General features: G+C 50.5%; 1 protein-coding gene and 1 non-coding gene across 3 annotated transcripts; one reads left to right on the forward strand and one right to left on the reverse strand.

Annotated features, from left to right (window-relative positions):
* Window positions 1–12,046: 12,046 nt before the first annotated feature.
* On the reverse strand, window positions 12,047–12,153 carry LOC118904615. The gene has a single exon (XR_005022063.1). It is a non-coding gene; the product is annotated as a U6 spliceosomal RNA (small nuclear RNA).
* A 47,254-nt stretch (window positions 12,154–59,407) lies between these two features.
* GRIP2 (glutamate receptor interacting protein 2) lies at window positions 59,408–117,104 on the forward strand. Of its 2 annotated transcripts, XM_036870650.1 has the most exons (24): window positions 59,408–59,471; window positions 67,396–67,476; window positions 67,751–67,886; window positions 68,736–68,881; window positions 69,572–69,658; window positions 70,143–70,218; window positions 71,375–71,520; window positions 72,379–72,526; window positions 72,634–72,803; window positions 74,919–75,044; window positions 75,372–75,521; window positions 78,306–78,492; window positions 78,996–79,141; window positions 79,877–79,957; window positions 81,827–81,893; window positions 81,992–82,137; window positions 101,511–101,655; window positions 103,795–103,934; window positions 104,565–104,744; window positions 105,767–105,941; window positions 107,699–107,804; window positions 109,956–110,099; window positions 110,902–111,048; window positions 114,929–117,104. In XM_036870650.1, the coding sequence occupies exons 1-24, from the start codon at window positions 59,432–59,434 to the stop codon at window positions 115,085–115,087; spliced, it is 3,129 nt and encodes a 1,042-aa protein (XP_036726545.1). In that variant the 5' UTR covers window positions 59,408–59,431; the 3' UTR covers window positions 115,088–117,104. The 2 variants fall into 2 exon arrangements, with proteins under 2 accessions (XP_036726545.1, XP_036726546.1); XM_036870651.1 differs by lacking the exons at window positions 107,699–107,804; window positions 109,956–110,099; window positions 110,902–111,048; window positions 114,929–117,104 and adding an exon at window positions 107,426–107,583.
* Window positions 117,105–143,034: the final 25,930 nt, after the last annotated feature.

Here is a 143,034-nt window from a genome sequence, read left to right on the forward strand (position 1 = left end):
GACAGGCACTCGGAGCCCTGCTGGGGCCCTGCAGTAATTGCAGAGCAATTGTTAGGGCGTGACTCCACGCAAACTCCCCGGAGGGCTGGCTGGCTTGGGTATGATTACCTTCACGCGTGGTTCTCTGAATTTTGTGGTCTCACCCCCCTTTGGCAAAACAATTTGGGAGCATGTACCCCCTAAGTATGTGCATACCTATAAATTAAATGTATGTACCATGCTCAATCCATGTATTAAATACCAGTAAAGCTTACTTTCTTTATATTTTCGACGATAAAGAGAAAGATAAGTAGTAATAGTTCCTTCCTGCAGCCGGGTGGTTTGCTCAGCCCCCCTGCTTCACCGGATCAGATTGTTCCTGCCCCCCACCAAAGATTGGCTCGTTCCCAGGAAGTGCAGGCAGAGTCTGGGGTCAAGAATGTTCTAGGGTACCAGCCCTGAGCACCTGGAGCCAAACCTTCTCTCCTTCTCCCCAGAGAGCCCTGGCCCGCGGCCTGGAGGCCTGGGTGCGGCCTGGGTGCCATCCCTTGGTGAGTGACCTTGGCTGAGTCCTGCCCCTGCCTTGTTCTTCGTGGCAGGGCTTACCGTCCTCACTCTGCTGGTCCTGCTTCCCTGACAGGCCCCCCTGCAGCGACTGTCGTTGGCTCGGGATACCTCTCCCATTTCCGTGGTCTTAACAGAACTAGTAACAATAGCTAACACTTACACAGGCCCCGTAGGAGCCAGGCACTAAATGCTTTGCACAAATTAACTCATCAACCCTCACAACAGCCTCAAAAGGGAGGTGTGATTAGTATCGCCGTGCCCATTTTACTGATAAGAAAACTGAGGTAAGGTTCAGAAACTCACCAGAGGCCACGCAGTTTGGAGGCGGATCTGAAACCAGGCACCTGTTTCCAGAACCTTCTGGGTCCTAAACCACTGTGCCACACCACCTCCCGTTACCGCTGCTCCCGCCCTCATCATGCATTCATTTCTCCCACACTATTGCTCCTCTTCCCTTTTCTACTCCTCTGCTTACAACGTCCCATTACTACTACCTTCCTCCTCTCGTCCTATTACATTGCAAGGTTATTCATTTGCTGCCATTCTTATTACTATTTCCTTGCATTACTCCCCAAATATTGCCCTGCTGTTTGCACAACTTCGCTTTCTCCTCGCCCCCCCCACCCGCCCCCCCAGGTATAATGGCCTCTCCTATTTTAACCCTCCCATTCCTACTACAGTTCCTCCTGTTCAGGCTGCTACTGTTTTTCTTGTCACTATCCTTAATGTTACCTCTCCAAGCATCACTCCTCTTCCTATTACTACTACTTCTCTGATCACTCCTCCTGGCAAATGATTTCCTCCGCGACTCTTCCTCATGCCTATTACTATTTCTTCTCCTTCAGTTAATAGGATTTCTTCTATTACTCTTCCTCCTCTTCTTTCCTCTGACATTTTTTCCCTTCTGTGGGTTTCAGAAATACTTGCAAATGTTTTGACATTCCTCCCACAAGAGGGGAGTCTGTGCCTGAATTCGGGAGGCTTGTGACTGCTTCGAGGATTAGCAGGAAGTGATGCTCGTGACTTCTGACGCAGGGTCATGAAAGTGGAGCGGCTTCCACCTGTGCTGCTGGCACACTTGCTCTGGGACCTCTGAGCCCCACGTGAGAAGTTCAGCTGCCCCGAGGCCGCCATGCTGTGAGGAATCCCAGGCCACAGGGAGTCATTCCAGCTCGGGCACCAGCAAGGCAGGAACCCTCCAGATGATTCCAGCCCCCAGCCTTCCCAGCTGAGGCCCAGATATCATGGAGCTGAGACATTCCATCCGCCCTGCCCAAGTTCCTGACCCACAGAACTCACAGCCGTAATAGCATGGTTGCTTTACGCCACTTAAGTTTAGAGCGGCCTTCTATGCAGCAGTAGGTAACTGGAACACTCTCCCCTCACTCACACGGCCCATCGTCCTCGTATCACTCCTCTTCCTCTCCCGCCACTGGAGGGGTACCAGGCTTCTGCCCTGCCCTCCTAACTGACCTTTTCTGTCAGAGCCTCCTGACCTGGGCGCTGGCACCTTTGCCTCTGCCATCAGTGATCCCAGCCCCGTCATCCTCTGAGCAGCGGGCATCCTGATTATGAGGCCATCAATCTGGATGCAGACGGCAGTGATTCACAGTTCTGCTGCCGGGGGAGACTCACTTCCTCGTCAAAAGCTCACGACCATTAAGACAAGTTGTAGAGTCAGCACTCTGCAAACACGGGCCTGCGTACTGATATGCCCGTCCCTCGCCCCAATCCCCTGGGCCTGCACCCTATTTACTGAACTGATTAATAATTCAGGATTAATACGGGGCTGGGATGTGACCCGTCTGAGGGTCTTAGGAGCACAAATAGGCAATAGGTATATCAGATAGACTGTGTGGGCAGCGCTGTCTGGGGGTGCTTGGAGCTGGGCAGATATGGGTTTGAACGCCAGTTCTGCCAACTCCTGGCTGTGTGACCTTGGGAAAGACACTTAAGCTCTCTGGGCCACATTGCCCTCCTTTGTAAAATGGGCTAATTATACCAAACTTGCAGACATATCGGGGATCTAAGATCACATAAGAGCCCACCCTTACCTTACAGAAGGGGTACTTCTGAAGGCCAAGGTTTAGGTGGCTTCATTGACAGGATCAAGATGTCTGGGGTTCCACCATTGGACTCCCTTTTGGAATACAAGCACCTGGCTGCAGCTTTCCTGGATCCTGTTAGGACATTATGATGGTCCCTAGTTTGCAGGTGGGGAATCTAAGGCTCAAAGAGATAAAGTCGTTTGCCCAAGGAAACCTGGCTAAAAACAGACTAACCCAAGATCCAAGCAGAGGCCAGTTGTTTTCCTCCCAGCACTCATGGATGGCAGCGTGCTCTACACTGACCCCCACGTTCATATTTCACTTTGCTGTTGACTAGCAAGACCCTCTCCCTCCCAGAGCAGGAGGTGGGAGGGAGGGCATCCAGGCAAATAGGCTTACTTGATTGGGCAGCAGGGAGGTAGCATTTCCTGAGGTACAAATGCTTTTTCATATTGTCATAAAATTTAATTTATGTAAAAACTTTATATTTTAAATAGGTAATGCATCTCCAGGGTTCAAAATTTCAAGAGGCACAAAAGAGGATTCAATGAAAATCGAGTCTCTCCCACCTGCCCCCAGCCACCTGACTCCCCTTGCCAAGGGCATCGGTGTGTCCACTGGAGATACTTTTCCACACACTAGAGGAAATATGAAGGTAGAGCCTACCCCCCTTTGTTCTGCGCATATTATAAACACGTACTTCACTTTGCCCTCTTCCAAAGAGTACCTTCCTCCTTTTTTATAGCTGTGTAGTACTCCTTTGTCTGGATGGCTCACACACCTCCCCCCTACCCCATTCTAATGGAAGAAGCAAATCTGACTTCCAAGGATAGGACCCCCTGTGCCCCTTCCCTGCCTGTTCTTCCTCAGAGCCTCTGAGACCTGGTGAGCTCAGTGGCTGCCGTGCTGATGGTGGGGAACTGTGATGGGGTTCAGTGGACAAAGCCTGCAGACAGACAGACCTCCTCACCACCAGCCTCCAGCCTTTGCTGGGTCCACGGACAGGCCCTGCCCTCTCTGAGCCCCCTGTGCCTCCTCTGCAAGATGCAACTGGAACACCCCACTCTCAGGGCAGGGGTGAGGGCTACCGTGGAAGGTCCTTTGCCTCGTACAGGCCTGAGGCCTGGGAGCACTCCCTCACTCATTGATTCACCCATTCGTTCATTTACTCAGTCATTTATTTACATATTCCTTCACCCATTTATTCACTCGTTAATTTACATAAATCATACATCAATTCACTAACTCATTCATTCACTCAGTTATTCATTCATTCATTCCGTCACCATTTTCTCACTCATCCATACACCTGTTTATTCAACTCATTCATTCACTCATTCATTCCCTCACATATTCACCCATTTATTTAACCATTTATTGTTTCGCTCGTTCATTAACTAATTCGTGGTAATTAGCGTTATTGGGACGTGCTGTGTGCTGGGCAGTGGGAAGCTCGCCGGGCGAGCGGGCTCAAGCAGCTGCAGGTACCCCACGGTCTCGCTCCGCCCCGCCCCCGCCCGCGCCCGCCGCCCCGCCCCCGCGCCCGGGAAAGCGCGCGCTCTCTGGCAGCGTCTGCTCAGCCGCGGGCTCCGGAGCTTAGCCGAGCGCCTGGCGGCCGCCCAGGCCCCACGACCCTCGGCAGCCGCCCATGCCCGCCGCGCCCTGGGCCCGCGGCCCTCCCCAGCGCTGCGCTGCGCCGCCGGGCCCGGCGGGGGCGGGGCCGGGGCCGGGGCCGGGGCTGGGCTGGCGAGGCCGGGCCGGGCCGCAGGGCGGCCGCGGGGATGCGGGGCTGGCGGAGGAACCTCGCGCTCTGCCTGCAGCGGCTGCCGGACGAAGGTAGGACGCGGCCGCCGCCCAGGCCGGTGAGCACCGGCGCGGCGAGGCGCGAGGCGCGGGGCGCGGAGGGCGGGCCCAGCGCGGGGCTGACCGCGGGCGTCCGCTGGGGGTCCCGCGGGAGGCGAGGGGGCGGGCGTACGCCTGCCTCCGAGGCAGGGGAGGGGAGCGCCTTAAGCGGGGAGCTCGAAGGGTCACCGCAGGAAATGCGGTGCGGAGCGCAGCCGGGCCGGGGGAAGCCGGCAAGGGGGCTGCACGAGGCGCGCGGAGGTGGGACCCGGCCAGTGCGACCGCGCGGGGCTGCGGCGAAGGCTCCGGACGCTCCGGGACCGGCGCGCGGGTCCGGTTCCTGGAGCGGCCGGGGCCGGCTCGGCGACCGCGTGCCTCCTCGCCCCCCGAGAGTTCGCCGGCGCTTCGAGTGTGCGGGCGCTCACGGCGGTGGCCTTGGGATCCCGAGGCTGCAGTCGCTGGGACCCAACTTTCCTTCGCACTCCCTGCAGCAACCCCGCCCCGACCCCGGAGTGTGCAGTTCCTCAAAGTTGCAAAGAGGCCAGAGGCGGCAGCGGGTGCGGGGCGGGCGTGGACCCGGCCGCACTGCCCCCTGCGCGGCCTGGCCCTGCAGCAGCGCTGCGGCGCAGCCCCCTCCGCCCGGCCGCCTCCGGGGCTGCTCCACTGCTTACCTGTTGTCTGAGCCGCTGGCCGCGGAGGGAGGAAGAAGAAGGGCCCGCGCCCAGGTCCTGCCACCGCTGAGAGAAGTTCGGCTTCGGTGCTGATTGAGAATTGCCAGCACCGCGTCGGGGGCAGAGTGAGGTGGGGATGGCAGCTGCCCACCCTCTGCTCACTTAGTGGGCACGATGGCGGACTTACAGGCAGCGGGCACTGTGTACCCAGGCCCTCACTTCCGCCTCTGTCTTTAACCTTCACTGCTACGTCTCAGGACGGTGCTCTTCTTTCCACCTTACAGGTGAGGGCACTGAGCTTCAGAGAGAATGCCTCTTGCCCAAGGTCACACAGGCAGTAGGCGGTAAAGCTGGGAGGTGAACCTAAGTCTATGTTACCGGCCAGATTTTGGTAGTGCCAGTACCCCCGCTTCCCATCTGCCCCCCGAGCTGGGCCCGGCTCAGTTCATGGGAAAGGATCCATTTCCCAACGAGGCCAGAAGCTCCTGTTCGGGGCACGGGGGGAAGGGAGGAGGAGGACAGCGAGAGCGGGTCCCTGCCCCTCCTCTCCTGTTCCCAAGGCTAAGTCACGTGTGTAACTCCTGCACAGGGGGTGCCCAGGTTTCCTTTCCGGTGAGTGAGGAGGCAGACGGACAGGGCTGCCACTCAAGGAGTGGAGTCAATTAAGAAGGGCTGCACAAGGAGGATCTCTACTCAATGGAGCTGCCCCCAAGCAGTGGAGTCAATTAAGAAGGAAATCTTGCAGAGCCAGGTGCCCATCACCACCCTTCAGAAAATGCGGCAATCAGCCACAGGCGTGCTCTGTGGTCTTGGACAAGTAATTGCCTCTCTCCGAGGCTCACTTTCTGTCTCTGTAAGGGGAGGGCCTAGGGAGGATGAAATGACGCCTTGGCCGGGCACAGCGCACAGCCCAGAGCAGGCTCAGAAGTGGGGGCTGTGATGTCCTGAGAGGGAGGTTGTTGCTCTCTTGCTTCTGATCCCCACTCCCCACGTCTGTGTGGCATGGATGGGGCATGTGGGGTGTGTGTGTGTGTGTGTGTGTGTGTGTGTGTGTGTGTGTGTGTGGTGTGCATGCAGGCACATGGGTGGCATGTTTGAGATGCATGTGGGTGTGCACGAGGCTCAGGGTGACACGTATGAGGTGTGTGGGTCTTGTGATGCCTGCAGTCCTTTTGCCTGCCACTGGCCACATTCTTGAGAGGAAGCCACTTCTCCCTCCCTCAGTGCCGTGAGGTACCCAGAATTTGAGTTTTCCTTGGAAAATCTTACTTGAGGTTGATCTTTGACTGCAGCACTAAATCAGAGGGTGACTGGTGCATCCACCCGCGCCAGCAGGGAATTACTATTTTAAAAAGACAAAATCCCCAGCTTTCTCTGGGCCATGGGAAAATTGTATCCCGTGGGCTGGGTCTCACATGAGAAACTCTGAGATGTAGATGTGGGTCCAGCTGGATGAGAGGCTTGTGGTGGGAGGTCATCCAAGCTTGAGTGTGACAGAGAGAGATGCAGAGATAGGCGCACAGGCCTGACAACCTCAGAGGAGAGCTTCAGCCAGCAGGACATTTTGAACAAGACCAGCTTATCTGCTTATCGTGTGGTGTAATTTAAGGCCCTGGGGAAAGAAGAGTGGACTTGGAGACCAGATTTATGTTCCCAGCTGAGCCCCTCTGCTTGCCAGCTGTGTGACCTTGGGCACACTACTTAATTCTTCTGAGCTTCAGGTTTTTTCATCCATAAAGTGGGAAAGGTAACCTTGCAGGTGGTCTTGAAGAGTCAATGTTAACAGGGCCTAGCACGTAGTAGGTGCTCAAGAAATACTAATCCTGCTCTTCCTTTCTGGATCTTTACATCCACTTCAGAAGTGATCTAGTGTACTGGTCATTGGAGAACTCAGGACTCAGAGTGTGTTTCTGGATTCTGAATGATCAACTTGAGGCTCCCCACTCCTGGGGTTTGGGCGATCCAGTCTGGGTTGTGTCTACCATGTGGCTACTTGAGTCCATCTCCCAGCCTTGCCCAGTGAGGTTGGCCAAAAGTGTGGTTGTGCTCAGCACACACTTGCACAGCATATGTGTTTGGATCACTGCACAGTTTTTAGGACCTTATGTAGTAGTCACGTCCCTTGAAGAGAAATACATGCAGCCACAGGGATTGGGGAACTCTGTGATTCAAGCTTCATGATGCTTTTGAGTGTGTGTATGTGTGTGTGTGTGTGTGTGTGTGTGTATGTGTGTGAGAGAGAGAGAGAGAGACTTGTGTTGTAATGAACCTCCACCTTGAGGCTTGTGGCCCTGTAGACAGCGACACATTCTCTTCTATTTACTACAGTAAATGCTTCTAGAGGGCTCCCTCCCCCCTCCCCCAGGCTCTTCCTGGTCTCTGTGTGGGATCAGAAATAAAACTCAGTCCTCAGCTTCAAGTTGCTCCCAGTCCCTCAGAAAACAAAAGTTCAAGGTGCCCAGTGCCTGGGGAACGTGAAGTTGAAAGCAGCAGCCAGTTCCTATCAGGGAGGCCACTCAGGAGGAGAGCGCTGTGACCCAGTGGAGAAGGTCAGATCTCCACCGGCAGGTTCTTCCCATGGTGTGGCCTGATTAATTTTCCTCCTTATGCCAGTCCTTTCTGCTCTCTAATGGACTCTTGGAATGTTAGCCAGGAGGCTTAATAGAAGTCATCACGCCCAACTCTCTTATTAGAGAGAGGGGGAAATACAGAAGCAGTCAGGAGGAAATGACTTTTTATTCATTCAACAAATATTTATTGGGCCCTGTTCTGGGGGCTGGGGATACAGCCATGAACAAAACAAAGACCCTGCTGTAACAGACTGTACATTTTAATGGGGAAGACACAACAAGTAAACAAGTAAATAGGAATGGGATCGTTTCAGAGTCAGCTGTGTAATGAAGACAACACAGGGACATAAGGTGATGTGGTGGAGAGTCCCAGGGGAGGAGACTTCTTCAGGTAGGGTGGCCAAGGGGAGTCAGGGGAGGCCTCTCTGAGAATGTAACTTTTGAGCCAAGACTAAAGAACAAGAAAGCTCAGCCATGCCAAGAGCAGAAGGAAGAGCTGTGTAGGCAGAGGGAACAGCAAGTACCACGAAGAGCCCTGGTCTGCAGGGGATAATGTGGGCAGGGCCGGTTTGACCTGTTGGAGGAAGAGAAAGAAGGAGTGAGGGAGGAGAGTGATGAGCCAGGAGGTTGGTCCAGATCATGAAAGGCCAGATCACCATAGGGGAGGAGTGTGGATTTTTTTTTTTAATAATTTTTATTTATTTATTTATTTATTTATTTATGTATTTATTTATCTATCTATCTATCTATTTATTTATTTATTTATGGCTGTGTTGGGTCTTTGTTTCTGTGCGAGGGCTTTCTCTAGTTGTGGCAAGCAGGGGCCACTCTTCATCGCGGTGCGCGGGCCTCTCACTATCGTGGCCTCTCTTGTTGCGGAGCACAGGCTCCAGACGCGCTGGCTCAGTAATTGCGGCTCACGGACCCAGTTGCTCCGCGGCATGTGGAATCTTCCCAGACCAGGGCACGAACCCGTGTCTCCTGCATTGGCAGGCAGATTCTCAACCACTGCGCCACCAGGGAAGCCCAGGAGCGTGGATTTTATTCTGTGATGGGAGCCATCGGAAGTCTTGACCAAGGACTTGGGCTCGATCCGAAGATGAGCAAGGTTTTGAGTGATGGAGATGGCAGTGGGGAGAGGCATGCCCGGCAGAGGAATGGCATGCGTAAAGGGGCGGAGGTGGGAAAGCTGTAGGAGCTGCGGCTGCCCGGTGCGCAGGAACCAAAGGCATTGAATACCTTTGGGGAACTGTCCAGGGTTCTGACAGGCACATTTAGCGGCTCTGCAATTATGGACTTTTAGGGGATCTTGTGTGTGTGTGTGTGTGTGTCCCAGTCCCTGTGGTATCCAGCTAGCTTATGTGTCCCTTTGCCTGTTACCTAGGAGACAACGGGAAGACGATGGGGTGGGATCTGATTGGCTACTTACTCCCGCTGCTCATCTCTCTGTCAGAACTGCAGGCAGAGGTTACAAATGGTCCATGCTGGCATGCCAAGTGCTGGCAGGGGAGCTGCGAACGTTTGCTGCCCCAAGTCCTCCGTGTGTGTGTCTGTGTGTCTGTGTGTGTGTGTGTGTCTGCGTGTATATATATGTGCACGTCTTGAACAAAGCGGCGGCATCTGGAGCTAGTGCGCTTCCTGCTGTGAAACATCTGCTCATTGCCTTAAATCAGGTAGTGAGGGCCCAGATAAATTTAAGAAGAACCATCCAGACTTGGGAAAGGATCTTTTGTTTGGTTTTAATAACTGCAGTGTCAACACTGAAGCCGATTTTAAACATTTCCCTGTACCTCCAAAAATGCACATAAAGCTTTGAGTGGCGGAAGTTATGTCCCGTGACACAGACTGTGATGTCAGTGTGCAGAATCGCCTCCTTCCCCTGGCGCAGCCAAGGAGAATGGTATAAGATTGTAGGGTTTTTCTCTCCTCTCCTCTTTTAAAACAATAGTATCTCTTTTTCTTTTACTTTGTGGGCAAAAGGACAAGGAATCTACACTTTAATTTTTCTCAGAAAGGGGATGGGGAGACAAAAAAACAAAACCCCATCAAAGTGTTTGCTTTGCAGTTGACTTTCTAGAGCAGCAGCCCAGTTAGGCTTGGGGGAAAAAAACCACAACAACAACAGCAAACATCTCCAGGGCTGCAGGAGATTTATCATTATCCGTCTCTCTCCTCCCACCCCTGCTTCCCACTTTGCAGGGCTTGGCAGGTGATGCAGCTCGTGAGGAAGGAAATGGGGATTTCCCTGCTCTCACTCTTGGCTTCTCTGTCCTGGGCTCAAGTTTGAATGTGCCATGTACGATGAACCTTCTCTGCCTTTTCCTTGTCATCCTATTACTTTTTTCCAACGGGAAAAAAACCATACAATGCCTTCCACCCATATCCCTATTTCCCATGCCTCCCTCACCACGGGTCAGAAGTGTTTTATCTGATACACGCATCTGGGGGTGGTTTACACCTGCTTACCCGTTACCCATTATGCTCCATTACCTAGAGTAGGGGTCTCACACTTAAATGCTTAAAGGGGCAAGGCAAGTGACCCAAAAGATGAAGGAGGCCGCGGGGCCTTTGTAACCGCTGTTCCTTTTTCTGGGTTGATCTTTCACCTTATATGGGCATGGTTCACTCACTACACTTAGATCTGCACAACTGTCTCCTCCTCACAGAGGCCTTCCCGGCCATCCCACCTAAAATTGCACCCTTTAGTCCTGTAACTTTCTTTTCCTTCCCAACTCTTTGTACTGCCTGACCTTATGTTATGTTCTTGTTTATTGCCTTTCTCTCCCACCAATATGTAAGTACCATGAGGGCTATGACTATGCCTGTCTTATTCTTCATTGTATCCTCAGGAACTAGCACATTGCCTGACACGTAGTAGTTGCTGAGTAAATATTTGTGGGCAAAGGGAGTGAAATGGGCCTGGGGGACAAAGTTGAACCAGAGAGTTAGACTTTATAGGAGCCCTGGCTCAGCCCACCAGATCTTCTGATTTTTTTCTAGAAAAACTAAAAAACTAGAGTTTGACGAACTACCTCCCAACTTTAAAATTCTGAACACCAATTCAAACGCACTCTGATGGGTCAAACAACACTCCCTTTTTTTTTTTTTTTTTTTAAAACACTTTTATTATTTATTTATTTATTTATTTATGGCTGTGTTGGGTCTTCGTTTCTGTGCGAGGGCCCTCTCCAGCTGCGGCAAGCGGGGGCCACTCTTCATCGCGGTGCGCGGGTCTCTCACTATCGCGGCCTCTCTCGCTGCGGAGCACAGGCTCCAGTCGCACAGGCTCAGCAGTTGTGGCTCACGGGCCCAGCCGCTCCGCGGCACGTGGGATCCTCCCAGACCAGGGCTCGAACCCGCGTGCCCCACATTGGCAGGCAGATTCTCAACCACTGCGCCACCAGGGAAGCCCACAACACTCCCTTTGAAGCTGGAGACCTCTGATATTCAAAGCCCTTTGGGATCTGGCTGCAGTAACCTTTCTTTCCTCCTTAATTGTGCACAGACCTTGCTCTGCCCCACCCCTGAGCCTTTGCTCACGCTGCTGTGTCTGCCTGGAGTGCCTCTCCCCTGCCCTCTTCTTCACCCAGCAAATATCGTTTCCTCTAGTTCCGATCTGAGACCAGGCCAAGGTGAAGCTTCCTGTTGCCCCCTCCCTCTGTCTCCCACCATGTTTTTGTCCTGGCCCCTCTCCTGTTGGAAGATAACTGTGTGTTTGTTCATCTGTCTCCTCCGCTAGATTCAGAGCTCCACGGGGCAGAAACCCCATCCCATCCATCTGTGGGTCTGCAGTAACCAGCCCAGGGACGCTAACCTGGGAGCAGGCCAGCACAGGCCTGAGTGTGGAGGCGGCAGGGACCCCGCTCACGGGGAACTGCATTTGTACGGCAGTTTATGCTTTGCAAAGCATCCTTATTTGTATTATTTAATTAATAATCCATTCAATTAGCAGACATTTTTTGAGCACCTATTGTATGCCAGACGTGAGCACACAGTACTGAAGACCAAGAAGGCCTCTGATCTCACGGAGCATACAGATGTGGGGCTGAGCCCTGTGGGCTGCTGCCTCTTGCTGTGCTTCCCAAACACCAGGGGCTTGGATGTGCCCACCCTTCTTCCTTTGGCTGCTCTGCCTCAGTTTACACTCCAGGGACACACTCCTCTGCAGTCCTTGGCCTTGAATGGCTCCTCACAGTGCATGCCACTGAGGGGTAGGTGGTCCACGGCCTTCTCTGAAATCAGGAGATGGCAATAAAGGGCAGGCACAGGAGTTTAGATAACCCCCAGGCTCCGTTCCAGAAAATTAGCCAACTTTTCCATGTGCTGAGTTCAGAGCATTCTGAGGAAATATTTGTTCGTTTTTTTTTTTTTAAATATGGAACGCTTCACGAATTTGTGTGTCATCCTTGTGCAGGGGCCATGCTAATCTTCTCTGTATCGTTCCAATTTTAGTATATGTGCTGCCGAAGCGAGCACTGTTTGTTCGTTTTTAAAGTTTATTCTTTCACTCCGCAAACTATTATTAAGTCCCTACTATGTGCCGTGTCATTCTCTTCTACCATTTCATTTTCTCTTCCCAGAAACGCAACCACGTATAGGGCTCATTATCTCTGTCTCACAGTTGGGCACCTGAAGCACAGGGAGGTTAAGTCACTTGCCCGAGAATGCACTGCTGGGATGTGGCAGAGCAGGAATTTCATCCCAGGAATGTCTTTCTCCCGAGCCAGGGCTCTGTCTGTGACCCCAGGTTGCTTCCTTTGGAATTCCGGTCCTAAGAGTCATGAGTGATGGGGTGCTCAAGGAAGGAGCATGGAATTCTGTCTGGGTTGGGGAATTGAAGTTGACATCTGACTTGAGTTTCAAAGAGCAATGGTGAGTTGTCCAGGAAGGAAAGGAGCAGGGAAGGGCATTTCAGGCCAAGAGATCAGCATGTGCAAAACAGAGTTCAAAAAAACATGCTGTGTCCACAGCTGTGCAGTGTGGCTTGCATGTCAGCTGCATGAGGTATATGTATGTGCGGGGAGTGGGGCACAATTCGGGAACGGTGGGTTGGGGCTAGATTGTGAGGGTAGAGATGGCCACATACAACTCATAAATAGACCTCGCTTGACGCTGGCAGTGGCTTAAAAAAATTAGTTGCCATTAAATTTTAAGTGTGTGTGGGAGAAGGCAGGGGAGATTTCACATAGGAAAAACAGATGTGCAGCTTTCTTCAGAGGATCTGGCAACCCTGGGCTTGCGTTTCTGCTGTTCCTTGTGGAGCGTGGTCACCACAGCCCCCATCCAACCGATGACACATTCACGCACCTGCCCAGTGCGTGAGACCTTGAACTCACCCACTAAAGGAGTTTAAGCATCATTTCTTTAGGTAGCTGAAAGGTTTCAAGCAGGAGAGTGATTATCTTCGAAAAGCTCCTGCTGGCTGCGAGGGGGCTGGGAGGCAGGGTGAGGCAGGGAGATCCCCCCCAAATGACTATCCTTGTCATTTTTAGGAGCATTTGATCAGCATTGCTGGATGCCTTATTCACTCCTTGCATCAACCCTGCAAGGCCAGGTTAGCAGATGAGGAAATAGAAGCTCCAAAAGCAGATGCCATGAAAGAAAGAATGGAGAGATTGGACCACATAAAAATGTAAAACTTTTGTATGACCAAGGAAACCATTCACAAGGTTCACAGACAAGCCACAGACCAGGAGGAAAAGTCTTTAAAACATATACCCCTGATAAAGAATAGTATCCAGAGTTTAAGGAGGTCTGCAAATCAGTAAGAAAAGATAAGCAGTCTAGGAGGATGTAACGGATGCAAGCACGAAGTTACTAGATGAAGAAACACAAATGGCCAGAAAGTGAATGAAAAGATGGTCAACCTCACCATCTCAGGGGATGATTCTGTTAGCATTAGGAAAATGCTCATGGAAACAACAGCACCATATCAATTTTGAGGGGAAATGGAAAAATGAGTAGCGTCTACTGCTGGTGAGACCGTGGGGGAGCGGAGACTGATGTATGCAACAAGCGGGTAGGGTCATTTTGGGGGCCAGTTTGACAGTTACTTGTCAATATGGAAAGTGCTCACATCCTTTGAGCCAGCCATCCCTTTTCTAAGTATTCTCGAGACAAATCTAACATAGATGCATAAAACAAAGTGCATAAGGACGTTCACTGCAGTGTTAATGAAGAAAACCAAAGGGTGTAAACCAGCTGTCCATCAATAGGGGACTGGCGTGAGAACTCAAGGGTCACATGGTTCAGATAAAAAAAAAACAAAACACCTCAAAACACATGAGCGAAAAGGCATTCTCCAGCGTCTGTCTTCTGTTTGCCAAGTCCCCGCCTCTCCCACAGGAGGTAAACACCATCATCTGTTTCTAGTGTATCCCTCTAGAAGTTTCTTCTATGCATAATAAGCAACTATACATTCCTATTCTTTCCCCTTGTTTTACACAAGTGGTGGCCTGCTACCATGCATTTCTGCACTTTGCTCTTTTATTAGGAGATATATTGGACACAAAGAAGAGTGACTCAAACATTGGTACTTTTAAAAGATCAACATAAAGCGATCAGTGATACATCGGACTGGGGCTGAGAAATAGATCTCTTCCAGCCCCGAGGCCACGCGGCTTTCCAAAATGGCTGTTCTGACTTATACTCCCTTAGGGAATTTGTGTGATCTTACAAAAAAGATCAAGATTTGAGGTGGTTTTACTTGCTCAATGTCCCCAAGCTAGATAGGTAGTGGCTGTGGTTTGGCCTCAGGCCTGTCTGTCCAGCAGGTGGAGGCTGAAGCCCCAAGCAGAGGGAAGCAGGCAGCGGAATAGGCCAGACGTGGCAGAGGACCATTTGGGGGACCTGGCCCACCTGGTGACACTCCTCAGGGCCTGGGGGGTTATGCTGGTATCTTTCACTGAGCTGGGGGATGTGCAGGAATGCGTTTTAGGGCGCTGAGTGGGAGGGGCCTGCTGAGAGACCCCAGTCCTGGAGGTATCTGGCTGCGTAGCCCTGGGAGCTGGCAGCCCCGTTGGGGAGCCCCATGGGGGTGCCCTTCAAACAACCATTTTTTCAACCGAATAAACAAATTCTTCACCTCTTCCCCTCCAGCAAGGGTAATTTATCCTAGGGTGAAAAATGAATTCTCCCAGGAGGGTCTGCTGCCAGAGGCCCTGGGGCTATGAATTTACTGTCTGCCTTCTGTCCTGACAGAACTGGGTCTCGAGATTTACGTCTGGGGTTTATGGGCAGCTGGCTCTGGGTTGGCAGGAGTCCTGGAGGGCAGCTGTATTTTATAGCGAGGCTAGGCCCTAGGAGGGTGTAAATCACTGTGGCCTCCTGGCCTCCGAAGAGAGGCCATCTCCCTCAAGTGGGTGGGGAGGGGCTGGGGGGGTGATGCCTGGGGACAGCAGGAAGGGCCCCCCTCAGAGATTACCTGGTCTAGCTCTCTCGGGTTCTTGGTGGAGGGGTCAGATTCTGGTTTGAGTGATTTACTTTTTGCGGTTGTTTTGTTTCTTTCAAATGTAAACCAGCCTGAACCTCCCTCCAAACTGCTCTTGAGTGAGCATCAGCAATTTGCTGGGACAATTTGCTGCCTGAGCTCTCTGCCCTGCAGGAGCTCACAGGTTCAGCTAGTGGTCCCATAGTGGGGTGTGGCTGCCACACCCAGGACATTTCTTGAGGAGGAAGATGGAAAAAATATTGAGAGTTTTGCTTTACATTTATGTTTTATCACAATTTAATTTTTTCTATGTCTGTGTGTATTGTATGATGTGATACACAGATATAGTGAAACATGGGTATTACATAAATAATATGCATATGTTACTGCAGAGGAATGTACAAACATTTTCTATAGGTGGGAGTGCAAGATCAAAAGGGTTTGGGGACCACTCCCTGCCCACCTGATGGGAGTGTAGCAGTAGGGAGGACCCTGGCTGGAGTCTCCCTTGCTTGGAGGGCAGAGGGCACCAGCATTTACTGAGCATCTGCTAAGTGCTGGGCGCGGGCACACTTCTCTAGAGGCCTGGATCCTATAGCAACAATGGGAGGCAAAGATGGTTAACCCCATTCTACAGACCAGGAGACTGAGGCCCAGAGGGGAGAAGGCCCCACTTGGTCACTGAGCTGGGACTGGCCTCCTGACCCTCCTGTTGACCAGTTTCCTGGTTCTTCCTTTGTCTATATTTCCAAAAAAGAAATCCTGTAAAATGTTTGTTGGGCACTCAAACTATTTAAAATAATTAAACACAGCAATATCAATTAAAAAAAAGACATTGCAGAGCCCCCCACCCCGTGCAGCACTGATAAGTACACACTCCTCTGGCCTCTTGCTATCATTAAAAAATAATAATAAGAGTATCCTTTTAAACTGAGTTGCTTTCTCCCTGATTAAGCATGCAATTATTGTTAAATGTAGACCATTTTGAAAAGAAGGATAGAGACCAAGAAGAAAACTAAAATCATCCTCTATCAACTCACTATCCAGGGACGCTTTGGTGCATTTCCTTCCAGTCTTTTTTTCCACTGTCTATTTTTGTTTAGATCCTATGACATATACCATTTTATGTTTTGCTTTTTCTTCACTTAGCTTTATAGGGTCAGCATCTCCCTGGATTATTCTAGCTGCAGAATGCCCCGTCGAGGGGCTGTATGGGGCATAGTTTATTTACCTGCTCCTCTCCCCTGCAAGTTGGATAACAAAGTTGTTTCCAGCATTTTGCTGAGGCGCAGTGAGACTCAGCTTACTTGTGGTTGTCATCAGCCTGTAAGGCAGTTCTGCTTGGGCTTTTTCCTCTGCAGATGTTATTTCTCACACTTGTCATTTTTAATGGCTACATAATCTCCTGGAGTGTTGCGATTCCTCATGTTCTAGACCATTTCTCCCTCTCTATATCCCATGAGGTCTCCCTGCTCCCTCTGGGAAGCCAACCCCCTCCCCTGAGCACCTTGGATTCAGGGAACTAACCTTGGGGGGTGGGGGCAGGGAAGGGGCTGTCGTCATCTTTCAGGACCCCAGGCATTTGCTGCCTCCCTCCTGCCTGTGTCCTGGCCCCGGCACCAGACCCCACATGGGCTGATTCCTTCCTTCCATGCTTTCATTCATTCTTCAGTTGTTTAACCACGACCCGTTAGGTGCTGGTCACTGCTCTTAAGTGCTGGGGCTACAGCAGAGAACGAGACAGTCTTTGTCCTTACGGAACCGGGGCAGTGGGCCATGAATAGGTGAACAAATAAATAAGAGTTCACAGAAGCAAAGGAAGACAAGGAAATGGGATGAGATGATAAAGGGTGACGAGGTGGTCAAGGAAGGCCTTCTGAAGGAGATGACATTTGTGCTGGGACCAGCCAAGGGAAGACGTGGGAGAGAAGCTCTGCAGGCAGAGGGAAGAGCAGGGAGAGGCCCTGGGGCAGGAATGTGCCTGGTGTGTTTGAGGAATGGAGGCCAGCGTGCAGGAGAGTGGAGTGGGGTGAGGCTGGAGGGCTCAGAAGGGCCCCGCAGGCTGAGGGGAGGAGTCTGGATTTCTTCGGAGAGTCCTGGGAAGCCTTTGCAGGGCCTGGCCCACATTATGTGCCCAGTTGAACAACTGCTGTTACTGTTGTTCCTTCCTCGTGAAGGAGTCGGGGGGCTGAGACTTACTCGATGCAGAATGCACCAGGGTTGCCATCTGGCCTCCTTCGAGTCTGACCTGTTTCCTTCCTGCTGCATCTCACACCTGTTCTCTCTGACAGTGGCCCTAGGACGAGCTGGCTTTGCACGTCTGCAGCTCCCTACCCCATAACTCCCTTGGTCCAGGAACTGGGGACCCTGTGGGCCTGTGTTTGCTCTGAACTGTCCCTCTGTGTGAATTGGACCGATTCTGCCTCCTGGGGCTTTCAGGGGGCTGTGCTGGCACCTAGTGGGGGCTCACTAATGTCAGCTGTGAAGATACTAAATCAAACATCTTAAAAAATTATTTTTTATCTAGAAATCGCTATACTGTCTGTGAGGGTATGTGTGAGCGCCCTGCAGCAGCCCTGGCCCTGCGGGCACCCTGGAGGGAGGTGCCAGGTGGCCGCTCTGGGAAAATCAAAAGCAATTGCATTGGATTCTGCACTTAATTTAATGAAAAGGGCCTGCAGGCAGGCAGAAGCAGAGGCAGTGAGGCAGGGCTTGCGGGCTGCGGGCAGGAGTGATTCTGGAGAGATTTATGGCGCTTCATAAAACATTCAGATCCAGGCTGAGCTTGGATGGTGCTGGGCTCAGTGCCCAGGGCTGTCTCCGCAGCCTGGGAGGCAGATGGTCTGAGACTCCCCGTGGCTGTGATTGCTGTGTGGCCCTGGGCAAGTCACAGCCCGTCTCTGGGCTCTGGAGCACCATCAGGCATTCTGGGTTCCCTCCTGCCCCTCTGTCCTTGGCCCCAGCCTGCTGCCTGCCTCCACCAGACCTACGAGGCTTTCCGTATCCATGAGATCCTCTTCCCCACAGCCTGTGCCCTCCCCAACCCAGTTGTTTTTCCATTTTACAGAGGAGAACACTGAGGCTCTGAGAGGTTCACTGATGTGCCCAGAGCTGTACAGCAAGTCTGGGGCAGGTGTGGGGGGCTGTCTGGCCCCTTTAAGGGGGGGGCGGAGTCAGGAGCCTCTGTGGTGTGCTTGAAGGCCACTCAGGTTTTCAACGGGGGGGCGATTTGCCTTTCCCCCATGTGAAGTCTGTCCTATTGTGTTTCATTTTCCCGTTCAACAGAGGAGGGCCAGGAGAGTTAAGGGACCAGGCTGGACCCCACAGCAACTAGCAACAGAACCAGAATATAATTGCCTCCTGGTCCAGCCTTTCTCCCCAGTACGTTGCAGAAGTCTTTCAGCCTCCCCTGACTTGAGCTCAGCTCCTCCACTCGTTTGCTGTGTCACCCTGTACAAGTGACCTGACCTCTCTGAGCCTCCATGTCTTCATCTTTAAAATGAGGATTACAGTATGCCCACCTCCCAGCCTTGATGGGAGGATCAGCTATTGGCAAATGGCCTAGAGTAGTACCCAATATCAATTTCTTTTCAGAAAAATTGTAATTCTAGGGCTGCTCAAACTCTGGAGAAAAATCTTAGTAGAAAGGAGCCCCTTCTTTACAGGACCTGGACTTTGCTGGTGTGGCCCCTCCCGAGGCGGAGGAGGAGGGAGGGAACTTAATGTGGGCTGGTGGTTGCAGATGGCAAGCAGCTAATTTATTTACTTCTTCCTAATAAATATGCACGACACATAAATAAAATATCTCACTTGTACTGTTCCACCCAGATCCAGGCAGACAGCGACAGTAGGCAGCGTCGCCCTGAGGCAGGCTCTGTGTGTGTGTGGAGTCTAGCAAGGGGGTTAATGAGCTGATTATTCCTGCTTTAACCTAATTTCTTGCCATGTGTCCAGCAGCGCTCAGATTTCCCAGTTCAGGAAGTGCTGGGCATCCCCTCCAGGCTTCCCAGCTAAGCTCAGGTTAAGGAAGGCCCCAACACCTCTTGCTCCCCTCTGAACTGGGCCAGACTGGACCAGACTGCCCTGGGAGGGGGTGAGCTCCCCGTCAAGGCTGGTGGGGTTTGGGCTGGGGGACTCCCGGGGCATCTCTGGAGATGCTTTGGCCACTCTGATGGGCCGAGTTTTTGCAAACTTGACTTGTTTCTGGTTCGTGCACTGGCATCTTGGCAGGGGCCCCAGCCTCACACTCTCCCCACTGCATTCAGTTCTTCTGTTCCCCTCACCCAGCTCATCTGGGAGCCAGGAAATCCAGTTATAAGACAGGATAGCAGTTCAGGGAACTGCCACCCCCAGAGCTGAAAGAAACGTGGAGAGGGACGGGGCAGGGGCAGCCTGCAGACTCAGAAGGACTGGGATTCCCCTCACTCCTTCTGAGACCTTGGACAAGTTACCCACCTCCTCTGAGTCTCAGTGTCTTCATCTGTGAAATGGGCACAGTGTTGGTATTTACCTGACAGGTTCGTCATGAGACTTGTTCGTTTGTTTGTTTGACAGATGTTTGCTGAGCAGCTGATATGTGAAGACACTGCCTTAGGCCCTGCGGGTACAGTGTGAATAAGACAGACAGGACCTTGCCCAATGGACCTTATGTCCTAGTGTGCGAGCCAGCCAAGCACCTTGTCAACAAATGGATGTCCACTCTAGTGACAGGCCATGAAATGAGAATGTAGCCAAGGCAGGGTGTTCAGGGGGTGGAGACCCCCTTCAGCTGTGGTCCTCAGGAAGGCTGCTCTGAGGAGGTGACGGTCAAGCACACACTTGGACGATGAGAAGGAGCCCGCTCTGCAGGGAATTGCACGGGCAGAGGGAATAGCCAGTGCAGTGGCCCTGAGGTGCGGACAGGTCTTCATGTTCTGGGAAGGCCGGGGCTGCACAGGCACATGAGGTGAAGCAAGTGACACCTCTGGCATAGGGCCTGGCACAGGACAAATACTTGTTGGTCCTCTTCCTCTTTCCCCTGCCCTCCTGCTTTCTTGCTCTCCCTGGCCTGTGCTTGAGTCCTTCATGTAATCAAGGTGTGAGTGTCAGAGAGTCCTAAAATATCTAAGCTTCGCAACTTGACCTCTTTTAGACTCATCCTGAATAAGCCTGAGTCTCGTGAATGGCCTGTGGTCTCTCTCTGTGCCCACCTTGCAGTCATATGTAGCATATATTGCCAGCAGACAAAGGACTCATCCAGAATATATGAAGAGTTCTTATAAATCAACAAGAAAAGGACAGACAACCTAATAGCAAATTGACCAAGAGACCTGAACGGGCACTTCATAAAGGAGATGCAAATGATCAGTAAATGTGTGAAAAGGTGCTCGGCAGCATCTCACAGAGGGAAATGGAAATTAAACCACAGAGAGGTACCCATCAGAGGGCCCATGTTGAAAAGGCTGAAACTGCTGAGTGTCTGTGTGGAGGTGGAGCAGTGGGACCATCATGCACTGAGGGTGGGAGTGGAAACGTCACTTTACTGCAGGTTCCCTGGAGAGAGGAAGTGCAGGTATATCACACCCACAGCAACACGGGATAAATTCACCAACTGCTGTCTCCTCTCTCCCAGCCTGTCCTCCCCTGGCAGCCCGGTGCTGGGTCTCTTTCCCACTCCTCCCTCCTCAGCCTTCCCTTGGCCGCTCTGCTCATCAGCTCTGCTTCAGGCTTGCACACACCAGGGTCCAAAACAAACCAGGCCGTCTCAGCTGAGCCATGGCCACCCGCTCACTCTCAAGCCTGCAGAGGATGCAGTATCAGGCAGGAAGCTTTGGGTTATAAATGACAGAAACCCAACCCCAACTGGCACAAGCAAGAAAGAGAACTTACATGCTCATAACAGCTTCAGGAAGGGCTGAATCCAGGGGCTCAAAGGATGACATCAGAGCTCTGTCTCTCTATTCCCTGTCTTTCTTTCTCTGTGCTGATGGCTTTGCTCCAGACTCATACCATTCTACAGTCCGGTGGAAAAAGAATGCACAGATGGCTCCAGCAAAAGTCCTGGGGCTGTCCCCCACTGGACAGTGTTGGGTCACATGTTTGTTCCTCAGCCAGTCACTGTGGCCTGGAGAATGAACAGCTCTGACTGGCTACACATGGCTATGCCCGCCTTGGAGGCAAGGTCAGCCCCATGAACTGCATGGACAGAGGGTGGGAGAGGGTGTCTCCCCAGAGCAAAATTAGAGTGTTGTTACCAGAAGACCAGAGTCTAGATGTTGGATGAGCAAAAACAACTGACGTCCACGGTGGAGGCCTCAGTTCATTTGGATGAGGAGAGTGGGCTCGGAGTGTATTAGCTCCAGAGAAACAGAATGGATAAGAGGTCTATCTATTTATATATTTATCAAAAAAGAGAGATTTATTGTAAAGAATTGGCTGACATGATGGTGGGGTTGGCATACAGAAATCCATAGGGCAGCTCAGGCAGGCTGGAGACTCAGGCAGGGTTTCTACGCTGTACTCTTTAGGCAGAATTCTTCTGGGGGGAACCTCGGTCTTTGCTCTTAAGATGTTCAACTGATGGGGTGAGACCCACCCACATAATGGAGGGTCATCTGCTTCACTCAGAGTCAGGTGATTGTTAATGTCAATCACATCTACAAAATATCTAGACAGTAATGTCTAGACTGGTGTTTGACCAAACAGCTGGGCACCATAGCCCAGCCAAGTTGACACATAAAGTGAACCATCACCGAACAACAAAGGTGCTTATTTAAATAAGCACCATGTGACAATGTAAAGATGTATTTGTCCGCTTCTCACCTGAGGCTGGGAGAAACCACTGAGGGAAGGACAGGAGAGGCCACACGACCTCAGCAGAGGGAGAGGGGAGGAGAACCTTCTGGGGCCACCGGGAACTGGGTGTGGTTTTCATTCCTTACTCATTAACAGGTGTTGGTTCACATCTGCTCTGGGTTCTGGGGTGCAGGGGTGGCCAGACCAGCTCTGTCCTGCAGGGTCCTCCAGCTGGCAGGGGACGCAGTTTACCCTGTGAAGTCTCCCAGGCTGCTGGGGAAGCAGCTCCTGCATCCGGCATGAAGTCCCATGGTGGGGTCAGCAGCTCTCTGAGTGCCCTGACGTGAGGTGGTTTAGCCATCAGCCGCTATGCTGGAGGAAAGGGGAATGATGTGACACTGACAGGAGAATTATGGTAATTAGTGGCAGAGGAGACCATTATGCATGCAATGGACAGGCCTGCCTCACTGCCCAGAGGAATGGCGTGGAAGAGCTTCTGGCCACCTCTGCCACTGCGGAGCTCGGAGCCTCTGGGGAGGTGCTCCCTCTCTGTGCTGGTCTCCCGGTTTTTTGTTTTTTTTTTTAAATTAATTAATTAATTAATTTATTTTTGGCTGTGTTGGGTCTTCTTTTCTGTGCGAGGGCTTTCTCTAGTTGCGGCAAGTGGGGGCCACTCTTCATCGCGGTGCGCGGGCCTCTCACTATCGCGGCCTCTCTTGTTGCGGAGCACAGGCTCCAGATGCGCAGGCTCAGTAATTGTGGCTCACGGGCCTAGTTGCTCCGCGGCATGTGGGATCTTCCCGGACCAGGGCTTGAACCCGTGTCCCCTGCATTGGCAGGCAGATTCTCAACCACTGTGCCACCAGGGAAGCCCGGTCTCCCGGTTTTGATGAGGGCTGACTGCATGCCTGGTGTTCAGCCCAGAGCCAGGAGCTCTGTTCACCTTGACCCAGAGGAATGTTCCAGAAACTGAGACTCAGGAAGAGAAACTACTTTGCCCCAGGTGGCATTGCAGGTTGGTGAAGGCGGGAGGCTGGATTCCAGGCCATGTCAGCCTGATCCCAGAGCTGTGGCACTGTCACCTTCATGGAGGAATCCCAATGCAGCCGCCGCCCTGGGCTCCTTTTCTGGTACCACCCAAAGAAATGTCCCCAGTCCCTCCCACCTGTAGAGTTCGTTGCAGGGTGACAAAGTGCGGCCTGTCCACTGGCACGTGATATCCGATCACAGACCAGCCCAGGAAAGTTTGCAAGAAGGTTGTCCCGGGAACCTTCTTAAAATTAACTGTATTGAGGTATAACTTACATACAGTAAAATGTACTCATTTTCAGTGTACAGTTTGAAAGTTTTGACAGATGTATATACCTGCATAACCACTGCCCCAATCCATGCATAATTAGAGTGTTCCCGTCACCCACCAAAGCTATCTTGTGCCCCTCCTCTTCCTGCCAGACCCTGGCAAGCACCCATTTGCTGTTCATCAATATAAATTTGATTTGTCTTTTTAAAAAAAATTTATTTATTTATTTATTTAGGCTACACCGGGTCTTAGTTGCAGCATGCAAACTCTTAGTTGCACATGCGGACTCTTAGTTGTGGCATGCATGCGGGCTCTAGTTCCCCAATCAGGGATCGAACCCCGGCCCCCTGCATTGGGACTACAGAGTCTTACCCACTGGACCAACAGGGAAGTCCCGATTTGTCTTTTTTAGAGTTTCATAGAAATGGGATCATACGTGTATAGTTTTTGCACATTCAGCATGTCTTGAGATCCCTGCATGCTGCTTTGTCTCAGTACCTCGTTCTTTTTCTTGCCGAGTGTATCCAGGGAGTGTCTTTATTCAATCTGTTGTTCATGGGCATTTGGGTGTTTCCTAGTCTTGGGTTGCTGTGACTTAAGCTGCCAGGTGCCCTTATAGAAAAGGGTTTGTGCGAACACACGTTTCCATCTCTGTTGGCTAAATACCCAGGAGTGGGATTACGGGGTTGCAGCCCAAGTGTATGTTTAACTTATAAGAAGCAGACCCATTTTATGGATGAAGAAATCGAGGGTCAGAGAGAGAAAGCAGCTGATGTGGCTCACCCAATGCAAGACAATCCAGCCCAGGGCTCTCTTACCTCATCATTGACTCACCCAATAAATAAGAAAGAAAAAAAACCTTTCATTCATAATGTTTATTAGCACCTAGGTATACACCATTTATTTCACTTAATCCTCACAACAGTTCCTATGAGACCAATCATAGTATTATGCCCATTTCCCAGATGAAGAATGGAGGCCCAGAGAGGTGATGGTGTGGCTGAGACTCAAACTCAGATCTCTAGGCCCTCGGTCTTTCATTGCACCAACTAGAGATGCAGAGAACACAAGACCCCACTCCCCAGCCCATTGCCAATTGATCACTGCAGTCTTTCCTGCTGACTCAGCCTCGGCGGCATTTTTAACACAGCTCCACGCAGCCACTCGTGATGGATCGGGAAGGCAGGCAAGAGAAGAGCTACCACAACCAGCCCTGGCCCTGGCCCATCTCAGAGTCCAGGTCTGCCCGGCAGAAGGGCCCTCCCCAGCCATAGGCTGAGCCAGAAAGGACTCCAAGCTCAGAACCTCTTTGCCCCACAGCCTGGGGCGAGGAGGGGGCCGTTGCTCTGAAGCCGGAACTGTGCGGGTCTGCACCTTCCCAGCCAGGCCAACTGGGTGGGGGCTGGAGAGGGCATCCAGGCAGAGGGGCCTGTTACGTGCTTCACATGAGGCCCAGATCTGACATGTGCCTTGCAAGCTGTGTGTTTATCTCCCATTCTCAGATGACGCAGCTGAGATCTGAGGCCTAGAAACCGAGAAGAGACAGTCAGACTCAAACCCAGGCCTGCCTGGCCCAGCGCCCAAGCTCCCTCTGCCACATCTGCAGTCCTCCTTTTGGTGGGACTTCCCTGGCTCCAGGCCAAGGGCTGGACCTGGTTTTATTTATTTATTTTTAATTTATTTTTTTATTATTAATTAATTTTATTTTTGGCTGCGTCGGGTCTTCGCTGCTGCACGTGGGCTCTCTCCAGTTGCGGTGAGTGGGGGCTACTCTTCGTTGCAGTGCACGGGTTTCTCATTGCGGTGGCTTCTCCCGTTGCGGAGCATGGGCTCCAGGAGCGCACGCTTCAGCAGTTATGGCTGGCGGGCTCCAGAGCACAGGCTCAGTAGTTGTGGCTCCCGGGCTTAGTTGCTCCGTGGCATGTCGGATATTCCCAGACCAGGGCTCGAACCCGTGTCCCCTGCATGGCAGGCAGATTCTTAACCACTGCGCCACCAGGGAAGCCCTGGACCTGGTTTTACTTGGACCTGGGCTGTTGTTAGCTGGTCAGTATCTGCCCAGAGATCCTGACTGCTGGGATACAATCCGAGTGACCTTTATTCTTATTTTGATAAAGCTTTACTGAGAAGTGGGATGAGAAAACCCTGAGCTGAGTGTCAAGAAGGGAAGGGCCTTCCAGGCAGGACCACAGCCTGGAGGTGGGGCAGTTCATACTGGGGCTAGAGAGGAAGCAGGGCAGTGTGGCCCACTAGTTTGGGCTCTGCTGAGCTGTCAGGAGCTAAACTGTCATTTCACGGGTCTCCCTCCCCCTCTTTGTCTCTGTCTCTGTGTCTTTCTCTCTCTTCCTGGCAGCCTCTATCTGTGGTCTCTGTCTTCAGAGTCCTTTTCTTTTTCTGGTTTGCAAGCATGTTGCCACTTGTCACAGATTCCCTAAGAAGGAATAACGGACCATTTGTCTCCAATCCAATCTGTCATGAACATCACCAGTAGAAATAACCAACACAAAATAAAAGTGACATTGGCTAAAACTGTGCACAGTAAAAATAGTTATTGATCCAGAAATTGACAGAAGATTCAAATCTCCATGCCAACATTAAGATCTGCAAAAATCTGATCTGAGAGAATTGAAATTGACAGAAATCACGGCTGGAACAGGGAATCCATGGTGGCAGAAGTTGCTGCAGTTGGTGGTGTGTGTGCTGTGGGCAAAGGAACTGACTGATGAGTCAAATCTTCATTGCAAATTTTAATTAGGAACGACTCCATTTCAGTGAAATCGACCTCAATAAAACAAAGAGGGCAACGGAAACCGTGAAGTGGCTTAACTGCGCTTTGTAGAGGATTGAACAAAGGTTTAAATGGGGTCTTTGGGGCTCGTGCCAGAAAGTGCTTCCTCGCATTCATCAAGTTGTAAAATTTGTGCATTTGTATTCAAGATGTCCTTGCCATCTAACAGGGGTCAATATAGACCATGACATCTGTAGGAAAGACCATGGTGCCTTCAAGTGCTCAGTTAATGCAGAACAAGAGAGGAGGTGTTTGTGGATGGTCCAACGTTGCTCGACTTTGGCTGTACCCTGGCCAGACAGCACCTTTAAAACCTGTGTCTGATACCCTCACTTCCTCCTATCTTCAGTGGCTTCTCACTGCTGCCAGGATCAAGGTCAGCATCCTCCCATGCGGCCCACCGCTACCACCCTCTCCACCCTCACTCTCACTGCTTCCCTCCGCCATCTCTGGGCTCCAGCCACACCGGCCTCCTGTCCATTCTTGCAGGAAAACAGCCAAATGAGAGGCAGCGTAGCACGGGGGGTTCAAATTCATTCTCTGCTCCTTATGAGCTGTGTGACCTTGTGCAGGTTACCTAACCTCTCTGTGTTTCTTCATCTGTAAAATGGGAATAGTAGTGCCTGCCTGAGAGTGTCGTCATGTGATAAGCTGCGTTAATGCAGGAAAGCCACAGAGCCAAGCCTGCCTCAGGGGAGCACTCAGGGGTGTTCATTCTTACTGCCATCCCAGGACCTTGCCCACGCTGTTCTCTCTGCATCGGGGGCTGGCGGGGGCTTCTCTGGTTACTCCCCACTAATCCTGTGGACCTCGGCCCAGCATCCTCTCTGCAGGAAAGCCTCCCATTGCTCCCTGTTACCCCCTCTCACGCCCTGAGCCCTATAGCTGCTGGCTGGTTCTGCCATCCTTCTATCCCCAGCATTGCCCCAGAGCCTGGCACTTAGCAGGCGATCAGCAATTCAGGGGCTGCTGGGCGGTAGCCCACTCCCTCTGGTGGTGATGGCGGTGGGTTTGAGACTCGCCAGCGCCACCCGTGGCTGATAGGATTCATAACATCCATGCAGCTCTGTCTTCCGTGGCCTCTCACACAGAGGGTGGGCCTGAAGCTTCCCCGGTATCGTCCCCCCCCCCAACGCCCCCCTGCCACCTGGGCTCTGAAGAGACAGAATGAGTCTCAGCAGATGCCCGAGCAGATGCCAGCTGCCTCCCTGATGACAGCCTCTTAATTGCTTCCACCCCATCCTTTTTGTTTTCCTTAAAGGGCTGTCGCCCAGCCTGACCCCCAGAGTGCACACAGTAGGCTGCTAGCCCCTCTGCCACCCCCTCAGTGACTAATCAGCTGTGTCCCGCCCTCCCTTCCAGTATCACCCGCATCCAGAGTGGCACCCACCGGTAAGAATTCCTCCGTTAAGCCCACAGGGCCATTCTTTAGGGCACCGGCATGAAATGGACCTGCTGTAGGCCGGCCATGGTGCTGGCGGTCCTCTGGGTTCTTACTAGCAATGGTCCAGCTTGCCAACTGGAAGCTGGCTTTCTGGACTCCTCATCCCGACACATGCTCAATGGATGTTTTAGACCCTGGTATAGCCTCAGGACCTTGGGAATCAGAATCTCCAGGGGGTGGGGGCGTGTTTAAAATTCTCATCCCCAGGCCCCAACCCAAGCCTGAGGAATCAGCATTGCTGGGAGTGGGATGGCAACACTTTAGTTTCCCTTCAACTTAAAATCATAAAATAGGTACTTCCCTGGTGGCGCAGTGGTTAAGAGTCCGCCTGCCAATGCAGGGGATACGGGTTTGAGCCCTGGTCCGGGAAGATCCCACATGCCGCGGAGCAACTAAGCCCGTGCTTCACAACTACTGAGCCTGCGCTCTAGAGCCCGTGCGCCACAACTACTGAGCCCATGTGCCACAACTACTGAAGCCCATGCGCCTAGAGCCCATGCTCCACAAGAGAAGCCACCGCAATGAGAAGCCCGCGCACCGCAATGAAGAGTAGCCCCCGCTTGCCGCAACTAGAGAAAGCCTGCATGCAGCAACTTAGACCCAACGCAGCCAAAAATAAATAAATAAATGAATAAATAAATAAATAAATAAATTAATTAATTAATTAAAAAAATTGTAAAATATACATCTGGTTATAACACAGAGGAGGAGTGTAAAGATAAAGAAAAGTGAACACCCTTGTAACTACCCTGGTTAAGAAATAGAACACTGCCAGCGCCTTAGAAGTTCCCTGGGGTTCATCTCAAACGGCATCCCCCTTACTCCTCCACCCAGAGGTACCCACAGTCCTGACTTTTTGGATGATCATTCTCTTTGTTTTCTTTATGGTGTTACCCCCTTGTATCAACATATATCACTACACGATAAAGTCTGTTTTTACCTGTTCTTGAACTTCACATTGATGGAATCTCATAGTGTGTAGTCTTCTCTGTCCAGCTCTTTCCCCTCACCACCATGTTTTTGAGCTCCATCCATTGTGCTGTGTGTAGCAGCACCATGTTCTTTTTCACTGCTCTGTAGTATTCCATTGCATGAATGCACCATCATTTCTTTTTTTAAAAATAGATTTATTTATTTATTTTATTTTTGGCTGTGTTGGGTCTTTGTTGCTGTGCTCGGGCTTTCTCTAGTTGCGGTGAGCGGGGGCTACTCTTCGTTGCAGTGCATGGGCTTCTCATTGCTGTGGAGCACGGGCTCTAGGCACACGGGCTTCAGTAGTTGTGGCACGTGGGCTCAGCAGTTGTGACTCGCGGGCTCTAAAGCGCAGGCTCAGTAGTTGTGACGCACGGGCTTAGTTGCTCTGCGGCATGTGGGATCTTCCCAGATCAGGGCTTGAACCCATATCCCCTGCATTGGCAGGCGGATTCTTAACCACTGCACCACCAGAGAAGTCCCTGCACCACCATTTTTATTCGTCTATTCTACTATTGGTGGACTTCTAGATTGTTACCAATTTTTGACTTTTATGAAAAATGCTGCTCTGAATATTTTTGAACCTGCCTTCTGGGAGCCAGATGCACACATTTCTGTTGCGTGTATACCTTCAAGTGCAGTTGCCAGCCCATAGGGTAAGCATTTTTTTAAAATAAATTTATTTATTTTATTTTATTTATTTTTGGCTGTGTTGGGTCTTTGTTGCTGCACGCGGGCTTTCTCTAGTTGCGGCGAGCAGGGGCTACTCTTCGTTGTGGTGCGAGGGCTTCTCATTGCGGTGGCTTCTCTTGTTGCTGAGCACGGGCTCTAGGCGCGTGGGCTTCAGTTGTTGTGGCTCGCGGGCTCTAGAGCTCAGGCTCAGTAGTTGTGGTGCATGGGCTTAGTTGCTCCGCGGCATGTGGGATCTTCCCGGACCAGGGCTCGAACCCGTATCCCCTGCATTGGCAGGTGGATTCTTTTTTTTAAATTTTTTATTTTTTTTGAATTTTTGAATTTTATTTTATTTATTTTTTATACAGCAGGTTCTTATTAGTTATCTATTTTATACATATTAGTGTGTATATGTCAATCCCAATCTCCCAATTCATCCCACCACCACCACCACCCCCTCCAGTTTCCCCCCTTGGTGTCCATACGTTTGTTCCCTACATCTGTGTCTCTATTTCTGCCCTGCAGACCGGTTCATCTGTAGCATTCTTCTAGGTTCCACATATATGAGTTAATACACGATATTTGTTTTTCTCTTTCTGACTCTGTATGACAGTCTCTAGATCCATCCATGTCTCTACAAATGACCCAATTTCGTTCCGTTTTATGGCTGAGTAATATTCCATTGTATATATGTACCACATCTTCTTTATCCATTCGTCTAAATATCCTAAATGTCGATGAGCATTTAGGTTACTTCCATGACCTGGCTATTGTAAATAGTGCTGCAGTGAACATTGGGATGCATGTGTCTTTTTGAATTATGGTTTTCTCTGGGTATATGCCCAGTAGTGGGATTGCTGGGTCATATGGTAATTCTATTTTTAGTTTTTTAAGGAACCTCCATACTGTTCTCCATAGTGGCTGTATCAATTTACATTCCCACCAACTGTGCAAGAGGGTTCCTTTTCTCCACACCCTCTCCAGCATTTGTTGTTTGTAGATCTTCTGGTGATGCCCATTCTAACTGGTGTGAGGTGATACCTCATTGCAGTTTTGATTAGCATTTCTGTAATAATTAGTGAGGTTGAGCAGCTTTTCATGTGCTTCTTGGCCATCTGTATGTCTTCTTTGGAGAAATGTCCATTTAGATCTGCTGCGCAATTTTGGATTGGGTTGTTTGTTTTTCTAATATTGAGCTGCATGAGTTGTTTATATATTTTGGAGATTAATCCTTTGTCCATTGATTCGTTTGCAAATATTCTCCCATTCTGAGGGTTGTCTTTTCGTCTTGTTTGTAGTTTCCTTTGCTTTGCAAAAGCTTTGAAGTTTCATTAGTCCCATTTGTTTATTTTGTTTTTATTTCCATTACTCTAGGAGGTGGATCAAAAAAGATCTTGCTGTGATTAATGTCAAAGAGTGTTCTTCCTATGTTTTCCTCTAAGAGTTTTATAGTGTCCGGTTTTACATTTAGGTCTCTAATCCATTTTGAGTTTTATTTTTGTGTATGGTGTTAGGGAGTGTCCTAATTTCATTCTTTTACATGGAGCTGTCCAGTTTTCCCAGCACTACTTATTGAAGCGACTGTCTTTTCTCCATCATATATTTTTGCCTCCTTTGTTGTAGATTAGGTGACCATAGGTGTGTGGGTTTATCTCTGGGCTTTCTATCCTGTTCCATTGATCTGTATTTCTGTTTTTGTGCCAGTACCATACTGTCTTGATTATTGTAGCTTTGTAGTATAGTCTGAAGTCAGGGAGCCTGATTCCTCCAGCTCCATTTTTCTTTCTCAAGATTGCTTTGGGTATTCGGGTCTTTTGGGTTTCCATACAAGTTGTAAAATTTTTTGTTCTAATTCTGTGAAAAATGTGATTGGTAATTTGATAGGGGTTGCATTGAATCTGTAGATTGCTTTGGGTAGTATAGTCATTTTCACAATATTGATTTTTCCGATCCAAGAACATGGTATATCTCTCCATCTGTTTGTGTCATCTTTGATTTCTTTCATCAGGGTCTTATAGTTTTCTGAGTACAGGTCTTTTGTCTCCTTAGGTAGGTTTATTCCTAGGTATTTTATTCTTTTTGTTGCAATGGTGAATGGGATTGTTTCCTTAGTTTCTCTTTCTGATCTTTCGTTGTTAGTGTATAGGAATGCAAGAGATTTCTGTGCATTAACTTTGTATCCTGCAACTTTACCAAATTCATTGATTAGCTCTAGTAGTTTTCTGGTGGCATCTTTAGGATTCTCTATGTATAGTGTCATGTCATGGCAGGTGGATTCTTAATCACTGTGCCACCAGGGAAGTCCAGGGTAAGCATATTCTTAACAGCTTTATTGATTTATGTTTTAGGATATGCATATTTGGAGAGATACTGCCAAACTTCTTTCTAAAGTTGTTGTACCATTTTATGTTGCCCCAAGCCATGTGTGAGTTCCAGTTGCTCCACATCCTTACCAATACTTGTTGTTGTCAGACTTTTTCTTTCTTCCCCCTCCCTCCCTCCCTGCCTGCTTTTTCTTTCCCTCCTTCCCTCCTTCCTTCCCTCCTTCCTTCTTTCCTTCCTTCCTTCCTCCCTCCCTTCCTTCCTTCCTTTCTTTCTTCCTTCCTCCCTCCCTCCCTTCCTCCCTCCCTTCCTCCCTTCCCTCCCTCCCTCCCTCTCTTCCCTCCATCCCTCCTTCCCTCCCTTCCCTTCTTCCTTTCTTTCATTTTTATCAACCTTCCCAGGGGATTCTGATGCCCTCAGAGGGAGGTCTCAACTCTTGCTGTGCATCTAAATCACCTCATGGCCTTTAAAAATGCAGACCCTGAGTCCCTGCCACGTCACTGTGAATCAGAGACCCCCAGGTTAGAGCACACACAGGTCACTCTCAATCAGAGACCCCAGGCTGGAACACAGACACCTGTGGTTTGAAAGCTGTGTTCCCCGATGTGTCCTTAGGAGTTTGTACTCCACCAGCCCCTTGCCAGGCTGCCATCCAGCTTCTTGTTGACCAGTGGTTCCCAAAGAACACTTCTCTCAGTCTCAACCTCTGGCTGAAGGCGATGGTTTCTGTGCAGCTGCTGATCTATTGCCCCTGGGCTCTGGGAGCTGAGGTGGTATAGGAAGCATTAAAGGCAGCTTTACTCCTGTGTGGACTGCATCTCTGAGGTTCCCATGGCAACCTTCTCAGACTGGTCCTCAGTGATAGCCATGCCTCATCCATGGGCCAACTTTAGGGAGGGGAGATCCGACAGGCAGCCCTTAGAGTAATGGGTGAAACTAGGGGTTGCAGATTCAGATGCCCTGGCTATAGGGGCCAGGCAGGCTGGCCCTGTGAGTGAGGAAGGGGGGCCAGGGGTAAACACACACACACACACACACACACACACACACACACACATGCATACATGTGTACACAGAAACACACCTACACATACAAACATTCACCTAGATGCATGTGTGCGCACACACACACACAGAATCAGAACATCTAAGCCAGCATTTCTCAACTGGGGACGATTTTGCCTCCTTGTGGACATTTGGCGATGGCTGGAGACATTTTTGGTTGTCATAACTGGGGAGAGGTGTGTTGACGTCTAGTGGGTAGAGGCCATGGATGCTGCTAAACATCCTAGGATGCATAGGACAGCCCCACCACAAAGAATTATCCAGTCCAAAACGTCAGTAGTGCCAGAGGTTGAGAAACGCTGATCTGACAAAGCTGCTTCCGTTTCAGCACATGTAAAAGTTTTGTGTCATTTCAAAAGCTAAACTTTTTTCTTTTTTTTTTTTTTTAGCTACTTTTTTTTTAATTTTTATTTATTTATTTATTTTTGGTTGTGCTGGGTCTTCGGTTCGTGCGAGGGCTTTCTCTAGTTGCGGCAAGTGGGGGCCACTCTTCATCGCGGTGCGGGGACCGCTCTTCATCGCGGTGCGCGGGCCTTTCACTATCGCGGCCCCTCCCGTTGCGGGGCACAGGCTCCAGATGCGCAGGCTCAGTAGTTGTGGCTCACGGGCCCAGCCGCTCCGTGGCATGTGGGATCTTTCCAGACCAGGGCTCGAACCCGTGTCCCCTGCATTAGCAGGCAGATTCTCAACCACTGCGCCACCAGGGAAGCCCTCAAAAGCTAAACTTTTATTTTGCAGCTTGATTTTATGTTGAATTACACATCAGGCCAGGTGCCGGCTTCTTGTCACTGGTTAATTCCTCCAAGGCACTGCTTCTCGGACTGTCTGGTGAAGGGCCAGTATGTTATTTTTCTTTTTTATCTACTGGAGACTGATATACTTGAAAAGTACACTAGCAATGAATTCTTGAAAAATGAAGTAAAACAAGAAAGACATGAAGAACACAAGCCACTGATCATGAGCTTGAGTATTGTGGCAATGTCGAATTGCTAACCGTTTATTGTTTCTGAACTTTTCTGTTGCTGTCCAGCAAGAAATAGTGCAAGGGCAGGCTTGTGTCCTCAGGCTGCACTTTGCATAGCTCCACTCTCGATCTGGCTGGGCTGGAATTGCCTCAACATCTCCAATCCCAGCCCCACGTGGTCCAAATACCCTCCAAGATTTCTGTGCACCCAGGGCAGCCTCCCTCCGCGGCCGCTGGCTCTGTCCTCGTGCTATTGCTGCTTCAGTGTAAGAGTCACATCCCTGCCCACCTGGTTGGTCTCTGCCCCCACAATGCCCATCTGGGTTCAGGCTGAGACACAGTAAGCCTTAGAGAGTGACATGGAACAGCAGACTTGACTAAGATGCTGGCCAGGAGGAAGCAATGGAGGGGGTTTCACTGCACAAACTCACACATCTTCTAATTGAATGTCAGACACCTTTGTCCTTAAAGTCTTCTCCCCACCTTCACCCCATTGCCACAGCCCCTGTTCCTCTGCTCAGCGCCCTCCCGTGGCCCACACCTCCCTCAGCGGGAAAGCCACAGTCCTCCCTGCAGCCACCCCAGCCTTCTGCGGTCTGCCGTACAACCTCTGACATCCTGAGACATCTACCCCCTTACTCACTCATCTTCCAGCCACCTTGGCTTCCTTCCTGGTCCTCAAACACACCAGGTGCAGCCCTGCCTCAGGGCCTTTGCACTGGCTGCAGCCTCTGCCTCACTCAGAGATCTGCATGGCTGGATCCCCCACTTCCTTCATTTGTGTGAAGATTTGCTCAGAGAAGCCTCCTCCCCCACACAATCCTCTCATGCCACTCTTTTTTTCTTCAGTGTGCTTATTTCCACCTACATTATATTGCTTCTTTGTTCTGCTTTTTTTTAAATAAATTTATTTATTTTATTTATTTATTTTTTGGCTGTGTTGGGTCTTCGTTGCTGCGCGCGGGTTTCTCTAGTTGCAAAGAGTGGGGGCTGCTCTTCATTGCGGTGTGCAGGCTTCTCATTGCGGTGGCTTCTCTTGTGGTGGAGCATGGGCTCTAGGTACGTGGGCTTCAGTAGTTGTGGCACTCAGGCTCAGTAGTTGTGTCTTGAGGGCTGTAGAGCGCAGGCTCAGTAGTTGTGGCACATGGGCTTAGTTGCTCCGCGGCATGTGGGAATCTTCCCGGACCAGGGATCGAACCCGTGTCCTTGGCATTGGCGGGCGGATTCTTAACCACTGCACCACCAGGGAAGCCCTGTTCTGCTTATTGTCTTTGTCTCCTAGTGGAGTAGAAGGCCTACAAGTTTTATTCTTTGCTGGCGCATAAGAGCTGCTCAGCATCTCTTCAGTGAGTGAATGACTGCTAGGGTACAACCGAACGCATGGGGTCTGGGCATAAATGGTACTGGGTTATCACTGTTGTTGTCCTCATTATTTTTTCTCTCGTTGCCTCTGCTGCCCAAGCCTCAGGCAGAGAAGAGTTCCCCGGCAGCTCCAGGAGTATGGTGACTTCACTCTGACTCCAGGTGTTCCTTATCTCTGGAGTAGCGTCATCCCTAACCTCTTGCTGTCTCTCCTGGTTCCCAGGACACCATGTGACACCTCAGCCCAGAGGCTCGCCTGTCCCCAGGGAAGGGCCTGGCGCTTAATAGCCTCACTGTGGCTGACTGCCTCCCAGATGGAACCTAGCTGAATCACTGAATCACGGGGAGGTGATTTTTGAATGAGGACCTAAAGGGGAGAGGGAGGGAGGGAGCTGTGCAGACAGCAGGAGTGGAGGGTAGGGGTGGGGTGTGTTCCAGGCAGAGGGCACAGCAGGTGCAAAGGCCCTGTGGTTGAGAAACAGGGTGGGGAGGGGGGACGCCAGTGTGAAGGGAGTGGCAAGGGATGAGGCCAGAGGTCATGGGGGACCAATCACATGGGACCTTGCAGGCCTTTTGAGGAATTTGGGTTTCATCTAGTGTCCTGGGAGCCATGGGAGGGTATAAGCAGGGGAAAGATGAGATCTGATTTCTGACTGCCATGAGGAGTGTGGGTTAGGGAAGGTGGGGGTGGAGCCAGGGAGATCATTGAGGAGGCTGCTGTTGCTGTCCAGGAGAGCGAAGCTGACGGCTGGACACGGGTTGGGGAGGGAGCTGTGGGGTCCCGAGGAGTGTTCGGTTGTTCCAGCAGTGCAGGTAGAGAAGTTAGCCAGGGCCAGAGGAGTCAGGGAGGGCTTCCTGGGGGAGGTGACCCATGAATAGGCCAGCAGAGTCTAGGGGATTTAGGAAGGTGGAGAGGAGGCCTTCCAAGGAGGCGACTATGCAGTAAACGAAGGAGAAAAGCAGAAGGAGGTGGTTTATCTAGGGGACAGACAGTAGAGGCTGAGATCCAGGGGCATGGGAGGTGAGCCCAGATAAGCGCAGTGGTCAGACTTCAGGAGGGTGCCTTGTCCATTCATTCATTCACTCATTCATTCATTCAAATGAGGTCCTTTGGGAACCACAGAAGCTTATCCAAAGGGAGAGAAGAGTGATGATCATTTCATAGATTATTGGTGGTGAACTGACCCTCAGAGAGGGCCAACTCCCTAATCTTACAGTGGGGGAAATGGCCCAGAGCAGACAGGAACTTGTCCCAGGTCACACAGTGGCCATGTGACTGCGTGTCTCACCCAAAGCCCTGGGAAGAGGAGTTTGGTGGGACTGAGGGCAAGGTTGGAGGGGTCAGGGGCTGTGGAAAGGAACTTTTGGGAGATTATAGTCTGCTTGGCAAGAAACCAATAACTCATGCTGTCCCTTTGGACATGGCCTGGGGTCCCACGATGCCATCCTCTACCCTGTCCCCACCCTAAATCTGATGACTTGTGGCTGGGTTCACTCAACCACCGTGGCTTCTGTGTCTGTAACTCTGACACTGTCTGCTGCTGTTCCAGGGGCCTGTGGTCAGGTCCCAGTGTGGTGTGGTCCCATGATAAGTGCTCTGTGGTTCTGGACCCACCATCCTGGAGCTCCGTGAGACTAACATTCTGGGGACCCAGGGTTTCAATCTAGTGTGCTTCATGGACGATTATCCAGTCCCCTGTGGTTGTGTGGCTTTGTGTCCCCATCCTTGGGAGCTCTTTGCCCTCGTGGGGTATCACCTAGTTTCCTACTGGCCTGGGCTCTGATTCCCACACTGCGGTGGCTTGTTTGAATGGCCAGAGTCTCAAGACTTAGTCCAGATCGCTGACACTGCTGCCCTGAGGACAAGTGGACAGATAGAGGCCATCCTGCACATTGGGACACATTCTCCCTTTCTTTATCTGGGGCCCCCGGCAGGGCCACCTCTGGGTGCTGGAGTGTGTGGGTGCTGCCTGCAGGGGTTGGGGGCGGGGTAACAGGCATTGGTATTTCTGGCCCCACTTGTGCCACTGTCTTAGTTCATTCCGGCTGCTGTAACAAAATACCCGGACTGGGTAGCTTATGAACACCAGAAATGTATTTCTCACAGTTCTAGAGGCTGGAAGTCCAAGATCAAGGCACCACTGTGGTCAGGTTCTGGTGAGGGCCCACTTCCATAGCTGGTGCCTTCTTGCTGTGTCCTCACGCAGGGGGAGCGATAAGGGACCTCTCTGGTGTCTCTTTTATAAGAGCACTAATCCCATTCATGACAATCATCTCCTGAAGGCCCCACCTCCTAATAAGAATTTTGGGGGGACACAAGCATTCAGTCTGTAGCTGCCACTAACGAGCTATGCAACCTTGGGCCCCCTCCTTTTTCTGTGCTTGACGTTGGGGATTTGGGGTGAAGTGCACAGCAGGATGGGGACCGTGCCGGTGATGAGGTGGATGGGTACAAGCCCCTGTGCTTGTACCCAGGAAAGTGTTGTGAGGGCTCCTGGTCTTCTGTGTGCCCGGCTGGGGGATACAGACCTGCAGGCCACCCCAGGAAGGGCGATGCTCGGACATGGCTCCCTCCGGGGTCCTCCCACGGGCTCCCCCAGGCTGTGGTGTTGTCTACCCTGCTGCCTTGTGTCCACTTAAAGCAGACGGGCAGACCCAGGCGAGCCTTCCGAACCTCCCAAAATGCCGGGTGATAGCCCCACGGTGGCCCAGGGTAGGTGGAGCCCAGGGTCACACGGCTGGTCAGAGCCCTGGACGGCCTGGCCCTGGTCTGCCTCTAAGCGCAGGCCCCGGAGCTGCCCGCCTGCAGGGATGGCCACACGGTAGAAAACAAGGTGGGAAGGGCACAGAGGCTGGAAGCTCGCCCAGGCCCTGGTGTGGGCTGTGCCCCTGGTCCTCATTTTGCCACATTTGCTGTATTTAATCACACGCACCCACACACTCTCGCAGGGACCACAACAGAGGCATCTGTGTTTGGAAGGAACAGCGGAGTGGGTGTGAGGGTGGGCCTGGAGCCTAGCTGTGGGCTTCAGGCTCAGAGCCACGCACCCCTGGCCCTCTGCCCTGCTCCACGTGCCTAGGTCTCTACTAGGTACATGGGACTAATCGTAGCCCCACGTCATGGGGTCATGGGGAGGGTTGCTGTATGCAAAAGCTGGGGAGTGTCTACCATAGAGGAAAACTCAAACTTTAGTTATTTTTATCCCAATTTTTCAGACAAGGAAACTGTAGTATGAGAGCAAACACCTGGCATGTAATAATAAGGCAGGTCCCTTTCACAGAGCCCTGGCCAGCCCCAGACCTGCGTTATTTCGTGAAGCTGTTACAACCATGGGATGCTTGGGCGATGTCATACCCACTTCACGGATGAGGGAAGTGCAGAATTTGAACCCAGTGCTGTTGGACTCTAAACCTCCCCGCTCCAGGCCGTCCCCTCCTGCGGACTCAGTGGGCAAGAGGCCTGGGGGTCAGAGTGGGGAAGGCCTGGGTGCAGGCGTGCCTAGTGGGGAGCCCCTGTGGCACATGGGACCTACTATAATTGCAGCATTTCCGTCACCTCCACCCAAGGGCCCCACGACTTAATCTGCATACTCAGTGTGCCTGCCCAGGCGTTTGCTCCTAATTGTTGCGCTGTGAAGGCAGTGCCAGGACTATTAACAGGCATATGCCACCTGTTTCCTGGCAGGTGGCCCTGTCGGTGCACCTGTCAGACAGCCGTCCTGGCCCACTCGGAAAATGCTTGATGGCATTTTGTTTCTGGCTCAGGAAAGTTTCAGAACCATCAGATGGATAAGCTGCTCGCCTGGTGGCATTTGAGCCTCCCATGGGGCTGCTTCTGCTCAGAGCGGCTCTGATGAGGGTGGACGGCAGGGGATGGGCAGAGAGGGTAGTAGGCTGGGTTGTGTTGGAAATCCCTCCTCTGCCACTTGGAAGCTGTGTGATGCTGGAGCAGTCACTTTCCCTGTCTGAAAGCCCGTGCCCTGACTTTGTTACAGGGTGGCAATGAGACAGCGATTCTCCATCCTGGCACCCGAAATGTTTCTGATTCAGCCATAGTTGTTTTAAGCTCCCCAGGTGATATCACCTGTGATAAGGTGAGGCTTGATGCCTTCGGAGCCCTGAACTCTGTGCCTGGCACCTTGTAGGTGCCCAATAAAGGCTGTTTCCCTCTCGGCAATGCATGCCCAGCCCTTACCAGCTTGCAGGACATTTTTACCTCCTTTGTCTCCACAGAGCAGCTTAATGATTGTCTGAGTTCTTAATCATCCTCCTCATTATACTGATGGGGAAACTGAGGCCCAGAGTGGGGAAGCAACCACACAGAGAGTGGGGGGAAAGCTGGCCTCTGAGCCAGGCCTTTTGGACCCCAGAGCTCACACTCCGAAGACTGTTTCCCATTCTGCAAATGTTTAACCCTGGCAGACAAAGGCTTTGTGACTTTCAAAAGAAACCAGTTTCCACCCATCTCTTCACTTCCTCTGTCCCCACCTGGGGCCAGAGACCCTTGGCCCTCCCCCAAGTTGTGCAGGGACCCCCTCCCTGGTCTCCCTACCGACACCCTCGCTACCTGGTGTCCCTTCTCCCTCCAGCAGCTAGAGGATGGTGTTAAATCACAGGTCAGGCCACATCCCTCCTCTGCTCCGTACACTGCAGTGGCTCCTACCTTCCCCAGAGGAAAAGCCAGAGTCCTTAGGAGGCCCAGCTTTACACCCCCTCTACTCCCCAGTGCACCCCCTCCTCCTTGGATACTCCAGGCTGTCTCTGGCCCTTCCCTGCTGGAGAACCCCCCATGATCCCCTCCTTCTTTTCAGCCTTTCTTCAAATGCCCCCCACTAAGTGAGGCCTTTTAGGACCCCCCTATTTCTTTTTATTTTATATTTCAATGTTTCATTTACTTCTAAATGGCACATATAACCCAGGAATACCCCTGAGGCATTTTAAGGGCAAATCATGAACTTTTTTTCTTTCATCTATATCTCCAACAGATAAAGACTTTTTTTATATACATAATTAAAATAACAGCATCAACCCAACAGAATTCACCATATTTCTTTTTTTTTTTAAATTTTATTTATTTATTTATTTATTTATTTATTTTTGGCTGTGTTGGGTCTTCGTTTTTGTGCGAGGGCTTTCTCTAGTTGCGGCAAGCGGGGGCCACTCTTCATCGCGGTGCGCGGGCCTCTCACTATCGCGGCCTCTCTTGTTAAGGAGCACAGGCTCCAGACGCGCAGGCTCAGTGGTTGTGGCTCACGGGCCCAGTTACTCCGCGGCATGTGGGACCTTCCCAGACCAGGGCTCAAACCCGTGTCTCCTGCATTGGCAGGCAGACTCTCAACCACCGCGCCACCAGGGAAGCCCCACCATATTTCTTAATCTTGCCTCCTATTCAGTCCTTGTGCAGTTTCCCCCATTGTCTCCCAAAATATCTTTTCACACTTGGTTTATTCAAATCAGGATCCAGCCAAGGTCCTAGAATTGCATTTGGTTGATCAGTCTCTCAAATCTCTCTTAATCTGTAACAGTGCCTTCTCCCTCTTTTCTTTTTTTTTTCCACTCTAATTATTTGTTGGCAAAACCCGTCATTTGTCCTGTGGAATGGTCTCACGGTGTCATTAATATATTCTTCTGTCTCCTGTACTTTCTGTCCACTAGGATTTGGATCTAGAGCTGGATTTAATTCAGGTCCGATTTTGCAGGCAAGGCTATGTCACAGGTGGTGCTCTGGGCTTCCTTCCACATCCTATCAAGACGCACATGTGCCAGAATGTTCCACTTTTGGTGATGCTAAGATCAGTCCAGGGGTTCAAGTGCGGTCTGCCTGGTCCCTCTGTCATATAGTTCTGTTCATTCCATTGATGTCCAATGCTGGATCCTTTATTTCATTAGGATTTCCAATTCTGTTATTTCTTCTGCACCTATTTGCAGTGGTTCTTCTGTAAAGAATGACTTTCCCATATTAGGTTCCTCTAAAATACTGTTCATACAGGAAGACAGGATAAATGCTTCATTCTTTACCTGCATTTTCTGTTTATAGAATACTCAGTTGGTGCCTGGACTACCTCCAAAGGAACCAAGGAGGTTTTTCTTTCTTTTGAGAATTTTGAACACACGGATTTTTACAGTTTTGCAGTTATTATTTTTTCTGATGCTCAACTTGGCCCACATGTGGCCGGTGGGAGCCCTTCAAGCTGGCTTCTGTGTTCTTTCAACCCTCCCCATCAGCCTTCAAGCGTGTCCTTACTTTATGGCAACACAAGATGTGCCAGGCTCGTCTTGTACATTCCCTGCACCAGTCCTGGAATCAGCCTCTTCTCGGAGGAGCCCTGGGGACCCTTTTAGTGGGAAAAGGTATTTAGAGACCACCGTCTGGGTTCTGAGGAGACCTCCCCCTTTAGAATTGGCAACATCTCCCTCTGTGCTCAGATACCCCTCACTCCGCTCCATTTATTTCTAGCATATTTCACCTTCTAACATCCTGTGACGTTTACTTGATTCTTACATTGGTCATCTACTCTCTGTCTTCCCACTAGAATATCAGCACTGTGAAGGCTTGGTTCTGTTTGTGGCTGTACCTCCCAGCCTGACATACAGAAGGCACTTAATGAAACATTTGTTGAGGGGCTTCCCTGGTGATGCAGTGGTTAGGAATCCGCCTACCAATGCTAGGGGACATGGGTTCGAGCCCTGGTCCAGGAGGATCCCACATGCCGCAGAGCAGCTAAGCCCATGCGCCACAACTACTGAAGCCCGTGCGCCTAGAGCCCGTGCAACAAGAGAAGCCCCCGCAGTGAGGAGCCTGCACACCACAACGAAGAGTAGCCCCCGCTCGACACAACTAGAGAAACCTGCGCGCAGCAACGAAGACCCAACGCAGCCAAAAATAAATAAATAAAATAATTTTTTAAAAAACCAAACAAACAAAAACAAACAACATTTGTTGAAAGAGTGAATGGATGGATGGATGGATGGCCATTGTCTTCTCCCTCCCCAAGCCTGGAGAAGTGGTTAAGAGAGGTCTGCCCCCCACCCCCTCTCCTCCACCTGCAGAGCCTGGGGGCCTCTGTCTTACTCAGATCAGCAGAGCTGGGCAGCAGAAATGTCACACTTGGCCCATGGGGAAGAAAGGGCCAGGGGGAAGAAAGGGCCAGGCTGAGAAGATGAAAGGTATGTCTGATGAGATGCTGATTTGTTTCGGGAAGCAGGTAGGGGTGGCAACAACCCGTGGCCTCTGGGGCTTTGTGAGGCTGAGGCAGGGATGGAAAAGCAGAAACCAGGGTGGAGCCCGGCCTGGATCCCTCTGTGATTGGTTTCCTTCTCTTAGCCCATCTCCTGGGCTCTGTCACCTCATTTTGGAGGGAAGTCAGATGGCCCTGTGTTTGAATCCTGGCCTGGCTGCCTCAGTGGCTGTGTGACCTTAGGTGATGGGAGGAACATCTCCGGGCCTCGGGGCAGAGGAAGTGAGACTCACAGGGAGGGTGAACCCAGGGAAGACCATGGACTATAGCCCATGAGGCCAGAGAACAGCAGGGACTTGCTTGGGGCTACCCTGTAGCCCAGGGCTGGCTGGGACCTGGACTCAGCCCTCCTGGCTCCCTGCCTGGGCTGATGTGCTCATTCATCCCTGGTCTCATCTCCTTGAGGGGGTCTTGTACTCTCCCACACTCTCCCTGAAGCTACCATTTCTGCAGAAGGAGCCCTGTGAAAATCTGGGGACCATGGAGTGGAGCACCTGGCAAATGCAGCTCAGATAACAGGCAAGCTCTCGATGGCTGGAAACCAGAACCCCAAATCTCCCTTCTCAAGCCCTGCCAGTCAGGACTCCTGCGCCAGCAAGGAACCCATCATCCAGCTGTGGCCTCCTTCAACTCAAGTCCAGGGTTTGGGACCACCACTGAAGGCAGAGTTTGAGGAGCATATCCACCTATGTTCTGTTTACTTGTTCGTTCATTCATTCATTCATTCTGCATTTGCCGAGCCCCTGTTCTGCACTGGAACCTGAGATGAGGAAGACTCTTTGGGGGTCCACGTTACCAAAAACCCAACCCAACTGGCTTAAGCAAAGAAGGGAATTTATTGGCTACAGTAACAGAAAAGGGATATTACTGACATCAGGCACGGTGGGCTCCAGGTGCTGAGGTGACCTCATCGTCAGGATGTGATCATTCTCACCACCCCCCTTCTGTTTTGGTGTCACAGTGGCCACTAGCAGCTCCAGCATGACGCCACTTCCCTGCACCCTGCAGTGGACAGAATTCCCCTTCCCAGGCATTTGTTTGAGTCCCGGGATCGTCTCTCACTGGGTTGACTTGGGTTGTGTGCTTGTCCCTGAGCCCATCACCGTGGCTGGGCTGACAGTGTGCTGGTTTGCGGGCTCTGGGTCAAGGGCCCTCCCGGAGCTGGGGGGCTGAGCTCCACCCAGCCTGAGTGCAGGGGAGGAGCAGCTCCCCCAGGAAAGTGGGACGATGCTGCCAGAAGAAGAGGGAACAGGAGGCAGAAAGAGCAGGGGTCCGTGCAGATGCCAGTTCTCAGAGAGCTCATGGTCTAGAGGAGAAGCTGGACTACGCATGGGGAGAGGAGGTGAGCGTTGAGCACCTACTGTATACAGATGCTCCAATATGTAAAATCATCGTGCAGTGCAGATTCCTGTCCCCAGGGTTCAGATGGGGAAACTTCCTCAGCTGGGAGCTCTTGGAGGACAGGGACCACGTCCTCCTCGCTCTGCTCCTTGGGTAGCACCTGACACAGTGCCAGGGAGCTTCTTGGTAGGACCTGGGTCTTCTGGCACCCAGGGAGCCACCTTCCAAATCAGCTCCGAGTGGCTGGACTTGAGTGACTTCTGAGAGGATCCTGTGCCCCTGTAGATGGAGACAACCCATGGCACTTTGAACTTGGGAAGAGTTGGGAAACAAGTCAACTGAAGCTCAGTGGGGCACACTGAGTCAGGATTCAAACTCAGGCCTGCCCATCCTTGAAGGCTTGTGTTCTCTGATTTCTCCCCTCACTCTGCACAGCTCTCTTGGAGATTTGCTGTTCAGCAAGACGCTGGGCCTCCCTTCTCTTGGGAGAGCTTGCGGTGGAGTGGGTGGGTTTGGGATGGGGGTGGCCCACACCCTGTCTCGTGTCTCGGGAAGGAGCTGTGTGATCTCTCAGGTGCCTGCTTCCATCTTTCTGGGCTGCCCCCTAGTGGCCCCTGCCACCCTCGCCGTTAAGGATGAAGGGACAGAATTCCCCACTGGAGTCAGTAGAAAGGACCCAGGAATGCTGGCCTCACTGAGTCGCCCCAACAGGGCTTTCCCAAGCCCGATCTCTGCCAGCAAGAGTCTCCCGATGCATTTGGCTGGAATCCACGCTGGGGAGGCACTCTGAGCCTAGGGCCTGCTCTCTTTGTTAAAACAGGTTGATCTGCAAACTTCAGGGAGGCATTATGGCGTGACAGAACCAAATGGAGACTCCTGGGTGGACTGAGAAGGACTGGGAGATCAGTGAGGAGAGAATCAGTGTCTCCCTGTGTAATTCATTTCTAGTAACTGCTGGATCTGTTTACTTGAAATTGCCCTGCACTCCATCCATAGTAGGGATCCTGCACCTTGGAGAACATGGGGCCAAGGCCTGGAGGTGGGCTTATTGCAGAGTGACAGGGATTGGCAGGAAGTCTGCGTGTGGGAGAAACCTCCGAGTTTCTGAATGGAGGCCCAGCTGCTGGTTCAAGCACGAACTCTGATTTGTGTGGCGCTGTGATTCCCGAGAGGGCATCTGGCCCTCCCCGTGAAGGTGTTCTGTGGCCTGATCCATTGTTGGGGCCTCAGTGGTTTGGAGAAAGGACGAGGAAGCATGAGCTGCCCTGGTGGGGAGGGACCAGAGCCTGGCATCCGGTCCACCTCTGCCACGCATCTGCTCCGTGACCCTGAGCCCCCTGCCGCCCCTGCCTGTCTCTGAGTGTAATGCTGATTGTCCTGCCCACCTCAGGGGCTAGGCGGGGGGATGGGGGGTGGGGTGGGGGTGGGGTCAGAAAGGAGGCTAGCTGTGTGTGAGACAGGAAGGGATGCCAGATGCATTTATTGAGCACTTGCTGGATGCCTGGAGCACTCATAGGTATCCATTGACTCCACCCACCCAGCCACTTGGGTGGGGATTCTCTCATTATCCTGTGTTACAAACCGGGGTAAGCGTGGCAATTGGGGGTGAAGCAGGAGGGCCTCGGACTCAGCATTCTACACTGATGGCCCCTGAGATGCCTGTGCTGACCTCAGGGGACCCTGTCCTTGTCTGCAGGGGCTTCCAGGCTTGGAGGGGGTCAGACAATCTCAACCTAGTTTGAAAAGCATTACTGAGACCCAGCAGGCGAGGACTCTAGCAGGCAGGGATCTCTGAAGGCTGAGCAAGCCTCCTTGTGCAGAGAAATTCAAGGCGTCAAGCCGGAGAGGGGGAGCATTCCAGGGGGAGGGCCTGCAGCGCAAAGGCCTGGGGGCATCAAACAGCCCAGCCTAGGGAGGAAGGAGGGGGATTGGCAGATTTTTGGCAGAAGAAGGGGTGGGCGAGGCGAGCACTTTGGAAGGAAGAGGACCAGGTCGGGGCAGTGGAGGTTTACCACAGGGTCTGGTACAGCCGGGAGCCGGGAACCGCACTCCCCAGGCCCGGGCTGTGGGGGAGGAAGGGCCCTACTGATGCCACTGCTGCTGGCTCCGGGGAGGATTATCTATTTTAGCAACTGGGGAGGGCGGAGCAGGGAGCGCCCAGCCTCTGCCAGTAGCGCAGGCAGCTCCGAGGAACACGGAGCAGCACCGGGCGTCTCGGGCAGCCCGGTCCTGGCCCCAAGGGCAGGCAGCGTGATGCTGGCCGTGTCGCTCAAGTGGCGGCTGGGCGTGGTGAGGCGGCGGCCCAAAGGTACGGGGCCCCGGGGCTGGGGCTGGACTGGGGTCCGGATGGAGGGCGGTGGCCGAAAGGCCCTGGGGAGTCCCGGCTTCCCCTCCCCGCCCTGTTACCCCTTGCTCCGCCTCGACCCTCTCTGCCTGTGTGCCGCTCGTTCTGGGTCTCTGTCCCTGAATCTGTGCGTGTGACTCCTTTCTCTGCCCTGGCCGTTTCCCCATCTCTCCATCTCTTTGTCTATCTGGGTCTCTCTAACTCCATCTCTTCACCTTTCTCTCCACTTCTCTCTCTGTCTCTCTGTCTGGTTCTCGCTCTCCTCCCTCCACCTCTCTGTCTCTGAGCTGACCTTTGCTGCTCCTTGTCTCCTCTCCCGCTCTGTCCTGCTCTCTTTGTCCCTGTCTCTGTCTGTCCTCTCCTGCTCTCTCTGCAACTGTCTCCCTTGCTCTCTACTTTTCTTTGCCACCGTCTCCTTCATCGCCCCCTCACATGGCATGTCCCTGGTGGCCTTTCCTTTTCTCCTGATTCAGGGCATGGGGCTGTCTGGGTGGAGCTGGAGCAGCGTGGGCGTGTGTGTGTGTGTGTGTGTGTGTGTGTGTGTGTGTGTGTGTGTAGGGTGAGGTGGGGAGCTGGGGCAGGGGGTCGTGGGCAAATGCAGGACTTGGACCTGGGTGCCTGAGCCCCAGAAGGGGGCTCCTGAAGGAGGCGAGGCTGTGGTGGGAGGGGGGATAGGGAGGAGTGTCTAGAGCAGGGAGTCCAGCCCTCCAGGCCCTGTGACCCCAGGTCTCAGCTGTGGCCTGCCTGTGCTGCGGTCTCATCTGCAGCATGGGGTGGTGGGAGGTGGTGGATTCGCAGCCTCTATGCTTCAGGCCTCAGAACTAAGAATAATTGTACTGTTCATAAGAACAAGAGTAACTGACATTAATTCAGTGCCACTGTGTGCCAGGCATTGTGCTAACTCATTAATTCCTCACAACAGCCCTGCAAGGTTGGCCCTGTCCTTATCCTGAATGCACATGGGGGGAACTGAGGCACAGAGAGGTTAAGTAACTTGCCCATGGCCACACAGCTGACATCCAGAGGTTTTCTCAAGCCAATTCTTATAATTGCCATGAGCATTTTCTAGACACTGAGGGACCTACATGGGGGGAAGGGCTGCTTCAGGAGTGGTCAAGAGGTAGCAGGGTCTGTGGGATGACAGAGGGCTCTAGACCCTGCACTGGCCACGGACAGCTGGTGGTCTGACATCCCAGAGGTCCCCGGAAGCCCCTTCCCTGGGGACAGAGTAGCTGATGCCTGGAGAGCATTAGGAACAGGATTTCCCTTGGGGCTTCCCAGGGACCCCTGTGCTGGGACTGTCCCCAAGGGAGAAGTCCCCTCCCCCATCAAGACTGTTATCCTCCTGTTCAGGTCCACAGCCCGAGAACCCAGTGGAATCCTCCCATGCTGGAGGGATAGACAGACACATGCAGGGATAGTCTGACCTGCTTCTGATTTGAGTGTTCCCCAGGATATGGAGAACAGCCAGCTACATGCCGTGAATCAGGTTCTGGGTCTTGGAGATTCAGGAAGTGCTTGTATTTTCCCCGACAGACCTGGATTCAGTCGTGCCCCTGGCTCTTTCTTCCTGTGTGGGTCACTCAGAACCTCAGTTTCCTCATTGGTAAAATGTACCCAAGAGAAGCCACCCTCCCAAGATTGCAGTGACGATTAGGAAAGATTGGTAGTGACACATGCTGTGAAGAAAGATGAGGCAGGGAGAGGGCATGGGGTGTGTGAGTAGTGGGGTACAGTTTCAAATGGGGTGTTGAGGGAAGGCCACACTGAGAAGGTGACATTAGCGTGAAGCCCTGACGGAGGTGGCAGAGGGAGCCAGGTGGCTATCCAGGGGAAGAATGCGGCTGGCAGAGGCCACAGCCAGCGCAAAGGCCCTGGGGCGGTGGACGTGTTGGGTGTCCCCAGACCAGCAAGGCTGGAGCAGGGTGGGTGAGGGACCTCTGGTCTGGCCCCTGTGCTTCTGGAGGAGCAACGGGCAGTTTAGGGATGACGACCTTTTTTTTTTTTCTTTTTAAATTAACTTATTTATTTTTGGCTGCGTTGGGTCCTCATTGCTGCGCGCGGGCTTTCTGTAGTTGTGGCGAGTGGGGGCTACTCTTCGTTGTGGTGTGCGGGCTTCTCATTGTGGTGGCTTCTTTTGCTGCGGAGCACAGGCTCTAGGCGTTCAGGCTTCAGTAGTTGTGGCACACGGGCTCAGTAGTTGTGGCACACGGGGTTAGTTGCTCCGCGGCATGTGGGATCTTCCCGGACCAGGGATCAAACCCGTGTCCCCTGCATTGGCAGGCAGATTCTTAACCACTGCACCACCAGGGAAGCCCAGTGACGAGGTTATTCAGGATAGTAATCCCCCCACCGGCTGAGTGGGGTCTTCTGCGCGGGCCCTCCCAAGTTTTCTCCTTCTGCCCCCACTCCGTGGCGCACATCTGTGTTGAATTATTCACTCCTTCCTTCCCCTCCGTAATGAGACTCTCCTCTGTCTGCCTCTCTCCTCCACATCCGGCTCCCAGCATTTCTCACACTGCGGCAGCTGTGTTGGGGTCTCAGATCTGACTGTCAATGTGGAAATGAGCCCCCTCCCACCAGTGCCTAGACAGCAACCACTTCCCCGGCCTCTGCCCTCCTCGATGCTGGGAGCACCAGAATTTCAGATCAGCTATGGTGTCTAGAGACCCCGGGGCTTCTCCTTTTATCAAGGAGCCAAGGGTAAACTCTCATCCCTGGAATAATTCCTGGAATCCCAGCAGCCTGGAGTGAACCTCTGGACCTGTTCTTTGTTTCCCAAGCGTTTATTAAGCACTTGTTGTTTGCCAGGTGCTGTGCTAAGTACTTCATGTGTACTTTCTCAACCTCACAACAGTCCTATGAGCTATGAACTAAATCGCCCCATTTTACCGGTGAGGAAACTGAGGCTTAAAGAGGAAGTGACTTTCCAACTTCCCAAGGTCACACATCCAGGAAGGATTTGGTGGAGTCTGTGCACCGGCCCCGCCCCACCCACCCACCCACCCACCCAGGCCGTCTGACTTCCAAGTCCAAACATCTCACCACGGACGTGTTTCTCAGTGGTCAGTTATCTGGCCTCCCCACCAGGAGCAGGGGACCCCTCTGTTGCGTTCCCAGCGTGTAGCTACTGGTCTGTCTTCCCCAGGCTCCCCCAAGGTTATCCGCTCTCCCTCTGCTCCCCCTGCCCCAGGACAGCCCTACAGAAACAGCGATGGGGTCCCCCAGGGTTCCCCCTCCAGGCTGAGCAGCCGTGTCATCCACCAGCACCAGTGCTGATCTTGTCAGCCAACGTTCCAGCATTGTCTCCGTTCGTCAGCCTGAATGTTCAGTCCAGCAGGACCATCTGCCTGTCTTAATTGCCCAGATAATTGTGAAGGCTGCCGGTCCTGTCTCCTCCCTGGGGAGATGGGCTGATGGAGCAGAAAGAACATCTATCAGACAGGGCTGGATGAATAACCCCCCTCTCCGTGGTCCTGGAGCAATTCCCTGCTCCTCCTGAGAACTGCTCCTCAGTTTCCCTTCTGTGCCCCCACTGCTCTCCCGTGTCTGGAAGCCTCCTCACCCTCCTCCCCGTCCGCCCATCGCTCTCCTTCGGCTGACCTTGTCTCTCTAGCCCCTGCATTTCGCTGACTTGGCCAAGGTGACGGTGACTCATAAGCAGATGTGTGGGCAGGTGAGCGGGCAAGGGGAGTGGGCACCTACCCAGCAACCTCGTACAGCCACACAACTGGGGCAGCTGGGGTCCCTGCAGGTAACCTTGAGGACAGTCCCTGCCCCTCACTGAGTCTTGGTACCCCGTTTGCAAAATAGCCTGTTGAGGAAGGTTTGTTTGAGGTTTGGGTCATTTGGAGCCCAAGCTGGGGACGGAGGTGAGGGTGTCCCAGGCTGGCAAGGTTGGAGCTGAAGCAGCCCCCAGAGACTACAGGTCCTGCTCCTGCCCCAGCCCACGCATGTACCCCCATTTTATACATGAGAAGGTTGAGGCCAGTTTTGCTCAAGGTCACCCCGCCAGTCAGGGGCGGAGATAGGACCTGAACCCAGGGTCCCCTCTCAGGCCCCCATGCTGCCACTGCTGGAGGGGGCGGTGCTGGCAACGTGGAATGTTCATCACCACTTAGGAGTCAGGCTTATCCGGGGATGGAAGGGCCAGGCAGAGGGGGATGTCCGGGGAGTTGACAGTGGGACTGAGGGATGCCTGAGGGCTTTGGAAACGCAGATGGGACACCAACCAGCTGGAGTATCCCCCAGGAGGTGACAGTGGGCAACCCTGGGGGACTTGCAGGATTTGGCTGGGCAGAGGAGGGATTAGGGCCAGCGCATTCTTGGGTTACTGAGAGTGTGAAGGCTTGGAGGTGGGAATGGGCTCAGGGTGCTGGTAATGGAGGGAGCGGAGGCTGCAGAGGAGGGTGGCCAGTTTTGGACACCAGTTGGCGACCTCCCAAGGATTCTTCCTAAATGATGCTGAGGGGGCCGTGGAATGTGGAGTGCCTCAGGTAGCAGGCGCTGGCCCAGAAATCTCAGGGTCAAGCCTTGTCCTCAAATAAGTGGCCTCTGCCAGGGCCCACCCCAACCCTGCAGCCCCTGCCCCCCACCTCCACCAGTGGGGTCCTCCTGCCTGGATCTTATTGGCATAGTCTCAGCTGGGCTGTATGGGCTCCTTGGATGGGCCTTCCCAAATTCTCTCTCTGCTTGAGCTTCTACCACTAATGAGTCCACAACTGCAGCGTTCTCTTTCAAATAGTCCACCAGGAGGACAAAAAATAAGACTATCACACAAAGCCCTTTTGAGAATGTGTGTCTGTTGGGCTGGGATTAAGGCTTTGGAGCCAGACACCTGGGTTCTTGTCTCCTGCCCCTCTGGACTCCAGTTTCCTCGTCTGTAAAAAGAGGTGATTGTGCCAGCCTCATGGGCCTGAAGCAAATGCCACTGGAAGTTAAAAACACACTGACGTCCAGAGGGGATTAGAGAGCCTGGCCCCAGACTTGGGGGGGGGCGGGGGGGCGGTTTGAATGGCCACCTGCTCTTTCCAGCCACACACCTAGGAGAGGGCCTCAAGGTGGGAGGGGAGCTGGTGGGACCCCACTGGAGCCACATCCAGACTCTGAACTGTGGCCTCTCCCTCCAGGGCTCAGAGGCCATGACCTGGGTCCAGGCACGGCCACTGAGTCTCTGCAGGCTGGTCCTGGGGCAGGGGCCTGGAGGAACCACAGGGAGACAGGCTCCAGCTCAGGATAATGGAGTGACTCCCATCCTCATGACTGTTCAGGAATAGGGTGGGCTGCTCAGTAGGTGGTGAGCTCCCTGTTTGTGGAGGTATGCAAGCTCTACCAGACAGCAGAAAGGATTCCTGCATCAGATTGAAGAGGGATGAATTATTGGTTTCTTTCCAGTATAGCAATCCAGAGGTGATGTATAGTCATCATTTATTTCTCATTCATTCATTCGGCAAACACTTACTTAGCGCTTACTGTGTGTGAGGCCCAGCCCTGGGCATAGGGTCAAAATCAATGAGCAAGACAGTTGAGGGTCCCCTCTTTGGTGGAAAAGAACAGGTGAGCAAATGCATTGGAGGAAAGGCTGGGAGAGGGTAAAGGGGACCCACCTGGTGTGGTCAGGGTAGGCTTCTTGGTGGAGGTGGCATTTCGGTCGGGCTCTAAGGATGTAGGGGGAAGGGGGTTCCAGGAAGAAGGAAGAGCCCATGTAAATGACCCAAGGAGGGAGCACCTGATTCTGACGATCTGACCCTCAGCCCATCTTAGCTGGGGGCCTTGGCCAAGTCCCTTCCCCTCTCTGGGCCTCAGTTTTCCCTCTGTAAGACAGGAGCAGCAATGCCTACCTCAAAGATTCCATGAGACACTGACTCAATAAAGTGGTAAAACCTTGTGTAAATACCCTTTTTCTGGGGCATTTACACAGAGGGTAATACTTTTTAAAAAAAATTTATTTATTATTATTATTGTTTTGGCTGCATTGGGTCTTCGTTGCTGCGTGCGGGCTTCTCATTGTGGTGGCTTCTCTTGTTGCGGAGCACAGGCTCTAGGCGTGTGGGCTCAGTGGTTGTGGCCTGCGGGCTCTAGAGCACAGGCTCAGTAGCTGTGGAGCAGGGGCTTAGTTGCTGCGCAGCATGTGGGATCTTCCCAGACCAGAGATCGAACCCTTGTCCCCTGCATTGGCAGGCGGATTCTTAACCACTGCACCACCAGGGAAGCCCCAAAGAGTAATGCTTGATCAAGAGGGTGGGTGGTGGGAGTCCAGGGACAGTGTTGGCCACAGGCTGAACCTGAGTCCAACCTCCTGCTCCACTTGGATGCCGAGGGCACAGGATGAGGGCTGCGCCTGCCGCTCCCAAAGCCTCATCGGTCACCAGCCGTGAGGGGGCGTTGCTGTCCTCAGGCTCCTGTGTGCTCCACTCCTGCCCTGCTCCCGACAGCTCAGTCGTGTGGCTGCCCAGGCCCTCCATGTGTCACCCTGCCAGCATCTCATCGAGGGGGCTCAGGAGAGCCCGCCCCTCCTTAAATGTCATCCATGAGGCGGCCACAGTGCCGGGACGCCCCACTCAGTGCATTCTCTCCCCCGAAGCAGGTCTCCATCTGTCAGGACCCAGCCCCTTGCCTGCCCAGCCCACCTGCTCCTGCGGGACCTCCGACCCCAGCCATGCGGGCTGGTGCCTCTCCCTACCATACTGCGCACCTTCCCCCTCTCACCCTTTGCCCAGGCTGCCCCTCTGCCTGGAATTCCCTCCCTGCATCATCTTGGAGGGTTTGGCTCCTATGTCCATCAAGACTTAGCTTAGATACCACCTCCTCCGGGCAGCTTTCCCTGATGCCTCCCTGAGTGGCCTGACTCTTTGGCCCCCTTTGTTTTGTTTGGATTCGTAGTGAATCCTTGTTGAGTGTAGTCCTTTCCACAAGAGACACTGATGTTCTGCATCATATGTGATGTTCTTGGCACAGAGTTGGTCCTGTGTGGGCAGTAGCTGGGCCTTGAACCTGGGTCTCTTGACCCCCAGCCCAGGGTTCTCTCTAGGGCTGGACATGTGGGGGGGTTGGGGAGGGCACTGCCATGGTGTCCTTGGCACCCTGAGATGAGGACGCGTGACGGGGCTGAGCCCTGACAGCCTGCCCATTTATTTTCCCGTTTTGCTCAGGCACCAAGAGGGCAGGTGGGCAGAGTCTGAGTGGTGCCCGTGGGAAGGAGGGTGGCTGAGGTTGACTGAGGTCAGCCAAGGCCCCCACCCCCACCCAGGGGCTCTCTCAGCCCCCAGTTAAGTTATTTTTCTAAGGAACTTGGCTGTCCTCATTCCTCCCTCCCTCTAAACCCTTCCATGGCTCCCCAGTATCCTCAGGAGAGAGCTTTGACTTCTGAACATGCCATTCAAGGCAATTATTTATTTTTTATTTTTAATCCCAGGCTCTGGGGGGTGAGCTGAATTCCTCAGTGTGTGTCACACATGGTCCTGAGCCAGCTGGCACCTGCTCTGGCTGTTTTATCTTATTTTGTCTTCTTCATGCCCTACCTCCACTCCCAGTTACCTCCCTCGAAACCATCACTCTGTGAAACAGGTCTTTACACATGTATGTGCCCTTACAGCACATGTAGTGCTTTATGTATGTTTTTAGTTTACATAAGTGATATTACAGGGAAGTATCATTCTCTTTCCTGCCCTCTCCCTGCCTCCTCTCTTCCCTGCTCTGTCCTCCCTCCCTTCTCCCCGCCCCTTCCCCTTCCTCCTCCCCCCCTTCCTTTCTCCCTTTAACTCACACCGTGTCTCTAAACCTATCCACATGGCTGTGCTTCTCAGCCCGGTTGTCCTCCATGGGGTGTGGCCATCGCATTACCTGTCCCCTCCCCCAGGATGGAGATGCAGGTCATCTTCACCAGTGACATTCCTATTCCTGCCCCTTAGGGATCCGTGGGGGAGTCACCCAAGGATAACTACCAGGAGGGAGGGCGCTGGCTCGCTCATGGCTGCCTCAGTTTACCAACCCCCCCAGCAGTGCCCCTGCCTCTCCATCTCCGCGATGCTCACCAGCACCTGGTCTTGCCTGCATTTCTCATATTTGCCGCCCTGAAGAGTCAAGTGGGAGAAGTATCATTTCCCCTTCACTTCTCTGCTTACCAGTGAGTGGAGCCAGCTCTGGATGAATTTGGGGCCGTTTCCTTCACGCCAGGTGCCCTGCCTGTTCATCGTCATGCCCCTTTTCCTTTTTCTTCTTGTTTTGCATCACGATGCATCCTGACTCCATGCTTCTGACCTCTACCCCTGGCAGGTCCCCAAATTCGCACTGCTGGCCATCGTCATCAGAAAGGAAACAGGCTCAGAGCAGGAAGGGACAGGCCCAGGGCACAGAGAAAATTGGCTTCCAGGTCTCCTGCCCCTGAGGTGCCTGCCCCCCCCCCCGCCTCTGGTCCCCCCATGCCGTCCGGACCCTTGCAGCCCATCCCCTCCTGCTGCCATTTGGAAACAAGTCAGATCACACAGGACCCAGTTTAAAACCCTCCAGTGTCTCCCCTGGTGCTGCATCTGGAGCAGAATCCCGACTTCTCTCCTCCTCCTGCCTGCTCCCCAGACAGCCCACGCTCGCCTGGAGACTTCTTCCTGCAGCCGCCCTTGGCTCCTTCCCATCCTGTCTCAGCCTAGAGGCACCTCCTCTTAGAGGCTCCCCGACCCCCCACCTCGTGTTGTCCTGGCCCCCGTCGCCCTCCGCACCTTCTCGATGACTTATCTGTATTTGCAGGTTTTTCTCCTTTGATCTCTGTCCCTCTCCTAGACCAGCAGCCCGAGAGGCAGGCTCTACATCTGCTTTGCCCGCTTGGAAACCTCGTGCCCAGCTTAGTTTCTGGCAGGTAGTGGGTGCTTTTGGGTGACTGAGTGACCAGAGAGGTAGGGCAAGGCCGTGTTCACACTGACCACCTCCACGGGCCTTGCACTCTACAGTTTTTCAGGCGTTTTGTTTATTCACCGAGTTTCTCAACAAAACCCTGTGAGGACAGACATCTTCATCATTAAGAGGAGGGACCTGGGGCTCAGAGAGGCCCCCTGCACGGTTATGGCCCCACGTTTCCCCTCCAGGAGGGAAGCCATTGCAAGTGTCAAGCGTGGAGGCCAAGAGGGAGCCCCAAGGAGCTGCCCCATCTGTGGCCAGGCCTGGGCCTGTGGCCCCTAGGCCCTCCCTAGTCAGAGGATTCAGAGAGACTCCCCAGGAGCAGCAGCTTGGGGACCCCGCCCCCCAACAGTCCCTCTCTTTCTTCCCGTATCCGTGAGTGTGCATTTCTCAGGGGGCTGTGGATAGGGTGCTTGTGTAGACGGCGTCAGCAGGGCCTGGGCTTAAATCCCTGCTCATGCCTCACACTCTGTGTGACTAAGAGCAAGTGGCTTCACCTCTCTGGGCCCCTGTTTCCTCGTCTCTGAGGTGGGGATGCGATGAGAAGATACTTGGAAAATGCTGAGAACACAGCCTGGTACAGAGGTTCTGTGTAAGGAACCAGCTGTGGTTCCTCTCACCTCCCCCCCCGAGCCTTGCCCTTCCCTGGTCTCTGCACACAGCCTGTTGTTCTTTGCTCTTGCAGCCCCCTGCGACCCCGTGGCCCTACCTGCCCCTGTGCCCTCCAGGGCCGGAGGAAAGCCGTGGTGAAGGGCGCTAGGAACTGGCAGGTGTGGGCCTGGGGGCCTAGCCCGGGTGCAGCCCACTGGTGTGGCATTACCCCTGCAGTCAGGTGATGGGCCATGGGGCTGGGGCTATGGGGCAGCTTGGCGGAGTGGGGGGGCCACAGCCAAACAGCACCCCCTAAGGCGGGGTCACCTCGTGGCCCTCACCTGTGGCTGGTGGCATCACAGACTGGGTTTCAGTGTCCCCGTCTGTAAAATGGGGGCAACAGTGCCCACCTTATGGGACTGTCTTACAACCAGGAGAGGGGAGGGATTGTCCTGGCCTGGCCCTCGGTGTGGTGTGAGGAGGGAGGGAGGGAGGGAGGAAGGGACGATGGGAGAAGCAGCAGAACAGCAACAAAGGGTTTATCTCTTGTTATCGAATCGCCATTTCTGCGTCCTTCCCACCCAGACTTCATTTCCGGTTGTCACTCAGGGTCCCTGGCAGCTCGGGACACGGTCTGCTGTGCTTATGACTAACCAGCCCTGGGGCCTGAGAGGAAGGACAGAGGCCAGGGTCCAGGCCCCTCTCTGCTCTGGGGGGCCTCAGACACCGTCCTCTCTGGGTCTCGGTTTTCCCATCTATGCAGCATGGGGTCGGTTCCCACTTGTGGGGGTCACTACCCCTGGGGGGGCGGGGGCCAGGGATGCCGGTGTCCTGCAGTGTGAGGACAGCCCGCTCCGCAGTGGTGCCAGTGGCTCCCCATTAAGAGACTCTTGAGAAGGCCCTGCAGGCCTGGCCACATGTGGGGAAGAGGGCAAGAGTGTGTGCTGGGCAGACCTTCCGAGGTCTCTTCGCCCTCACTCCTCATGGGTGGGGAAGCAGAGGCTCAGGCAGAAAGAAGTGAGTTGCCCGGAATGACAAGGTTCTTGGGTGGCAGGGCTGGGGTTTGAACCTGGGTGCATCTGGCCAGTGTGCTCATCTACCTTGTAGTTCTGCCTTTCTGGCCTGGATCCATCCAAGGCATTGGTGTGAGACTCTTGGCAGGAAAGTGGATGGATAAATGCTTCCTGACCCAATATGTGGACTCCCTAACCCTAGAAGGTGGTGCTTTTATTATTCCCATTGTGCAGCTAAGGAAGCTGAGGTCCAGAGAGGTTTGGACACATGCCCCAGGTCATACAGCAATCCATCTTTAAGTTGTCTCATAAAACCTGAGGACGTGGAGGTGTCAGGGCCTCTCCTGACCATGGAGGGGCTGCCTGTCAGCTCAGTGGCCCTGCCACCTTACCCAGGCGGCCCAGTCCCCGTCACTGTCATCCACAGTGTTGGAAATGTAGAACACTCAAACTGTGACCCGGAGCTGCTGGTAGCCCGGGCCCCTAGCAAACCTGGTTTCTAGTCACAGTGCAGGCCCGGCAATCTGTCCCCCTTTTCCTCTACTTCCCCAAGGTTTGGCCGCATTGGGCGAGAGGGGTCGTGTTTGGAGCAGGGCCCAGCGGCAGCTTCACCCACTCTCGGCTCCCAGAAGGGGCTTCTGCTGCTCATTCCCAGGCCCTCCTCCCTTCTCCCTCAGAGGCGCTCTGTGCCTGAGGTCCTTGCAGAGCCTCTCACACCCTTGCTCTACAACCATCTGCGGTTCCCGTTGCCCGCAGGATGAAAGCCAAACCCATAATACAGCATTTCTTAAACTTCGTATGCATCCTCTGGGGAGCTGGTGAAAATGCAGGTTCTGATTCAGCAGGTCCGGGTGGGGCCTGAGAGCCGGCATTGCGAGGACCCCCCGGCAGTGCCACTGGCCCTCAGACCGCCCCTGGGGGAGCGAGGGGGGCCAGGCCGTCTGTGGCCTGGCTCCAGCTGCGTCTCCTGCCTGGTCTCTTCCTCACTTGTCACTTGGGACTGCGTTCATGGCACCTTCCTTCCCATCCTTCAAAGTCAGGCTCACAAACACCTCCTCGGTGGACCCCCGACAGAGCTGACTGCCCCTCATCTGCACCCCCAGACCCCTTCATCTTGAGAGGCACATAGCAGCGCCTTTAAGAACAGACCTCTTAGGTGTGAACCTGGCTCCACACTTACAGCTGGGTGACCTTGGGCGAGTCAGTTAACCTTTCTGTGCCAAATATTTATTTAAACCCTACCTTGTTCCAGAATGGACCAACAGTTGCTTCCAAACCCACTTTTGGATAAAATGAATGAAGTGAAAATGTGCTTGGCGGGCTGACAGGAACAGAGGACAGAGGGAAGATGCTGATCCTCGCCTGTGTCCCAGTGTCTCGGTCCCCAGTGCCTGGCACAGCAGGTGCTCAGAGAAACGCTGTGTGGAAGCTCTCCCATAACCCATGGCATGACCTTTCCAGGAGCTTCTCGTCCACAAAAGTAAATTCCAAAGGAGCAGCGAGAGAGACAGAACCACGGCAAGGTTTTGGATCTTCCGTCTTAATCGCTCATTTAAATGCGTCTGTACAGAGAGCAAATATTTTCTTACGAGAGGGGGTGGATGGAACTCCAAAGGCCTGTGCACCACACGGCCCTCCTCCCTGAAGCGGTTGTAAATGGGGGGAAAGAGGGCGAGGGTCTGTTAAGAGCCGTGTCCCTTCCTGCCTGGTGTGGAGCTGGGACTGCTCCAAGGTGGCTCTCAGTGCCCTGGGGATTGGCAGGGTCTTCATCAACAGCCTTGTTGGGACCATTGCAGGGCACCGTGGACCACACTGAGAGTCTGCACTCCCTTCCTGCCTGGCCCGATTCTCCCAGCAAATGCCTCCCAATTCAGGTCCCCCCTGTCTGACTCAGTGCTCACCATCCCTCCCATGGCTGAGACCTTTGCATCTCTCTTTGACCTTTGACCTCACTACTGGCCCAAGGGCCCCTGCCCCTGAGACGTACCTGAAGTCATCCGAAGAGGAAGACACCCTTGGGAGGGGGGCAAGGAATATGACCTGTGGATACAGGGGTACAAAAGACCCCACGCCATGCTCAGAGCCTGGATTGTTTTGAATGTGCCACTAGTGGGTCTGGCAGGAGCCAGCATGGGCAGCCCAGGAATTGTGGGCTGGACTCTGCGGTGGGCATCCCCGCTGAGGAAGAAACTCAGATGCAGTCCCTGGTCCTTAACCACGGGGCTGCACCCTCCTTTGCTGCAGGACAGAGGTGAATTTGAGCCCCCTTGTTCCCATGCATCTGAGAGCTTCCATGGGAGCTGGGACCTTATCTGTCTCGTTCTCTGCTGTGTTCAGCTGGATGCAATAAGGAGTTAGTTTTACAGGCTGTTGACACCCCGAGTCACTATCGCCCATCCTCCCCAGCACCTCTGCGGTGTCTGGCTCTCAGCTGGTACCAACACGCACTGGTGGGTGGAGAGCAGGAGCAGCTAGAGAGCTGGAGGAGGGACCCTGGGTGTCCGTCAGGGTCATCCTGAGCTAGTGCGGGGGAAGCTAGGAGTGTGCTGGGCTGAGGCCCAGCTGGGGCTGGAGTTGTGACCAGCTGCCCCTGCCCATCAACCCAGGATGCACAGCTTGCTCTGTCTTCCCACAGAGCTGGGGGATGCTCTGGATAACAGGCTGCTGGGCTGATCTTCCCCAAGTCCCACCTTACAGGAAAGGAAACCGAGGCCTGGGAGAGGTAGCTGGAACTTCAGTGGAAGGGCCCAGGGGACTCCGAGCGCAAGGATTTCTAAACTGAGACACACCCTGGCATCGTTCCACGGCTGTGTTTTATCTGGCTTATGTCCTGGGAATTCTGTGCAAGATTCTGTTGGAATCTGCTACTTAAAAAAAGGAAAAAAAAAGTTTGGAAGGCCCTGTTCCTCTTTTCCAGGTAGAAAAACTGAGTCTGGGCTGGGAGGCAATCGTTTACCAAAGACCCAGGGCGAGTTAGGGGCAGAGCTGGCCTCAGGGGTCTGTCTGCCTGCGGGCCCTGGGGGAGGCCTGCCATCTTCAAAGACCCCTGCCCAGACTCAGGCTGGGGGGGGGTGTTGAACCCCATCCAAGGATCAGCCGTGACAAGGGCCGTGTCCCCTTTAAGCAGAGAGCCGCCCGCTGCAGTGGGTGGACTCTTGCCCAGCCAGTGGGAGCTCTGAGCTCCCCTCCCATAGCCCCTCCCTGGCTCCCAAGGGAGTCAGTGGCACCGGGGAGACAAGAGCAGACATGCTGTGTGGGCTCAGCCGGGAGACCCCTGGAGAGGCGGGTGAGTAACGGGGACCAGTAGGCAGAGTGGCGGGGCCGAACCCTCTGGAACTGCCACCCAGAGAGGGGCCTGGGATGGCGAAGCCTGGGACAGCCACTCCCAGACCCAGAGCTTGGAGGGAGGGCAGGCGTGGGACACCTGGCCAGTGGACAGGGGAGAGGGCTGTCTGTCTGACCGTGGCTGCGGGGACTGAGTCCGCTGGGCTGTCCTGCATGGCACGGCCAGAGGGCAGCGCTCCTGCCTCAGGCGTGCCCCAGGGAGGCGCGTCCTGCCCCTGCGTGAGCTGTGGGCGCCAGCTCCCTGGTCAGGGTGCTCTGGGGGGAGCTCCTACATGGGCTCATGGCAGGAGGCAGAGGCCCCGGCCTGGTGCTGTCTGGTCGGTGAGCCTCAGGCTCTGGGAATGCAGAGGGGACAGGTGTTGCTCAGCTGCCATATTCCTGGGTGGGCCCAGGGCTGGGACCCTGGGAGGGGCTCTGGGGCAGGCTAGGTCACCCTTCACTCCGTGTCCTGGGCCGTCCCGTCAATGCCTTCCCATAGTCGATGTACTCCTGGTGTTACCTCCTTGCAGCAGCTCCAAGGGTATGGACTGTGGTCCCAGTGGACAGACAGATGGGAAGCTGAGGCTCGGAGGGGCCAGTGGCTGACCAAGGCCCATAGTGGCTGAGCCGGGATTGGCCCCCAGATGACTTTTATAGCAGAGCTCCCCCAACCATGCTTCCGAGGGCCCGTGAACTTAGGCTCCCACCTCCCCGCCTGTCGCAGAGGACAGAGACAGGGTTACCCCTAGGTCCCCAGATCATAATAATGTGACTAATAATAGTAGCTGACAGCTGTTGAGACCTTACTCTGTGCCAGGCTCTGTTCGGAGCTCTCTCTGTGCATTTTCTCGTTTAATCCTCACACCACTGTGTATTCAGCACTGTTATTCTCCCCATTTTACAGTTGGGGAAACTGAGGCACAGAGGTGTTAAGTGACTTGTCCAAGGCTAGAGCTAGAAGTAGCACAGCTGGGATTTGACCCCATGTGGTCTGCCCCTGCCCCTTCCTGGTGACTCCACTGCCCTCCTGGCTTGGGCACATCTGTCCTCTCAACGTCAGGCCCAGGAAATGGGGTCACCTCGTCCTGCAGTGGTCAGAGCCACAAGGGCAGCAGTGCCCTGGAGACCTCACCTGGGGTACCGCCAAGGAGGTGTCTTTGTCTTCCTCTTCCTCATGGTTCTGCCCCCTCTACCCAGGCTCAGGCCTCAGCATCACCTGCCTAGACCTTAGCCCCAGTCTCCTCCCTGGCTTCCTGGCCCTCACCCCCCACCGCACCCCACCTCCATGCTGCTGTAGGAGGGAGTTTGCTAAAAACTCAGGTTTGATCGCAGCTTCTTATCCTGGCATTCAAGGCCCTTCATGATCTCCCTGGCTTTTTCTCTCTCTGATGACTTCCTTGACCCCCACCCTCACCCCTGCAGCCCCCACCCTAGTCTCCTCCCCAGGTCACAGAGCTTCATAATCACACCTGTCTCACTTGGTGTCAGCACTGAGGCTTTTTTAAAGAAAAGTCTAAAGATGGAGCTTCAGGCACAGTGGGATCCAGGTGCTCAGCGTGATTAGGACTCCAGGTCTCTGCTTCTTTTTAGGCGAGCTTTATTTCCAGGCAGACTCCTCTCCTTGAGGCTCCCAGAGGGCCCCTAGTACCTTAGAGCTTATGGTCAGACAGCTTGATCCTCCTCAAGGAAAGAGAACCTGTTTCCAATAGTTTCAGCAAACGTCCCCAACAGGTGGCCACTCCCTGCACCCTCCACATTTCACAGAGCAGGCTGAGACCCTGAGCAGTCAGGCCACATGCAGTGCTCCTCAGAGAGAGCCAGGCTGGGGCTTGGGGCCAGTGGGGCACAGTGCCCAGGGCCCTTTCTCCTCCCCGAGGGACTCTGCCAGCACGAGTCCTTTCTCAGGCCCATGCCCTGGCCATGCTGTCTTGGTCCTGGGAGGCTTGTTCACCCCACTAACCCTGAGCCCCTGCAGGAAGAGATGTGACCGGGGCTGGGGCGCACAGTAGGCTTGAAAGCAGATTTGGGCAGGAAACCCCCATGCCCCACAGTGTCCACTATCCTCTGATTCCTGGCCACAAAGTGGTCTTTGTTCCCAGCTCCTGGGAAGGCTCAGACAGGGTGTGTGTGTGTCGGGGTGGGTGGGAGGGTACTTCTGCCATGGCCTGAGCTGCCCACTCCTCCGGGGGGCCCTCACCAGAACCACCTGGACCTTCTGGCAGGGCTGACCTCCTCAGGGCCATGGCTGTGGGAGAAACCCCAGTTCCCAGACCACGGAGGCCAAGGCCTCCAGACCCAGGGAGCCCTGGGTTTGCATCCTGTCTCTGCCTCTTCCTGATTCTATGACCTTGAACAACTCATTCCACCTCTTTGATCCCCATTCTCCTAATCTGTAAGTGGGAATTGAATTTCACATGATTTACTGAGAATTTACTGTGTGCCAGACTCTCCATGCCAAAAACAGCAGTGAACAGACAGGCAAAAACCCAGCCCCCCAGGGCTGACATCACAGTGGGAAGGGGCAGATAGGAAATAAGATCACTAAGTTAAAAGAAAAAAAGAAGTGAGGTCTGCTAGGTAAGGAAGGCGATGGGAAGTGCTGGAGGTGTTGGGAGTGCAGGTGTAAGTTCAAACAGGCCGCTTGGGAAAGATGAGAAGGTGAAGATTCCACAGGTTCCTGAAGGAGGTGAGGAAGGGGGTTTTGTGGGTGTCTGGGAAGGAGCATTCTTGGCAGAGGGGACAGCCAGTTCAAAGGCCCTGAGGTGAGCTTGAGTCTGGTGTGTGGAACGGCGAGGAGACCAGCGCACCGAAGTGGAGGTAGCCCAGGAAAGAGCATTAGGAGGTGAGGTCAGGGAGGCCCGGGGACTGTCAGTTGTGGGGAGAACGTTTGATTTTATTCTGCGCCGGGTGAACTGAGTCTTCACTGCTCCGTTGGTGACCCAGTTTTGTGGGTTTGAGAGGGACGTGGGAGAGCACAGACCCAAAAGGCCATGGCCCTTCTGGAGCCTGCATCCCCACCCCACTGACGTTGGGGCCATCGTGGTCCCATGGAGGGGGGTGTCAGCCCAAGCGTGGGCTCAGGGCCCAGTGCCGGGAGCCCCGCACGCCTTGTGGAAGAGGGATTGCAGGGCTGGCAACCTCTCTGGTCGTGTCCAGCCTGTGGGTGCCCGAGCGCTAACATGGGCCTCCTGGGGGCCGGTGCTGCCTCCCTGGGTACCCCTCTTTTGGGGTCTGTTTCCCTTGTGTTTGGAGGGAGAGAGCAGAGCTGAGGATTAAGGATGTGGTCTGCTGGGGGCCAGAAAGACCAATTCCAGTCTGTCCTCTGCAGCTCCCCAGCTGAGTGGCCTGTCTGAGCTTCAGTCTCCTCGTCTGTAAAATGGGATTGTTAGTGAGCTCGCAGAAGAGTTAAACATGTCAGTGCTGGTCAAGTGCTGGGAGCAGGCCTGGCACTGGGCGGGCCAAGCCCCGGACTCCTTTGTCAGTCTTTTTTTTTTTTTTCAGTCCTTGGCACCAAGTGAAGCAGGCGTCTGCTTTTTAAATCTATTGATATATTTCTTTTTGTTTCCCTTAAAAACATGCATTGAACAGAGCAAGGGTCACCCCGTGGCCGAGCCGATCTCTTCACGGCTTCTGGGGAGGCCTGTCTTCTACGGAAATCAGAGCTGTCACTCCGAGGTCAGCCTGCCACCGGCTTTGATGCCTCTCCATCCAGCTGTCTGACCCGGTCCAGCCCGCCATGGCCAGAGGGCGATCATTCAGTGGGTCAGGAGTGCCCAAAGGAGCCGGGACTGCTGCCGGGAGGGCCACAGGCATTACCCCTGAGTCCCCCCAGGACTGTCATGGGGTGAGGGGAGAAGGCAGGAGGGGGCCCGTGGCTCCGCCACTTGGGAGCTGTGTGACCCTAGGCAGTTCCCTTAACCTCTCTGTGCCTCAGTTTCCTCATCTATAATGTGGGGATGATCATGACACCCACGACGTAAGATTATCATGAGGATAAAGTGGTAATAATTTAAAATTTCTTAGAATATGGCCTGGGTTCAAATCCTGACCCTGCCCCTTACAATGGGAAGTCACCTAACCTGCCCGTGCCTCAGCTCCACCATCTGTAAAATGGAAATAACTATCATCCCACCTCAGAAGGTGATGGGGATACATGAGACAAAGCTTGTGAAGCACCTAGCACAGCACCGGCACTTAATCAGGAGGAGTTGTTACCATTACTAATGGGAAAATCTTTCTAACGAGGTGAGTAAAAGGGCCAGGGAGAGAACTTCCGTGTGTCCTGGCTCTGTGTACCACATAACCTCGCTGATGCCTCCCACCAACCCATGAGGTGGGCACTAGCCCGCCCGCTGTGCCGAGACTCAGAGAGGAGAAGCGACTTGTCCCAGATCCCTTAGCCGGTCGGCAGCAGATTTAGGATCCAAAGCCCATCCTTCCCTTCCCATCGAGCCAGAGATGCCTTCGGAGGTGGGGCCGACCCAGCCAGGATTGGCTGATCACTTGTAGGAGTGCAAGCAGCAATGGGCCGCTGTGTGCAGTTGTGGTTGGATCCAGGGGCGACTGGGGCCCCCCTTCTCCCCAGCGGCACTCGGGCCGGCTGGCCCTGCTGCTGGCTTTCTGTCGAGCGGTTATTTTCTCTTCAGCCCAAGTTGAGCCTCCCGGGCATTGGTTTTCCCAGTGGCTCCTCTCAGATGCTGAACGCTCCCTCCTGGAGGCCCGCAGAGCCAGGCATCAGTCACGCCCCCATCGAAGGCCCTCCCCAGCCCCCGCTTCCCAAGCCCCTGTCCTGCTTAGGCGGGACCCTGACAAAGGCAGCCTGGCCAGGGGCTGACTTCCTTTTTCCCTTTCTCAAAGCTCAGTGGCTCCCTGGGGCTCCAGAGAAACAGAGATAATGAAGGCAAATTAGCAATGCTTTCAGGAGAAATAAAATAAAAAAGAAACCCATCCTCCCGGGCTGCAGCTTGGGGGCCAGGGACCAGGTGTACTGTCTGTGCTCAGCACGGCGTCTCTCCCTCCTGCTCCCCGGACTTGCCCAGCCTGAGTCTGCCGGATGGTCTGGCACTGCTGCGGAATGATTTTCCCTCTGAAGCGAAGAGTTCTTACAGGACAGATTGACTGAAGGCAAAAGCTCATAATTGCCCATTGCTGGAAGGAGGAGACAGGAAAAAAACCACTCGGATAAAAATATCTCTGTTTTTTATGCACGTTTCCAGCTGAAAATTGGTGGGAAAGATGTTTTTGAAAAGCCTTCATCTCTAAGCATATAATTACCAGGTCCCAGAACAAAAAAGAGAGCGGGAGTGAGCAGGCATGTTCTCCGAGGGAGGAGGACTGGGGTCCGAACCCTCCTGGGGTTTTCTATAAATAAAATAATTCCTTCAAATTCTCATGCCTGGGCTGGTTGGAGCCAGCGATAGGGGGAGACACCCCCATTTTACAGATAGAGAAACAGAGACTCAAGTCACACGGTTAACTAGTAATTCTGTCCTTGCCTTGGTTCTTGGTTTGAATGCTGCCTGTTTCCCCCTGACCTGAGGATGTTTGTGAGAGTGGGGCACTGTCCCCTCTGAACAAGCATCAGCAGACGTTGTAGCATTCCTTATGGGTGCCTTTCTGAATGTGGCAGGGGTCTTAGATATCCAGAAGCCCCTTATCTGGCCATCAGCTATCCTGAGCGGCCTCTACCGCCAAGAGAGGTCATCAAGTCCACACCCTAAAATGCACGTGCCTTCTCTACAGAAGAGTCTCTCAAGTCCTCACTTATTGCCCACTGACTCTGCGCACAGTTGTATGAGTCTTGGTTTGCATCGTCACACAGTCAGGCCTGTCTGACAGCTGAGCCCAAAGGCAGCAGACCCCACATCTCAGCTGTGCCAAGTGTGCCATCGCAGCCCAATTTGGCACCGTGTCATTCACTGGATCAAAATTTGAATATTGGGATGAGGAAGGGGCAGAGAGGTGGTGTTGAAGACGCACCACAGAGACACCCCAGGAAATGGGTGTTCTGCTTCAGCAGCCAACACCCCGCACCCTCTGCTTCAGAATCAGCATTAACCCACGGCTCTTCCCCTCCGTTCTTCGGGATTCTACGGCTCTGAATTTGGCAAACTTGATTCTCTGTTTTCTTGTCCTTAGGAGATAATCTTCCCCCTCCCCCACCTCCAGACTCCTAAACTTGGAGCCAGCAAGCTTATCTCTGGTCTTCCCAGGACAGCCCGGGAGAGAAGGATTTTCCAGTGGCAGAGTCTAATTTGCATGGGATAAGACAGATTTTAATTCCAGACTTGCCCACATGAAATACCAGAGACGTTCACTGTCGCACAGTTGATAGAACCCAGTCTTTTTAATTTTATTAGCTCAGAAACGCCTTGTTGAATCTAAGTGAGGTGCGAATTAGGGAACCGTAATAGGAGGCATTATACTTAATGGGGTGTTGCCTGAATCCGTGGCTGCGGATGTGAACACAGGGCCTGGGGGTGGAGGAGGTGAGCAAAGCTGCTGGGGGCCAATTCCCGGGGTCCTGGAAATGATTCGTTATTTCCCACCTTCTGGCAAAGCTAAGGGAGGCTATCCCCGGTCTGGAGAAGCCATTTCTCAATGGTTAGAGCTGCAGGTGGTGAAGGTTCTCAGGCTTCCTTGGACCCAGGTTGAGCTACAGCCTTGACCCCAAGCTGAACCTGACCCTGACCCAGCCTGAGCCCCACCCCTGACTCTAGAACAGCGATTCTCAATGAGGGGCAGGGCGGGGGTGGAGGGGACAGTATTGCTCCCCTAGGGCACATGTGGGTTGTCTAGAGTCATTTTTGGTGTGGTGACTGGGGTGGGATGCTATTGTCATCTAGTGGTTAGAGGACAGGGGTGCTGCTAAACATCGTACAGCATCCAGCAAAAAAAAATGTCAATAGTGCCGAGGTTGAGAAACCTGCTGTAGATTGTAGATTGTAGATTCCTGGTTCTGACTGAGCCCGGACCTTGGCCAGGCTGTGTCCTGATCTTGACCCAGGTTGACACCACCTCTGGCTGAACGCTAATCTGAGCCCCTCCCCACCTTGTGAAAAGGATATGGCTGGGATGGGATAAGAGGCTTCTGCCCCCTGCTGGGGCTGATTTCCTCCCTAGCCCCTTCTCTCCCCCTCCTCTGAAGAGTGAGGAGGGGGACAGTCCTGTGAGTGAGGCCTTGCTGTGGCCAGGGGGCTGGGGAGGGAGTGGCCTGCCCAGAGCTGGTGAATGGTGAATGGGGGTGGGGGCGGAGCGGGGAGGCGGGCCAGGGTGTAGGCTTGGGTGAGGCCTGAGACAGCAGCAGAAGCCTGGGGGTGTACAGGTGCCTGGAGGGGCAGGAGTGGCCCCAGAGGCAGCATGGGAGAGCTGGCCCGCTTGACTGTTTGCCAGTTGACCTTACCCATCTCAGTCCAGGGCTGAGAAGGGACTTGGAGAAGGAATGTGAAAAAAAGAACCTGGTCAAGGGAGCCTGGAGCATGGGGCAGGGTGGGCAGAGGCGCCTGGGGTCTGGTCCTGGCTATCTGCGGAGGCTGCCTTGGCCAAGGATTGTGTGACCTTGGGCACGAGTTGTCCCTCTCTGAGCCTCAGCTGCTTTCTGTATACGTGGAATGATAGTTGTGAAGATGGTTAATCCCTGGACCGTCGCGAAGAGCCCAGTCTGTGGTGGGTGCTCCAAAGAGCGTTACTCAAGAGCACAAACAGAGTTGCCCTTGCGGGGAGATGCCATGAGGCTCCCCCAGCGGAGAGTCAGGTGGAGCTGGTGGCAGGAAGGAACCCCTCTAACAGGCCACATCCACGAAGCAGAAGATTCCCAAGGCAGGAGGGCTTTGCCTGATGGAAATGACAGCGGAACTCAGGGCCTTTCCTCTCTTTCTCTCCTGCAGACGATGGGCCTTACTCCAAAGGAGGCAAGGACGCAGCAGGGGCTGATGTGGCTCTGGCGTGCCGCAGGCAGAGCATTCCAGGTAACCAGCCTCCTGTCCTTCCCCCTCTCTGTCCTGGAGCATAGAGAGCTCCAGGTGGGGGTCAGACAGCATCGGCTCTGCAGCTAACTCACTTTGTGACCTTAGACTAGTCACTTAACCTCTCTGATCCTCCTTCGTAAGAAGGACATGATTTCACCGAGTGTCATGCAGCCAAGGGTACTGAGGGGTCTTACCAAGTATTGACCTCACTTGTCCTGGAGCTGGGGGCCTAGAATTGCCCCACGCTGCCCACTCACCCCCTATCTGTCGGCAGAAGAGTTCCGAGGGGTCACCATGGTGGAGCTGACCAAGAAGGAAGGCAGCACGCTGGGCCTGACCATCTCAGGTGGCACCGACAAGGATGGGAAGCCCAGGGTCTCCAACCTGAGGCCTGGGGGCCTCGCAGCCAGGTGAGAAGTGGGCTCAGTGGGGACAGCAGGAAGGGGCCAGGGGCCAGTGGAGGAGGGTACTAGGGCCTTCGGCAGAGCAATCAGACAGCTGTTTCCTGGAGCACCTAAGAGCTTGGTGTCTGTGGAGGGAAGGCCCCCAGTGGAGGCTGGGATTCTAGGCCCCAGCTGCTTCTTTCCCTTTACACCAGAGCTGACTAAGCTCGGCCGCAGCATCCCATGCTCACTGCTCTCGGGCCCTCCAGGCCTTTGCATATGCAGTTTCCTCTGCCCAGAAGGCCCGTTCCCTAGGCATCCTCCTGGCAGACTCCTATTCATCCCTCCACACTGCCTCTGGGAAGCCCCCAGCACCCCAGGCTGAGGCAGGCGTTCGGCTCTGCTAGCACAGCCCTGTGTGCCACTTCTGCACACACTGCCTGCACCTGTTATTTTACCTCTGGGGCTCCCTTGGACCATGAGTTCCATGAAACCTAGGAGTTAGCCTCTCTATCACTGCCCCTCTGGGCCCAGGAAGAGCATTAAGGAATAACAAAGGAGGTGATGATCTGGCCACTCTGTGGGCTGTCTGGGGCCGGTTTGAGCTATAACTATGAGGGTGACACCTCAGCAGGAGGGAAAGCGGGCAGACCAGCATCAGGGGAAAAGCTGGCCTGGGTGTCGGGCAGGTCTAGGTAAGAATCCCCAGTCTCCTAACTCACTCGCTGTCTGACCCTGGACATGTCTGACCTCTCTGAACCTCAGCTTCCCCATCTGTAACATGGGGATCCAGAGACCATAAGGATTCAGTGGGAGGGGGTATATGAAATGCCAGCACCTGTTACCACGCGTGTGCTCTGGCCTCCTTTCTCCCAGGAGTGACCTGCTGAATGTGGGCGACTACATTCGGTCAGTGAACGGGATCCACTTGACCAGGCTCCGCCACGATGAGATCATCACTCTGCTCAAGAATGTGGGAGAGCGTGTGGTGCTGGAGGTGGAGTATGAGCTGCCCCCGCCCGGTGGGTGCCCTTGGACCGGGAACTTTCTCCACTGCCTTGGTCATGGGTGGACAAGGCTGCCTCCTTGCCAACACCTGGGTGGTGGGTGGGGATCATGCCAGCTGGGGTGGGCTGGACCTGGAGACTGGCCACAAACACCCATGCTGCACCTGGGGCCTTGTCTACAACTGCAGTACGCTGTCACCAGGAGGTGGTAGGGACCTGCTTATAACCCCTTGTCATCCTGCATATTTAGTTTCCACATGCTTCTCCTTTAGGAGGGAAGGTTTTGGGAATGTCGCTGAATAAATTGTTCCCCGCCCTCCCATGCTGCACTGAGTACAGTGGCCTAGGGTTTAGCTTAGCTCTGAATTTTCAAAGTTGGTCTGAAGTCTTGAAATTTGAGTAACTGTCTGGAATTCAGCTCTGGCCTAAGACTGCAAGCCATGGGCTCAAGCCTGAGTTCTGCCATTATCTCTGTGGGAGCATGGGCCGGCCCTTTCCCCTCTCTAAGTGGTGGACTGAGTGGGTTTTAGGGAAGAGGGTGCCTCTAAGCTTCACTTGTCCTACCTGTAAAATGGGGCAAGGGGAATTTACCCTTCCTGTAATGTCTTTGACTGGTCACCCAACTCTCCTGGAATGAGCTTTGGGGACATCTGCTGGCTTGGTGATGCAACTGAAGGACTCAAGGAGTCCTCCATTTCTCCCCAGCCCCTGAGAACAACCCAGGGATCGTTTCAAAGACAGTGGATGTCTCCCTCTACAAGGAGGGCAATAGCTTTGGCTTTGTCCTCAGAGGTCAGTGTAAGAGTCACCTTTGGGGTCAAGGGACGGGAAGGCTAATGCCAATTCTATGTATGTTCTATTTTGCTCTAATGAATTACATACATGTATAATCTTCCTTCTGACTTTTAAGAACCATTAAAATCAAGTATTAAACGGAAAAATTGGCCAAGCAACAAATGATTGCGGGGAGTGAGAGGGAAAAGTTGTAACAGAAAATGAAGTTTGGAGCTGCCTAGCAACCAGGGGAAAAAGGGAAATAGGATGAGGTCGCAGGAAAGGAAGCAAGCTGTTTAACAGAGAGAGGACTTTGGTCCCATTCCCTACTTTTTGTCCGAACTCTGGGTGGGATTTACGGTTGATATCTCATAGGAGAGACTATGAATAGCAAGGACAGAATCCTCAAGCAGATTTAATTAAGGAAGCCTGCTTAAGGTCTGGGTTGGGGCCTCCGGGCACCAGGGAGGGAGTGGATAGATGACTGTCGAATTCTGTCCAGGAGGTGCCCATGAAGACGGGCACAAGTCCCGGCCACTCGTCCTGACCTACGTGCGGCCCGGCGGCCCTGCCGACAGGTGAGCCTGAGCCGGGATGAAGCTTACAGCCCCACCCTGCACTGCCCTCCCCCAGCTCCCCTAGGAAGAAGGCAGAAGGGACATCATACACATTCTCCAGATGAGCACACTGAGGTCCAGACAGGGGACACCCCTGCCCAGAGTCGCTCAGCGGATTATTGGTGGAGCCAGCACTAAACCCCAAATGAGAGCTACCCCCAAGCTCTTTCTTCCCCAAGGTCCTGCTGTCTCAGGGGGTAGGATGGGGATGGAGAGTGAGCTTTAGCCTCATGTTACCCCTTCCCTGGCCTTCATTTTCCTGTCTGTGGAGTGGGTCCAGTAGTGCAGCCCCTACGAGCTGCTGTGAAGGAAGTGTGGGGCATGATGACCGGCGTCTCTGTGGTCCTCTGTGATGCAGCTTCCCCAGTCCTGGCTGCGCTGCCAGCCTGGCCCTGCCTGAGCCCCGCTCAGAAGCTCAGAAGCGCCAGGAGGAGAGAGTGTGGAGTAGGAACACACCCAGTTCCCAGCTCCTGACCCCATGACCTCCCGGCGGGAGATTCCTGGCCATTTTAAGAAACGCCTGGAATGGCCTTGTCAGAAATCTAAACCTGTCCTTGGGACGGGTCTGTGATGAGTTATTCATAGAACCTCCCAGAATAGCTTTGGCCACCTGTTTGGGCAGGCATTCCAGAGCTGGGATGTGACCCAAACCAAGGTGAACCCCCTCAGGCCTCTCCCCTGGGGCCCAGTGGAATTCCTTCCCAGGCGCGTTTCTCACCAGCCCAGAATCACTGGGGACCCTGGGCAGGGACCGCTGTGCTGGCAGCTTGAAGCCTCCAGACTGCCCCCCGTGATGCTGAGTGCCCCGGCAGGGCTGGGACCCTGTCAGGGCCCTGGTGGTGACCTCAAAGGGCATCCCCAGCTCAGACACTGGAGGGCTGAGCTGGGACTGAATTTATTAAGCACCTCTGGGAGGGGTTAGAGCTGACCTGACCCCCATCTTCAGTGCCCGCTTCAGTTATTCAGCTGCTTCCACATAACCTCCCTGGTTCTTTCACTCACATGTGCATTCCTTCCCTCATCCGCTCTGTCCCTTTCTCCTTCACCCGCTCCCTGCCCTCCTTCTGTTCTCTGGCTCGCGCTGGGCGAGGCTGACTGACTGGGCCCTACCCCGCAGGGAGGGCTCCTTGAAGGTGGGGGACAGGCTACTCAGCGTTGACGGGATCCTGCTGCATGGGGCCAGCCACGCCACTGCTCTGGCCACCCTGCGGCAGTGCAGCCATGAGGCACTCTTCCAGGTGGAGTACGATGTGGCCATTCCAGGTGAGTTGGGGGCCTAAGGGCTAGGGTTGGAGCAGGAAGAGGCCCAGGGATAGAGGGAATGGGGTAGCGGGTACAGATCCTCACCGCTGCAAAGGCTTTGTGACCTTGGCCCAGTCACAGCCTCTCTGAGCCTCTCTGGGTAGTAATACTCTGCCAGGCGTTGTTTGTTGCACTGGGGATCCACCTGAGAACAACACAGATGAGGTCTCCATTCGCATGGGGCTGACATTCTGGTGGGGAGAGATTGACAATAGATGGAATAAATCACATATAGAGTGTGTCAGATGATGATAAGTGTGTAAAAAAATCAGGGAGAGAGATGGGGAAGGCTGGGTGATGCCCTCTAATCTGCAGCCGTCCAGGTGAGAGAAAGGTGATGGTGGCTGGACCAGGGGCTGAGCGGGGGGGATAGACGGGGTCAGATTCAGGAAATACAATGAAGGTCCACTGGCCTGGTTTGCTGATGTTTGGACATGGGGGTGGGGGTGAGAGTAGGAGGAGCTGGGTTTTGTTTTCCCGCCACTGGGTGGGTGAATGGGATGCCGTTTTCTGAAAGGGGGAAGGCTCGTAGTGAAACCCACAGTTCCGTGTATTCAGTCGGCTCTCGAATAATATGCGAGCAAATTAATATTGTCCAGCAAAGGCCTGGGCTCAGAGCCCCTGAGACCTGAATTCCTGCCCCTCATCTGCTTCTGAGTGGCTGTGTGACCTTGGACGAGGTCTTTGCCTCCACGCACCTCAGTTTTCTTGTCTGTAAAGTGGGTGCAGTGATCCCTCCCTGGCAGTGAGGATTAAGTCGAGATGGAGGAAGGTGCTCAATATTTGCATCTCAAACTCTTCTTTCCTTCCACTTACCAGACACAGTGGCCAACGCTTCAGGGCCCTTGATAGTGGAAATAACCAAGACGCCAGGGTCCGCCTTGGGGATCTCGCTCACCACCGGCTCCCACCGGAACAAGCCAGTCATCACCATCGACCGCATCAAGCCGGCCAGTGTGGTGGACAGGTGGGCACCCACTGAGAGCTGCCACGGCGTGGGGGCTGCAGGGGGAGAGCCGCCCAGAGCTCTGTCTGGCTGGACCAGCCTCCCCCTTTGCTCCCTGACCCGGCCAGGAGTGGGGCCCTGCATGCCGGAGACCGCATCCTGTCCATCGATGGCACCAGCACTGAACACTGCTCGCTGCTTGAGGCCACCAAGCTCCTGGCTAGCGTGTCGGAGAAAGTGCAGCTGGAGATCCTACCTGCGCCCCAGAGTCGGCGGCCCCTGAAGCCCTCAGAGGCAGGTGGGTCCCCTTGGGAGACCTCAGAGCTCAAACCTGAAGGCTAATGGACCAAATCCCCAGGAAGGCTAAAATTTACTGGAACAAATGTCCATTCCCACAGGGAAGCTCGAACTGTCAAGTGCAGCAGCTAAGGGTGGGGAGGTGGGGCAGATAAACAATTTGGGTGTTTGATTTCACAGTTTGCTGGCATGGATGGCCCAAAAGCTAGTTCCATCACTGGTTACATTAATAGAAGTATAAGGGCTAGAACAAGGGAGGGGACAGTCCTTCTGTGCCCTGTGCTACTCAGAGTTTGGACCCTGGACTCAGCTCAGGGCCCTCGGCAGGTCCAGAGGAGGCAGCCAAGCAGTCAGGGAGGGCCTAGAGCCACCCCTGTGCGGAGTCGGGGGCTCCCAGCTTGGACCAGGGACCTAGGCGCTGGGCAGTTCTAAGAGCAGAGGGAGCAGATGGTCTGGGGCTCCAGAGGGCAGAGCGGGGGCCTGGGGCAGGGTGGAGGGTGGTCGTAGGAAGGCAGCCTCCTGCTCAGGGCAGGCAAGTGCTTCCAGCAGCCTAACCCTTGGGTTTCGACTTCACATCCCAGCTTCGTCCCTAACAGCTGGACAGGTGCTTTGCCTCTCTGAGCCTCAGCTGCCTCATCTGTAAATAGGCGTCAGGACCCCGAGTGCACAGGCTTGGTCAGGGTGGTCAGGCTGTGAATTCCAGCCCTTGGGGCACAGTGGGGGAGGGGGGCGAGGATGGAGTCTGCCTGCCCCACCCTTTGCAAGCCCAATCTTCCAGAAGAGACAAATTCTGCTGATCAGATGTGCGGGGACCGGCATCTCTGGTCTCTGCCAGGGTCGGTAAGGATCCCGACAAGCCACAGCAGGGGCTGATAGAGGAGGCTTTGGGGCTTGAAGTACCGGCATCTGTTCCCCTACCCCCTGCTGTGGTGCCTGGGCTTCCCACGGGTCATCTGGGTTCACCCACATGACAAGTCTGCAAGGTTGGTACAGAGGCGCTGAGGCTCCCGGCAGGGCAGGTCCTTCCGAGAGCACACAGCTGCTGACAGTCCCCATGGCTCTCACTGAACAAGCCTCTGCTAAGCACCCAGCACTGCTGTAAGCACGTCACACGTGCTAACTCATTCTGATCCTCCCAGCTTCCCTAGGAAGTAGCCACTGTCTTTGTCCCAGTTTACAGATATGACAGGCACAGAGGGGCTAAGTGACTTGTCCCAGTCCCACAGCTGGTCAGTGATGGAGCCAGGATTGGACCCGGCTGCTGGCCCCAGAAGTGGCCCAGCCCCCAGGTGGGGTTGGGGGCACCAAACAGGGAGGCAGAGTCAATGGGCTGAGATCACCGAGACCTCACCCATCCCTCCAAGAACATGTTGCACCAGGCTGGACATCCCCCCCGCAAGTCCTGCAGCAGAAGGAAGAACCAGTACAGGGCCTGAGGCAGTGGGGAGGAAGGGTAGGCTGGGGATGTGAGGGGGGCAGGATCTGGTAGAGGGTCTGCGGGGTCCCCTGGGAAGCAGATGCTTAGCTGGAGTAAAGAGTTCGCTGGGGTTGAGGCCTGTGGAAGGTGGAGGGGAGGAAGCGGGAACAGCCTCAGACCGCGATGCAGGTCCGGGCAGGCCTGGGCCAACCCAACAGGGACCCAGGTGGCCCCCGAGAGCCCAGCGTGGGGCAGAAATGCCAGGCCCTGGTGCCCTGCGTGCTCAGCCCCCGGCCCAGGCTGCAGCACTGCGGCAGACTCCGAAGGTGCTGCAGCTGGTCACCGTCTGCAAACTGCACTCCTCGGAGCTGACCGGTCAGTTCTTGAGCTCCAAAGCCAGTCAGCCTGGTTCACGTCCTGCTCCTCCAGCACCTCCCAGCTGTGGGCCTTGGTCTGGGCCAGCTTTCCCTCTCCTGTTCCTGCCTCTCGGGCTGAGCCCTGAGCACAGTGCCCGGCACACGATGGGCATCCAGGACGTGCGGGCAAGATCTCGAATGCCTGGCCTGACTCGGGAAACTCTGGATCTTCTGTTCCTGCTCTCCTCCCCTCATTGTGCGGACAGGAGCTCATCCTTCAGGGGTGTGGTGATCTAGACCTGCTCAGCCCCCAACGTCTGTCTCTCCTCTTTCTCCGCCACAGTGAAGGTGCAGAGGAGCGAGCAGCCACATCGCTGGGACCCCTGCGTGCCCTCCTGCCACAGCCCCCGGCCCAGCCACTGCAGGACACCCACCTGGGCCACCCCTGCCAGCCAGGACCAGAGCCGATGTAAAGTGCCCTCCCCGCTGTCACTCTCCCCTATTCCTAGGGAGGGGCTTGAGCCTGCTTTATAGGGAAGGAAGCCAAGACTCAGAGAAGTCAGGGGCCCTCGCAGCATCACCTCACACATTAGTGACGAGATGGGCCCCTGTCTGGCAGCTGGGTTTCACCAGGTCTGTGAAAACCCTGCGAGCTTTGAGGCCCAGAGTGGGAGAGACTGGCTCGCAGAGGTCACACAGCGATCATGGTGGAGGGGGGAAGGCATCCCTGTGTCTCCCTGAGGCAGGGTGGAGGGCTCTGCTGGGGCTCATGGTTCTGTGCTCTTACCTCCCCCAGCCTTGTCCTCATCTCCCTTTTCCTCGCCGACCCTGAACCACGCCTTTCCCTGCACCAATCCCAGCACCCTTCCTCGCGGATCCCAGCCCATGAGCCCCCGGACCACAATGGGGCGGAGGAGGCAGCGAAGAAGAGAACACAAGAGCTCATGTAAGCCATGGTCTCTTCCCTCCCCTCTGGGCTGCCTCTGTGCCTGAGAGAGAGATTTGCCAAAGGGTATGGGGTATTTGGGGCAGGGCCAGGGGTGGGTGGGGGGCATTAAATAGCATGCGTGGTACACCAGGCTGCTGCGGATGGTTGGGCAGGTTGTGCACTGCACAAGGGCACACCTGAGGGGTGACAGTTACTTTGTACACTTTGTCTTGTATTTTTATTATGAAAAATTCCCAGCAGGTGGTGGCAAAGTGTCTTGAGGAAAGGATGCCTTTTCAGATTTGCACGAAGGTCTCACAGTAACTCCATTTCATTTTTCTCTCCTTCAGCCGTCTGATCCATTCCAGGGTGTGGTTACTTTGTCTTTACCACCTCTCTGACATTTGTTAATTTTCCCTAAGAAAGAGACACACAGGCCTGAAACTAGCCATCCAGAGTGTAGTAATTTTTAGTTTTAGTAGATATATATTTCTACTTAACTTTTGCTTATAAACATTTCTCTTTATTTATGATCACTATATATAGTTCTTTTTTTTTTTTTTTTTAAGTTTTTTTTTTTTAACAAATGGCTAAGGGTTCCAAGCGGGGAGAGACCACATCAGGTTGAGTGAGGGAGTATTTATTACTATTATTATTATTTTAAAATTAATTAATTAATTTATTTTTGGCTGTGTTGGGTCTTTGTCTCTGTGCGAGGGCTTTCTCTAGTTGTGGCAAGTGGGGGACACTCTTCATCGCGGTGCGCGGGCCTCTCACTGTCGTGGCCTCTCTTGCTGCGGAGCACAGGCTCCAGACATGCAGGCTCAGTAATTGTGGCTCACGGGCCCAGTTGCTCTGCGGCATGTAGGATCTTCCCAGACCAGGGCTCGAACCCGTGTTCCCTGCATTGGCAGGCAGATTCTCAACCACTGCGCCACCAGGGAAGCCCTATAGTTCCTTTTGAAATGAAGGTATTTAAGTATTTTTAAAAATGAATAAATGTAAAGACAAATAGTAATGAATGATAATGCAGGAAACATGTGGAAGTAGCAAAAGTCACAAGAATGCCCAGAATTTTGAAATCTTTCCTGGGAAGAATCTTTCCTTTGTTGATGTTGAAAGTATTCCCAGCCTCCTTCCATGTGAGTTGGGGAGGCCTCCAGAAAGAATGGAAGGTCAGACTGGGCCATTTAAGATTGAACCAGGTGAGGGAAGAGAGAAATATAAGTCATCTGGCACCTGAAAGGCGCTAAATATGGTTATGAGCTTCCTGGCAGCCAAGGTGAAAAGGGAAACAGAATTCAGAGTCAGATGAGAGATACAATACACCTTCACCAGCCACCTTTGTCACCCACTGAAGCAGGGGGTGTGTAGGTGAAAAGATTCAGAAGTGTCATTCACAGGCAGGAGCTTATGGAGCCTGGGGACTCTTGGGACCCCTTATCTGTCTCCTTCCTTGATGATAACAATTAATTAGTTAAATAAAATTTTTTGAACACCTCCAATGTTCCAGGTACAACTCTTATCATTGGGGTGATAAAATAATGAAATAGTGAAAAAATCAATAGTGAAAAAAATAATGAATATAAATATAATAACACAATATACCCAACAATAAAGTGTTACATATATTGTAATGTATATATAATATATAATAGTATAAGAAAATAATATATAAAGACACAACAGTATAATTAATAGAATGAAATGCAATAAGTTTTATTTAATAATTGATATCCTTATCCATATTAATAATACAAATGTATTTTATATATGGAATATAAAATAAAATATGTTAAATAACATATCAAATAGTTAAACAGAGTTATCATATGACCCAGAAATTCCACTCTTAAGTAAATGCCCAAGAAAAGTGAAAACATATGTCATGTTCACCCAGAAACATATTTACACATGTTTATACAGTGTTATTCATAATACCCAAAAGGTGGAAACAACCCAGATGGCCATCAATGGATGGATTAAAAAAATGTGGTATCATCATACAGTGAGATATTAGTCAGCTTCAAGAAGGAAGGGAATTTTGATATGTGCTACATGGATGAATCCTGAAAACATTATGCTAATTGAAAGAAACCAGACACAAAAGACCATGTATAGTATGATTCCACTGATATGAAATGTCCAGAATAGGCAACTCTAAAGACATTGAAATTAGATTAGTGGTTGCTTAGGGCTGGAAGAGATGGGAGGATTTGGGTGATTAACTAAAGGAAACAGGGTTTCTTTGAGGGATTGAAAATGTCCCAAAATTGAGTGAGGGGATGGCTGTACAGCTTGAACGTACTAAATATTCAATATACTAAAAACAGAGTGTTGAATTGTACACTCTGTGGGTGTATACTGTGGTAGCCGAATGGTATCTCAATAAAGCTGTTACCAAAAATGGCATAATATATACTATCATATCTAATAGTAATATAATGTGATATTTGGTATATGATATAATAATAGAATAAGTTGAAATATAACATCACACAACATGACATGACATAATGTCAACGACCCTCAGAGCCTCTGTTTTACAACACGGCAGTCCCAGGAGCTGTCTTCCTTAATCCTTGCCACAGCTCTGCCAGGTGGGACTCATGATCCCATTGCTCAGGTGAGGAAACCAAGGCTCAGAATGAGCCTCGACTTAACCCGCCCCACCCCGGGCCAGTCAGGCCTCCCGCTCACTCACCTCTCTGACTTCAGGTGTCTGGGCCGAGGGAGGATGGGCTTTGGCAGGAAGGCGTCCCTGGGGCTGTGCCCTGAGCGCCGTGCCTGCCTGCCCCGCAGTGTCGCTGGCCTCCAGCACCGTGGGGCCAGGCGGCCAGATTGTGCACGCAGAGACCACCGAGGTCGTGCTCTGCGGAGACCCCCTCAGCGGCTTCGGTCTCCAGCTGCAGGGAGGCATCTTCGCCACCGAGACCCTGTCCTCCCCACCCCTCGTGCGTTTTATTGAGCCTGACAGCCCGGCGGAGAGGTGAGCCTACTGCCCCCAACCCACTGGGCCTACCACTCTCCACTCTCCAATTCGGGGGTGGGGGGCTTACGGGCAGCCAGGGAAACCAAGTCACACACCGAGCCGGGCTGCACAGTTGTATCTCATCAACTATCACATCAGCCCCATTTTATAGATGAGGAATCTGAGGCTCAGAGAAGCTGATTCACCTGCCTAGGGTCACGCAACTCGAGTGACCCAGGACGTGAACCCCTGTGTGTCTGAAGCCAGGGTCCTCTATATACATCTCCTAAGGCATGGCATCATCCGCACTGGACAGACAGAGAAACTGAGGCCCAGCAAGGTCACACTTTAGCCAGAGTCCTGTGGTAAATTGCCTGAGGATCTACAGCTGGCACAGGGAGGAGCTGAGCGTTCCACCCCCGCCCGGGAGGCGGGGCCCAGGTTTGGTCCTGGCCCTGCTCCCGCACAATGCTCCTGTCTCCCAATGGGGTCTCTTCTCTCTGCCGGGCTGCCCGGTTCAGGTGTGGGCTGCTGCAGGTAGGGGACCGCATCCTGGCCATCAATGGCATTGCCACCGAGGACGGGACGATGGAGGAAGCAAACCAGCTGCTGCGGGACGCGGCGCTGGCCCACAAGGTCGTGCTGGAGGTGGAGTTTGACGTTGCCGGTGAGTGGGTCCCCCGAGCGTCCTCCTCTCCTTCGGGACCCTGTGCTCCCCCCTTCACTACCCTGCTCCCCACAACCTCCCGCCCTGCCCTGATCCTTCTCCCCGCATTTGCAATGTGTCCCCGGCACTAATGGTGGGAGAAAGGCACTGGCCGGGGTGGAAGGAATTGCACATGCCAGTGTGAGGGTTGATGAGGGTTTTTGCAGTGGAACAGGAGCTGGGGGGGTGGGGTGGGGTGAGGGTTTATGCAAAGACCCCCAAACAACTCGGTTAGAATTCTGGTTCTGTGATTTGGACAGTGTGACTTTGGACAGGACCCTTCCTCCCCCACCCTTAGTTCCCCCCAGTGTAAAATAGTGAATAGAATCCTCTATCACAAGGGGCGTTGTTCAGATTAGATGAGACAAAGCGTGTGAAAGCACCAGCTGAGGCCCCGCCCGTGAGAGGCGCCCAGTCAGTCCTTGCTGGATCTGAACAGATGGGGCTGGGCCATGGGGCTCCCGGCGGGGCGGCAGCCATGAAGTTTGGGTTCTAGTCCTGACTCTGCTCTGACCCGGTGGGTGCTTGTCTCCGACAAGTCAGTGCACCGTGCCTCACCTTCCTCATCTGTGGGTGCAAGAAGCAGGATGGGGTTGTTTGGGGTCCCTCCCCACTGGACCAGAATGGGTGTGGGTCAGGGACTCCCTGAGGCCCTTCCCTTGAGTCTCACGTGGGTGTGTGTGTGTTTGCACCCAGAGTCCGTCATCCCGAGCAGCGGCACCTTCCACGTGAAGCTGCCCAAGAGGCGTGGCGTGGAGCTGGGCATCACCATCAGCTGTGAGTCCCCTCTCCGCCTGCCCCGAGAAAACGCCCAGCACCTGGCCGGGAGGGAAGGCTCTGGGTGGGAGGGAGGGCTGGCTGACGTGGCTTTCCTCCACCGCAGTGCCCAGCTGTGTGTCCTTAGGCAAGGCTTCTCAAGGCCTCGGTTTCCCATTCTGCACAATGGGAATCTCCTGGCCTTTTTAGTCTCCATGGGTAGCTAAGTGGTTTGTAAGGCTCCAGACATACAGGCCAGGTTTAGTTTTCTGTTTGCCTCTGTGTTCCCAGGGCCCAGAAAAGGCCTAGAACACAATAGGTGCTTAATTCATGTTTGTCAAAGGAATGAAAGTGAGGGACTGCAGAATGGAAAGAGAAAGGTAGAATACATAAGCATGGGAACAGTCAGAACCCTCCCCAGCGTGCATCTCACTCAGGAAAATCCGAAGTCCTCTGACTTCATCTCCTGCCGTCTCCCCATCACGCCCCAGAGGGGTAACTGTCCAGAAGGGCTGCTGCTGCAGCTCCTTCCTGCCCCGGACCCTGCAGTCCGTGGCGGTGGGAGTTTAAGCAATTGAGGGGGAGAAGCTTCTTCCAGCCCAGGAACCTCTGGGCAGGGCCACCAGGTGCAGTTGCCCAGGTTGTACAGGACACAAGGTGCCCATTCAAGGTACACTTACAGTTTTTTTGTTTTGTTTTGTTTTAAATTTATTTATTTATTTTATTTTATTTTTGGCTGTGTTGGGTCTTCGTTTCTGTGCGAGGGCTTCCTCTAGTTGCGGCGAGCAGGGGCCACTCTTCATCGCGGTACGCGGACCTCTCACTATCGTGGCCTCTCTTGTTGCGGAGCACAGGCTCCACACGTGCAGGCTCAGTAGTTGTGGCTCACGGGCCCAGTTGCTCCACAGCATGTGAGATCTTCCCAGACCAGGGCTCGAACCCGTGTCCCCTGCATTGGCAGGCAGATTCTCAACCACTGCGCCACCAGGGAAGCCCCACTTACAGTTTTGTAACATTTTCTCAACAGACTAATTAGAAGGGGCACCTTTGTCTCATTTGCAAAGATGCTGCATGGGCTAGAAGGACCGCCTTACACCTGGTCACTCATGGAAAAACCCATTAGCCCAAATGGATTCTTTCTGCAGGAAAACTCAGCCACCTATTGTCTTAGATCATGCTCCCCGGGAAACAGCTTTTCACGCTAGGAGTTACCTGCAGGGGCCTTATTGAGGAGGGCTCTCAGGATAAACACCTGTGGGCCGAGGAGGCCTCAGGACCAGGCAAAGGGAGGAGCTGTGCTGCGATGTAGTCCCAGCAGAGGGCTCGGCCAATCCCACGGGGAGCTCTTTGCTGGGGAGGCCACGGGAGTTGTCCTGAGCTGAGGCTGGGAGCCATGCCTTGGCACCACTGCGTGAACCAGTCATTGGGTGCAGGCATTTTATTGGGTGAGGCTGCTCCCTCAGCCAAAAGCCATTCCCCAGCGGGATCCTGCTGTGAGCCGTGGCAGCCAGCATTCTCTGCATTGGGGAAGGAAGAACTCAATCGTTGAAGCCATCTAGTTCTGGGACCTGGCCCTGTGCCAGGTGCTGGGGACACAGACACCAGCCAGACACAGCCCCTCAGGGAGCTCTGTGTGCTGGGAGGTGGGCTGAGCATGGGAGGTGTTGTCCCACTTTGTCTAGTTAATCTCTGATGTCCCCGTGAACTCTGTGGCCTCATCCCCATTTTACAGAGGGGAAATTGAGGCACAGAGAGGGGAGCTGATTTCCCCACAGTCACCCAGCCAGGGAGCTGTGGGAGCAGGGCGCGTGGCTCCAAGTCTACGCCCAGCTCCTGGGCCCTGCAAGGCTGAGGTGACCAAAGGTGGGCTTCATGGCTCCTTCCCTCCAGCGGCCAGCAGGAAGCGAGGGGAGCCCCTGGTCATCTCCGACATCAAGAAAGGCAGCGTGGCACACAGGTAGGGGAGCCCCTGGCAGGGCAGGGGGCTGGCCCACGAGGGTGGGCTCGGGGCCTGCGTGTGCGAGGCTCCTTCCTGTCCCCACCCTGCTCCTGCAGGACTGGCACCCTCGAGCCGGGCGACAAGCTGCTGGCCATCGACAACATCCGCCTGGACAACTGCCCCATGGAGGACGCTGTACAAATCCTGCGCCAGTGTGAGGACCTGGTGAAGCTGAAGATCCGCAAGGACGAGGACAACTCCGGTGAGGGCTCCGACCGCTCCACCACCAGCCCCCGACCCTGCCCACGCAGACCAGACAGTGCCCAGCTGGCAATCCGGGGCTCCCTCTGGCCAAGGAGGGAGCGTGGTGGGTGCCACCCAGGGGCTGCTGGTGGTGACCCCTTGAATGAAGATGCAGGGGGGTGGACGGCAGATTTCTCCCTACCCCCGGGTCTGGGCTTCTCCAAGGGCCCTTGCGAGGTTGGCTGGAGTTTGACGGCAGCTTGGATCCAACAAGCCCTGCGCAAAGGCGCTGTGGGCAAATGACTGGGTGGGACAATGAATGGGTGGGGGTGGGAGATGTACCACTGCATGGGTGGCTGTGAGTAAGCCGAGGCTGCAAACTCAGACACATCTGAGGCTGGACAGCTGACAGGAGTGAGTGAATTGGGCTGAAGGTAAGAAAAACGATACAGTTTGGGTAGACAGAAGGAAGGGGAGAGAATCTCTTGTTCAGAGGGGCAGCTGCCAGCTCCTACCCTGGGAAAGAGGATCACTTGTGGGCAGCTTTCAAATTTTTTAAAGGAAAACTGGAAATCTGGGGTCTTCTTATCATCGATATTATCATCACCACCATATCCTTGTTATTTTGTGTGGTGTGTGAAATCTTTATTATAAAATGCTGCTTCCACATTTCTGTTTTTTTTAGAATAGCTGTTTGGGTGGAAGGAGACATTTCTGGAAGCAGAAGATGGCCTCAGGTGGTGCCATCTGAAGTCCTGGCATGGGGGAATGGATGTATTAATGAGGGGGGAATGGGTGAATTAATGACTGACAGGATGTTTGAACTAATTGGTGAGGAAATAGGTGTATTAATGGCATGAAAGAATGGGTGAACTAATGAATGAGAGAATAGGTGTATTAGTAGCAAAAGGTATGGATGATATAATGACTGAGGGAAAGGGTGGAATAAGGGCATGAGGGAATGGCTGAATTAATGGCTGAGGGAATGGGTGAATTAATGGCTGAGGTAATGGGTGAATTAATGGCAGAGGGAATAGCTGTATTAATGCCTGGAGGAATAGCTGTATGAGTGGCTGAGGGAATGCGTGTATTACTGGCTGAGAGAGTAGATGAATTAGGCAGATGGAAAGGGTGTATTAATGGCGTCAGGGAATGGTTGAACTAATGGTAGAGAATATGGGTGCATTAATGGTTGAGGGAATGGGTAAATTAATGGCAGGAGTAAATTAATGGCTGAGGAAATGGATGAATTAAGGCTGAGGGAATGGGTGAATTTTGGCTGAGGGAGTGGGTGAACTACTCCTAACAGAATTAGTGCATTAATGGCTGAAGGAATGGATAAATGAATAGCTTCAGAATAAGTGTATTAGTGGCTGAAAGAATGGGTGAAATAATGGAAGGGAAAATGGCTTAATTAATGGTGATGAGTATGGCTGAATTAATGGCTGAGGGAATGGCTTAGTTAAATAGCTGAGGGAAACGGTGAGTGAATGGCTAAATGAATGGGAGTATTAGACTTTAAGGGAACAGGTGAACTAGGGGGTGAACTAAGTCGTAGGAAATTGATGAATGTGGCTGATGCAATGGGTGGTGTAAGGGCTGAGGGAATAGGTGAATTAATGCCTGGAGGAATGGGTGAATTAATGGCTGAGGGTATAGGTGAATTAAGGGCTGAGGGAATGGGGAATTAAAGGCTGAGGGATGGGCTGAATTAATGAATGAGGGATTGACTTAATTAATGGTTTAGGCAATGCCTGAATTAATGGCTAAGGGAATGGGTCAATTATGGAGGCCTGAATAGGTAATAAAAGGATCAGGGAATCTGTATTAATGGTTGAGGGAACTGGTGTATCAAAGGCTAAGTAAATGGCTGAATTAATGGCTGAGGGACTGGCTGAATTCATGGATTAGGGATTGGCTGAATTATTGGCCGAGGGAATGTCTGAATTAATGTCTGAGGGAATGAGTAAATTAATGGATGGGGGGATGTATGTATTAATGGCTAAAGTAATAGGTGATTTTAATGACTCAGGTAATGGGTGAATTAATGGCTGAGGGATGGGCTGAATTAATGGCTAAGGGAAAGGGTGAATTAAAGGCTGAGGGAATGTGTGTATAGGGCTGAGGGAATGGGTAAATTAATAGCATGCGGAAATGGGTGTATTAATGGCTGAGGAAATGGGTGAATTAATGGCCGAGCTAATGACTATTAATGACATGAGGGAATGGGTGAACAAATCACTGAGGGAATAGGTGTATGAATGCCTAAGGAATGGGTGAATTAATGGCTGAGGAAATGGGTGTACTAATGGCTGAGGGAAGGGGTAAACTAATGGTTGAGGGAAGGGGTGTATTAATGTCATGAGGGAATGGGTGAATTAATGGCTGAGAGGAGTGGTGAATTAGGGCATGAGGAAGTGTGTGTATTAATGGCCGAGGCAATAGATGAATTAATGACGGAGGGAATTGCTGTATTAATGGTATGAGGGGATGGGTATATTTATGGATGAAGAAATGGGTGTATCAATGGCTGAGGGAATATGCGAACCAATTCCTGCGGGGATGGGTGTATTAGGCATAAAGAAATTGGTGTAATAATGGCCGAGCTTATAAGTGAATTGATGGCTGAGAGAATGGCTGAATTAATGAATTCGGGATTGGATAAATTATTGGCTGAGGGATTGTCTGAATTGATGTCTGAGGGAATGGGTAAATTAAGGGATGGGGGGATGTGTGTATTAGTGGTTGAGGGGAACTGGTGTTTCAAAGGCTGAGGGAATGGTTGCGTAATGGTTAAAGGGAAGGGAGAATCAGTGGCTGATGGAATGAATGAGTTAACAGCTGAAGGAATTGGTGACTTAAATGCAGATGGAATGGGTGTATTAATGGCTGAGGGATTAGCTGAATTAATGGCTGAGGATATTGGTGAACTAATCAGTGACTGAATGGGTATATTGGGCATAAAAGTATTGGTGTATTAATGACTGAGGGAATGGGTGCAATAATGGCAGAGGGATTGGCTGAATTAATGACTGAGGGAATGGGTGAATAAGTGACTGAGAGAACGGTTGCATTAGTGCCTGAAAAATTGGTGTATGAGTGGTTGAGGGAATGGTTGAACTAATGTCTTAGGAAATGGGTGAATATGGCTGTCAGAATGGGTGCACTAATGGCTGAGAGAATGGGTGAATCAGTACCTCAGGAACTGGGTGCATTAGTGGCTTAGACAGTGAGTGAACTAATGGCAGAAAGAATGTGTGAATTAATGGCAGGGGTAATGGGTGAATTAATGACTTCCTCAAATGGTGTATTGGTGGCTGAGAGAACCGGCTGAACTAATGGCTGAGAGAATGTATGTATTAATAGCTGATGAAAGGTATTAGGACTGATGGATTGCATGAATTAATGGCATGAGGAAATGGGTATATTAATGGCTGAGAAATGGGTGATTTCATGACTGAGGGGATGTGTGAAGTAGTGGCTGAGGAAACGAGTGTATTATTAATGGCTGAGGGAATGGATGAATTGATGGCTGAGGGAATGGGTGAATAAATGGCTGAGAAAATGGTTGCATTAGTGGCTGAAAAATGGATGTATTAGTGGCTGAGGGATGGGTGAACTAATGTCTTAGGAAATGGGTGAACATGGCTGTCAGAATGGGTGAACCAATGGCTGAGGGAACAGATGAATTAATGCCTGAGGAACTGGGTGCATTAGTGGTTTGGACAATAAGTAAACTAATGGCAGAAAGAATGGGTGAATTAACGGCAGAAGTAATGGGTGAATTAGTGACTTCCAGAAATGGTGCATTGATTGCTGAGAGAACGGGAGAACTAATGGCTGAGAGAATGGATGTATTAATAGCTGACGAAAAGTTTGTATTAGGACTGATGGCTTGTGTGAATTAATGGCATGAGGAAATGGGTATACTAATAGCTGAGAGAATGGGTGAATTCATGGCTGAGGGAATGTGTGAAGTAATGGCTGAGGGAATGAGTGTATTAATGGCTGAGGGAATAGGTGAGTCAATGACTGAGGGAATGGGTGAATTAATGGCTGAGAGATTGGCTGATTTAATGTCTGAGAGAATACCAGAATTAATGGCTGATGGAAAGAGTGAATTAATGGATGCGGGAATGGGAGAATAAATGGATGTGGGGGTTGTGTGTATTCATGGCTGATGGAATTGGTGTATGAAAGGCTGAAGGAATGGCTGGGTAAATGGCTGAGGGAATAGTTGAATAACAGCTAAAGGAATGGGTGAATTAATGGCTGGGGGAATGGGTGAATTAATGGCTGAGGGAATGGATGAATTAGTGGCTGAGGGAATGAGTGAAATAATGACATAGGAAATGGGTAAATTAATGTCCAAGCTAATGACTCTATTAATGGCATGAGGGAATGGAAGAACAAATTGCTGAGGGAATAGGTGTATTGGTGGCTAAGGAATGGGTGAATTAATGACGGAGTGCAAGGGTGTATTAGTGGTTGAGCGAATGGGTGAAATGATGGCATGAGGCAATGTGTGTATTAATGACTGAGAGAATGGGTGAATTATGGCCTGAGGGAATGGGTGAATTAATGCCTGAGGGAATTGGTGTACTAATGGCTGAGGGAAGGGGTAAACTAATGGTTGAAGGAAGGGGTGTATTCGTGTCATGAGGGAATGGATATGTAATGGACATGGGAATGGGTGAATTAATAGCTGAGGGGAGTCATGAGTTAGGGGATGAGGAAATGTGTGTATTAATGGCTGAGGCAATAGATGAATTAATGACTGAGGGAGTGGGTGTATTAATGGCATGTGGGAACGGGTATATTAATGGATGAAGGAAAGGGTGTATCAATGGCTGATAGAATGTGTGAACTAATCGGTGAGGGGATGGGTGTATTAGGCATGAGAAATTGGTGTAAAAATGGCTGAGGGTATAGGTGAATTAATGGTTGAGGGTATAAGTGAATTAATGGCTGAGGGAATGGCTGAATCAATGATTTCAGGGTTGGCTGAATTATGGGCTGAGGGAGTGTCTGAATTAATGCCTGAGGATCTGGGTGCGTTAATGCCTTGGACAATGAGTAAACTAATGACGGAAAGAATGGGTGAATTAATGACTCCCAGAAATGGTGTATTGGTGGCTGAGAGAACAGGTGAACTAATGGCTGAGTGAATGGATGTATTAATAGCTGACAGAAAATTTGTATTAGGGCTGACAGATTGCGTGAATTAATGGCATGAGGAAATGGATATATTAATGGCTGAGAAATGGGTGAATCATGGCTGAGGGAAAGGGTGTTTTAATGGCTCAGGAGATGGGTGTATTAGTAGCTGAGATAATAGGTGAATTTATGGCGAAGGGGTTGGGTGACTTGATGGCTGAGGGAATAGGTGAACTATGGCTGAGGGCAAGGGAGAAATAATGACTGAGGAAGTGGGTGTATTAGTCCCTGGGGTAATGGGTGTATTAAGAGCTGAGGATATGGATGAATTAATGGCTGGGGGAATGCGTGTTTTAAACACTGAGGGTATCCATAAACTAATGTCTGAGGGAATCTGTGAAGTAATAATTGAGAGAATGGTGAACTAATGGCTGAGAGAATGGAAGTATTAATGGCGGACAAAAAGGTTGTATTAGGACTGAAGGAGTGCATGAATTAATGGCATGAGGAAATGAGTGTATTATGGCTGAGGGAATGGGTGAAATAATGGCTGAGGGAATGGGTAAATTAATGGATGGGGGGGATGTGTGTATTAATGGTTTCGGGAACAGGTGTTTCAGAGGCTGAGGGAATGGTTGAATACTGGCTACAGGGAAGGGAGAATCAGTGGCTAAGGGCATGAGTGAATTGACAACTGAAGGAACTGGTGATTTGAATGCAGATGGAATGGGTGTATTAATGACTGAGGGATTAGCTGAATTAATGGCTGAGGATATGGGTGAACTAATCAGTGACCGAATGGGTGTATTAGGCTTAAAAGTATTGGTGTATTAATGACTGAGGGAATGGGTGAATAATGGCTGAGGGAATAGGTGAGTTAATGACTGAGGAAATGGGTAGATTAGTGGATGGGGGGATGTGTGTATTAATGGTTGCGGTAACTGGTGTTTCAAAGGCTGAGGGAATGGTTGAGTAATGGCTTAAAGAAAGGGGCAATCAGTGGCGGAGGCAATGAGTGTAATGACAGCCAAAGGAATTGGTGATTTAAATGTGGATGGGATGGGTGTATTAATGGCTGAGGGAATGCTTGAATAATAGCTGAGGCAAAGGGTGAAATAATCGCTGAATTAACAGGTGAAGTAATGGCATGAGGGAATGGGTGTGTTAATGGCTGAGGGAATGGGTGAACTATTCCCTGAGGGAGGGGATGAGGGGATGGATGTATTAGACCTGTGGGAATTGGTGTATAAATGGCTGAAGGTATAGGTGAATTAACGGCGGAAGGAACTGGTGAATTCATGGCTGAGGGGATGGGTGAATGAAGAGCTAAGGGATTGCCTGAATTAATGGCTGAGGGATGGATGAATTAACAGATGAAATAATGTGTGTTTTAATGGTTGAGGGAATTGGTGTATTGAAGGCTGGGGGGAATGGCTGAAATAATGGCTGAGGATGGGTGAAGTAATCGCTGAGGGAATGGGTGTATTAGGAAAGAAAGAATTGGTGTATTAATGGCTGAGGAAATGGGTGAATTAATGGCTGAGGGATTGCCTGAATTAATGGCTAAGGAAATGGTTAAGTAGTGGATGGGGGAATGTGGTGTTAATGGTTGAGGGAACTGGTGTATCAAAGGCTTTGTGAATGACCGAAATAATGCCGAGGGATTGGTTGAATTAACGGCTGAAGGAATGGCTGAATTAATGGCTGAAGGGATGGTTGAAATAATAGCTGAAGGAATGGGTGAACTAACGGCATGAGGTTGTGGGTAAAATAATGGCTGAGGTAATGGGTGAACTAATTGCTGAAGGGATGGGTGTATTAATGGCTGAGAGAATGGGGGAAAGGCTGAAGAAATAGTATAATGAATGGCCGAGAGAATGTCTCAGACATTGGCTGAATTAATGGGTGACAGAATGGGTGAATTCATAGTTGAGAGAATGGGTGCATTACAATTTGAGGGGATGGGTGAACTACTTTTTTAGGAAATGGGTGAATGTGGCTGATGGAATGGGTGAACTAATGGCTGAGGTAATAGGTGAATTAATGCCGGAAGGACTGGGTGCATTAGTGGCTTAGAGAATGACTGAACTGACGGCAGAAAGAATGGGTGAATTAGGACTTTGCTGGTGGCGCAGTGGTTAAGAATCCGCCTGCCAGTGTGGGACACGTGGGTTCGAGCCCTGGTCCGGGAAGATCCCACGTGCCGCGGAGCTACTAAGCCCGTGCACCACAGCTGCTGAGCCTGCACTCTAGAGCCCGAACGCCACAACTACTGAGGCCCGTGCGCCTGGAGCCCGAGCTCGCCAACAAGAGGAGCCACCGCGATGAGAAGCCCACTCACCGCAACGAAGAGTGGCCCCCACTCGCCGCAACTAGAGAAAGCCTGTGCGCAGCAACGAAGACCCAAAGCAGCCAAAAATAAAATTAAGTAATTAATTAATTTTTAAAAATAGCTGACGGAAAGTTGGTATTAGGGCGGAGGGTATTTGTTAATTAATTCCGTGAGGAAATGGGTGTATTAATGGCTGAGGGAATAGATGAATAATGACTGAAGGAATGGGTGTATTACAGATAAGGCAATAGTTGTATTACTGGCTGAGGGATAAGGCGAATTAATAGTTGAGTTAATGGGTGAATTATTGCCTGAGGGAATGGGTGAATTAATGGCTGAGGAAATGGATGAACTAAAGGCTGAGGGAATGGGTGAATTTTGGCTGAGGGGGTGGGTGAACTACTCCTAACAGAATTAGTGCATTAATGGCTGAAGGAATGGATAAATGAATAGCTTCAGAATAAGTGTATTAGTGGCTGAAAGAATGGGTGAAATAATGGAAGAGAAAATGGCTTACTTAATGGTGATGAGTATGGCTGAATTAATGGCTGAGGGAATGGCTTAGTTAAATAGCTGAGGGAAACGGTGAGTGAATGGCTAAATGAATGGGAGTATTAGACTTTAAGGGAACAGGTGAACTAGGGGGTGAACTAAGTCGTAGGAAATTGATGAATGTGGCTGATGCAATGGGTGGTGTAAGGGCTGAGGGAATAGGTGAATTAATGCCTGGAGGAATGGGTGAATTAATGGCTGAGGGTATAGGTGAATTAAGGGCTGAGGGAATGGGGAATTAAAGGCTGAGGGATGGGCTGAATTAATGAATGAGGGATTGACTTAATTAATGGTTTAGGCAATGCCTGAATTAATGGCTAAGGGAATGGGTCAATTATGGAGGCCTGAATAGGTAATAAAAGGATCAGGGAATCTGTATTAATGGTTGAGGGAACTGGTGTATCAAAGGCTAAGTAAATGGCTGAATTAATGGCTGAGGGACTGGCTGAATTCATGGATTAGGGATTGGCTGAATTATTGGCCGAGGGAATGTCTGAATTAATGTCTGAGGGAATGAGTAAATTAATGGATGGGGGGATGTATGTATTAATGGCTAAAGTAATAGGTGATTTTAATGACTCAGGTAATGGGTGAATTAATGGCTGAGGGATGGGCTGAATTAATGGCTAAGGGAAAGGGTGAATTAAAGGCTGAGGGAATGTGTGTATAGGGCTGAGGGAATGGGTAAATTAATAGCATGCGGAAATGGGTGTATTAATGGCTGAGAAATGGGTGAATTAATGGCCGAGCTAATGACTATTAATGACATGAGGGAATGGGTGAACAAATCACTGAGGGAATAGGTGTATGAATGCCTAAGGAATAGGTGAATTAATGGCCGAGTAAATGGGTGTATTGGGGGCTGAGGAAATGGGTGAATTAATGGCTGAGGAAATGGGTGTACTAGTGGCTGAGGGAAGGGGTAAACTAATGGTTGAGGGAAGGGGTGTATTAATGTCATGAAGGAATGTGTATATAATGGCTGTGGGAATGGGTGAATTAATGGCTGAGAGGAGTGGTGAATTAGGGCATGAGAAAATGTGTGTATTAATGGCCATGGCAATAGATGAATTAATGACGTAGGGAATTGCTGTATTAATGTTATGAGGGGATGGGTATATTTATGGATGAAGAAATGGGTGTATTAATGGCTGAGGGAATGTGTGAACCAATTCCTGAGGATATGGGTGTATTAGGCATAAGGAAATTGGTGTAAAAATGGCTGAGGTTATAAGTGAATTAATGGCTGAGAGAATGGCTGAATTAATGAATTCGGGATTGGATAAATTATTGGCTGAGGGAATGTCTGAATTGATGTCTGAATGAATGGGTGAATTAATGACTGAAGCGTTGGCTGAATAAATGGCTGAGAGAATACCCCAGTTAATTGCCGAGGGAAGTGAATTAATGGATGTGGGGATTGTGTGTATTAATGGCTGAAGGTACTGGTGTATCAAAGTCTGAGGAAATGGTTGAATAAATGGCTGAGGAAATAGTTGAATAACAGCTGAAAATAGGTGAATTAATGACTTATGGAATGGGTGAGTTAATGGCTTAGGGGATGGGTGAATTAATGGCTGAGGGAATCAGTGAAATAAGGAATGAATGGATGAATTAAAGGCTAAGGGAATGTGGGTATTATGGCTGAAGAAAAGGTAAATTAGTGGCATGAAGAAATCGGTGTATTAGTCATGGAGGAAATGGGTGTAGTGGTAGGTGAGGGAATGGATGAATTAATGGTGAAGGAATGGGTGTAGTAAGGGCTGAGGCAATGGGTAAACTAATGGCTCAGGGAATCTGTGAATTAATGATTGAGGGAATGGTGAACCAATGGCTTAAGGGTTTATTAATGACATGAGGGAATGGGAATATTAATATCATGAGGGAATGGGTGAATTAATCACTAAAGGAATGGGTTTATTAGGCCTGAGGGAATTGGTATATTAATGGCTGATGGAATATGTGAATTAATGGCTAAGGGAATGAGTGTATTAATGGCTGAGGTAATAGGTGAGTTAATGATGCAGAGAAAGAGTGAATCAATGGCTGAGGGATTGGCTGAATTAATGGCTAAGGGAAAGTGTGAATTAATGGCTGAGAGGATGGATGTATTAATGGCATGAGGCAATGGGTATATTAATGTGTGATGGAATGGATGAATTAATGGGGAGGGAATGGGTGAATTAAAGGGTGAGGGAATGTGTGTATAGGGCTGAGGGAATAGGTAAATTAATGGCATGAGGAAATGTGTGTATTAATGACTGAGGGAATAGACGATTTAATGCCTGAGGGTATGGGTGTATTAATGGCATGAGGGATAGGTGTATTAATCGATGAAGGAATGGGTGTATCAATGGCTGATGGAATGGGGGAATTCATCGCTGAGGGAATAGGTGTATTAATGGCTGAGAAGACTGGCGAATTAATGGCTGAGAGGACTGGCGAATTAATGGCATGAGGAAATGTGTAATGGCTGAGGGAATAGATGAATTAATGACTGAGGGAATGGGTATATTAATGGCATGAGGGAATGGGTATATTAATGGATGAAGGAAAGGGTGTATCAATGGCTGAGAGAATGTGTGAAACAATCATGAGGGGATGTGTGTATTAGGCATGAGAAATTGGTGTAAAAATGACTGAGGGTAGAGGTGAATTAATGGTTGAGGGTATAAGTGGATTAATGGCTGAGGGAATGGCTGAATTAATGAATTCAGGATAGGCTGAATTATTGGCTTCCGGGAATGTCTGAATTAATGTCTGAGGGAATGGCTAAATTAATGGTTGGGGGGATATGTGTATTAACAGTTGCGGGAACTGGTGTTTCAAAGGCTGAGGGAATCGTTGAGTAATGGTTAAAAGAAAGGGAGAATCAGTGGCTGAGGGAATGAGTATAATGATAGCTAAAGAAATTGGTGATTTAAATTCGGATGGAATGGGTGTATTAATGGCTGAGGGAATGGTTGAATAAATAGCTGAGGAAGTGGGTGAAATAATCGCTGAATTAACAGGTGAAGTAATGGCATGAGGGAATGGGTGTATTAATGGCTGTGGGAAGGGGTGAATTAATGGCTGAAGGAATGGATGTATTAGACCTGTGGGTATTGGTTTATTAATGGCTGAAAGTATATGTGAGTTAATGGCTTAGGGAATGGGTGAATTATTGGCTGAGGGAATATGTGAAGTAATGGATGAGGGAATGTATTAACTAATGGCTGAGGGAATGAGTATATAATGGCTGAGAAAATAGGTGAGGGAATGGTGAATTAATGGCTGAGGGATTGGCTGAATTAATGGCTGTGTGAAAGGGTGAATTAGTGAATGCAGACATGGGTGAATTAATGGATGTGGGAATGTGTGTATTAATGGCTGAGGGAATTGGTGTATCAAAGGCTGAGGGAAAGCTGAATTAGGGGCTGAGGGAATAGTTGAAGTAATGGCTGAAGGCATGGGTGAGTTAGTGGATGAGGGAATGGGTGAATTAGTGGTCGATTGAATAGTTGAATTAATGACTGAGGGAATGCATGTATCAGTGGTTGAGGGATTAAGTGATCAATGGCTGATTGATCAGTGATACACCCATGCCATTGATCATCACTGATCAATGGCATGGGTGTATCAATGTCATGAGGGAATGGGTGTATTAATGGCTGAGGGAATGGCTGAATTAATGGCTGTGGGAAGGGATCAATTAATGTTGAGGGAATGGGTGATTTAATGGCTATGGGAATGGAGGTATTAGTGGCTGCGGAAGTGGGTGAATTAATGGCTGAGGGAATGGGTGAACTAATCACTAACGGGATGGGTGTATTAGGCATGGGCAAATTAGTGTATTAATGGCTGGGGGTTTAGGTGAATTAATGACTCAAGAAATGGGTGAATTAATGGCGGAGGGACTGGATGAATTCATGTGTGAGGGAATGCCTGAGTTAATAGGTGAGGGAATGGGTGAATTAATGGATGCGGGAGTGTGCAAATTAAACCAGGTGGAGAAATGTGTGTATTAATGGCTGAGGTAATTGGTGTATGGCAGCCTGAAGGAATGACTGAGTTAATGGCTGAGAATATGGTTGAATTAATGGCTGAGAGATGGGTGCATTAGAGGCCTAGTAAATGGTTCTATGGTAGTTGAGGGAATGGGTGACTAATGGCTGAGGGAATGGATGAATTAATACCTGAAGGACTAGGTGAATTAGTGGATTAGAGAATGAATGAACTAATGGTGGAAAGAATGGGTTAATGTGGGAGGGAATAGGTGTACTAATGAGAGAGGGAATGGGTGTGTAATGGCTGAGGGAAGGTGTAAACTGGTGGTGAGGGAATGGGTGAATTAATGGCTGAGAGGAGTGGTGAATTAGTGGCTGAGGGAGTGGGTGAACAAATCGCTGAGGGGATGGGTGTATTAGGCATGAGGAAATTAGTGTAAAAATGGCTGAAAGTATAGGTGTATTAATGGTTGAGGGTATAAGTGAATTGTGGCTGAGGGAATGGCTGAGTTAATGGCTGAGGGAATGGGTAAATTAATGGAAGGGGGAATGTATGTATTAATGGTTGCAGCAACTGGTGTTTCAAAGGCTCAGGGAATGGCAGAATTAATGGCTGAGGGAATGGTTGAGTAATGGCTAAAAGAATGGGACAATCAGTGGCTGAGGGAATTGGTGATCTAAATGCATAAGGAATGGGTGTATTAATGGATGAGGGAATGGCTGAGGGAATGGTTGAAGTAATAGCTGAGGGAATGTGTGAAAAAATCGCTGAATGAATGGGTGAGCTATAATCGCATGAGGGAATGGGTGTTTTAATGGCTGTGGGAATGTGTGAATTAATGGCAGAGGAGTGGGTGAATTCATGGCTAAGGGGTTGGCTGAATTAATGGCTAAGGGATTGCCTGAATTAATGGCTGAGGGATGGGTGAATTAATGGATGGTGGGATGGGTGTATTAATGGGTGAGGGAATAGATGAATTAATGGCTGAGGAAATGGATATTTTAATGGCATGAGGCAATGGATATATTAATGGGTGAAGGAATGGATGAATTAATGGCTGAGAGGTGTGGTGAATTAATGGACAGGGAATGGGTGATTTAAAGGCTGATGGAATGGGTAAATTAGTGACATGAAGAAATGGGTGCATTAGTCACTGAGGGAATGGGTTTATTAGCTGAAGGAAAGGATGAATTAATGGCTGAAGAATGGGTGTATTAAGGGCTGAGGGAATGTGTGGTTTAACGGCTGAGGCAATGGGTGAATTAATGGCTGAGGAAATGCATGTATTAGTTTTTGAGGGAATAAATGAACCATGGCCGAGCAATAGGTGTATCAATGTCATGAGGGAATGGGTGAATTAGTGGCTGATGGAATGGGTGAATTAATGGCTGAGGGAATGGGTGAATTAATGGCATAAGGGAATGGGTGATTAATGGCTGAAGGAATGGGTGAATTAATGCCTGACTGAATGGATGAATTAAAGGTTGATGATGTGGATGTATTAATGGCATGAAGGAAAGGGTGAACTAATGGATGAAGGAAAGGGTGAACTAATGGATGAAGGAATGGGTGTATTAATGGCTGAGGGAATGGGTGTGTTAATAATTGAGGGAATGGCTGAATTAATGCCTGAGGGAATGTTTGAAACAGTGGCTGAGGGAATGTTTGAAACAGTGGCTGAGGGAATGGCTCAATCAATAGCTTAGGGAAAAGGTGAATCAATGGCTGTTGGAATGGCTGAATTAATGGCTGAGGGAACGGGTGTTTTAATAACAGAGGGAAGGTTAACCAGTGGCTGACGAGAATGGGTGAATTAATGACTAAGGGAATGGGTGAATTAATGGCTTAGGGATATAGTGAATCATTAGTTGGTGACATGGGTGAATTAATGGCTGAGGGAATGTGTGTATTATGGCTGAGAGAATGGGTGCATTAATGGCATGAGGAAATGGATGTATTAATGGTATGAGCTAATGGATTTATTAAAGGAAGAGGGAATGGCTGTATTAATGCCTGAGACAATGTTTGAAACATGGCTGAGGGAATGGGTGAATTAATGCCTGAGGGAATGGGTGCATTAATGGCAGAGGGAATGGGTCTATTAATGGCATGAATGAATGGGTGAACTAATGGCTGACAGTTGGGTATAACAATTTCATGAGGGAATTGGTGTATTAATGGCTGAGGGAATAGGTGAGTTAATGGCTGGCGGAATGGGTGAATTAATGGCTGAGGAAATGAAATCATTAATGGCTGAGGGAATGGGTGTATTGGTGGCTGTGGGAATGAGTGAATTAATGGCTGAGGGAAGGAGTGAATTAATGGGTGTATTAATGGCTGAGGGAATAGATGAATTGATGGCTTAGGGAATCATTAATAGCATGGGGGAACTGGTGACCCATTAGGGAATGGTTCATTAATGGCGCGAGAGAATGGGTGAACTAATGGCTGAGGCAGTGGATGTACTGGGATGAGGAACTTGGTGTATTAATGGCTGAGAGAATAGGTGAATTAATCATTTAGGGAACAGGATAAAAAGCCCATAAATAAACCCACGCACCTATGGTCAATTAATCTACAACAAAAGAGGCAAGACTATAAAATGGAGAAAGACAATCTCTTCAATAAATGGTGCTGGAAAAACTGGACCGCTACATGTACAAAAATGGAATTAGAACATTCTTTAACACCATACACAAGAATAACTCAAAATGGATTAAAGACCTAAATGTAAGACCGGATACCATAAAACTCTTAGAGGAAAACATAGGTGGAACACTCTGACATAAATTGCAGCAATATCTTTTTCGATCCATCTCCCAGAGTAATGGAAATAAAAACAAAAACAAATGGGAGGGCTTCCCTGGTGGCGCAGTGGTTGAGAATCTGCCTGCTAATGCAGGAAACACGGGTTCGAGCCCTGGTCTGGGAGGATCCCACATGCCGCGGAGCGGCTGGGCCCGTGAGCCACAATTACTGAGTCTGCGTGTCTGGAGCCTGTGCTCCGCAACAAGAGAGGCCGCGATAGTGAGAGGCCCGCGCACAGCGATGAAGAGTGGCCCCCCCTTGCCACAACTAGTGAAAGCCCTCGCACAGAAACGAAGACCCAACATAGCCATAAATTAAAAATAAATAAATAAAAAAAACAAATGGGACCTAATTAAACTGAAAAGTTTTTGCACAGCAAAGGAAACCATAAACAGAACAAAAAGACAGCCCAGAGAATGAGAGAAAATATTTGCTAACAATGCGACTGACAAAGGATTAATCTCTAAAATTTACAAACAGCTCATGTAGCTCAATATCAAAAAAACAACCCAATCAAAAAATGGGCGGAAGACCTAGAGACATTTCTCCAAAGAAGACATACAGATGGCCAACAGGCACATGAAAAGATGCTCAAGATCACTAATTATTAGAGAAATGCAAATCAAAACTACAATGAGGTATCACCTCACACCAGTCAGAATGGCCATCACCCAAATATCTGCAAACAATAAATGCTGGAGAGGGTGTGGAGAAAAGGGAACACTGCTACACTGTTGGTGGGAATGTAAATTGGTGCAGCCACTATGGAGAACAGTATGGAGGTTCCTTAAAAAAAAACTAAAAATAGAGCTACCATATGATCCAGCAATCCCACTCTTTGGCATATATCCAGTGAAAAACATGGTTCGAAAGGATACATGCACCCCAATGTTCATTGTAGCACTGTTTACAATAGCCAAGACATGGAAGCAACCTAAATGTCCATTAGCAGAAGAATGGATAAAGAAGATGTGGTACATATATACAATGGAATATTTCTCAGCCATTAAAAAGAATGACATAAAGCCACTTGCAGCAACATGGATGGACCTGGAGAATATTATACTAAGTGAAGTAAGTCAGGCAGAGAAAGACAAATATCATATGATATTGCTTATATGCAGAATACAAAAAAATGATACAAATAAACTTATTTACAAAACAGAAACGTACTCACAGACTTAGAGAACAAAATTATGGTTACCAAAGGGGATGGTGGGCAGGAAGGGATAGATTGGGAGTTTGGGATTGACATGTACACACTGCTATATTTAAAATAAAGCGCCTTTCCGGGCTTCCCTGGTTGCGCAGTGGCTGAGAATCCGCCTGCCAATGCAGGGGACACGGGTTTGAGCTCTGGTCTCGGAAGATCCCACATGTCGCAGAGCAACTAAGCCTGTGCGCCACAACTACTGAGCCTGAGCTCTAGAGCCCGTGAGCCACAACTACTGAGTCTGCGTGCCACAACTACTGAAGCCCACGCACCTAGAGTCCGTGCTCCGCAACAAGAGAAGCCGCTGCAGTGAGAAGCCCGTGCACTGCAACAGAGTAGCCCCCGCTCACCACAACTAGAGAAAGCCCGCGCGCAGCAATGAAGACCCAATGCAGCCAAAAATAAATAAATTTTAAAAATAAATAAAGTGCCTTTCCATGAAAAAAAATAGAAGAAATGAATATTAGATTATTTCTATTTGACAAGGGAATATTACTGTTGAGATTTTCAAAAGTGATGTGTTTTGAAATGTTTTTGTTTCTCCCGATATATATAATTGGTAGATATACCTATTTACTGCTCTGAAAGGCAAGCCATTCAATCTGACCAGATATTTTCTAAGTTATTAGTGAAAATAAGACATATTTAGGTAGGGGCACTAATGAGGCTGTTAGGCAGGGCTGGATCCAGCAGTTTTCTTATGTTACTCTGCTGATTTGTGTTTGTTTGGTTAGGTGTCTTCTCACTGCTGTTCCTGGCTCTCTATCCCAGGGGACAGTTGCTTTTTTGTCTCTGTAAGAACAGGAACAATGGATATCAGTAGATATTCAATGCAGCTTTGATAAATCTGATCCTTAGAAACTGTAAAAAAAAAACTCCTCAATTTTACCCCAATAATGACATAACTTGAAATTTTCACCTAATGTAAGAGCTCCCAGATTACATATATTCTAGAAAGGCAAGAGTCTTCTATTTCAGAGCACAGACTCTAGAGCCAGATTGCTTGTAACTGCACCATTTACTAAGTTGTGACTGTGAACAACTTACCTCAGTGCTTCAGTTTCTTCATCTGCAAAGTGAAGGTTAAAATATCACCTGTATCATAAAGTTGTTATGAGGGTTATGTGAGTTTAATAAAAGTAAAGTGCTTTGAAAAAAAATCGTTGAGGGAATGGGTGAAGTAATGGCTGAGAGAATGGGTGTTTTAATGGCTGAGGGAAAGCCTGAAATAATGGCTGAAGGAATGGGTGAATTAATGGCTGGGGGAAAGGGTGAATTAATAGCTGAGGGAATGGGTGAATTAATGGCTGGGGGAAAGGGTGAATTAGTAGCTGAGGGAATGGATGAATTAAAGGCTGAGTGAATGGGTGTATTAATGGCATGAAGGAAAGGGTGAACTAAAGGCTGAGGGAATGGTGAATTAATGGCTCAGGAAATAGGTGAATTGATGGCTGGGGGAATGGCTGAATGAATGGCCGAGGGAATGGGTGAAATGATGGCATGAGACAATGTGTGTATTAATGACTGAGGGAATGGGTGAATTAGTGGCTGAGGGAATGAGTGTATTAATGGCATGAAGGAATGGGTGAACTAATATCTGAGGGAAGAGGTGAATTAATGGCTAGGAGAGGTGTGAATTAATGGCATGAGGAAATGGATGTATTAATGGCATGAAGGAATGGATATATTAAAGGAAAAGGGAATGGGTGTGTTAATGGCTGCAGAAGTGGGTGAATTAATACCTGATTAAATGGGTGAATTAATGGCTGAAGTAACTGGTGAAATAATAGCAGAGGGAGTGGATTAAGTATGGCTGAGGGAATGGGTATGTTAATGGCAGAGGGAATGGTCTGTTAATGGCATGAATGAATGAATGGGTCAACTAATTGGTGAGGGAATGGGTGTTAACGGCATGAGGGAATTGTATTAATGGCTGAGGGAAGAGGTGAATTAATTGCAGTGAATGACTGAATGAATGGCTGAGGGAATGGATGAACTATGGCTGAGGGAATGGGTCTATTAATGGCATGAATGAATGTGTGAACTAATCGCTGAGGGAATGGGTGTATTAATGCCATGAGGGAATTAGTGTATTATGCCTGGTTGATGGGTGAATTAATGGCTGACGAAATGAGTAAATTAATGGCTGGGGGAATGGGGGAATTAATGGGTGATGGAATGGGTGAATTGATGGCTGAGAGAATGGAGAATCAATAGCTGAGGGAATGGATGAATTAATGGCTGAGGGAATTGGTGTATTAAATCCATGAAGGAATGGGTGAACTAATGGCTGTGGTAATGGGTAAGATAGTGCCTTTGGGATTGGATGCGTTATTAGCATGAGTGAATGGGTGAACTAATGATTGAGGGAATGGGTGAATTAATGGCTTAGGGAACAGGTGTATTAGTTGCGGAGGGAATGGTTGTATTAATGGCATGATGGAATGGGTGTATTGATGCCTGTGGGAATGGATGAATTAATGGCTGAGGGAAGGGGTGAATTAATGACTATGCAATATGTGTATTAGAGCTGAGGGAAATGGGTGAATTAACAGTATGAGGAAATGGGTGTATTAATGGCCGAGGAAATAGGTGAATTAATGGGAGAGAGTGTGTGAAGTAATGGATGTGGAAATGTGTATATTAATAAGTGAGAGAATGAGTGAATCAATGGCATGAGGGAATGAGTGTGTTAATAGCTGAGGGATTAGGTGATTTAATGGCTGAGGGAGTGCATCTATTAATGGCATGTGGGAATGGGTTAATTAATGGATGAGGGAATGGGTAAATTAATGCCTGAGGGAATGGGTGAATTAATGTCTGAGGGAATGGGTGAATTCATGGCATGAGGGAATGTGGGTGTATTGTTGGATGAGGGAATCAGTGATTTAATGTAAGAGGAAATGGAGGCTTAATGGTGAAGAAATAGGTGAAGTAATGGCTGAGAGAATGTGTGTATTAAGGCTAAGGGAATGGGTGTATTAATGGCATGAAGGAAAGAGTGAACTATTGGCTGAGGGAATGGGTTTGTTAGTGGCTTAGGAAATGAATGAATTAATGGGTGACGGAATGGGTGTATTATTGGCATAATGGAATGGGTGAACTAATAGCTCAGGCAATGGGTGTATTAATGGCAGAGGGATATAGGTGAATTAATGGCTGAGGGAATGACTGAATTAAATCTGAGAGAATGGTTGAACTAATGGCTGAGGGAATGGGTGAATTAATGGATGAGTATGATGAGTGTAAGTGCATTAAAGCTTGGTGGGGCTCTGGGAGTGCCCATTCCTAGGGCCTACCCCTGATGGGTGTCCCCCAGCCCTGATGCTTACCCCCCCTGCAGATGAACAGGAGACCACGGGTGCCATCAGCTACACGGTGGAGTTGAAACGCTACGGGGGCCCCCTGGGCATCACGATCTCAGGCACAGAGGAGCCTTTCGATCCCATTGTCATCTCGGGACTCACCAAGCGTGGCTTGGCTGAGAGGTGAGCCGGGGCTCTGTGGGGACACACAGGTGAGCCCAGGGACCCCATGGGACAGGAGCTGGGCTTTGGGATCAGCCAGACTGGATCTTACCTTTGTTCCAACATCGATGGCCTGGGTGACATGGGGCCTGTCCCATCCCTCTCTGAGCCTCAGTTCCTCAGATGCGGGCCAGCCCCTGGCAGACCTCCTGACTTCAGGTAAGTGCTGGGTAAATGTATGCTCATCCCTCTTCTCCCCCAAACCTGGAGATCACCCCATTTCCAGAAAGTCAGCATGTGAGTCTTTTTGGAGCACCTGCTATGTGCCTTCATAATACAGGGGCCATGTCCCTGGTACCTGGGTCCCAGCACAGCCTGGCACCTCTCTTGAGGCATTGGGACAGGGGTCCCTGCTATCCTCTCCCCTAGAAAGTTTTCCTGAAATTGTGGCAGAACGGAGAGATGTGAGAAGAGGGGTGTCCAGGCTGTGCAGTTTGGAGGGGGAAGCAGGTGGATCTGGGCCCAGAAGTGGAACTGGTCCCCACGGGGGTCACAGGGAGGCAACCCCAGTGTGGGTGAGACAGGCTTTCTCTGGACAGCTTCCCAGGCACTGAGAAGAGCTTTCTGTAAAAGGGAAGCCTTGCCCAGCCTGGCGGGCAGAATGGGCCCTTGGAGGAGGGCACAGCACAAGGGGCCAAACCATGGTGGGGTGGTGCAGGAGGATGGGAGGTATTCTGGGGCTGAGGTGTCAACCTGTTGGCGTCTGTGCTCCTGGATCGCCCCCTGCTGGGTGTCTAGCAGACTGCAGAGGCCAGTGGGACCGGTTCTGACCTCAAATGTCTTCATCCACTCTGGCATTTTCTGGGTACCTACTGTGTGCCAGCCCTACGGGGCACAATAGACAACCTGTCTGCCTTTGCCTGGCTGATCTAGGTTAGCGCTGTCTAACTGAAGTATAATGTGAGCCACAAATTTATTTATAAACTTTTTAGCAGCCACATTAGAAAAGTAAAAAGAAATTTTTTACATCTTAAATATTTATTTCAACATGTCATCAATATAAAAATTATTGACAGAGTATTTTACATTCTTCTTTCGTATTATGTCTTCAGAATCTGGTGTGTATTTTACACCTCCAGCACGTCTCCGTTCAGGCCAGCCACAATTCAGGAGCCCAGTAGCCACATGTGGCTGGTGGCCATCGTACTGGACGGCACAGCTCTGGCCTTCCTCCCCAAATCCACCATGTTCTGACTCAGTCACTCCCCCAGGCCCTCGGGGAGCTTGCTGGGCAATGCTGGGCGTGGAGGGGCTTGACCCTCCATGAGCTCCCACCTGGGGGCAAAATCCACATTTAGAGTTTAAGGACCCCCCACTCCAGTCCTCTGCTTCCTTCTCCCCCACCCAGGTCAGGTGCATTCTCAGCACCTGCTGCAACCCCCCTCCCCACCCTCAGCCCTGGCGGCTGCTCAGAATCACCTTCCCTGGCCCCGCTCCCAGAGGTACGATTTCATTGGTCAGGGGGAGGGGCCGGGCATCCGCACTTTTTACAAAGCTCCTTAGGTAATTCTAATAGTATCTAGGTAGAAAACCACTGGGCTCGTACACTGCTTCTGCTTGACCTTTTCAGCGCCCCCATACTCCTTTGTGAAGTCAGCTGGACCCTGGGGATTAGGCTCATTCTCTAGGTGGGGAAACTGAGGCCCAGGGAGAGGGAAAGGCTACACATGGATTTCAGCTGGAGGGAAACGTGAATTCATTCCACCCATCCATCCTTCAATTATAATTTGATAAAATAAGTATTATCACCCTTACTTTACAGATGAAAGAACTGAGACTCAGGGAAGTTAAGGAACTGGCCTAAGACCACATGGTATTTGTCAGCTAGTATGTGGCATTCAAACCATCCTCAAAACTCATGCTGGACACTGGTTCCAGAACCTAACTTTTAGAGTCGAGCAGGAAAATCCCCTCCCAGATGCTAGACTTAATACTTCTGTTAATACAATCACACTTGCTTCCCCCCCGCCACCCCGCCACAGGTGGGTTTAACTGGGGTCAGCCAGGCTTGTGCTTTGGGGTTCCTGACTTCCCCAAGAGCAGACCCCCCACTTCAAGGCCCGTCTAACTCCCATCCTCTACCCTGTGTCCCCTCCCCAGGACTGGCGCTATCCACGTTGGGGACCGTATCCTGGCCATCAACAGTGTTAGCCTCAAGGGCCGGCCACTGAGTGAGGCCATCCACCTCTTGCAGGTGGCTGGTGAGACCGTCACCCTGAAGATCAAGAAGCAGCTAGACCGTGAGCCTCACCCCACACCTGGGTGCCGTCCAGCCCATTTAGGAAGAGAGATCCCTCAGCCTCTGTGCCAAGCTTTGTGAGGCCCAGCCTCACTGAATTGTTGCTCACCCTGTGGAGGTGGGAGGGTACCTGGGACAGTGGAGACAGAGGAGACAAGGCTCAGAGTGATGGGAGCGATGGGCCCGAGGTCATACAGCCAGTGTGGGGCCCTCTGGGCCTGAACCATGCTCTTCATCACCTCCTGCCTCTTGTGGTGCCTGCTTGTTTTGCCTTGTGGCCATCACTCATACATTCCTCAGTTTCCCCTGAATTTGTCCCCCGTGCTTTGGTAGGGAGTGGATGGAGCCTGAGCTTTAGAGCCTTCCTTCTAATCTGGGCTCCACTGTTGCTCACCATGTGACCTTGGGCATGCTGTGCAGCCTTTCTGAGCCTCAGTTTTCACATCTCTGAAACGGGTTTGCCTATTGGCGTGCCTCCCATCTCACCTGTCAGCTTGCCCAGCAGGAGGCTCAGGGAGCCCAGGGCCTGTGAGTTCCCAAACCAGGCTGAAGTGGGGAAACTGAGGCTGGTTGAGCACCTCTGTCTCCAAGGTCAGAAGCCAGTGGCAGTGACACCCGCTTTTCCTCCCAGGCCCCCTCCTACCCCGCAAATCGGGCAGCCTCAGCGAAGCCAGCGACGCGGATGAGGACCCGCCAGAGGCGCTGAAAGGCGGCCTGCTGGCAGCCCGATCCTCGTCCACTGTGCCCAGTGTGGACAGCGCAGTGGAGTCCTGGGGCAGCTTGGCCACTGAGGGTGGCTTTGGGGGCCCAGGTAAGACCTCGGGCCCCTGGACAAGCACCGTGTTCTCCGTGGGCCTTTGTAGGGGCTGTTCCCTCGGCCTAACCCTTCTTGCTCCCCTTCTGCTAGCCCCATCCTTTAGGGACACTTCCTGAAGGCAGACCTGATTGGGCCCCATTAGCCATTCTGAGGGCGCCTCACTCCTGAGAGTGTGGACTGCAGGCCTTCCTGGGCTTTGATTGGCATCCACAGCACTGCAGCTGCCCATTCAGATCCCCCGCGTGAGGCCTGGGACCAAGTGGTCTTACTTCTGCCTCCTTCATTCCCAGCCCGACGGCCAGCACACAGCAAGTGCTCGGTGTTGACTGCATCCCATCGAAGACAGGAAGGCAGAAAGCCCCCTCCCACCCCATCCTGTGAGGCCCTCTTGGGTGGACACCCCCAGGGCGCCCCCAAGGACACAAGCTCCCCTGCCTATGCGTGTTGAGACCCATGGGTGCCCTTGGGGGGCATCTGAATCTGGTGGCTGGCCTTCTGGCCTCTGTGACCCCGAACCACAGGGACTCCCCAAGGCCCAGCTCAGGGAGTAGTGGAGTGAGGCCTCTAGGTAGCCTCAGGTGGCCCTCGGCCCTGGTCCTCACTCACTGGATATCTGCCCGATCTCGGTCTCAGCGTCTCCATCTCCAGAACTGGGTCAGCATCTCTCAGCATCACCCCCTGGGGCAAGACCTTCAGAGCTCCCCGTGGCAGGGAGAAGGGGATGGTTAACATAGTGGACCTCCCTCTCAGGCAGGGGTCGGCCAAGCCGAGCCCCGTGGAGCTGGGACAGGATCCTGGAGCCCCAGCATTAACTCTGCTGTTGATCAGGAGATCCAGGGGGTTCTGGGGTAGGGGTCCGGGTGGCAGGGGTCCTCAGGGGACTCTGGGCAGTCAGGCAGGCCCAGAGAGGGCAAAGAGCTCTCCTGGGCCACCCAGCACAGCTAGAGATGGGGCAGGAAGGAGGGCAAGCTGAGGGCACAGAGAGGTTATAGGCGCCCCCTCTGTCCACCTGCCAGGTTCCTACACTCCGCAGGCGGCAGCCCGGGGCGTGACCCCCCAGGAGTGGCGGTGCAGCCGGCTGAGAAGCAGTCCCCCACCCACCGAGCCCCGGAGGACGAGCTACACCCCAGCCCCTGCCGACGAGAGCTTCCCCGAGGAGGAGGAGGAGGAGGACTGGGAGCCAGCAGCTAGGTCTGTGGCGGGGACTCCACGAGGGAGACCGGCTCGCCATCTTGGCTAGGACGGGCGCGGGGAGCCAGTCCCTGTGCCAAGGCAGTGGGGGCGACGGGCAAGTCTTGTCTGGCCTCAGGAGGGCACCTCCTGGGAGAGGAGAGGAGGTGTGGAGCAGAGCCATCTCAGAAGGCCGAGGCGGGGGACGGGCACGCTGGCCGGAGGGCACAGCAGGGGCAAAGGGGTGAGGGCCATCTCAGAAGGCCGAGGCGGGGGACGGGCACGCTGGCCGGAGGGCACAGCAGGGGCAAAGGGGTGAGGGCCATCTCAGAAGGCCGAGGCGGGGGACGGGCACGCTGGCCGGAGGGCACAGCAGGGGCAAAGGGGTGAGGCTGGAGAGGCAGCCTGGCCGGCCCTCCCCACGCCTGGTGATCAGCTGTTCCCAGACACTGAGGGCCCGGACCCACACCCTCCCGACTTGGCCCAGATTGTGATGGCCTCCTGCAGGGGCCCTCGGGTCATGGTCATGAGCGCCAGCCCTGGGCTGGGGACATGGTGGGTTCTGTAGTGAATTCAGATGCTCCTGCGGGGAGCACACCCGGTGGAGAAATGCTGCTTCTCGTGCGGCCCCAGCCACCAGCTTCCCACGGCTCTGCTTTGGTCGGGCAGTTCCTTCTGCCTAGAATGCTCTCCCCTCCCCTCTCCTGGCCGATGCCTACTCGTCCTTTAGACCAGCCTCAGACTCCCCTGCCTCGGGGAGGCTTCCCTGATCCTCCCTCCCTCTGCTGGTACCCACAGCTGCTCACGTGAGCCTCCTGGTGGCACTGGCCACCTTGGGTCTACCTGTTAATCACCTGGCTGTCGTGTCTTCTACTTGGCATCCCTAGCTCAGCCAGGCATCCAGTAGCTGCTCACATGCACTCCATGAGTGACCCTCAGCTCCTTAAGAACAGGGCCTTCACCTTATTCACCTCCATAGCCCTGTGCCCAGGAGAGGGCCTGGCTCAGAACATTTGTAGAACTGACTTGATTGGAGCAAATGGCCTTCAGTCTCAGTCTTCTCATCTCTGAAATGGGAAGGGAAGGAGGCACCTAATTTGCGTCACTGTCCTGGAGGCTCCCTTTCAGAGGAAAGCCTGCGTGCCTTCGTGAGAGTGCTTTGCACACCACAGCACACTTGATAACGTCCAGGGCTTTGTAGACAGCAAAGGGCTTTGTAAACGGTGAAGCATGAAAACGTGGCTTGTTACCCTTCTGATGAGACCCGATTTTAGAGCTGATAACGGGCCATACCTCCTGTGATGGAAGTTATAGGGTGGCGCAGCCCTTTCCCCAGCCCTAATACTCCATCGTCTCCATCCATCTGTGTCCTTGCCAGCTCCAGCTCTGTCCCTGTCGCTGTCCTGCAATGCCTTGTGTCTGGGTGGGGCCTGGGGTTGTCCTCTGGGGCTGCACCATGGATCTCCTGTCTGTCTGTCTGTCTGTCCGTCTGTCTCTCTTCCCAGGCGTCCTGTGTCACCGCTCTCCACCCCGTCTCATCTGCCCCTGTTCTAGCTGGCCATCGACAGTCCTGGTTGCCCCTAACTGCGTCTTCCCCCCATTCCGTGTCACCAACCACCGCCCCGGGGCCCCAGCACTGCCACCGAGGACGCCTGCCTTCCTGCCCGCCCGCCCACCCAATGGCCCCTTGAGCCCAACGCAGGGCCCCAGGGCCCGAAGACTCCTCAGGCCCCAGCCCGCCCGCCAGGAGCTGACGCTCTCTGGTTCCTACGTTACAGCCCCACCCCTGGCCCCGCCTGCGAGGAGGGCTTCTGGCGCATGTTCGGGGAAGCCCTCGAAGACCTGGAGTCATGTGGTCAGTCGGAGCTGCTGAGGGAGCTGGAGGTACGCCCTGCCCCCCCACCAGGCCCCTGTGGGAGGTGGCACATTGATGGCATTGTGCTCTTGTGTAACGCGTACAAGGGTACTCTCCTGGCACCCTCCGTGTAAAGGTGCCTTCACATGCATACAGACTGTGGATGGACCCGTGTGCAAGTGTGACTGAGAGCACCGTGGCGTGGCACGTTAATTGGGGTGTGTGCACATGTGAGCATGTTTGGCATAAAACGTGTGTGTGCGCACTGGGAGCACGTGTGTGTGCATGCAGGTGAGCACGCTCATGCATGCACAGTGCTGAGTATTGTCAGAACACGTGTGTCAGTGTGCACATTTGGATGCATAAGGGCAGTTTTGGTGTCTGTGTGTGCATGTCGTTAGCATGCCCAGTGGAAGCTTGTGGATGTCAACATCAGTAACAGCATGGGACATGAGAGGCCGAGAGGTGAATGCGGCTTTCTGTGAGGTCAGCCTTGCCCACGATGGAAAAGGCTGCCTGGGGAGACCTAGGGAGGATCTCACTGGGTCAATTCTGAAGCTCCTTCATATTCTGAGAGCAGTAATTTACACTCTGTTTATCTGTGCTTTTGCCCTATTTTTGTTCCTAAAATTATTGATTGAGCCTTTTTTTTTCTCTATCAGCCTTGCCAATTACTAGGCTCATCAAAGAACCAAGTTTTGTTTTTGTTAACTATGTCTCATGTTTCATTGTTTCCTATGTTACTCTTTCTTATGTCTAGCTTCGATATTCCTTTCCTTCTACTTTATTTGTGTTTAAATCCTGATACTTTTCCTGGTTTCTTAACTCCTTAGTCTTCAGTCTTTCTTGCTCCCTAACATCGTGCATTTAAAGGTAGGAATTTACCTGTAAGCACTTACCTGCCTCCCACAGGCTTTAAGTTGTACTTTTTTTTTTTTTTTTTTAAATTTATTTATTTATTTATTTTTAGCTGTGTTGGGTCTTCGTTTCTGTGTGAGGGCTTTCTCCAGTTGCGGCAAGCGGGGGCCACTCTTCATCGCCGTGCGCGGGCCTCTCACTCTCGCAGCCTCTCTTGTTGCGGAGCACAGGCTCCAGACGCGTAGGCTCAGTAGTTGTGGCTCACGGGCCTAGCCGCTCCGCGGCATGTGGGATCTTCCCAGACCAGGGCTCGAACCCGTGTCCCCTGCATTGGCAGGCAGACTCTCAACCACTGCGCCACCAGGGAAGCCCGAAGTTGTACTTTTATGGTCTATTCAATTCCTAATACTGTCCTCTGGAGCTGCACCATGGATCTCCCCCACCCCCGCCTGTCTCTCCGTCCGTCTGTCTCTCTTCCCAGGCGTCCTGTGTCACCGCTCTCTACGCCATGTCATCTGCCCCTTCTAGCTGGCCACTGACAGTCCCGCTTGCCCCTAACTGTGTCTTCTCCCCATTCCGTGGCACCAACCACTGCCCTGGGGCCCCAGCACTGCCACCGAGGACGTGCTGCAGGGTTAAGCCTCTGCCCTCCCAGCCCCATCCTGTGCACCCTCTCAAATGCAGGGCCTCCGTCCACATCTATCCATCGCTGGGGTTTTGCACATGCTGTTCCCTCTTCCTGCCGGGGACTCTCCTTCCTCCCCATTTCTTGCTCATCTTTCAGATCTCGGCTCCGGAAGCTTCCCTGATCCCTCACACTGACCAGGTTCACTGTCCCAGCCTCTCACATTCTGTGTACCCTGGCCTCTGTGACATTCACTGCCATGTGTAATTCCATCTTCTTTATTTTTGTGACTAGCAAGTTAGCAGAGTGGTTAAGACCCTCAACCCTGGAGCCAGACTCTGAGTTCAAATCTTAATCTTTCTAAGCCTCAGTTTCCTCATCTGTAAAATGGGTGGGGGGGGAATGTTATTTGCCTGGCTTATAATATTGTAGAGCATAAAATGAGTTCTGTGTATAAAGTGCTTGAGACTGAGTCCAACGCAGTATAAATGCTAATAATTCAGTGCCAATGATTATTATTCTGATTGCTTATCATTGGGCTGAGAGCCCTAGGCTAGGTCCCCTAGGTCCCCTAGGCAGGGACCTCATCTATTCTGTTCACCATTGTGACCTTGAAGGCTGGCACACAGTAGGTGTCCATAGGTGTTGACCGCACACAGAGCGGGAAGCATCTGAGTGAAGAGCTGTGTCCCTACAGGCATCCATCGTGACAGGCACCGTGCAGAACGTGGCCCTCGAGGGCAGGCCTGGCCACCGGCCCTGGAGGAGGAACCAGGAGATACGAGCTTCCCCAGAAGAAATGCAGGAGGTGCTGCTGCCGACACCCTTGGAGATGCACAAGGTGGGTGCTGGGGGAGCACAGGAGGCCTGGATGCATGTCCTGATGCTGTGGGTATTCGCCATAGCTCCAGATGGGCCCCGCTCCTCCCTGGGCTTCATTCTCCTCCACCAATAAAACACAGATTTTGTAGAAGGTAGAGTTTTCCAAAACGCCTGCCTTTTGGGCGATACACACACACACACACACACACACACACACACGTGATACTTTAAGTAGACTCACTTTTTCCCCACTTAAGTTATCGTGTGCGTGTATCATATAAAGGCTTATAATATGTGGGTATATATATGTATGTGTGCGTGCATATCAGTACCTTAAATGAGAGGCCAGCATTTTTGTCATCTATAGGCTACTGTCTAGGAAAACAAAACACAGAAGAGAAAAAAGAGCTCTCGGCCCATAATAGCCTTCAGAAGGCTCTGAGCCTGAAGCCAGCTCTTTGGTGGACGGGGAGATGGGAAGTGTCAAAGGGTGGTGAAAACACATGGCCATCCCACTGAGACTTTCTCCTGGAATGGAAGCAGGAAGATTGAAAAAGAACTAAAAGGAACTCCTTTTCCTACAGCTTCCACTGTGACTGAGTGCTGTAGATGGAGGGTCAGCGGAGGTGGAGGGGAGGGGGTGCTCCAGAAGCCAAGGCTTGGGCACGATGCCAAGGTAGTAACACATGTGGAAGAGCAGCCAGGTGGGCTAGGGCTGGGTCCCGGAGGCATCAGATGCCAGACCAAGGGGCTTAGGCAACTTTGGGAGGCTAGGGGGAAAGATCGGGGCTCTAGAGGTCTCCTCCTCCTCCTGTTCCCAGGTGACACTGCACAAGGACCCTCTACGGAGTGACTTTGGTTTTAGTGTCTCAGATGGCCTCCTGGAGAAGGGCGTCTATGTCCACACTGTGCGCCCTGATGGGCCAGCTCAACGTGGGGGTCTCCGGCCCTTTGACAGGGTCCTCCAGGTAATGCTGGGTGGTGGCACTGTTGATGGAGTGGCCTTTCCTAGCCCCAGAGTGGGGAGAAAGCCCGACTTCTACCTTGGCTGAGTGGCCTTGAGCAGGTTGCCTCCCCTCTCTGAGCCCCAGGTTTCTTTTTTATTTTTAAATAATCCTTTATTTTTTATTTTTTTATAGATTTTATTTATTTATTTATTTATTTATGGCTGTGTTGAGTCTGCATTGCTGTGCGTGGGCCTTCTCTAGTTGCGGTGAGCTGGAGCTGCTCTTCATTGTGGTGCACGGGCTTCTCATTGCAGTGGCTTCTCTTGTTGCGGAGCACGGGCTCCAGGTGCGCGGGCTTCAGTAGTTGTGGCTCGCGGGCTCTAGAGCGCAGGCTCAGTAGTTGTGGCGCACGGGCTTAGCTGCTCCATGGCATGTGGGATATTCCCGGACCAGGGCTCAAACCCGTGTCCCCCGCATTGGCAGGCGGATTCTTAACCACTGCGCCACCAGGGAAGCCCTGAGCCCCAGGTTTCTCATCTGAGAGAAGGGAATGACAACACAGTTGTATTGGTGAGGTTAGGCTAAGTTATGCTGCAGGAACAAACAATCCCAAATCTCAGTGGTTTAATACACATGAACATTTATTTATCACTTATACGATACGTCCACTGTGGGCCAGTGTGGGCCTTGCTCCACCTGCACTGGTGGAGGCTCCACCCTCTAGTAAATGCCTCGGACTCCATGGCAACTAAGTCATGTGATCTCACTAACAGCAAGGGAGCCTGGGAAATGTGAGTGGGCAGATAGAAGCTGTGGGGCGTCCCTGGCACACCCTTTCCCATGCCCCACATTCTAGGCAGGAGGCTCAGCGTGTGGTCTGCTTGTGATGTTAAAAAATGGAGACAGTCTCTAGGTCCATCCATGCCTCTGCAAATGGCACAATTTCGTTCCTTTTTATGGCTGAGTAATATTCCATTGTATATATGTACCACATCTTCTTTATCCATTCCTCTGTTGGTGGACATTTAGGTTGCTTCCATGACCTGGCTATTATAAATAGTGCTGCAGTGAACATTGGGGTGCATGTATCTTTCGGAATCATGGTCTTCTCTGGGTATATGCGCAAGAGTGGGATTGCTGGATCATATGGTAATTCTATTTTTAGATTTTTAAGGAACCTCCATACTGTTCTCCATAGTGGCTGTGTCAATTTACATTCCCACCAACAGTGTAAGAGGGTTCACTTTTCTCTACACCCTCTCTGGCATTTCTTGTTTGTTGATTTTTTGGTGATGGCCATTCTGACTGGTGTGACGTGGTACCTCATTGTAGTTTTTTTTTTTTTTTTTATACAGCAGGTTCTTATTAGTCATGAATTTTATACACATCACTGTATACATGTCAACCCCAATCGCACAATTCATCACACCACCCCACCACCACTTTCCCCCTTTGGTGTCCATATGTTTGTTCTCTACATCTGTGTCTCAATTTCTGCCCTGCAAACCGGCTCATCTGTACCATTTTTCTAGGTTCCACATATATGCGTTAATATACGATATTTCTTTTTCTATTTCTGACTTACTTCACTCTGTATGACAGTCTCTAGATCCATCCACGTCTCAACAAATGACCCAATTTCGTTCCTTTTTATGGCTGAGTAATATTCCATTGTATATATGTACCACATCTTCTTTATCCATTTGTCTGTCGATGGGCATTTAGGTTGCTTCCATGACCTGGCTATTGTAAATAGTGCTGCAATGAACATTGGGGTACATGTGTCTTTCTGAATTATGGTTTTCTCTGGGTATATGCCCAGTAGTGGGATTGCTGGGTCATATGGTAATTCTATTTTTAGTTTTTTAAGGAACCTCCATACTGTTCTCCATAGTGGCTGTGTCAATTTACATTCCCACCAACAGTACAAGAGGGTTCCCTTTTCTCCACACCCTCTCCAGCATTTGTTGTTTGTAGATTTTCTGATGATGCCCATTCTAACTGGTGTGAGGTGATACCTCATTGTAGTTTTGATTTGCATTTCTCTAATAATTAGTGAGGTTGAGCAGCTTTTCATGTGCTTCTTGGCCATCTGTATGTCTTCTTTGGAGAAATGTCTATTCAGGTCTTCTGCCCATTTTTGGATTGGGTTGTTTGTTTTTTTAATATTGAGCTGCATGAGCTGTTTATATATTTTGGAGATTAATCCTTTGTCCATTGATTCGTTTGCAAATATTTTCTCCCAATCTGAGGGTTGTCTTTTCATCTTGTTTATGGTTTCCTTTGCTGTGCAAAAGCTTTTAAGTTTCATTAGGTCCCATTTGTTTATTTTTGTTTTTATTTTCATTACTCTAGGAGGTGAATCAAAAAAGATCTTCCTGTGATTTAGGTCAAAGAGTGTGCTGCCTATGTTTTCCTCTAAGAGTTTTATAGTGTCCAGCCTTACATTTGGGTCCTTAATCCATTTGGAGTTTATTTTTGTGTATGGTTTTAAGGAGTGTTCTAATTTCATTCTTTTACATGTAGCTGTCCAGTTTTCCCAGCACCACTTATTGGAGAGGCTGTCTTTTCTCCATTGTATATTCTTGCCCCCTTTGTCATAGATTAGGTCACCATAGGTGCATGGGTTTATCTCTGGGCTTTCTATCCTGTTCCATTGATCTATTTTTCTGTTTTTGTGCCAGTACCATACTGTCTTGATTGTTGTAGCTTTATAGTATAGTCTGAAGTCAGGGAGCCTGATTCCTTCAGCTCCATTTTTCTTTCTCAAGATTGCTTTGGCTATTTGTGGTCTTTTGTGTTTCCACTCAAGTTGTAAAATTTTTTGTTCTAATTCTGTGAAAAATGCTATTGGTAATTTGATAGGAATTGCACTGAATCTGGAGATTGCTTTGGGTAGTATAGTCATTTTCACAATATTGATTCTTTCAATCCAAGAACATGGTATATCTCTCCATCTGTTTGTGTCGTCTTTGATTTCTTTCATCAGTGCCTTATAGTCTTCTGAGTACAGGTCTTTTGCCTCCTTAGTAGGTTTATTCCTAGACACTGTCATATAGAGTGAAGTAAGTCAGAAAGGAAAAAACAAATATTGTATATTAACACATATATGTGGAATTTAGAAAAAAGGTAGAGATGAACCTATTTGCAGAACAGAAATAGAGACACAGATGTATAAAACATACATATGGACACCAAGTGGGGAGGGGGGTGGGATGGATTGGGAGATTGGGATTGATGGATGTACACTACTATATATGAAGTAGATGGCTGGTGAGGGCCTATTGTATAGCATGGGGAAAAAAAAGGTCCAATCTGTTTGCAGGACATATATTAAGTTAACCTTAGAAATGCATTCCAATATACAGGAGGTGCAAACAAATACTGTTTGGCTCCACTTATATGAGGTACCTAGAATAGCCAAATTCATATAGTCAGAAAGTACACTGGTAGATACCAGGGGCCAGTGGTTGGGGGGGAATGGGGAGTTAGTGTTTAATGGGGACAGAGTTTCAGTTTAGGAAGGTGAAAAATTCAGGAGATGGATGATGGTGATAGTTGCATAACAATGTGAATGTACGTAGTGCCACTGAACTGTACAGTTAAGTATGGTTAAAATAGTATGTTTTATATTATGTGACTTACCACAATAAAAAAACATTTTAAAAAAATGAATAAAATTAGATTTTTCGGATGAGAAAAAAAAATGGAGACAAGCAGGCGCTGGAGGGTGAAGGATGCATGGAAGGGTTGAAAGACTGAAATGAGAGTGCCTTCCTCTGTGTGAGTGGTCAGATTCACCCTGCGTCTGGGCTGGGCAGGGTCTGTATTTGAAGAAATTCTCACCCACTTCAGCCCAGGCTGAGCTGACGCCATCTGCCCCATGGCTGTGCATGCGCAGGTCAACCACGTTCGCACGCGGGACCTTGACTGCTGCCTGACGGTGCCGCTCCTGGCCGAGGCGGGCGATGTCGTGGAGCTGGTCATCAGCCGCAACCCGCTGGCCCAGAGCAGCCGGGCCCCACGAGCACCGGGCCCCAGAGGCCCACGGATGCTGTGAAGTCAGCACGTGGTCTGGACACCTGGGAAGATCCTGGCACCCACACCTGCAGCCAGGCTGAAGAAGTGGCCACCCACTCGTCCATCTGTCATCTGGCAGGCTCTGACCAGACTCTCTTCTCCACATCTGCGGCAACGGGGGCCCGGGCCCAGTTGCGGTGATATCGAGGTCTTTCTCCAGTTGGGCCTCCAAGATGCCCAGTGCGGGGCCTGCCCAGTAGGGATCGAGGCAGGCTGCTCAGCCGGCAGTACAGGGGCTGCCCCCAGTCCCTGCAGAACCCCTGGGAAGAGCGTCTAGTGCGGGGACAGCTCAGCTCCGCGTGAGGAGCGTCCTCCCAGAAGAGCTATGGGGCCTGACTGGCTGTGAGGAAGGAGGGAGCGCCCTGTCTCAGGAGGTGAGCAAGCGGGACCTGATCCCACCTGTGCGGTCGCAGGCAGGGGTGTGCAGCTTCCCGGCGATGCGTCGTGCGGGCTCAGGTGGTTAGCGTCCCCCGGGGGAGCATTGAGGGGGAGGGTGGGGGCTACTTCATCTGGACAGCCTCCCACCAGGAAGGAGGCTGCTCAGGGGAGGAGGCCAGCCGCTTCCCTTCTCCAGAGTCTGGTGTTCAGGGCTCACCAGCAACCCCGCTCAGGAGACTCTGAACTGGGGTGTCTGGATTCCCAGGAAGCACAGGCCCTTTGAGGGGTTCTTTCATTTCTGAGACTCTGGTCGAAGCCTCTGTCGTTTGAGGCCGCAGTTCTGGGCCCGTTGGGCGAGCTTAGTGTCAGGCTTTGGGCTGTCAGCCCCTCCTGCTGCTTTAGTAGGACGTGTGGCCACTGGACCAGATGAGTACACCCGTCTTAGCCCAGGCCCCTCAGGGTGGGTGGGAGTCATTTCAGGACAAAAGACCCAGGGGGTTCCATTCAGCTGCTATTACAGTGAAGATGGGAAAACCATGGAAATAAATAGGATATGTAAGATGATAGCGCTCCTAGCCAAATAAATCAGTGAAGGAGGAGAGAGAAGCAGAGACGGACAGACAGGCAGGGGAGACAGGCCATTCTTTCTCACGCCCAGCAGCGACAGTGTCCAAAGTGATCATTCAAGGAAGTTGATTCTCACTTGAAATCTGGAAGCACCAGCATCCCTTAAAATCGCTTTCCTCATGTTCTGCAGTCCAGAAACCCTTTTGGTTTTGAGAAGGGCCCGGGGTCTCCACCTGGTGGTCTGGGCTGTGGCCCCTGACATGGAGGTGGGCAGAAAGGATTCAGCCAGGTCTTGGGACCTGTTCTGCCCCTTCCCAGCTCCTAACAGGGTCTCAGGAAAACAGGGGGCACCCACTCCCACCTTCATCCTCCTCTACCCCTGAATCCCCTAGAGGCCTGAAAAAGGCTCTTCCACTCAAGGGACTCGATAGGGAGTCAAGACATCTGTTCCTTTCACCCTGGGTCACTGCTCGTTGCTGTGTGAACCCCTCTGGTCTGACCCCCTCTGGACAATTAAGGGGTTGACAGTCTCTGAGCAGGTACTGGCCTGCCTGTCAGGGCGGAACCATCTCTGCCCTCTGGGCTTGGGAAAGCTATGCTCGACAGCAGCCGAGGAAGATGCATCCTGACCCTGAACAGTGTTCTGCCCTCCTCGGGCTGAGGCCTCTGTGGTTCCCCCAGACGTATGCAACCAGGCCCGGCGGGTGGATCTCCTGGCCACGCTGGCCTTCACATATGCAATATTCCTCTGTCTTCTCATGGGGATCGTTCACCCCAGAATTGACACCTCCTGACACCTGTCCCCCAGTGAGCGTCCTGCCTGCCTATGCATTTTGGGTACAGCCCCTGGGACATGCCCCTTCCACCCCCCAAAAGCTGTATTTTTCTCTGGCTGAGATTGGAGCATATTCCTTGTAAAGTATTTTTCTACTTGGGGTTTTCTTAGGGCTCTCGGGAAGCACAACATGCCAAGGAGTGGCACTGTAAAGGCCACTTGGGGTCTCCTTGGGGCCCACGTGTACATTTGCCCCACCGACTTGCAGTGACGTGGGAGTGGGGGGTGCTGTTGGGATGATCTTTTTAAATAAAATTATTTAAAAGTACTTGGATTAGTGTGTCTGCTTTTTAAAACAAAAAAACAGGCTGGTGATACCTATCTAATTACCCGTGACATTTTGCACAAAACTAGGACAAATAAATAATCCTAAAATTTCTATCAAACCACAAAAGACCCAGAATTGCCAAAAAGTAATCCTGAGGAAAAAGAACAAAGCTGGAGGGATAACCCTCCCAAACTTTACACAACACTAAAAAGCTACAGTAATCAAAGCAGCATGGTATTGGCACAAAATGGACATATGGATCAACGGAACAGAATAGAAAGCCCAGAAAAAAACCCACACACTTATGGTCAATTAATTTTCGACAGAGGAGGTAAGAATATATGATGGAGAAAGACAGTCTATTCAGCAAGTGGTGCTGGGAAAGTCGGACAGCTGCATGTAAATCGATCGATCAATGACATTAGAACACTCCCTTATGCCATGCACAAAAATAAACTCAGATTGGCTTAAATATGAGACATGACACTACAGAACTCCTAGAAGAGAACATAGGCAAAATATTCTCTGACATACAACATAATGTTTTCATAGGCCAGTCTCCCAAAGCAATAGAAATAAAAGGAAGAGCAAAGAAATATGACCTAAACAAAACTTGAAAGCGTTTGCGCAGCAAAGGAAAACATACACAAAACGAAAAGACAACCTGAGATGGAGAGAAAATATTTGGAAATGATCTCACGACAAAGGCTTAATTTCCAAAATATACAAACAGCTTATAAAAATCAACAACAAAAAAACAACCCAATAAAAAAATAGGAAGACATAAACAAACATTTCGTAAAGAAGACGTACAGATGGTCAACAGACATGTGAAAAGATGCTCAACATCACTAGTTAGTTATTAGAGAAATGCAAGTCAAAACTACAAGGAACTACCACTTCACTACAGTCACAATGGCCATCATCAAAAAGTCCACAAATACTAAATGCTGCAGACAGTGTGGAGAAATAAGAATCCTCCTAAACTGTTCATGGGAATGTACATTGGTAACAGCCACTATAAAGGGCAGTATCAAAATTCCTATAAAACTAAAAAGAGAGCTACCCTACGTTCCAGCAGTCCCACATGGGGGTGTATTTCCGAAGAAATCCATGATTGAAGAAGACACATGCACCCCACTGATGATTGCACCACTATTTACAATAGCCAAGACAAAAACAACCAAAATACCCACATATAGATGAATGGATAAAGATGTGGTACCTGTGTACAATGGACTCTTAGCCGTAAACAAGAACTAAATAATGCCAATGGAAGAAACATGGATGGAACAGGGATGATCATAAACTAAGTGAAGTCAGTCAGAGGAAGACAAATAGCATATGATATCACTTATAGCTAGAATCTAAAAAAATGAACAAATGAAGTTATTTACACAGCAGACTCACAGATTTAGAAAACAAACTTAGGATTCCCAAACAGGAAAGCTCAGGGGCAGAAATAAATAAGGACTTTTAGATTAATGCATACACAATAACATACAAAAAATAATGAACAAGGACTTACTGTACAGCAAAGGGAAGTCTGCTCAACATTCTGCAAAAACCTATATGGGAAAGATAACAAAAAAGGATATAACTACACGTATAAATGAATCAGGTTACTGTACACCTACAACAAACACCACACTGTAAATCACCTCTACTGCAACATAACATAAGAATTAAAGTAACTATGAACGCAAATGGAAAGAAATGGGTACGCTTTTCGCCTCTGGCCTCGGTGATATGCGCTGGTGTCATATCCCGGCAGCCTGAGCAGCCTAGGGTCCCTAGGGAGCACTGAGGTGGAGCGAAGAGAGCTGAGTAGGATGTGCCTGCAAATGCATCCCCTTAAAGCTGTAGTGTCTCTTCCTTTCTGGGTGGAACCAAAACTTCAGAATCCTGGTGGGCCATCCCAGAGCTAAAAGGAAGCCAAGCGCACCCAAACCATGGGGAACCGTCTGGGCTGCAGGAGCTTGAAAAAGTGACCGAGCCTCCACGGCTGCTGGTGGTGGGGTTCCCACATCCAGCCTCCTTGCCAGGAGTCACCCCACCTACACACCGCAGGAACCCCAGCAGAGTGGTTTAGCCAGGGTTCGAAATGTTCGGGTGCGTGAGGCTTAACGGGGAACAGGTAGTGACACACAAGCCCTTGGGTGTTACCTCTGGCAGCTTTCCCTCTAATTGACAGCCCAGTTAGATGAATTTTCCTAAAGCTTTTGGTTGCCTAGGCTGCAGACTTGGGCACGAAGAAATGCTGCCGCCTTGTGGACATTTCCTGTAACAACAACTTTACAACCGGTGCTTCAGGGCACCCCATATTGACGAAGCCTGTGAGGCTTTTAATGACACGTGTCCTCAAAAATCAGCTGGGTTAGGTAACCGAAATAAAAATCGAAACACACAGACTTTCATTCAGCCAAATTTCAAGAGGGAAAGTTTACTCACACTGTTTAAAAAATAAAAAATACACACCACGACAAGATGCATAACATGGCTCATTATTGCAGAAATAAATATCCAAAGTGTAACAGAGATCGCCTCCCAGCAGGCAGAATGGCAGAATCAAAAAAGTCTACAAACAATCAATGGGGGCGTGAGTGTGGAGAAAAGGGAACCTTCCCACTCGGGGAGTGGACATGTACATTGGTAATCGCCACTAGAAAGCACTGTATCCCAGTTCCTAGAAAACTAAAGAGAAAGCGACCCTATACTTCAGCAGTCCCACTCCTGGTCGTTACTCGGGAAAATCCATAATTCAACAAGACACATGAACCCGAACATTCATTGCGACTCTATTTACAATTACCGAGACACAAAACCAAACAGTCAGAGAGAGATGAATACAAAAGAGGAAGTGCTACGTGTATACAAGAGACTGTTACTCAGCCAGGAGAAAGAATGAAATAATGCCATTAGAAGCAACATGGATGGACCTGGGATGCCAAAATACTCAGTGAAGTCAGTCAGGCGGAGGAGGACCAAGAGCATATGATATCACTTATAGAAGGAATGGAACCATACATACAACTGAACTAGTTTACAAAACAGAAACAGACCCACCGACTTTCAAAGTAAACCTAGGGTTACCAAAAAGAAAGATGGCGAGGAGATGTAAGTTAGGCGGTTCACATGAACACATAGAGAGTAAAATACCTATAAACATATACATAAAACACACACTCGACAAGGACTCCTGTACAACACCAGGATCTCTACTCAACGTTCGGCAATAACCTATATGGAAAAGGAATCCGAAAAACAGTTGATATATTACATGTGTAACTGAATCAGTTTGCTGTACACCTACACCAAACACCACACTGTAAATCACCTCTACTGCAACATAACATAAGAATTAAAGTAACTATGAACGCAAATGGAAAGAAATGGGTACGCTTTTCGCCTCCGGCCTCGGTGATATGCACTGGTGTCATATCCCCACAGCCTGAGCAGGCTAGGGTCCCTAGAGAACACTGAGGTGGTGAGCAGAGAGGTGAGTAGGATGTGCCTGCAAATGCATCCCCTTAAAGCTGTAGTGTCTCTTCCTTTCTGGGTGGAACCAAAACTTCAGAATCTAGGTGGGCCAGCCCAGAGCTAAAAGGAAGCCAAGTGCACCCAAACCATGGGGGACCGTCTGGGCTGCAGGAGCTTGAAAAAGTGACCGAGCCTCCACAGCTGCTGGTGGTGGGGTTCCCACATCCAGCCTCCTTGCCAGGAGTCACCCCACCTACACACCGCAGGAACCCCAGCAGAGTGGTTTAGCCAGGGTTCGAAATGTTCGGGTGCGTGAGGCTTAACGGGGAAGAGGTAGTGACACACAAGCCCTTGGGTGTTACCTCTGGCAGCTTTCCTTCTAATTGACAGCCCAGTTAGATGAATTTTCCTAAAGCTTTTGGTTGCCTAGGCTGCAGAGTTGGGCACGAAGAAATGCTGCTGCCTTGTGGACATTTCCCATAACAACAACTTTACAACCGGTGCTTCAGGGCACCCCATATTGAAAAAGCCTGTGAGGCTTTTAATGACACGTGTCCTCAAGAATCAGCTGGGTTAGGTAACCGAAATAAAATTCGAAGCACACAGACTTTCATTCAGCCAAATTTCAAGAGGGAAAGTTCACTCACACTGTTTAAAAAATAAAAAATACACACCACGACAAGAGGCATAACATGGCTCATTATTGCAGAAATAAATATCCGAAGTGTAACAAGAGATCGCCTCCCAGCAGGCAGAATGGCCAGAATCAAAAAAGTCTACAAACAATCAATTGGGGAGTGAGTGTGGAGAAAAGGGAACCTTCCCACTCGGTGAGTGGACATGTGCATTGGTAATCGCCACTAGAAAGCACTGTATCCCATTTCCTAGAGAACTAAAGAGAAAGCGACCCTATACTTCAGCAGTCCCACTCCTGGTCGTTACTCAGTAAAATCCATAATTCAAAAAGACACATGCACCCCAACATTCATTGCGGCAATACTTACAATCGCCAAGACAAAAAAACAAATAGTCCAGCGAGTGATGAATACATAAAGCGGATGGTGCTACGCGTATACAAGGGACTGTTACTCAGCCAGGAGAAAGAATGAAATAATGCCATTGGAAGCAACATGGATGGACCTGGGAGGCCAAAATACTGAGTGAACTCAGGCAGGCAGAGGAGGACCAAGAGCATATGATATCACTTATAGGAGGAATGGAAACATACAAACAACTGAACTACTTTACAAAACAGAAACAGACCCACTGACTTTCAAAGTAAACCTAGGGTTACCAAAAAAGAACTGTGGCGAGGAGATGTCAGTTAGGCGGTACACGTGAACACATAGACAGTAAAATACCTATAAACATATATATAAACCACGCACTCGACAAGGACTACTGTACAATAGCAGGACCTCTACTCAACGTTCTGCAATAACCTATATGGAAAAGGAATCCAAAAAACAGTTGATATATTACATGTGTAACTGAATCCGTTTGCTGTACACCTACACCAAACACCACACTGTAAATCACCTCTACTGCAACATACTATAAGAATTAAAATAACTATGAACGCAAATGGAAAGAAATGGGTACGCTTTTCGCCTCCGGCCTCGGTGATATGCGCTGGTGTCATATCCCCGCAGCCTGAGCAGCCTACGGTACCTAGGGAGCACTGAGGTGGAGCGAAGAGAGCTGAGTAGGATGTGCCTGCAAATGCATCCCCTTAAAGCTGTAGTGTCTCTTCCTTTCTGGGTGGAACCAAAACTTCAGAATCTCTGTGGGCCATCCCACAGCTAAAAGGAAGCCAAGCGCACCCAAACCATGGGGAACCGTCTGGGCTGCAGGAGCTTCAAAAAGTGACCGAGCCTCCACGGCTGCTGGTGGTGGGGTTCCCACATACAACCTCCTTGCCAGGAGTCACCCCACCTACACACCGCAGGAACCCCAGCAGAGTGGTTTAGCCAGGGTTCGAAATGTTCGGGTGCGTGAGGCTTAACGGGGAAGAGGTAGTGACACACAAGCCCTTGGGTGTTACCTCTGGCAGCTTTCCTTCTAATTGACAGCCCAGTTAGATGAATTTTCTTAAAGCTTTTGGTTGCCTAGGCTCCAGAGTTGGGCATGAAGAAATGCTGCCGCCTTGTGGACATTTCCCATAACAACAACTTTACAACCGGTGCTTCAGGGCACCCCATATTGAAAAAGCCTGTGAGGCTTTTAATGACACGTGTCCTCAAGAATCAGCTGGGTTAGGTAACCGAAATAAAATTCGAAACACACAGACTTTCATTCAGCCAAATATCAAGAGGGAAAGTTTACTCACACTGTTTAAAAAATAAAAAATACACACCACGACAAGAGGCATAACATTGCTCATTATTGCAGAAATAAATATCCAAAGTGCAACAAGAGATCGCCTCCCAGCAGGCAGAATGGCCAGAATCAAAAAAGTCTACAAACAATCAATTGGGGAGTGAGTGTGGAGAAAAGGGAACCTTCCCACTCGGGGAGTGGACATGTACATTGGTAATCGCCACTAGAAAGCACTGTATCCCAGTTCCTAGAAAACTAAAGAGAAAGCGACCCTATACTTCAGCAGTCCCACTCCTGGTCGTTACTCGGGAAAATCCATAATTCAACAAGACACATGAACCCGAACATTCATTGCGACTCTATTTACAATTACCGAGACACAAAACCAAACAGTCAGAGAGAGATGAATACAAAAGAGGAAGTGCTACGTGTATACAAGAGACTGTTAGTCAGCCAGGAGAAAGAATGAAATAATGCCATTAGAAGCAACATGGATGGACCTGGGATGCCAAAATACTCAGTGAAGTCAGTCAGGCGGAGGAGGACCAAGAGCATATGATATCACTTATAGAAGGAATGGAACCATACATACAACTGAACTAGTTTACAAAACAGAAACAGACCCACCGACTTTCAAAGTAAACCTAGGGTTACCAAAAAAGAAAGATGGCGAGGAGATGTAAGTTAGGCGGTTCACATGAACACATAGAGAGTAAAATACCTATAAACATATACATAAAACACACACTCGACAAGGACTCCTGTACAACACCAGGATCTCTACTCAACGTTCGGCAATAACCTATATGGAAAAGGAATCCGAAAAACAGTTGATATATTACATGTGTAACTGAGTCAGTTTGCTGTACACCTACACCAAACACCACACTGTAAATCACCTCTACTGCAACATAACATAAGAATTAAAGTAACTATGAACGCAAATGGAAAGAAATGGGTACGCTTTTCGCCTCTGGCCTCGGTGATATGCGCTGGTGTCATATCCCGGCAGCCTGAGCAGCCTAGGGTCCCTAGGGAGCACTGAGGTGGAGCGAAGAGAGCTGAGTAGGATGTGCCTGCAAATGCATCCCCTTAAAGCTGTAGTGTCTCTTCCTTTCTGGGTGGAATGAAAACTTCAGAATCCTGGTGGGCCATCCCAGAACTAAAATGAAGCCAAGCGCACCCAAACCATGGGGAACCGTCTGGGCTGCAGGAGCTTGAAAAACTGACCGAGCCTCCACGGCTGCTGGTGGTGGGGTTCCCACATCCAGCCTCCTTGCCAGGAGTCACCCCACCTACACACCACAGGAACCCCAGCAGAGTGGTTTAGCCAGGGTTCGAAATGTTCGGGTGCGTGAGGCTTAACGGGGAACAGGTAGTGACACACAAGCCCTTGGGTGTTACCTCTGGCAGCTTTCCCTCTAATTGACAGCCCAGTTAGATGAATTTTCCTAAAGCTTTTGGTTGCCTAGGCTGCAGACTTGGGCACGAAGAAATGCTGCCGCCTTGTGGACATTTCCTGTAACAACAACTTTACAACCGGTGCTTCAGGGCACCTCATATTCACGAAGCCTGTGAGGCTTTTAATGACACGTGTCCTCAAAAATCAGCTGGGTTAGGTAACCGAAAAAAAAATCGAAACACACAGACTTTCATTCAGCCAAATTTCAAGAGGGAAAGTTTACTCACACTGTTTAAAAAATAAAAAATACACACCATGACAAGATGCCTAACATGGCTCATTATTGCAGAAAAAAAAATCCAAAGTGTAACGAGGTATCGCCTCCCAGCAGGCAGAATGGCAGAATCAAAAAGTCTACAAACAATCAATGGGGGAGTGAGTGTGGAGAAAAGGGAACCTTCCCACTCGGTGAGTGGACATGTCCATTGGTAATCGCCACTAGAAAGCACTGTATCCCAGTTCCTAGAGAAATAAAGAGAAAGCGACCCTATACTTCAGCAGTCCCACTCCTGGTCGTTACTCAGGAAAATCCATAATTCAAAAAGACACATGCACCCCAACATTCATTGCGGCAATATTTACAATCGCCAAGACACAAAAATAAATAGTCCAGCGAGTGATGAATACATAAAGAGGAGGTGCTACGTGTATACAAGGGACTATTACTCAGCCAGGAGAAAGAATGAAATAATGTCATTGGAAGCAACATGGATGGATCTGGGATGCCAAAATACTGAGTGAACTCAGGCAGGCAGAGGAGGACCAAGAGCATATGATATCACTTATAGGAGGAATGGAAACATACACACAACTGAAATAGTTTACAAAACAGAAACAGATGCACGGACTTTCAACGTAAACAAAGGTTTACCAAAAAAGAAAGGTGGCGAGGAGATGTAAGTTAGGCGGTTCACATGAACACATAGACAGTAAAATACCTATAAACATATATATAAACCACGCACTCGACAAGGACTACTGTACAATAGCAGGACCTCTACTCAACGTTCTGCAATAACCTATATGGAAAAGGAATCCGAAAAACAGTTGATATATTACATGTGTAACTGAATCCGTTTGCTGTACACCTACACCAAACACCACACTGTAAATCACCTCTACTGCAACATACTATAAGAATTAAAATAACTATGAACGCAAATGGAAAGAAATGGGTACGCTTTTCGCCTCCGGCCTCGGTGATATGCGCTGGTGTCATATCCCCGCAGCCTGAGCAGCCTAGGGTCCCTAGGGAGCACTGAGGTGGAGGGAAGAGAGCTGAGTAGGATGTGCCTGCAAATGCATCCCCTTAAAGCTGTAGTGTCTCTTCCTTTCTGGGTGGAACCAAAACTTCAGAATCTCTGTGGGCCATCCCACAGCTAAAAGGAAGCCAAGCGCACCCAAACCATGGGGAACCGTCTGGGCTGCAGGAGCTTCAAAAAGTGACCGAGCCTCCACGGCTGCTGGTGGTGGGGTTCCCACATACAACCTCCTTGCCAGGAGTCACCCCACCTACACACCGCAGGAACACCAGCAGAGTGGTTTAGCCAGGGTTCAAAATGTTCGGGTGCGTGAGGCTTAACGGGGAAGAGGTAGTGACACACAAGCCCTTGGGTGTTACCTCTGGCAGCTTTCCTTCTAATTGACAGCCCAGTTAGATGAATTTTCTTAAAGCTTTTGGTTGCCTAGGCTTCAGAGTTGGGCACGAAGAAATGCTGCCGCCTTGTGGACATTTTCTGTAACAACAACTTTACAACCGGTGCTTCAGGGCACCTCATATTCACGAAGCCTGTGAGGCTTTTAATGACACGTGTCCTCAAAAATCAGCTGGGTTAGGTAACCGAAAAAAAATTCGACAACCACAGACTTTCATTCAGCCAAATTTCAAGACGGAATGTTTACTCACACTGTTTAAAAAATGAAAAATACACAGCACGACAAGATGCATAACATGGCTCATTATTGCAGAAATAAAAATCCAAAGAGTAATGAGAGATCGCCTCCCAGCAGGCATAATGGCCAGAATCAAAAAGCCTACAAACAATCAATGGGGGAGTGAGTGTGGAGAAAAGGGAACCTTCCCACTCGGTGAGTGGACATGTACATTGGTAATCGCCACTAGAAAGCACTGTATCCCAGTTCCTAGAGAACTAAAGAGAAAGCGACCCTATACTTCAGCAGTCCCACTCCTGGTCGTTATTCGAGAAAATCTGTAATTCAAAAAGACACATGCACCCCAACATTCATTGCGGCAATATTTACAATCGCCAAGACACAAAAACAAATAGTCCAGCGAGTGATGAATACATAAAGAGGAGGTGCTACGTGTATACAAGGGACTGTTACTCAGCCAGGAGAAAGAATGAAATAATGCCATTGGAAGCAACATGGATGGACCTGGGAGGCCAAAATACTGAGTGAACTCAGGCAGGCAGAGGAGGACCAAGAGCATATGATATCACTTATAGGAGGAATGGAAACATACATACAACTGAACTACTTTACAAAACAGAAACAGACCCACGGACTTTCAACGTAATCAAAGGGTTACCAAAAAAGAAAGGTGGCGAGGAGATGTAAGTTAGGTGGTTCATATGAACACATAGACAGTAAACTACCTATAAACATATATATAAAACACGCACTCGACAAGGACTACTGTACAACACTGGGACCTCTTCTCAACGTTCTGCAATAACCTCTATGGAAAAAGAATCCGAAAAACAGTTAATATATTACATGTGTAACTGAATCAGTTTGCTGTACACCTACACCAAACACCACACTGTAAATCACCTCTACTGCAACATACCATAAGAATTAAAGTAACTATGAACGCAAAAGGAAAGAAATGGGTACGCTTTTCGCCTCGGGCCTCGGTGATATGCACTGGTGTCCTATCCCTGCAGCCTGAGCAGCTTAGGGTCCCAAGGGAGCACTGAGGTGGAGCGCAGAGAGCTGAGTAGGATGTGCCTGTAAATGCATCCCCTTAAAGCTGTAGTGTCTCTTCCTTTCTGGGTGGAACCAAAACTTCAGAATCCAGGTGGGCCATCCCACAGCTAAAAGGAAGCCAAGCGCACCCAAACCATGGGGAACCGTCTGGGCTGCAGGAGCTTCAAAAAGTGACCGAGCCTCCACGGCTGCTGGTGGTGGGGTTCCCACATCCAGCCTCCTTGCCAGGAGTCACCCCACCTACACACCGCAGGAACACCAGCAGAGTGCTTTAGCCACGGTTCGAAATGTTCGGGTGCGTGAGGCTTAACGGGGAACAGGTAGTGACACACAAGCCCTTGGGTGTTACCTCTGGCAGCTTTCCCTCTAATTGACAGCCCAGTTAGATGAATTTTCCTAAAGCTTTTGGTTGCCTAGGCTGCAGAGTTGGGCACGAAGAAATGCTGCTGCCTTGTGGACATTTCCCGTAACAACAACTTTACAACCGGTGCTTCAGGGCACCCCATATTGACGAAGCCTGTGAGGCTTTTAATGACACATGTCCTCAAAAATCAGCTGGGTTAGGTAACCGAAATAAAAATCGAAGCACACAGACTTTCATTCAGCCAAATTTCAAGAGGGAAAGTTTACTCACACTGTTTAAAAAATAAAAAATACACACCACGACAAGAGGCATATCATGGCTCATTATTGCAGAAATAAATATCCGAAGTGTAAAAAGAGATCGCCTCCCAGCAGGCAGAATAGCCAGAATCAAAAAAGTCTACAAACAATCAATGGGGGAGTGAGTGTGGAGAAAAGGGAACCTTCCCACTCGGGGAGTGGACATGTACATTGGTAATCGCCACTAGAAAGCACTGTATCCCAGTTCCTAGAAAACTAAAGAGAAAGCGACCCTATACTTCAGCAGTCCCACTCCTGGTCGTTACTCGGGAAAATCCATAATTCAACAAGACACATGAACCCGAACATTCATTGCGACTCTATTTACAATTACCGAGACACAAAACCAAACAGTCAGAGAGAGATGAATACAAAAGAGGAAGTGCTACGTGTATACAAGAGACTGTTACTCAGCCAGGAGAAAGAATGAAATAATGCCATTAGAAGCAACATGGATGGACCTGGGATGCCAAAATACTCAGTGAAGTCAGTCAGGCGGAGGAGGACCAAGAGCATATGATATCACTTATAGAAGGAATGGAACCATACATACAACTGAACTAGTTTACAAAACAGAAACAGACCCACCGACTTTCAAAGTAAACCTAGGGTTACCAAAAAGAAAGATGGCGAGGAGATGTAAGTTAGGCGGTTCACATGAACACATAGAGAGTAAAATACCTATAAACATATACATAAAACACACACTCGACAAGGACTCCTGTACAACACCAGGATCTCTACTCAACGTTCGGCAATAACCTATATGGAAAAGGAATCCGAAAAACAGTTGATATATTACATGTGTAACTGAATCAGTTTGCTGTACACCTACACCAAACACCACACTGTAAATCACCTCTACTGCAACATAACATAAGAATTAAAGTAACTATGAACGCAAATGGAAAGAAATGGGTACGCTTTTCGCCTCCGGCCTCGGTGATATGCACTGGTGTCATATCCCCACAGCCTGAGCAGGCTAGGGTCCCTAGAGAACACTGAGGTGGTGAGCAGAGAGGTGAGTAGGATGTGCCTGCAAATGCATCCCCTTAAAGCTGTAGTGTCTCTTCCTTTCTGGGTGGAACCAAAACTTCAGAATCTAGGTGGGCCAGCCCAGAGCTAAAAGGAAGCCAAGTGCACCCAAACCATGGGGGACCGTCTGGGCTGCAGGAGCTTGAAAAAGTGACCGAGCCTCCACAGCTGCTGGTGGTGGGGTTCCCACATCCAGCCTCCTTGCCAGGAGTCACCCCACCTACACACCGCAGGAACCCCAGCAGAGTGGTTTAGCCAGGGTTCGAAATGTTCGGGTGCGTGAGGCTTAACGGGGAAGAGGTAGTGACACACAAGCCCTTGGGTGTTACCTCTGGCAGCTTTCCTTCTAATTGACAGCCCAGTTAGATGAATTTTCCTAAAGCTTTTGGTTGCCTAGGCTGCAGAGTTGGGCACGAAGAAATGCTGCTGCCTTGTGGACATTTCCCATAACAACAACTTTACAACCGGTGCTTCAGGGCACCCCATATTGAAAAAGCCTGTGAGGCTTTTAATGACACGTGTCCTCAAGAATCAGCTGGGTTAGGTAACCGAAATAAAATTCGAAGCACACAGACTTTCATTCAGCCAAATTTCAAGAGGGAAAGTTCACTCACACTGTTTAAAAAATAAAAAATACACACCACGACAAGAGGCATAACATGGCTCATTATTGCAGAAATAAATATCCGAAGTGTAACAAGAGATCGCCTCCCAGCAGGCAGAATGGCCAGAATCAAAAAAGTCTACAAACAATCAATTGGGGAGTGAGTGTGGAGAAAAGGGAACCTTCCCACTCGGTGAGTGGACATGTGCATTGGTAATCGCCACTAGAAAGCACTGTATCCCATTTCCTAGAGAACTAAAGAGAAAGCGACCCTATACTTCAGCAGTCCCACTCCTGGTCGTTACTCAGTAAAATCCATAATTCAAAAAGACACATGCACCCCAACATTCATTGCGGCAATACTTACAATCGCCAAGACAAAAAAACAAATAGTCCAGCGAGTGATGAATACATAAAGCGGATGGTGCTACGCGTATACAAGGGACTGTTACTCAGCCAGGAGAAAGAATGAAATAATGCCATTGGAAGCAACATGGATGGACCTGGGAGGCCAAAATACTGAGTGAACTCAGGCAGGCAGAGGAGGACCAAGAGCATATGATATCACTTATAGGAGGAATGGAAACATACAAACAACTGAACTACTTTACAAAACAGAAACAGACCCACCGACTTTCAAAGTAAACCTAGGGTTACCAAAAAAGAACTGTGGCGAGGAGATGTCAGTTAGGCGGTACACGTGAACACATAGACAGTAAAATACCTATAAACATATATATAAACCACGCACTCGACAAGGACTACTGTACAATAGCAGGACCTCTACTCAACGTTCTGCAATAACCTATATGGAAAAGGAATCCAAAAAACAGTTGATATATTACATGTGTAACTGAATCCGTTTGCTGTACACCTACACCAAACACCACACTGTAAATCACCTCTACTGCAACATACTATAAGAATTAAAATAACTATGAACGCAAATGGAAAGAAATGGGTACGCTTTTCGCCTCCGGCCTCGGTGATATGCGCTGGTGTCATATCCCCGCAGCCTGAGCAGCCTACGGTACCTAGGGAGCACTGAGGTGGAGCGAAGAGAGCTGAGTAGGATGTGCCTGCAAATGCATCCCCTTAAAGCTGTAGTGTCTCTTCCTTTCTGGGTGGAACCAAAACTTCAGAATCTCTGTGGGCCATCCCACAGCTAAAAGGAAGCCAAGCGCACCCAAACCATGGGGAACCGTCTGGGCTGCAGGAGCTTCAAAAAGTGACCGAGCCTCCACGGCTGCTGGTGGTGGGGTTCCCACATACAACCTCCTTGCCAGGAGTCACCCCACCTACACACCGCAGGAACCCCAGCAGAGTGGTTTAGCCAGGGTTCGAAATGTTCGGGTGCGTGAGGCTTAACGGGGAAGAGGTAGTGACACACAAGCCCTTGGGTGTTACCTCTGGCAGCTTTCCTTCTAATTGACAGCCCAGTTAGATGAATTTTCTTAAAGCTTTTGGTTGCCTAGGCTCCAGAGTTGGGCATGAAGAAATGCTGCCGCCTTGTGGACATTTCCCATAACAACAACTTTACAACCGGTGCTTCAGGGCACCCCATATTGAAAAAGCCTGTGAGGCTTTTAATGACACGTGTCCTCAAGAATCAGCTGGGTTAGGTAACCGAAATAAAATTCGAAACACACAGACTTTCATTCAGCCAAATATCAAGAGGGAAAGTTTACTCACACTGTTTAAAAAATAAAAAATACACACCACGACAAGAGGCATAACATTGCTCATTATTGCAGAAATAAATATCCAAAGTGCAACAAGAGATCGCCTCCCAGCAGGCAGAATGGCCAGAATCAAAAAAGTCTACAAACAATCAATTGGGGAGTGAGTGTGGAGAAAAGGGAACCTTCCCACTCGGGGAGTGGACATGTACATTGGTAATCGCCACTAGAAAGCACTGTATCCCAGTTCCTAGAAAACTAAAGAGAAAGCGACCCTATACTTCAGCAGTCCCACTCCTGGTCGTTACTCGGGAAAATCCATAATTCAACAAGACACATGAACCCGAACATTCATTGCGACTCTATTTACAATTACCGAGACACAAAACCAAACAGTCAGAGAGAGATGAATACAAAAGAGGAAGTGCTACGTGTATACAAGAGACTGTTAGTCAGCCAGGAGAAAGAATGAAATAATGCCATTAGAAGCAACATGGATGGACCTGGGATGCCAAAATACTCAGTGAAGTCAGTCAGGCGGAGGAGGACCAAGAGCATATGATATCACTTATAGAAGGAATGGAACCATACATACAACTGAACTAGTTTACAAAACAGAAACAGACCCACCGACTTTCAAAGTAAACCTAGGGTTACCAAAAAAGAAAGATGGCGAGGAGATGTAAGTTAGGCGGTTCACATGAACACATAGAGAGTAAAATACCTATAAACATATACATAAAACACACACTCGACAAGGACTCCTGTACAACACCAGGATCTCTACTCAACGTTCGGCAATAACCTATATGGAAAAGGAATCCGAAAAACAGTTGATATATTACATGTGTAACTGAGTCAGTTTGCTGTACACCTACACCAAACACCACACTGTAAATCACCTCTACTGCAACATAACATAAGAATTAAAGTAACTATGAACGCAAATGGAAAGAAATGGGTACGCTTTTCGCCTCTGGCCTCGGTGATATGCGCTGGTGTCATATCCCGGCAGCCTGAGCAGCCTAGGGTCCCTAGGGAGCACTGAGGTGGAGCGAAGAGAGCTGAGTAGGATGTGCCTGCAAATGCATCCCCTTAAAGCTGTAGTGTCTCTTCCTTTCTGGGTGGAATGAAAACTTCAGAATCCTGGTGGGCCATCCCAGAACTAAAATGAAGCCAAGCGCACCCAAACCATGGGGAACCGTCTGGGCTGCAGGAGCTTGAAAAACTGACCGAGCCTCCACGGCTGCTGGTGGTGGGGTTCCCACATCCAGCCTCCTTGCCAGGAGTCACCCCACCTACACACCACAGGAACCCCAGCAGAGTGGTTTAGCCAGGGTTCGAAACGTTCGGGTCCGTGAGGCTTAACGGGGAAGAGGTAGTGACACACAAGCCCTTGGGTGTTACCTCTGGCAGCTTTCCCTCTAATTGACAGCCCAGTTTGATGAATTTTCCTAAAGCTTTTGGTTGCCTAGGCTGCAGAGCTCTGGCACGAAGAAATGCTGCCGCCTTGTGGACATTTCCTGTAACAACAACTTTACAACCGGTGCTTCAGGGCACCTCATATTCACGAAGCCTGTGAGGCTTTTAATGACACGTGTCCTCAAAAATCAGCTGGGTTAGGTAACCGAAAAAAAAATCGAAACCCACAGACTTTCATTCAGACAAATTTCAAGAGGGAAAGTTTACTCACACTGTTTAAAAAATAAAAAATACACACCACGACAAGATGCATAACATGGCTCATTATTGCAGAAAAAAAAATCCAAAGTGTAACGAGGTATCGCCTCCCAGCAGGCAGAATGGCAGAATCAAAAAGTCTACAAACAATCAATGGGGGAGTGAGTGTGGAGAAAAGGGAACCTTCCCACTCGGTGAGTGGACATGTACATTGGTAATCGCCACTAGAAAGCACTGTATCCCAGTTCCTAGAGAACTAAAGAGAAAGCGACCCTATACTTCAGCAGTCCCACTCCTGGTCGTTACTCAGGAAAATCCATAATTCAAAAAGACACATGCACCCCAACATTCATTGCGGCAATATTTACAATCGCCAAGACACAAAAATAAATAGTCCAGCGAGTGATGAATACATAAGAGGAGGTGCTACGTGTATACAAGGGACTGATTACTCAGCCAGGAGAAAGAATGAAATAATGCCATTGGAAGCAACATGGATGGATCTGGGATGCCAAAATACTGAGTGAACTCAGGCAGGCAGAGGAGGACCAAGAGCATATGATATCACTTATAGGAGGAATGGAAACATACATACAACTGAACTAGTTTACAAAACAGAAACAGACCCACCGACTTTCAAAGTAAACCTAGGGTTACCAAAAAAGAAAGATGGCGAGGAGATGTAAGTTAGGCGGTTCACATGAACACATAGAGAGTAAAATACCTATAAACATATACATAAAACCACGCACTCGACAAGGACTACTGTACAATAGCAGGACCTCTACTCAACGTTCTGCAATAACCTATATGGAAAAGGAATCCGAAAAACAGTTGATATATTACATGTGTAACTGAGTCAGTTTGCTGTACACCTACACCAAACACCACACTGTAAATCACCTCTACTGCAACATACTATAAGAATTAAAGTAACTATGAACGCAAATGGAAAGAAATGGGTACGCTTTTCGCCTCCGGCCTCGGTGATATGCACTGGTGTCATATCCCCACAGCCTGAGCAGGCTAGGGTCCCTAGGAGACACTGAGGTGGTGAGCAGAGAGCTGAGTAGGATGTGCCTGCAAATGCATCCCCTTAAAGCTGTAGTGTCTCTTCCTTTCTGGGTGGAACCAAAACTTCAGAATCTAGGTGGGCCATCCCAGAGCTAAAAGGAAGCCAAGCGCACCCAAACCATGGGGAACCGTCTGGGCTGCAGGAGCTTGAAAAAGTGACCGAGCCTCCACGGCTGCTGGTGGTGGGGTTCCCACATCCAGCCTCCTTGCCAGGAGTCACCCCACCTACACACCGCAGGAACCCCAGCAGAGTGGTTTAGCCAGGGTTCGAAATGTTCGGGTGCGTGAGGCTTAACGGGGAAGAGGTAGTGACACACAAGCCCTTGGGTGTTACCTCTGGCAGCTTTCCTTCTAATTGACAGCCCAGTTAGATGAATTTTCCTAAAGCTTTTGGTTGCCTAGGCTCAGAGTTGGGCACGAAGAAATGCTGCTGCCTTGTGGACATTTCCCATAACAACAACTTTACAACCGGTGCTTCAGGGCACCCCATATTGAAAAAGCCTGTGAGGCTTTTAATGACACGTGTCCTCAAGAATCAGCTGGGTTAGGTAACCGAAATAAAATTCGAAGCACACAGACTTTCATTCAGCCAAATTTCAAGAGGGAAAGTTCACTCACACTGTTTAAAAAATAAAAAATACACACCACGACAAGAGGCATAACATGGCTCATTATTGCCCAAACCATGGGGAACCGTCTGGGCTGCAGGAGCTTGAAAAAGTGACCGAGCCTCCACGGCTGCTGGTGGTGGGGTTCCCACATCCAGCCTCCATGCCAGGAGTCACCCCACCTACACACCGCAGGAACCCCAGCAGAGTGGTTTAGCCAGGGTTCGAAATGTTCGGGTGCGTGAGGCTTAACGGGGAACAGGTAGTGACACATAAGCCCTTGGGTGTTACCTCTGGCAGCTTTCCCTCTAATTGACAGCCCAGTTAGATGAATTTTCCTAAAGCCTTTGGTTGCCTAGGCTGCAGATTTGGGCACGAAGAAATGCTGCCGCCTTGTGGACACTTCCTGTAACAACAATTTTACAACCGGTGCTTCAGGGCACCTCATATTCAAGAAGCCTGTGAGGCTTTTAATGACATGTGTCCTCAAGAATCAGCTGGGTTAGGTAACCGAAAAAAAAATCGACAACCACAGACTTTCATTCAGCCAAATTTCAAGACGGAATGTTTACTCACACTGTTTAAAAAATGGAAAATACACACCACGACAAGATGCATAACATGGCTCATTATTGCAGAAATAAAAATCCAAAGTGTAATGAGAGATCGCCTCCCAGCAGGCAGAATGGCCAGAATCAAAAAGCCTACAAACAATCAATGGGGGAGTGAGTGTGGAGAAAAGGGAACCTTCCCACTCGGTGAGTGGACATGTACATTGGTAATCGCCACTAGAAAGCACTGTATCCCAGTTCCTAGAGAACTAAAGAGAAAGCGAACCTATACTTCAGCAGTCCCATTCCTGGTCGTTACTCAGGAAAATCCATAATTCAAAAAGACACATGCACCCCAACATTCATTGCGGCAATATTTACAATCGCCAAGGCACAAAAACAAATAGTCCAGCGAGTGATGAATACATAAAGAGGAGGTGCTACGTGTATACAAGGGACTGTTACTCAGTCAGGAGAAAGAATGAAATAATGCCATTGGAAGCAACATGGATGGACCTAGGATGCCAAAATACTCAGTGAACTCAGGCAGGCAGAGGAGGACCAAGAGCATATGATATCACTTATAGGAGGAATGGAAACATACATTCAACTGAACTACTTTACAAAACAGAAACAGACCCACCGACTTTCAAAGTAAACCTAGGGTTACCAAAAAAGAAAGGTGGCGAGGAGATGTAAGTTAGGCGGTTCACATGAACACATAGACAGTAAAATACCTATAAACATATATATAAAACACGCACTCGACAAGGACTACTGTACAACACCAGGATCTCTACTCAACGTTCGGCAATAACCTATATGGAAAAGGAATCCGAAAAACAGTTGATATATTACATGTGTAACTGAATCAGTTTGCTGTACACCTACACCAAACACCACACTGTAAATCACCTCTACTGCAACATACATAAGAATTAAAGTAACTATGAACGCAAATGGAAAGAAATGGGTACGCTTTTCGCCTCGGCCTCGGTGATATGCGCTGGTGTCATATCCCCGCAGCCTGAGCAGCCTAGGGTCCCTAGGGAGCACTGAGGTGGAGCGAAGAGAGCTGAGTAGGATGTGCCTGCAAATGCATCCCCTTAAAGCTGTAGTGTCTCTTCCTTTCTGGGTGGAACCAAAACTTCAGAATCTCTGTGGGCCATCCCACAGCTAAAAGGAAGCCAAGCGCACCCAAACCATGGGGAACCGTCTGGGCTGCAGGAGCTTCAAAAAGTGACCGAGCCTCCACGGCTGCTGGTGGTGGGGTTCCCACATCCAGCCTCCTTGCCAGGAGTCACCCCACCTACACACCGCAGGAACCCCAGCAGAGTGGTTTAGCCAGGGTTCGAAATGTTCGGGTGCGTGAGGCTTAACGGGGAAGAGGTAGTGACACACAAGCCCTTGGGTGTTACCTCTGGCAGCTTTCCCTCTAATTGACAGCCCAGTTAGATGAATTTTCCTAAAGCTTTTGGTTGCCTAGGCTGCAGAGTTGGGCACGAAGAAATGCTGCCGCCTTGTGGACATTTCCCGTAACAACAACTTTACAACCGGTGCTTCAGGGCACCCCATATTGACGAAGCCTGTGAGGCTTTTAATGACACGTGTCCTCAAAAATCAGCTGGGTTAGGTAACCGAAATAAAAATCGAAACACACAGACTTTCATTCAGCCAAATTTCAAGAGGGAAAGTTTACTCACACTGTTTAAAAAATAAAAAATACACACCACGACAAGAGGCATAACATGGCTCATTATTGCAGAAATAAATATCCAAAGTGTAACAAGAGATCGCCTCCCAGCAGGCAGAATGGCCAGAATCAAAAAAGTCTACAAACAATCAATTGGGGAGTGAGTGTGGAGAAAAGGGAACCTTCCCACTCGGGGAGTGGACATGTACATTGGTAATCGCCACTAGAAAGCACTGTATCCCAGTTCCTAGAAAACTAAAGAGAAAGCGACCCTATACTTCAGCAGTCCCACTCCTGGTCGTTACTCGGGAAAATCCATAATTCAACAAGACACATGAACCCGAACATTCATTGCGACTCTATTTACAATTACCGAGACACAAAACCAAACAGTCAGAGAGAGATGAATACAAAAGAGGAAGTGCTACGTGTATACAAGAGACTGTTACTCAGCCAGGAGAAAGAATGAAATAATGCCATTAGAAGCAACATGGATGGACCTGGGATGCCAAAATACTCAGTGAAGTCAGTCAGGCGGAGGAGGACCAAGAGCATATGATATCACTTATAGAAGGAATGGAACCATACATACAACTGAACTAGTTTACAAAACAGAAACAGACCCACCGACTTTCAAAGTAAACCTAGGGTTACCAAAAAAGAAAGATGGCGAGGAGATGTAAGTTAGGCGGTTCACATGAACACATAGAGAGTAAAATACCTATAAACATATACATAAAACACACACTCGACAAGGACTCCTGTACAACACCAGGATCTCTACTCAACGTTCGGCAATAACCTATATGGAAAAGGAATCCGAAAAACAGTTGATATATTACATGTGTAACTGAGTCAGTTTGCTGTACACCTACACCAAACACCACACTGTAAATCACCTCTACTGCAACATACCATAAGAATTAAAGTAACTATGAACGCAAAAGGAAAGAAATGGGTACGCTTTTCGCCTCGGGCCTCGGTGATATGCACTGGTGTCCTATCCCTGCAGCCTGAGCAGCTTAGGGTCCCAAGGGAGCACTGAGGTGGAGCGCAGAGAGCTGAGTAGGATGTGCCTGTAAATGCATCCCCTTAAAGCTGTAGTGTCTCTTCCTTTCTGGGTGGAACGAAAACTTCAGAATCCAGGTGGAGCATCCCAGAGCTAAAATGAAGCCAAGCGCACCCAAACCATGGGGAACCGTCTGGGCTGCAGGAGCTTCAAAAAGTGACCGAGCCTCCACGGCTGCTGGTGGTGGGGTTCCCACATCCAGCCGCCTTGCCAGGAGTCACCCCACCTACACACCGCAGGAACCCCAACAGAGTGGTTTAGCCAGGGTTCGAAACGTTCGGGTCCGTGAGGCTTAACGGGGAAGAGGTAGTGACACACAAGCCCTTGGGTGTTACCTCTGGCAGCTTTCCCTCTAATTGACAGCCCAGTTTGATGAATTTTCCTAAAGCTTTTGGTTGCCGAGGAGCCAGAGCTCTGCACGAAGAAATGCTGCCGCCTTGTGGACATTTCCTGTAACAACAACTTTATAACCGGTGCTTCAGGGCACCTCATATTCACGAAGAGTGTGAGGCTTTTAATGACACGTGTCCTCAAAAATCAGCTGTGTTAGGTAACCGAAAAAAAAATCGAAACCCACAGACTTTCATTCAGACAAATTTCAAGAGGGAAAGTTTACTCACACTGTTTAAAAAATAAAAAATACACACCACGACAAGATGCATAACATGGCTCATTATTGCAGAAATAAAAATCCAAAGTGTAACGAGGTATCGCCTCCCAGCAGGCAGAATGGCAGAATCAAAAATCTACAAACAATCAATGGGGGAGTGAGTGTGGAGAAAAGGGAACCTTCCCACTCTTGGAGTGGACATGTACATTGGTAATCGCCACTAGAAAGCACTGTATCCCAGTTCCTAGAGAACTAAAGAGAAAGTGACCCTATACTTCAGCAGTCCCACTCCTGGTCGTTACTCGGGAAAATCCATAATTCAAAAAGACACATGCCCCCCAGCTTTCATTGCAGCAATATTTACAATCGCCAAGACACAAAAACAAATAGTCCAGTGAGTGATGAATACATTAAGAGGAGGTGCTACGTGTATACAAGGGACTGATACTCAGCCAGGAGAAAGAATGAAATAATGCCATTGGAAGCAACATGGATGGACCTGGGAGGCCAAAATACTGAGTGAACTCAGGCAGGCAGAGGAGGACCAAGAGCATATGATATCACTTATAGGAGGAATGGAAACATACATAAAACTGAACTACTTTACAAAACAGAAACAGACCCACCGACTTTCAAACTAAACCTAGGGTTACCAAAAAAGATAGGTGGCGAGGAGATGTCAGTTAGGCGGTACACATGAACACAAAGACAGTAAAATACCTATAAACATACACATAAAACACGCACTCAACAAGGACTACTGTACAACACCAGGATCTCTACTCAACATTCTGCAATAACCTATATGGAAAAGGAATCCGAAAAACAGTTGATATATTACATGTGTAACTGAATCAGTTTGCTGTACACCTACACCAAACACCACACTGTAAATCACCTCTACTGCAACATAACATAAGAATTAAAGTAACTATGAACGCAAATGGAAAGAAATGGGTACGCTTTTCGCCTCCGGCCTCGGTGATATGCACTGGTGTCATATCCCCACAGCATGAGCAGGCTAGGGTCCCTAGAGAACACTGAGGTGGTGAGCAGAGAGGTGAGTAGGATGTGCCTGCAAATGCATCCCCTTAAAGCTGTAGTGTCTCTTCCTTTCTGGGTGGAACCAAAACTTCAGAATCTAGGTGGGCCAGCCCAGAGCTAAAAGGAAGCCAAGTGCACCCAAACCATGGGGGACCGTCTGGGCTGCAGGAGCTTGAAAAAGTGACCGAGCCTCCACAGCTGCTGGTGGTGGGGTTCCCACATCCAGCCTCCTTGCCAGGAGTCACCCCACCTACACACCGCAGGAACCCCAGCAGAGTGGTTTAGCCAGGGTTCGAAATGTTCGGGTGCGTGAGGCTTAACGGGGAAGAGGTAGTGACACACAAGCCCTTGGGTGTTACCTCTGGCAGCTTTCCTTCTAATTGACAGCCCAGTTAGATGAATTTTCCTAAAGCTTTTGGTTGCCTAGGCTGCAGAGTTGGGCACGAAGAAATGCTGCTGCCTTGTGGACATTTCCCATAACAACAACTTTACAACCGGTGCTTCAGGGCACCCCATATTGAAAAAGCCTGTGAGGCTTTTAATGACACGTGTCCTCAAGAATCAGCTGGGTTAGGTAACCGAAATAAAATTCGAAGCACACAGACTTTCATTCAGCCAAATTTCAAGAGGGAAAGTTCACTCACACTGTTTAAAAAATAAAAAATACACACCACGACAAGAGGCATAACATGGCTCATTATTGCAGAAATAAATATCCGAAGTGTAACAAGAGATCGCCTCCCAGCAGGCAGAATGGCCAGAATCAAAAAAGTCTACAAACAATCAATTGGGGAGTGAGTGTGGAGAAAAGGGAACCTTCCCACTCGGTGAGTGGACATGTGCATTGGTAATCGCCACTAGAAAGCACTGTATCCCATTTCCTAGAGAACTAAAGAGAAAGCGACCCTATACTTCAGCAGTCCCACTCCTGGTCGTTACTCAGTAAAATCCATAATTCAAAAAGACACATGCACCCCAACATTCATTGCGGCAATACTTACAATCGCCAAGACAAAAAAACAAATAGTCCAGCGAGTGATGAATACATAAAGCGGATGGTGCTACGCGTATACAAGGGACTGTTACTCAGCCAGGAGAAAGAATGAAATAATGCCATTGGAAGCAACATGGATGGACCTGGGAGGCCAAAATACTGAGTGAACTCAGGCAGGCAGAGGAGGACCAAGAGCATATGATATCACTTATAGGAGGAATGGAAACATACAAACAACTGAACTACTTTACAAAACAGAAACAGACCCACCGACTTTCAAAGTAAACCTAGGGTTACCAAAAAAGAACTGTGGCGAGGAGATGTCAGTTAGGCGGTACACGTGAACACATAGACAGTAAAATACCTATAAACATATATATAAACCACGCACTCGACAAGGACTACTGTACAATAGCAGGACCTCTACTCAACGTTCTGCAATAACCTATATGGAAAAGGAATCCAAAAAACAGTTGATATATTACATGTGTAACTGAATCCGTTTGCTGTACACCTACACCAAACACCACACTGTAAATCACCTCTACTGCAACATACTATAAGAATTAAAATAACTATGAACGCAAATGGAAAGAAATGGGTACGCTTTTCGCCTCCGGCCTCGGTGATATGCGCTGGTGTCATATCCCCGCAGCCTGAGCAGCCTAGGGTACCTAGGGAGCACTGAGGTGGAGCGAAGAGAGCTGAGTAGGATGTGCCTGCAAATGCATCCCCTTAAAGCTGTAGTGTCTCTTCCTTTCTGGGTGGAACCAAAACTTCAGAATCTCTGTGGGCCATCCCACAGCTAAAAGGAAGCCAAGCGCACCCAAACCATGGGGAACCGTCTGGGCTGCAGGAGCTTCAAAAAGTGACCGAGCCTCCACGGCTGCTGGTGGTGGGGTTCCCACATACAACCTCCTTGCCAGGAGTCACCCCACCTACACACCGCAGGAACCCCAGCAGAGTGGTTTAGCCAGGGTTCGAAATGTTCGGGTGCGTGAGGCTTAACGGGGAAGAGGTAGTGACACACAAGCCCTTGGGTGTTACCTCTGGCAGCTTTCCTTCTAATTGACAGCCCAGTTAGATGAATTTTCTTAAAGCTTTTGGTTGCCTAGGCTCCAGAGTTGGGCATGAAGAAATGCTGCCGCCTTGTGGACATTTCCCATAACAACAACTTTACAACCGGTGCTTCAGGGCACCCCATATTGAAAAAGCCTGTGAGGCTTTTAATGACACGTGTCCTCAAGAATCAGCTGGGTTAGGTAACCGAAATAAAATTCGAAACACACAGACTTTCATTCAGCCAAATATCAAGAGGGAAAGTTTACTCACACTGTTTAAAAAATAAAAAATACACACCACGACAAGAGGCATAACATTGCTCATTATTGCAGAAATAAATATCCAAAGTGCAACAAGAGATCGCCTCCCAGCAGGCAGAATGGCCAGAATCAAAAAAGTCTACAAACAATCAATTGGGGAGTGAGTGTGGAGAAAAGGGAACCTTCCCACTCGGGGAGTGGACATGTACATTGGTAATCGCCACTAGAAAGCACTGTATCCCAGTTCCTAGAAAACTAAAGAGAAAGCGACCCTATACTTCAGCAGTCCCACTCCTGGTCGTTACTCGGGAAAATCCATAATTCAACAAGACACATGAACCCGAACATTCATTGCGACTCTATTTACAATTACCGAGACACAAAACCAAACAGTCAGAGAGAGATGAATACAAAAGAGGAAGTGCTACGTGTATACAAGAGACTGTTACTCAGCCAGGAGAAAGAATGAAATAATGCCATTAGAAGCAACATGGATGGACCTGGGATGCCAAAATACTCAGTGAAGTCAGTCAGGCGGAGGAGGACCAAGAGCATATGATATCACTTATAGAAGGAATGGAACCATACATACAACTGAACTAGTTTACAAAACAGAAACAGACCCACCGACTTTCAAAGTAAACCTAGGGTTACCAAAAAAGAAAGATGGCGAGGAGATGTAAGTTAGGCGGTTCACATGAACACATAGAGAGTAAAATACCTATAAACATATACATAAAACACACACTCGACAAGGACTCCTGTACAACACCAGGATCTCTACTCAACGTTCGGCAATAACCTATATGGAAAAGGAATCCGAAAAACAGTTGATATATTACATGTGTAACTGAGTCAGTTTGCTGTACACCTACACCAAACACCACACTGTAAATCACCTCTACTGCAACATAACATAAGAATTAAAGTAACTATGAACGCAAATGGAAAGAAATGGGTACGCTTTTCGCCTCCGGCCTCGGTGATATGCGCTGGTGTCATATCCCGGCAGCCTGAGCAGCCTAGGGTCCCTAGGGAGC

This window comes from Balaenoptera musculus, chromosome 11, assembly GCF_009873245.2.
Source record: "Balaenoptera musculus isolate JJ_BM4_2016_0621 chromosome 11, mBalMus1.pri.v3, whole genome shotgun sequence".
NCBI lineage: Eukaryota > Metazoa > Chordata > Mammalia > Artiodactyla > Balaenopteridae > Balaenoptera > Balaenoptera musculus.

Coding starts and splice junctions, on each gene's coding strand:
- GRIP2 (XM_036870650.1), top strand. CDS start 59,432: ATGCTGTGTGGGCTCAGCCGGGAGACCCCTGGAGAGGCGG. Junction 79,142..79,876: donor GGTGGAGTTTGACGTTGCCG/GTGAGTGGGTCC, acceptor GTTTGCACCCAG/AGTCCGTCATCCCGAGCAGC. Junction 81,894..81,991: donor AAAGGCAGCGTGGCACACAG/GTAGGGGAGCCC, acceptor CTGCTCCTGCAG/GACTGGCACCCTCGAGCCGG.